Raw genomic sequence first — 144,179 nt, 5'->3', positions numbered from 1 at the left:
AAAATGAAATATTGGTTGCTCCTCTGAGCCCCCAGTCTGTACCCTCCTCATTGAGACCCTCTGTCTCTTTTTAGAGGTAACCACTGCCATGATTCTTACGGCGGTTCTGTCCCAGCTGTCATAGTTTTCCTTTATAATTTTATCCCTTAGGAAGTATGGTTTCTCCTATTTTTCAATTTTACATATATTAAAAATATACTGTGGACATTCTTTTTTTTTTTTAATTTTTTTTTTCAACGTTTATTTATTTTTGGGACAGAGAGAGACAGAGCATGAACGGGGGAGGGGCAGAGAGAGAGGGAGACACAGATTCGGAAACAGGCTCCAGGCTCTGAGCCATCAGCCCAGAGCCTGACGCGGGGCTCGAACTCACAGACCACGAGATCGTGACCTGGCTGAAGTCGGACGCCTAACCGACTGCACCACCCAGGCGCCCCAATATACTGTGGACATTCTTATGTGCTCCACTTCTTGTGCTCAATATTGTGTTTGTAAGATCCTTCCCCCCAGAAAAGCTCTCATTTTTTTTACATCGTTGAAAGAATTTCAGCATACTCATGTACATACCACAATTTATTCATCCGCTTCATGGTTATGGCCACTTTACTGTTAATGGACATTTGGTTCACTTACAGCTTCAGACTATTATCAAAATTCTGGCTAGAACATTCTTACACATGTCTCCTGATATGCAAATGCATGCATTTCTCTAGGGATATACCCAGGAATAGGACTGCTGAGTCCTGAGTTCTGTGGAGCTCCCATCTCATTGGAAAATGCAAACTGTATTCCAAAGTAATCGCACTAATTTCTACTCCCACTAACAGTGCGCGAAAGCTCTCATTCCTCCACATCCTAGCCAACACTTGTTTGTATCACATTTTTTATTTTGCCACTCTTGGTGTGTGTGACATTGGCTTTCTGTTCTCGGTACGACTTAGCTTGTGCTTCCTGATAATTAGTGAGCTTAAGCATCTTGGCTTATTCTTTATTTTTTTAATTTTTTTTCAACGTTTATTTATTTTTGGGACAGAGAGAGACAGAGCATGAACAGGGGAGGGTCAGAGAGAGAGGAAGACACAGAATCGGAAACAGGCTCCAGGCTCTGAGCCATCAGCCCAGAGCCTGACGCGGGGCTCGAACTCACGGACCGCGAGATCGTGACCTGGCTGAAGTCGGACGCTTAACCGACTGTGCCACCCAGGCGTTATCTTGGCTTATTCTTATCAGTCATCTGGATTTCCTTTTGGCTCATTTTTTAATTGGGTTGTCGGTCTTTTTCTAACTGACTTGTGGATATAAGTTCTTTGTGGATTATGTGTTGCAAATGTCATCTCATTCTGTGGCTTGTATTTCACACTCTTCAAAGAGATGTCTTTTCATGAGTTTAATTACTTTAATGTCATTTTAATATTCTCTTTTTTAAGTTTATGTATTTATTCTGAGAAAGAGAGACAGAGCACACAAGTGAGCAGGGGAGGGGCAGAGAGAGAGGGAGAGAGAGAATCCCAAGCAGGCTCTGCACTGTCAGCACAGAGCCCACTGTGGGGCTCAATCTCACAAACCATGAAATCATGACCTGAACTGAAATCAAGAGTCAGATGATTAACCGACTGAGTCACCCAGGTGCCCTAATCTCATCTCTGTCTATCTCATTTTAAAATGTTGCCCAATGCCCTGGAGATGTTAATAAATATATAAACACTTTACATTTTTTCTTTCACATTTAAGTTTATAACCCACTTGGAGTTGATTTCTGTATATGGTGTGAGGAAGGGGTCCAGGTTCATTCTTTTCCCACTTAGATACCTAGTTATCTTGGCATCATTTAATGAGAAGACAATCATTTCCCCAACTGTCCTGGAACATGTCCTTTGTCATATATCATATCAAAACTTACATGAGCCTGTTTTAGCTATCCCTATTCTCTTCCTTGGGGCTATTTATCTGTAACAATACCACAAAGTCATGATTGCTGTAGCTTCACAAGTTTTAATATTTGGCGGAATAAATCCTCTCTCCTTGTTACTCTACTGCAAGAGTGTCTTGAATATTCTTGGGATTTTAAAAAATTTCTTTATAAACTTCAGCATCAGCTGGTCAATACGGCAACCATTCTATTGAGATTTTTATCAGGATTGCATTGAATATGTAGTTTGATTTGGGAAAAGCTTAAATCTTTAATATATTGACTCTTTCAATCCATGTACATGGCATATCACCCCATTTATTTAGATCTTCCTTAATTTCTCCCAATAAGGTTTTAACAATCTTTATAGAGTATTTGTACATCCTTTCTTAGATTTTTCATTAATGTGAAACTCTTTTTTTCCTTTTTACTGTCAATTACCAAATCAGTTACGCTATCTTCCATTTATTGGGCCCTGCTGTTTTTCAGGTTATCTTATTAGCCCCTTCAAATACACTATGTGTTTTACGCCTCACAACAACCTTATTAGGAGCTCCTATGGTTATACCCATTTTACTTATGAACACACTGATGCTCAAAAGAGTTAAATACTTCACCCAAGTTCTTACAGTTAATAAGTATCCAAGCCAGAATTTGATCCCAGGCCTATCTGATTCCCAAATCATGCTATGCGACCTCTGTGGGAGACATGCCCCTGAGGGAACTGAATGCAAGCAGATATACTTTGGGGGGGATGAGTCAGGAAAGATTGGTGATGTGGGGCACTGGCCTGGGAGGGTGTGAGGAGGGAGGGATCCCAAGCACTCAGGAAACTGAAGCAAGTCGTTGAGGTGAGCACTAATGAGGGAATCACATAAACTGGGAAGGTGCTAAAAACAAACATCCCTGCAGTCACTATTTTTCTTAAGGCAAAGAGGAGTCAGTCAAATAGCCTGGGGGCTCTTAGGGGCCAGGTTTGCTTTAGTGACATCACTCTTGGACCCACAGAGGCCATATGAGGAGTTTACAGTCTTCACTTGCCATTTCCAAACTGAGTTTCTTACCCAACTTCCCAGTCTCTTTCAACTGGTACCTTTCACCTGGATTTTCACCTTGACATCTTTCCCCGAATGCTTGCGGCTGTTTGCTCAAGCCAGTATTGAAGCTAATTTGGGAAAACACATCTATATTGAGTACACAGGACATAGGAGAAACATGTCTTGCTCATATAGAAGATTATGAACAAAATTATTTGATATAGTTCCTAACCACCAATCTGCATTTTTTTTTAATAGTTACGAGTACAACTGGCCAAGAACTCTAAGAAGCAGGTAACGCTACAGATGGTCCAAGATTCTTAACGTCTGCCACTAGACTTCAAAATGATGATCTTTAACAGTGTTGGTGGGGATGCCCGGGTGGCTCAGTGGGTTGAGCGTCTGACTTCCGCTCAGGTCTTGATCTCGCGGTCTGTGGGTTTGAGCCCCGCGTCAGGCTCCGTGCTGACAGCTCGGAGCCCGGAGCCTGCTTCGGATTCTGTGCCTCCCTCTCTCTCTCTCTCTGCCCCTCCCCTGCTCATGCTGTGTCTCTCTCTCTCTGTCAAAAATAAATAAACATTAAAAAATAAAAAGATAAAAAAACAGTGTTGATGAGCCTGCCTCTTAAATTCCTCAGAAAATGCATGTTGCACTGCGGTTGATTTTGAAGAGAGATATCTGTGCTAGGCAAGCGGTCATTAAGTGCAGCTTTGGAATAATTGGCCTTCCTCCATTGTTCGGTTTATAATAGCTGCAATAACTCAGACTGCTAAAATAGATCCAATTATGTAGAAAAATATTAAAGAAACAACAAGCATTTCCATAGCTACCATACCTTGCCTAGAAGGTAAGCAAAGGGTTTTTTTTTCCTTTTAGTATGTGACTATACGAAAATTAAACGTCCAATAAAAAGTGCAGAAGTCCAGATACAAAAATACAGAAGAACACCCCCACTTAGTACAGGTGCAGACAGTCCTGCAAACGACAAAAGTTAAAGTACAGCGAGATCTTGCTAGACTATAAAAAGTAGGAGGCTTGATCTGTTTTATTAATTTACAAAAATTGGGCATGATATTTAGCACGGTATACATTTGTTTCAGAAAAACGTTGTAGTACACATTTGTATATCTGTGTCTACTGCAAATACATAAAATTTTAAATGAAAATAAATCAGCAAAACAAATTCATAGATTCAATGTGCATTTTCCCTCGTGGTTAATGCATGTTATCTGAGATAAAGGCTAGTAAACAATGTAGCAAATGTGAGCATTAACATATTTTGTAAATTACTTAATTGTTTCAAAGTAAAGCCAGCTTTTTGCTCCATTTTGGTCAATTTCAGTAGCTCCTTTTGTGAGCCATTTCTAATCTCATTTGTCAGTTGTTGAATTCTTATTTGGGGAGATTGTTAGCTTCTTTTGATTGTCCTTCTCTTAGCTCTTCAACTTTAAGCTAGCTCCATATCTTATGATATGTTGTGTGAAAAGTAAATTTTTAGGAAATTTGGAAGATACTTTTTTAAGAGACGTTTTGTTGTTCATGGTTGTTAGGTCTTCAAGACTGTTCATTAAAAAAGCAACAACCAGGGCTCCTGTGTGGCTCAGTCGTGAAGCATTTGACTTTGGCTCAGGTCATGATCTCACAGTTTGTGAGTTCAAGTCCCACATCCAGGGAGCACCAGCCCTGCTTCAGGTAAAACAAACAAACGAAACAGGAGCCTGAGTTGAGCCCTGCTTCTGTCTTTCTCTCTCCACCTCACCCCCCACCCCCCGCCACCCCTTATGGGATTTTCTCTCTCTCTCTCTGTCTCTCTCTCCCCACCCCCACCTCTGTCTCCCTCTCCGTCTGTCTCTCTCTCTCTCTCTCTCTCTCTCTCTCTCTCACTCTCTCTGCCCCTTGCTCACTTGCACTCTCTCTCTCTCAAAAACAAACAAACAAACAACCTATTTCTCACAAACTCCTGCTGGAATTTACTTCCCATAAGATTGCAGTCTATACATCATCACTTACAGTTATATTAAGGGAAATAAATTCCATTTCAAGTTCAGTTGTCTGAAATGTGTTTTATCCCCACACTGCATTGGCACACGGACATTCTCTTCATCTGTCCCTTCTCCCATCTGAGGTCAGCCCTTGGTGAGAACTTCTCCAACCCAGGTCACTTAAGGAGGCTTCTGTAGGCTAGTGTAGGGGCTCCAACGGGCAGGACTCCTGACAAGACTGGCAAGAAATGAGCAAACAGGGCAATGCCTTGGGTACAAGTTTGGGGAAAGAGATACAGAGTTTCAGGGTCAATTTTCTGGGTCAAGTCTTTTCCTTCAGTATTAATGACTTTGATCAGGTTTACCTTTTCAATGTCTTGTTCCCGATACTGTTCACAAGCAGCAGCCTCCCAGCCCAGAATCTCTTCTCCTTACCACTACCTGCTGCTTCTACCCAAGATGCTGCTCCTCCCTAACGAAACACGAACAAGATCAATCTACCAGCCTCTCTCCTTTTGCCCTTAAGCAAGGACACAAGCCCCTCGAGGAATTTTCGGAGTTTCCACCGCTAGTAGTGATTAAGAAACACATGGGTGGTAAATTGATTCCCCCCCCCCCTTTTTTTTTTTTGTCCTTTGCTTCCTGCTCAAACACAGGAGGGAAAATCCAGTCTGCACATACATGTTCACATATATGTTAACAATGAGTCTTGCACATAAAGGGCTAGAGTAGGAATTCTCACATCTCATAGGGTCTGAGAAAAAAAAAAAACGCTTTCTGTGCCTCCCTCCCCCGCCCCAAATAAAGGAGCTAATAGCTGCCCCTCATAGGACTGCCTGGAGGATGAATAAGGTTAAAGTGGGTATATTAACATAACACGGTGCTTGGCACACAGTAGGTTTTTTTAATGAACGATCATTTCTTTCCCCCTTATGGGATTTTCGAGGTTTGGTCAAATGAGGAAAGAAGTTACTTTCACAAAACCAACAACCACTGGGCAGGTTTAATTCGAAAATTAGCATCCAGTATGTATTCCACAGATCCCTTTAGCAGAGGTTGTCAAATAGTGGGTCCACTGAATTAATTACACTTGACATCTTTAACAAGTAAGCACAGATGGCAATTTGTAGTCAATGGTAATCTCAGATCAAACTATTTTAGCATCAAAATTTGACTTATTATGAATTAATCTTCTCAGCTTTGAGTTTGCTTCTCTGTAGAAATATTTGCTCATGAATTCTTTGAACACAAACAAACCCTAAAAACTAAAGGGTAATTTTCGCAGTTAACAATAGAACAGAAGTAAGCTAATCTTTTTGCCATAAAGGGCATTGTTTTAAGGATAAAGTCCATCTTTTAGGAGAAATTATAATATAAATGATGTTGTCAGGTCATATTTTTCATGCCATTACTCTTTGTTTCATGTTGCAGGGGAAACAAAATGAAACTAACAGTTTTAGGGGGAGTTCTCCTGGGAGTGAGAAGTTCTGGTTTGTATCACTTCGGAGTACATCAGTTTTTGTTCACTGGAAAATGGAAAGCTGGTGTGAGGGGGTATCATAAACATGGAGCGGGTTGGGATGAGAAGGACCCAGCAAAAATAGAACAAAGCAAACCACGAACGCCAGGTCATCTTGGGTTTGAATTCCAGCTCACCCCTCACCACTTCCATGACAGTGGGCAATTTAAACTCTGCAAATCGTAATTTCTTCATCTGTAAAAGGGGAATAATATTGACATCCCAAGGCTATCATGAGAATTAAGTGAAGCAACCTGTGTGCCTTAGTGGTTTCTGGCACATAGAAGGTACTTAACAATGTTTATTCCTTCCTCCTGCTTCCAAACCCCCGCCCTTTCCAGATAAAGAAATATACATTACATGCCTAGAGTATTTTCTTTTACTTTTTAAAGAAATGTTTATTTTGAGAGATGGGGGGTAGGGGACAGAGAGACAGAGCACAAGTGCCTGCAGAAGTGAGCATGAGCAGAGGAGGGGCAGAGAGAGAGAGAGGGAGAGAGAAAATCCCAAGCAGGGTCCACACTGTCAGCGCAGAGCCCAACACAGGGCTTGATCCCGCAAACCTTGAGATCATGACTTGAGCTGAAATCAAGAGTCAGGCACTTAACCAACTGAGTCACACAGGGGCCCCAATTTATTTTTGAATAAGAACATATTTCCATAATGTTTACTACATATGTGATACATATGTACTATCCTAAACACTTCACAAATAACTCACTTAATTGTCATAACAACCTGTTTGGTGAAAACACTATTATTATTTCTGAAAAGCGTTGTTGTTATCTCTCTTGTACAGGTGAAGAAACTGAGGCAGAGAGAGTTAACAACTTGCCCAGCTGACACAGCAGGTGAGTGGTGGGGCCAGGTTCAAAGCCTGGCCATCTGGTTTGCACTTAAATCCTACACATGCCGTTTTTCATAGTAACAAAAGAAAAGGTTCAATGCATTCTTCATTGTCAGACTTTCATTACCAAGGGTGAAATCTAATATAAAAAATATCAAAGGGATGCTCATGTACCAAAAAAAAAAAAAATTATTAAGAATATAAATAAAAATTCATCAAGAATTTTTTATGCAAAAAATAACAGGCCTTAGGGGGTCTATGAGGCAAAGGAAGAAGGTGAAGTAGGGGAAGAAGAGAGAGTGTCATGGTGGAGGCATGGGGTAGGGGGGCAGGAGAGAAAGAACGCTAAGGCCAAGGTTGGGACATCATTTACCAAACTCCTCACAACCAAAACAGTGCTTTCCAGAGGCTCCTGGGTGGCTCAGTCGGTTAAGGTCCGACTTCAGCTCAGGTCATGATCTTGCAGTTGGCGAGTTCGAGCTCCACATCGGGCTCTGTGCTGACAGCTCCGAGCCTGGATTCTGCTTCAGACTCTGTGTCTCCCTCTCTCTGTCCCTCCCGTGCTTGTACTCTGTCTCTTGCTTTCTCTGAAAAATAAATAATAAACATTAAAAAAATTTTTAATTAAATTTCTTTATAATCTGCAGCCCACTGACCAATTTGAGGTAGGCACAGTAAAACAGTCTTCCAATAAACTCCCAACTGTCTTGTCTTAATGTTAATGCTTTCCTAGAGGGAAAACCACCTTATCTTGACAATAACAAGGCCTCCAGTACCTTCTGACTCCTCTTTAGCATATGAAAGTCATTCTGGAGGCCTCCTTTTTTCCTTATCTCCCCCAACTCCCAAGTATATATAATCAGTCACTCGTCACAACCCCAGGGCAGGTCTTACTGCCACGGATCCTGTCTCCCTGCTTTGATAAAACCTTTTTGAGGGGCGCCTGGGTGGCTCAATCCTTTGAGATCTGACTTTGGCTCAGGTCATGATCCCACTGTTTGTGAGTTTGAGCCCCGTGTCAGCTGTGCTGACAGCTCAGAGCCTGGAGCCTGCTTCAGATTCTGTGTCTCCCTCTCTCTCTGCTCCTCTCCTACTCACACTCTGTCTCTCTCTGTCTCAAAAATAAATAAACATTTAAAAAATGGGTCTAAAAAAATAAATAAACATTAAAAAAAAATTTTTTTTAAAAGCAGTTCTTTCCCACCTTTCAGATGCGCAGAAGTTGTGGCTTATAGCAGAGCTTGTCCCCAACTTGTAGAAAACAGCACCATTGTCCCTGGGAGCCACTGCTTCTCCTGAGTCATGAATATTTCTTTAAAATAAAACATTCTAGGGGCGCCTGGGTGCCTCAGTGAGGTAAGCTGACTCACTGTAGCTCAGGTCACGATCTCACGGTTCAGGAGTTTGAGCCCCCCATCAGGCTAGCTGCTGTCAGTGCAGAGCCCGCTTCACATCCTCTGTCCCCTCTCTCTGCCACTCCTGTGCTTGTGCTCGCTCTCAAAAATAAGTAAAAAGTTTTAAAAAACAACATAAAACATTCTATCCTAACAGAGCTCTGATTCTGTAGGGTCATTAATTGAGTCACTTCTTAACGTTAGGAAAGAAAACTGCAGGGTGTCGTGGCGAATGCTGCCCCCCAGATGAAGGACTGGGCATTCGGCTGGCAGACGACGCCCATCTGGGAAGGGCTGCAGCTACCCAGCCACCTTACCCTTCAGGACAGATCAATCCAATGACCGACTAAGAGAGTGCGAAGAGGCAGTGGCCTGGTTCCAATTGCGTCAACACTGAAAGACCATCCCAGCATCAAAGCTTCCCATGGGGCTGGCTGATGCCTTTGTTGAGACCGCACCTCAGCCCAGCTTCCTTTGCCCAATCCTGCTGCTGTCCCTTCTTTTCCATAAGGATGGGTCCCACGTGCGCTATACCGTCCTGTAGACCACTCTCCCTGTGAAGTCTGCTCCCCAAGAAACTCAACTTGCAATGCGATTCTCTTTCTGCACTTTGGTATGTATCTCTATCTATCCCTATCTATCTATCTATCTATCTGTCTACTTGCCTGGTAACTCCAAGTTCCAGTAATCTTAGCTTTGGCAGATTTCCAGTCTCTTCCTTCCGCACAAGCGGGATGCCCTTGAGGGAGCTGATTAACTTGGCCATATAGAAATAACAGTGGATGCTGCCTCAGGCTTGGGTCACGCTTTGCAATCCTCACTGATAGAGGTACTCGGGGGTATCTCAGAGGACTGTGCCGTCGAAGACACAGACATGATACCACAGACATGACAACCTCTGGGCCGGAGTTTTCCCTGAATGCTAAAACATTCTTAATGAAATATTTTCACTGGGAAGAAAGCTAGTTTTGTTCCGGCACGATACTAAGAATTGTAAGAGTGGACTTAGGAAGTAATACTCTTTTTTCTAGTTAATTGGGGGGGCGTGTATTTGTGCATTTGATTTGGTTTCTGTTGTTATTTTGTTTTGTCTCAGGTAGCAAAGGGCTGCACAGACTTTACAAGATATCTTTGAAACAAAAGCTGACCAAATTTCAGGCCTGCACATTTTTGTGGGCTCAATGATCAAATGGAGGGCTGCTATTTTAAGACGTGATTAAGAGCAGCTTTTTTTAGACCCAAAATTTAACCGACATTTTTTTTCTTTCTTTTGTCAATTGTTCTCTGACAAGCGAATTCATTTTCAAGTACATTAGGCTGACTGAGATTCCACCAGGCCCATGAATATCCTTCCAGATTCCGTCTCAACAAGGGGGACAGTGTAGTCATCTAGATTAGAAAGCCCTCTTCAGAAATCACATGTCACAAAACTGCTGGCAAGACTGAAAGCTGGTTGAGGTCTTGCCAGGAAGCTGGCGAGAGACCATGGCCCAAGAATTCAAGCATATAAACCCTGATCCGATCTGCTTCCTCTAAGGACAGCCAAAAGACACAAAATCTCTTTTAAAATCCAAGTTGTTGGTCTATTGACAGTAGAGCCCTCCTATCCTTCCTATACTCTGTCTGCCCTGTCACCTTTTCCATTTGGAGGCTTGTTAAATAAACCAAGCACTAATGAAAACTGCTCCCTTTCTGGGAGCAGGTTTGACCAGCATGAGAGGGCCACGGTCTACCTGAAATGGCTCCTAAGAACAAAATAATAGGGTGTGGAGAAGCATATGGATGTGAAATGCAATATTCACATTCAGGACAACTATAAGGCAATAAATTGTGACAGATATGAATTCATTTCTCATTTAATAGCTCTAAAGAAATCAGTGCATAGAAACCGACCTTAAGATTAATCATAGGCTGGGGTCCCCGGTGGCTTAGGCCGTTAAGCGTCGGACTTCAGCTCAGGTCACGATCTCACAGTTCATGAGTTTGAGCCCCACGTCAGGCTCTGTGCTGACAGCTCAGAGCCCGGAGCCTGCTTCAGACCCTGTGTCTCCCTCACTCTCTGCCCCTCCCCTGCTTGCGCTCTGTCTCTCTCTCTCTCTCTCTCTCTCTCTCTCTTTCTCAAAAATAAAAATAAACATTAAGACAAATTTTTAAAGACTGATCATAGGCTGCTCAAAAGCACTATTTTTCCATTAAAATAAAGTATATATGTGACATACTTTGGAAAAAAAACTCTAATGCACCAACGTTCCTATTTAAAAAAAAACAAAAAACCATACAGGAGGCAGATTATCCAGTTTTCACAGGCCTCTTCCCCTCTCTGGCCTGCGGTGCAGGGAGGGGAGTGGACGCAGAGTGTCATCCCATCACACAGAGTGTCATCCAGGGTTGGGGGTGGGGTGGGCTGCAGAGCTGGTCCAAATTACACAGCACGCTGCTGGAAGGTGGCCTCGGGCTGACCGTGTGCATATCAATACAAATCTGTGTGTGCTGAAGAACCCAAAAATTCCTCTCACAGGCTCAAACCCGCAATAAACCTGACTGCGGGGATTAGCGTTGTCAATATCTCTCTGGTGGAAGACTCCACATTTGAAAAACTGAAACTTGTCTCTTTCTTTCCATTTTCACTGTCCAGCATTCCCCAAAGCATGGTCTGTGCGATGGTAAGAGGTATGACCCAATAAAATCTTCCATGATCAAGTTCATATGAGAAAACATGGGTTTAAGGAAAGCACAGATTTCCTACTGTAGATTCTACAATATGCTAACGTGCACTGTAACTCTCCAAGGGAGAAATAAAGCATTCACTGTGCCCCAGATTTATACGACCATTTATTCACCTTCTTGTTTCCAAAGAACAACTGGTGGGGTTAGCGTCCCAAAGAATTCGTTTTGAGAAGTTTTATAATCATTTTGGGAAATCTTCTTTAAAAACCTTATAGTTCCTTCCTAAGATGCTCATTTTGTATCCATATTTAAGAATTCTTAGTTCATACACGGCATAGGTGTATTCTTTTGTTTGCCAGCGTGTTGATAAACACTAAAAAAACTCTAATTAACATACATGCATTCTGAACTAACCTAGCATTTAGAGAAAGAACAATTTTGTGTGCTCCAAGGCAATACATTTTTAAGTCTTCTGGAAATTTCAGGAGAAGCTTTCAAATAGACGCTAGGCAGTATTAGCATAGTTTCAAGGCTCTGAGTCAAAGACACCCATTTATAGACAGCAAATTAGTTAATTCTTACTAACGTCTCATCACCGTGATGGAAAGGAATGCCCAAGTCGCTTGCTCTCTGGGAGCCAAAGCACCCTCTATTTGATGAAGCATCTTTGATCTGCAGCCTCTGATAATGCCTATCAACTGCCAGCAGCCAACTTTGATACCCTGCTGAAGGGAGAGGGAAGCAGCTTTAACTTGAAAGGGATCAGAAACAATTACAAAATCGAATGAGGTGTTAACTGACATGTGCAGGAAAATGTGCATGAAGAAGTGAAATACCAGGAACATGCATGAATCAACCAATGAAGCCAGCAAGACTCCCCCTGAACACGGGCAAAAAAAAAAAAAAAAAAAAAAAAAAAAAACACCCAAATATCATTGCAAACAACAGAGCAGCTAGTGTGCAAAAATTACTCAGCTAATCTCCAGGCCATCGTTCCATAATCCTTCAAATGAGAGCAGACTTGTTATAAAAATTAAAGATAACGTACATAAAGCATATCATAGCACAGTGATGGGCACACAGTAGACACTCGATAAATAGTACTATTTACCATTTTTGGAGCATAAAAAGGTAAATGACAGCATGGAGCCAAAATTCTAGCAATTTGCTAAAACTGCCAACCGTCTCAAGACTTCCTCAGCCTGTTACGAAACAATAAACACCAGAAACTTGTCCGCGAAAACACAGGCGTCTTTCAAAAGAGGGGGACGGAGGAAGTAAATTGCAGATCGAATTTCCATCCAAGAATCCGTGCGACTGCTTGTTTCCAAGGAGGACTCGGTTTTTGCTGTCTACTGTGTTGTCCTCATAAGGGCTGCCAGCGGTTGAAGTTTCCTAAGGGAGACGATTCGTATGGAGATATCCACCGAACAGTAAGAACAAAGCAAACTTGTGAAGATATGTCTTGGCATTGCAGACTGTCTCTTGCAAATTGCCTGCGAAGGATTCAGCATGAACATCTCAACCCAGAGCATCAGGTAAAGACTCTCGGTTTCAGACGCCCCAACAGAGGACGCAGGAAATAAATTCTGAGGAGCTCTTCCTGGTTATCTTGTCCCGCCCTTGAATGACCATCATCACAAATAAGGCATTAGACTCTGCCCCCACATAGAGCATATTCGACCACGTAAGGACAAAACCCTGCTTGGTTCCCGCTCCCATGGAGATTCTTATGTGTTTTTCACCCTTAAGGCAGATGGGGTTTTGAGTTGAAAAAAAAAAAAAAAGATTATTTGTTTCACACTAAATTCTCATTTTTATCCCCAGGGTTTCTCTTGCTATACAAAAGCATAGGGTTTTTTGCTGAATTCAGGTGAGGATCATTTTCCCTTCAGTAGAACATTTATACGAATCCTTGGCCGTTCGTGTATTTCACCATCTACTTGTTGGACAACACATGCCCGTAACTGTACAATATTCTGTCCCCTTGGGACACCCGTTGTCTCCAAACTGGAAGACTTGACCTTCATTTCAGCAGGGAGCTGGAAGAAATGTCATTTTCTTTTGGTCTGTTAAACAATGTGACATCTTGTTTTGCATCGGCCTCTGGCTTCAGCCCATCCCACACCCTCAAAATCACTCACTCTTGAAGATATTGCCTTACCCTTTTTTCTTTTCTTTCTAAAAGTCAGTGGTGGATAATGATGCTGGAAGGTTGTCAAATCCCTTCTAGAAATAAAATACTGATTTTTGACAGCTGAAGGGGCCTCAGTCCTAACCTGAAGATCCTATGCGATGAAGAAAGCCTCTCTGCAAAGCTAGCATATCCTTGCAACGAGAACATGCCTCTCTGGAAAACAGCCACTCTGGTTTAGCCGGGAGTGAGCCTGATAATAGAAGAGTATAACTGAAGTTGACATATTCTCATTAGAGTGGCTGAAACAAAAGCACATATGGATCTTTCTGAATCATTGAACACACACTGCTTGATAAATTATATTCTCATTTTCAGAGGCTCCGTCTCAGAATGCCTTAGCAGGTAATAGCCGTCCTTAGCTCTGGGTTTGCTACTTCTCACCGCCCATAAGTGAATTCAGCGGGCGGGTGGGAAGGACTCAGGAAAAGGTAACTATCGGCTACTGACAAGTTTGTCTCCTATAAGTCTTAGTTAAGTGAACCCCAACATCATACTGCAAGGCACAGGTCCCTTTTCCAGAACTCTCGCTCTCCAAGAAAGGATAGGAATTCGGGGTGCCTGGGTGGCTCAGTCGGTTAAGCAGCAGCCTTCGCTTCGGCCATGATCTTGCAGCTCGTGGGTTCAAGCCCTGTGTTGGGCTGAGAGCTCAGGGCCTGGATCCCGCTTCAGATTCTGTGTCTCCCTCTCTCTCTCTGCCTCTTCTCTAATTGCACTCCGTCTCTCTCTCTCTTTCAAAAATAAACAAACATTAAAAAACAAATTTTTTTAAAAAGATAGGAATTCACCCGGTGTTGAAAGGTTGAAAAGGTGGCATTAATCTCTTCCTTGAAATTATGCCTCTTTGTGTTCTCTGTGAAGTGTTACCTCATTCTCCCTTGGGGTACTTAGGTGAGGAAAGTGTCCTGAGACAAATGTGGTCTGAGGAAGCAGGTCAGACCTCAGAAAGGGGGCCCACCTCCCCTCAATGAATGTTTCCATGCCTTCTTTCACCTCCAGATCTTGAGGTCCAAATCTCAGAAAAAGCCTGTGTCAGGGAGGATTGTTTTCTTAGCACTGAAAACCCACTCTGAATGATTGAAGCAGAAAAAGAATGTGCCGGAAGCACATTGAGTAGCTCCCAAAATCGGCCAGCAAGGCCAGGGAACCAGGACCAGAAATGCATGTGGGTCCCTCGCTGCTGCTGGTCCCCTCTTCCCAGCTCTGGACCCTGAGCATGGCCACGGGCACCAGCTCCCGTAGACACAGTTATGCTGCTTGGCTCTGAATTCAAAGTTCCAAGGAGAGCACATAATTGGTCAAGCCGAATCATGTTCTCAAATTTTGCCGGTGTGGGTGGGACGGGGACACGTACCTGGCTCTTTTCAGCTTCTTTGGTGAGAAGTAAGTGGGCAAGTGAGTTCAGATGTTCGGCGGATTCTTTCCAAAAATGAAAGGAAAAGAAAAGAAGGAGGAGGAATTGAGACAAACGTTTACTCATTTGAGAACCTCTCAACATTTCCGACAAAATGCAGCCTAAACCACTTTCTATTTTTTTTAATGTTTATTAATTTTTAAGACGGACAGAAGGCAAGCAGGGGAGGGGCAGAGAGAGGGAGACAGAGAATCCCAAGCAGGCTGGGTCCTGTCAGTGCAGAGCCCCATGGAGGGCTCGAACCCACAAACCCCGAGATCACGACCTGAGCAGAAATCAATAGTCAGACACTCAACCAAATGAGCCACCCAGGTGCCTTCTAAACCACTTGCTGTAGAAAAGGAGCCACTGTCCTCACAATATCACCTTCAACCTCCTCAAATTCTGTCTCCCCCTTACTAAGCAAACACAATTTGAAGAAAAAAAAACAAGAAACTGGTAATACGGATATAAGAGCTAATCTTACTCCTCCAACACCCCAGGGAATATGTGCCCTAAACATTTATCCGGATTCCTCCACCATACTGAAGTTTTACATAGCCTTTTTTCTAAACTGAAGGTTATTTTAAAATAAAACTGTCTGAACTGCTTAAAAAGAACAAAGAGGAAAAAGGTAAAAAGCTATTTGGGATTTTTGAAGAGCAGTAATGAAAGTAACCTGAAATCCCCAATTTTTCTTCTACATGAAAAGGAAAAAAAAAAAAAACTCCTCTAAGAATCTTAATTTCTCATTTCTCAGAATGGCTTTTAATTTTGTTTTTCTTCTCGTTGGCGTACTTTAATGGGAGCCCTACAGGAAAAGACAACAAAAACAAAGCTAAAAATATGTTTTAGAATCATGATACAGAAAATGTTACTGTTTTTTTTTTTAAGTGGGAAAATGGATACTATTCCGATTATAGAGTCTTCAGAAAGAAATAATCTTAGAAAAACAAAACAGAAAAATATCTCCTTGGTTTTTTTAAGTACATGCCACTTCCAAACCTCCTGAGAAATGGGATCCCTGCTGGCTTTGCTTCCAGATGGGCGATAAACTACGTGACCCCTAAAATTCCTTTCAGTGAGCCTCAGACACGAGTTGTTAACTAATGCAACACATGGCCAAGCTCCCCCACAGAAGCAAACAGAAAATTGGGCAGATTCCATCCTCAACATTTCCCTTTCAATGGCTGCAAAGAGTAAGCTCATTTGAATTAATTGCTTTCCTTTACTTGTGGAGATCTATTCAGGAAAAATTATTTTGTGACTCCAGGATAAATATTGAATTTGTGCTCTGCCAGTAGTAGGGTTCTGGATTTTTGGAGGGAGAATATACTCATGTATCACAAGTGTAATTAAACATTGGTTTTTAAACGGTAAGAGTTACATAGTTTGGATTGTCTGTGCAGTAGTCGAGTAAGGAATTCTATATGAATCGCCCACTTGGGGATGGTTATACTGATTATTGATGATAAGAAGAAGCAGTCTGGTAAATCTGTGTGTGTTGCTCTAATGTGGATGTAACAGTTGGTTCTTTGAAACATCGTCCCTATTTGGGAGCTATTTTGGAAGGTGACTGCCACTCAATCTACCTATCACAGCACCCAGAAGTTGACTGCACCCATGGGTCAACTCCACCTGGCCCAGGTACTGCCCTTAATAAAACTGGAGAGAGTCTTCCAATTTAAAAATATGTAAAAGCAAATAACTTCTGGTTGAAAATCATTAAACCTAATTATATCGCCTCAGATATAGGCAGCAAATCACAAATAATTTAAGTGAAAGTCCAGCCTGGTTGCGGGATTAGCTCCCCATCTGTTCTCGCTAGGTGAAGACCTCGGCCAAGAACAATGCAGCCAGGATGGTGTCCTCCCTACCCCATCTCGTTGTCTCTCCCTGCTGGTGTATCTTCGACTCACATTCTTTAATCAAGTGCTCCTCACTGGGGAGTACTGGTCTGGTGGCTTTCTGACACTGCCCTTGATAATGTCATTGCAAAGAGTGCCGTCTCATTATCAGCAACTGCTCCAAGTTTGCGCTTAGAGCACCATGTTTTGTCTTGAGATTCTTGATATCACTAATGGCTGTTGCACAAACCTGTGCAATGTACCAATTGCAGAGGCTGTGGCTTTTCTTAGGACTTTCCGACAGAGGAGAAGTGCAGTGTCACACTTAGGAGACTCTGGTCTCAGATAAATTATATAATCTCTCAGAGTCTTGGGAATGTGGGGTCCGTGACTGTGACTGGCACCCAATAAGCACCCATGGAATCATAGCTGTTACTATTGTTTCAGCAGAAAGTCCTCTCATGGAGAAGTGGGAATAAGTTCATGGAAATCCAAGGGCTTAGTTAAAAAATAAATATTGCCCAGATAAATTCCTGCCTGCAGAATAAATATTTCCTATTACCCTAAACCCTTTTTCTTAAAGGTTTTCTGAATCACCCTAAATATCTTCCTGTGCAAAGAAATGATTTGCTTTCAAGTCTGGGGCTCCATGGGTTATATAAGAATATATGTTATTGGGGCACCTGGGTGGCTCAGTCGGTTGAGCGTCCGATTTCAGCTCAGGTCATGATCTCCCGGTTTGTGGGTTCGGGCCCCGTGTCGGGCTCCGTGCTGACAGCTCAGAGCCCGGAGCACCTGCTTCGGATTCTGTGTCTCCCTCTCTCTGCCCCTCCCCCACTCACACTCTGTCTCTCTCACTCTCACAAAAATAAGTAAACATTAAAAAAAAATTTTTTTAAGAATATATGTTATTTACTATCTGTTTACCATATGAACAACAGGCATATGCAAATTCACACATAATTAATTAGCAATTATGTCTTCAGTAGAACTCATCACCTGGAAGGTTCTAGGTGGTCCTGTGTTGCCAGGTCACTGACAAATCACCTCAGTTCCTCCAAGTAGGCTGTATGAATCCGCAGCACCTTACTGATGAAAGCCCAGCAGGCCAATCAAAGGGAGGATGCCATTTGTGCCATCTGGCAGCAGAGAGCAAGTTCAAGAGCATCCGGGGCCTTACTAAGAGATTTGTTCCAAAACACTGACAAATCTGCATTTGGTAGGGAAAGTGAAGAAAACTACCTGTCATTAACAACAACAACAACGAAAAAGGGTTGTGTAAGCGCATTGGGGGAAATGGAGAATTAAGAATGCTGTGAAAGAAAGTGCCTTTTTCTGAAGCATATAATTGGTGCCAAACTAGACGCAAGGAGTGGCGAGGCAACCAGGGGAGCGTTTCAAATGAGCATGGGTCAAGGAGTCTTGAGTACATCACTCATTGGCAAGAAATCTCTTGTCAGTACACATGCAATAAAAGGCGCTCATCTGGAGGAAAGTTGATGGCAAACTTTATAAAGGAGATATTAAGTTCATACCACCTGGACACACTGCCCAGTCTCAGCATCACTAAAATAACCAGTAGAACCAGTTACTACACACCCCTGATACGGGGTGATGGAAGGACTCTGCACCACCTGAGAAGGAATCCCGTCCACAAAATGCAACCTGAGGAATCCGATCAATTTTCTAGACCTAGAGTTCGGCAGCAGGAAATGCAGAGGAGAGAAGAACGAGTTCGTTGACATGATGAGGAGGCAACTGGCCAAGTTCAGAATGTATGACACTCTGAGAATAAATGACAGCTTCTCTAACAAACAAATGGCGTAAATAAAGGGAGGGAGGGGAGGGGTGGTTGTAAGACTGAAAAGACCGACATATTAATGAAATGCTGTGTGTGGACCTTGTGTAGAGCCCGATTTAAAAAAATAATAATAAGCCGACTGTAAGAAGACATTTTTGAGTTCGAATAGTGAATTCAGAAATTCACATACTGTCTGGGTTTAAGTGCAGTTAAGGAAATTATTGTTAGTGTTATTATCTGTGATAATGACAAAGTAGTTATTTTTCTTTCTTAAAAACGGAAGGGGAAACCTTGATAGTTAGAAATACATACTAAAGCGTTAGATATACAATAACACAATATCTGGGGTTTCCTTTAACCTACTGCAGCAAAAACAAAAAAAGGGGGGGGTGGTGGTGGAAGGATTGAAGCTTAATTAGCGAAATGTTGATAGTAGCCAAAGTTAGGTACAGGTTTGTTTATTATATTAAACTCTCCACCTTTGACTGAAAATTTCTGTATAAAAACCGTAAAAACTTTACTTTCCCAATTATCTGTATATTATAAATGTACTTACAGCTTTTAAAACTCTGTTTATTTACAACAGAGTAGGAATCATATTCAAGTGTCTCAGTCAGTTTGCACTGCTATCATAAAGGCGCTATAAACTGGGGGGCTTTGGAAGAAACATTCAATTCTCACAGTTCTAGAGGGTGGGAAGTCCAAGATCACAGTGTTGGCAGATTTGGTATCTGGAGAGAGCCCGCTTCCTGGTTCACAGATGACACCTTTTCACTGTAACCTCACACAGTGGAAGGGACAAGCTGGCTCTCTTGGACCAATTTTATAAGTAACCTCATGACCTAAGCACCTCCCTCAGGCCCCACCTCGTAATATCATCACCTTGTGGGTAGGTTTCAACATATGAGTGAAGGGGGGTAGACAAATATTCAGTTCAGAGCAAGCTGAAGAGTAGAAATTTCCCCTAATTGTGGGACCCAATAGTCTAACTTTGGAGCTAGGAAAGTCATCAAGATCTGGTAAGTTTCTTGGGCATAACTGATATCCGAATAGATTTTCAGCATCTCATGAAAAGAATACACATAATCAGTCTCCCTTGAAATGTCAAAGTGAACCTTTATAATCTCCTCATGATAAATGTACTCTTTGTGTCCTAGAGACTTTACTAGAAGATGGAGTGGCCCTGGCAAAAATTGACGGGTTTTGTTACCAACATGCTGATAAATTGGAAGCACTGATTTAATCAAATACCGAATGGGGCGGGGGGGGGGGGGGGAGGTGGGGAATAAAAGCACTATACCTTTGAAAAGGAGATATTTCCAACACTCTCTGTCCCGCTATTATCCCTGGCTACCAATGAAAATTCAGACTCAGCTGTAGCCTTCAGCTTAATATGTTAAATGGTTAAAGGATTAGGAAGTCTAAAGACAATGAGCAGTCTCTACCAAAAGATAGGAATACCTGGGTCGGCTGGGTAAGGCACAGGAAGAGAAAAAAAGATTAGACATGTTTCTAAATGACCACTTTACAGTGAGGACATGAAACAGTCAAGTCCAGGATTTTAAGAGGATGTTAGGAGGCATGTCTCTGACAAGGAGCATCACTTTATGAGGTCAACTAAAAAGCGCGTCCCAGCTTGACATATACAAATGGAGGCTATCTCAGACAAATGCAAGATGGCGTTGACATTTCCAAACAGAGTCAATGGACAAGGGATAAGAAATAAGCATTCATGCCCTCTAGCTGCTGTGAATACACGCAGTGGTGTCGCTGTTAGGAGCAATGAATGTAAATGCTCCCAAGGTCATTTTTAGTAACCTTAGGTCTCCTGTTGCCTGACTCTCAGTCCAGTGGAAGAAGTCCTACCAAAGGACTCTACTTAGGGACGGTACTAATGACCTCATTTCCGGCTTATTATAAGGCAATATGAAGACCTTCTATTAACTGGAAGCTCACAGTTGGTAGACCTTAAATTTCAGTACGAAGAAAGGAAAAGCCACCATCCACAGCCCAAGCCACATCAAGAAATCCAAGTTAGGGAGTGCCCGGGGGGCTCAGTCAGTTAAGCATCCGACTTCAGCCAAGGTCATGATCTCCACTGTTCTTGAGTTCGAGCCCCATGTCAGGCTCTGTGCTGACAGCTCGGAGCCTGGAGCCTGTTTCAGATTCTGTGTCTCCCTCTCTCTCTGCCCCTCCCCTGCTCATGCCCTGTCTCTTTCTCTCTCTCAAAAATAAACATTAGAAAAAAAATTTTTTAAAGAAGAAGTCTTGCTTGCTCTTGATAGCAACCTGTCCTTACTTCTTATGGCATATGCCAGTCACCCCAGTTTTTGCCTTCTGTTGCCAAACGACCCCATAGAAAGCACTGGGCCACAGTCATCATCTCTTGTTATGAAGCATCTCCTGAGTATTTACTATATTCAAGCACGATCTTCAGTTTAGGGAGGTTTAGGACTCGAAGAAGGATACAGTAAATGCTGAGCCACGTGAGAAATCGTCAGTTCCTGTCCCCGTGAATCTGCAAAGCATCATATCTTATCACATTGTAACAGTATAGGCTTTGCATTTAAATAGTCACCCTACAATGATACATTCCAAAGCCACATCTTCATTAAACTGATGTGGACAGTCACTGGTGACATCTGTCACTTGGAATTTTTCCCTTAATAAAATTGATTGTGCACAAGTAACACAAAGGGTTATTGCTTCAGGACATCTGGCATATGGAAATGGCCCCTTGCGAAGCCCTGAATGTTAAACCGTTTTCATTAAAATGAGACCCTACCTGAGCTAAATACAAGTTTTGCTAGAGTGAAAGACTTTTTCCGCCAGCTAAACAAAGTCGGCTATACACAGCTCATGTGGCACAAATGTTTCATGGGAGAATGAACAAATTATGCCTCTGAAGAGTAGCTGAATATTTATTCTGACACAGCTTCCACAGGACAACCAGCAGCCCCATTTGAAGTAAATTCCTTAGTCTGTTCCAATAAGAAAAATTGTGTTGGAACTCTGTTCCCCGCTCTAAAGAGGGCAAATCCATTTACAGCTGGAGAAAAGTCTCTGGGATGGATCTAATCTATTCGCTTTGTGGGTTTTGATGTTGCTGCGTAAGCCAATGATATTTCAAGTTGGTGCTGGCTTGGACACAGTCGAGAGAGTTCTTTGGAGTGTTTTTTCTTCAACAGCTCAATCATGACTGCAGAAACACGATCAGTATCAGAGATGCAGAGTAGCAACTCATCTTGACAGCAGTGAACTAATGAACATCCATCATTAGATTGTTCGAACATCTTTCGCAATTGAATATCCGACTTTAAAAGAAATTGTCGGACAGTCTTCGGCATCTCCATAGCATTCATCCGGAGCAATCTGTAGTGTTTATCTGTAGTTTAAATGCAAAAAGAAAAGAAAAACCACTCTAATGTTTCATGCAAGGCTGCTTCTGGAACAAAATTAATAATGGCTGCAATTTGCAGAATGGATCGCTCATGTTGTGGAGGCTAAATCCAACTAATTCAATTTCTTTGCAGTAACGGCTTAAAATATTGCAGGAGACACAGTCAAAACACTCAAAACGTTCTGAACAACTTACCAGTCTCCTTTAGAGAATGCCCACCAACCTTATTCTTGGCTCAATGGCTTGTTTGCTTTCCCCCATAAATCTAACCCTGTTTTTCCACATACATCCATTTTCATTGTTGGTGCATTCTAATTGGTTCCCACTGAGGTCTGGCAGCCACGAAACTGATCATACGGCAGTTTAATGGACTCCAGGGATACCCAACAAATTGTTCACTATTTCACTGGGCACTGAAGGGTAGCTGTCACTATTCTTTTTTCTTGTCATAACCGTTGCGGCCATTATGACAGCCCTGCACACGATTTATTTTGCGGCATAATTTTCTGTGCGGGAAAAATAATAATGCTTCACCACCTCCATCTCCTGTGCCACTGAAAATATGATGAGATTAAAGACAGACTCCTGCTTGTACATGAAAAATAATGATTACTAGCCTGTCAATTTGTAGAGCAAATCGTGATTCAATTCCATATAACACCGGACACCTACAAAGATGTATTGAAATGAAATCATTGTGTGATCATTCATTCCATCCTTCCAAAATGAGCATTCAATCAACTTTAAAAACACATAACAGACCTATTCATCAGATGTTTAATGAATAAGTTTTAAATAACACGGGATCATAGAAAACATCTTTGAAATATTTGAATCCACGCTTTGTGTCTTTAAAAACAAACCCATTAGAGGGGGGAAAAAATGCACTTCATCATATTGTTTATAGACTACAGAGATTTAACTTCCCGGTAATAATTTATAAGGCAGTGAAATGAAAATATGCAAATTTCCAAGAAGCATTCAACAGAGCAGGCTTTTCCTACTTAGAAAAGTTTACTTTCTTTCATCCTCTCAATTCAGGGGGTCAACGCTGAGCACCGCAGACATCCCGTGTTACGGAGCGCTCTGCGAGTTACAGCTCTGGATGCAGGCAAACGCACAAACTGGAAGGACAGATGGGGGAGCAGCATGCAAAAACCAGGAGAGCCCCCTCCTAAGTGAGAACAGGCTAGAATCAGAGACGGGGAGATCATTCTTCCGCCGACCTATGGTTACCAAGCCCATCGTGACCATTACATTGTGAAGGAGCCCAAAGGCCAAATGGCAGAAGGCAGGGAGTTGCTATAAATCTTACAACCTGATCTGCTCTGCGTTCCACACATGAGAGTTTAGAGGTCTAAAGCTCCCTTTTCATGCGATGAGCACTAAAGGGCACTTCCCCAGACCTCCAGAAACCATTCATTCATTTCTTCACTTTTTTTTCCCCTTCAGTTCTCCCTTTCATGGACTTCCCAACTGCACGATGTGCGGCAACTGCAGCGTTCCCTGCCCTGTTGGAGACCTGTTGGACTGGGCATCGGATGTGTCGCTGGAACTCATCAATTGTGGAGAGACGGGTGCTCTAACATTCAGTGACATTAGGGCCAATGGAATAGCTTCTGGAGTATCTCCAGGGGCTCTGTGTGGCTGGCTATAAAAATAACAGTTTACTGAGTGCCTGTTCTGTGCCTAGCACTGCGTTAGGCACTTACGACGGATTAGGGAACAGACAAGGGTCCCGACGAGTCGCACCCCGGGCCAAAACCCTACGTGTGATCCTTCAGGCCTGACGATAGCTAATTATAAGGCTTTAGCCCGGCGGTCTTCCCAGGGGAAAAGCTGCCCTCCCCACACCAGCGTTGGTCCACAGCCCATGCGCGGCTCTCTGGAGGAAGCTTCACTCCAGGACTCACCTCCCCAGCTGGTCACGCTCTTACACATGCCTCTGTGTTCTGGGCCTCGGTGCCTCCAGTCGGAGATGCTGTCCAGGCACCTCTGCCGAGACCCCCGTATGGCGGGGAGGGTACTGGAAGAGCTCTTCCTCCATTCTGACTCGTACTCGGTACTTTTCTACTCCCGGAGCTGCTCCTTCCCCTACTCCCATTTCTCCTTCCGCAAAATGGTGGGAGTCCATATGGCTCCATGCTGCCTCAGCAGTGTACTGATCCACCTGATCCAACCCAGCTCTCTTTATGAATAAATGGGATAGTGGGGAGGCCAGCACCTGTTTGCTCTTTGTGGCGTTTTCCTGACGGTATTGCAGTAAGTGACTAAAGGCTTAAGCATTTGGCTTATTGTCTTCATTGGCCATTTTGACACTGGGCAGCCTTCTACCTAGTCCTTGCACTCATAAAGCTTACATTCTAGATTACTCTCTGATTTGGGTTAAAAACTCAATGGCTTTTGGGATGCCTGGCTGGCTCAGTCAGAGGAGCAGGTGACCCTTGATCTCTGGGTTGTGGGTTCGAACCCCACGGTGGGTGTAGCGATTACGCAAATAAATAAATAAACAAACAAACTTAAAAACTCAGTGACTTTCAAAGGTAAATGTTGGAAGAAAGGCAGCACATTAATTCATTTTCAAGAATTAGCAACTTAACTCAAATTTTTACTTTAAGACTAGTTGTTAGGGAAGGTACAAGACATAAAATGCTGCCCAAGGTTATAGGTTTGGGTAGGCATGACCTGAAAAGTCTTGATAGCTGTCTTAGTTGCTTTGGTCCATTGTAACAAAATACCACAGGCTGGGTGGCTTAAACAACAGACATTTATTTCTCACAGCTCCGGAGGCTCGAAGTCCAAGGTCGAGGTGCCAACAGATTGAATTCCTGATAAGGACCTGCTTCCTGGATTGTAGATAGCCGCCTTCTTTATGTGACTTCACATGACAGGGAGACAGAGCTCTGGTCTCTCTTTCTCTTCTTATAAGGACATTACTGCCTTCATGAAAGTCCCACCTTCATGCCCTTATCTAAACCAAATTGGCTCCCAAAAGCCAGCCTCAAAATACCATCACACTGAAGTTTAGGGCTTCAACATATGGATTTGGGGGTAATACAAGCATTGAGTCCATTCAGTAACCATGGGACATTGTTATAGGTACCATATTTTGTTGTTATTATTTTAGAGAGAGAAAGAGTGCATGTGCCAGTGGGAGGGACAGAGAGAGAGAGAGAGAGAGAGAGAGAGAGAGAGAGAGAGAGGATATCTCAAACAGGCTCCACATTCATCACAGAGCAGACACAGGGCTCTGTCCCACAACTCTGGGATCATGACCTGAGCTGAAATCAAGAGTTGGACACTCAACCAACTAAGCCACCAAGGCTCCCCAGTACCATATTTTTGAGAGTGATGGGGCACATTAAAAAGGGAGTTAGCTGGGCATTTGTTTTGTTTTGTTTTTTGTCTTATTCCCTTTGGTTTTATTTTGTTTGCCCAGCATTTTTCCTTTCATTTCTCCATTGTGGGTACCAGAGGTAGACAAATTCAAGGTTAAGGGCACAGTCATCTAGAATGCCAAGTCTACTCAAAACTTCTGACACCAACTGCAATGAGGATGCCAAACTTCAAAGTCTGAGGGAACAGTTCCCACAAAAAAGGGAAGGCCGCCCTCACTTCAGACCAGCTGGCTACAAATGTAGGGTCTCTCATGACCACCTTCAGTTTACTAGCAGTATGGTTTTATTACAGCAAAATGATACAAATTAGAACCAGAGATGCAGAAGGTGAAGTGTGGGAGGGTTCTAAATATGAAACTTCTATCATATTCAGGGATGCATTACACTCCAGCATCAAAATGTTACAGCGGATAAAGAATATTGTCAACCAGGGAAACTCACCCTCGCTTTGGTCTCCAGGATTTACAATGGGATTTCATTACTTAGGCATGACTGATTGAATCATTGCTCACATGGTTGAATTCGATTTCCAACCTCCACACATCCCCTGATTTTAAGCTGATATCTCATGACTTAAAGCCACAACTTTCTCATCAAATGGTTGATCTTCCGCTTGGCCATGCCCTTGCCTTGAATCACCTCATTACTATAAACCATCGGATGTGGTCCCAGGAGTCCACCATGGGTAACAAAGACATTCCCATCACTGTGGAAATTCTAAGGGTTTAGAGATCACATCGCAAGGGCCACAACAAAGGCCAGATCTCTCTTTGGGTAAAATTAGCTCATTATTCTACAGTGGGATAGCCAACCACCTGACTCACATTGGTCAACTAGAACATCCCATCCTCTGACAACACTCAGTGATTGGTTCAGGGTGGAGCACACCTCAGGCTGGATTTGTTAGAAATTGTCTATGTGTGTATGAGAGGTAGAGACAGGCAGACAGAGACCTGACAGTATCACTTGAGTCTCTGAATTTCGCCACATGGGGCGAAAGTTAGACTTCAGTTACAAGAGCTGATAGATTTCTTCTTTTTATTTATGTATGTATGTATGTATATATGTACGTATGTATGTATTGGCTTAAGCTACTTCAAGTCAGGTTTCTGTCATTTACAGTCGAAAGAGTCTTGCCTAATTCCTGAAGGATTTTTGTGAGTGCTGAAATGGAGACAAAGAATGGACACAGACCACCTGTATCTCTTTTATGAAGCAGCCCATGATCATTCTTACTAATTTTCTACAAGTACCACATGGCTTGTTTTCACTTGAAGTTAACCAAGGAATTCAAATTGATCTATACCCCACAAAAAAGTTATGACAATTGACTGATGGATAATTCAATTATTTTTAAAATAATACAAAGTACTATCTCTAACCACAAAGGAATATTGCGATCAAGTTTAATCCCTCCCACTCCCTGCAACCACCCACTATAATCAACAGGAATAACCCTATCACTAAGTTTTATTGATAAGAACATTTAAGAAGCTGAATGAAAGGCTATTCTCATTCAGAACCAGCTTTTAGAATTGTAGTTCTAAATCTTAGTGAGGCACCACCCCGTGTTATAAATGTGGGTGATGCATGAGGATATATATATGGATATTAAAAACTTTAGTGGTAAAGTTCCCAGATTACAAAGTATTTAATTTTTAAATAAATTATTACCATTTCCTATTTTCTTTATCATCACACACTCAGACTCACATGCATTCTGGTCAGATTTCTCAAGTGAGAGAGAAGTGCATGTGATCACAGGCGGGGAGCTGGGATTAAGTACAAGCCACCGTCGGTCTTAACCAATGCCTCAGCCCATGGGGTATTTTCTTTATATAAACATCTTCTGTCACAGGTAGTAACTCAGAGCAAGAACCATCCGGAACCAGTTATGTAGGGAAAACAAATCTGAATACACTCACAGTCTTGTCTTCTTTGTAAATGCCAGAATGGCAGAAACTCTCTCTCCTTCTATTTGTTCTTACTGTGTTTCTGCAAAGATGGGATTTGAGACAAGCACACGAAGCGTGGAAGCAGAGGGAAAGGTTTAAAATGTGTTCTTCAATAATCTGATGATCCTCATATTTTTCATTACTTCTGAGCCACACATGCATCGTTATTGTCACTGAACCATACATGAAATTTCTCTACAGCTAAATCTTTCTATCTGGGATGGTTAGATTTCTTAAATGGAATGAATAAAATCTAACAAGTTTTATAATTGCCTAACATTCAATTATTCTTACCGAAAGCAACACAGTGTATGCGCGAAACCCGCCGTGGTTTTGCATGAACATTATCATGCAAAAGGTTTCAGAGTTAATACGTCAAAGCTCTAAGCTTCCGTTGACAGGCTTCTGAAACGTTATGCTTCTTTGCCCAACAAAAAGAAACTTTCAAAGTCTTCTGACTCCGTGTTAAAACATTTTCCATTCAGACTTAAAGGTCCTATTATGTGTAATTTTATCGAAATTTCCCAACAGATAGCTACAGTCTACGAGGCACCTCCCGCTGCCCCAGATATACCACCTCCCAGCCCATTCTGCTACTGCGATGACCAACCAACCCTCATTCCACACATGCCAGGTCTGGGCAACGGCCGCTCCAAGTTTCTGGCTCCTCCTAGAACCTCTGCACTTGGACGAAGCTCCACACGCTGCAGAGGCCAGAGGATGCTCCCCAGAATTAATTTCCCACCACGTCCTGTGCTTTCAAGAACTGGCCCAGAAAGAGGTTTGGAGGAGAAGTCGGTGACAGTCTGGTCTGAAAGCTATGGCCCATGATGGGCCACAGGGAGATTCTAGGGAGATCCGCCAAGTGAAAGAAAGGAAGATGTCATTTTGTAGGTGACACGTGTTGCTGGTTGGGTGACTTACCACAGCATCCGGGCCTGCGATTGTCCCTACTTTCTCAATTCACCTTCAGTTTTTGCGAATCCTGGTCCATGCGTATGTGTTGAGCTCGATGACAAAGAGCTTCACAAAGGTCAAAGGAAACAAGAACAGATGGAGGCTTCCGTCCATCCTCATGGACTTTCAACCTGCTCACGATCGTCTCTTCCAGACCACCTGCCCCATGGACTTCAAGCTCCAGCATCAGATACGGAGATGGCTTTATGGGACTGTCGAACCAGCCCCTACAATGGCACAAGCCAATTCCTGTGACAAATCCATATGTAAAGTCTCCTATGGGTTGTGCCTTCTCTGGTTAACTGTAACTGATATACCCGGGGTAACCCTCAGTAATGGAAAACAGGTGATGGGGGGAAAGCAGGCAAATGATTTCCTCCACTTGCCCCCACTTTTCCCGCAGAATACTCCAAGGCATAGTGCTTTGCTACAGCCCATCCAGGGAAGTCTGTGTGGACTTCCTAGGAAACGTAGCAAGCATGGATAGAGTCCAGTCTTCTCAGTAGGTCTAATAAGATCCTTCCTGCTCTGGTCCCTGCTGAGCTCACCAGCCATTATCATCTTCATGTGATATTATGGCCCTAATGAAATTCTTTCAGTGACTTGAAGGTCTCTAGTATTTTCTACCCTGTGGGCCTTCACACAGGAAGTTTCCTTTACCAAGAGTACTTTCTCGTCTCTGCCCTTCCCAGCCCCATCCTTCAGTTCTCAAATTTGGCATCCCTTTCTCCCAGAAACCCTCTGGAGTCCCCTAGACTAGGGACGACGTGATCCATAACTCCCCTATCTTTTCCTTCTGTAACACATGTCACACATGACTATAATCGCTTGTTTAGTTATTTCCCCCACCAGACTGTATAACTTGTTTGTCTTCGCTTACTGCCGTATGCCTGATGCAAAATACAAGGCCGGGCACATAGGAGACACTTCATAAATAATTGATAGATGAATGACCATCATTTAAAAAAGACAGCATGGCTCCCAGGCAGGGTTAATTTCACCATGATATGATTAAATGTATCGATATGTCTAAATAAAGAATGTATAAATCATTAAAGGAGCGGGTCAGTTAGGAAACACAGAATAAGGTGAGTCACTGAGGTAAGTGCTAGAATGCCTATCCAAGCATATCCAGAGATGAAGGAGAGTAAGCTAATGGACTTCAAATATTGTGGTCCCATTAGTAAGAACATCCCTTTTATGAAATGGATACATTCAACTCTTTTAGCCGGATGCTATTAACTCCCCATTTTCTAGCTTCATACTCATGTAGCAATTTTGTAATTATCATTTGACTTCCCACGTCAGTCTGTCCACTAGGAGAAGGACATGTCGTTTCCGAGAATTTCAGATCTCCGTGACAGTGACTTCTCATCGTGAATTCATGAATTGCCTTCAGGTCATGGTGTGATCTGATTGTGAACTGAGTTAGACGGGGTCCCATCCCCTCTTTTCTCAGTGGACATTTCAACTCGCCTTTCTTCACTTCTCAGGATTTGGTGGCCAACACTTCTAGAAACGAGGTCCTGGAGGACCTCAACACGAAGTGAAAGCAGTTACGATCGGGGCAGGGGTCATGCCCTGTAACTGTCAATTCTTTCCAGCCCTCAGGGGACTCCTGGCTAGTTCAAGATTTCTTTGTCAAGGAACCACGGCAAATCAACAGGCAGTTTTTGTAACATTTTGTTCTCTGGCACATGGAGAGACCTATCATAAAATTTACTGACCAACCTGAGTGATTTCTAAGTCGCACGGACCAAAAGAACACAAAAGTGAAAGATTTTTTAAAAACAATTTTTTTTTTTAAAGTGACCATGTGAAAGTCACTGAAAATACAGGTTTTTGGATCTGATACTCCAGAACAATGTTTTAGATTCATTTAAAATCACAGAAAATGAGACTTCATATCAAAATAAAATAGATGGTCTTCCCTTGTTGCTGAAATAAAAAAAAGAAGCAGAAAATTCTACGAACCCTGATTCCCATCATCACTATGCATCATAAAAGATAGTTTGACAAGTAAAATACAGTTTATTAGGTGTCTGTATATTTGAGGGAAAGCCCAATGGTTTAAATTTCAATTTTTGTAAAATAAATGAAATTAGCAGCATCAGTTTAGTAAAAGGACGAATGCAAGTCACCCACGTAAAAATTGTACAATTCACACAGAAACCTCATAGAAATATATGCATTACACCTCACGTACACTCTTCAGCAGCATGTAAAAATGTCAGCAATTAATGCTCTGTTTCACCCAGAAAGGTACAACTCCTCATTTAGATCTTTGTCCTTTAAAACCAAAAAGGACATGAGATAATTGGAAACTGTCTTGGAACCATGCTACTTATGAATTTGGCTGTGAGTGGCTGTTGGTCTATGGCCTTGTTTCTGTTCTTATATCAGAGAAGGGGGTCCAGTTAAATTAATGCAAAGTACAAGCATGTTTAGCATCAGACTATACTTTTCATTTCTCCAATGACTTGAGCAAAACCATGAGTTTCCTTTAATTAAAGCGCGCACAGGGAATGCTAATGAAAATTTTGCTAAGGTTCCAACACCTTTTGAAAACAAACCTAATCACACACCGAAGAGAAAACAAGAAAGAGAGAGAGAAGAAAGAAAAAAAGAAGAAAAAAAAATTAAAACTAATCAAAAAGAAAAGCTAAACTAACTTTCATCAATCCCTTGACATTTGGCACCCTGAAAATTATAGCTTAGCATTTCAAGAGGAGGAGAAAATGGGATGAAGATATTTCACTTGCTAATGAAAACAGATTCCTGCATTACAAGAATCTGAAAAGGCAAATAAAATGTATCAGCAGTTAATCATTAGGTGACATAGAAGCTCATTCTTTAATGTAAGAGGTGGAAAACACAAGATTGCCAACTCTTACCGTTCGTGTTCCACATTTATTAAGTTGTTGTTGTGTTTTTTAACCTCCTGATTCTCAGGCTTCCTTAGGTGAAACCCGAGACCGCAGCTCCTTTTGTTAGCGGGCTGGAACAGTTCTCTGACAAATACATCTGCACCCATCTGCCAACTTTGTTGGCCTGAATGTAGAATGAGTGACCCCCATGGAAGACTTGGAGGATGTTAATGTTAGAAGGGGCTATATTATAAAAAAATAGGAGACCAGAGAGAGCACTCAGAGGGTGCCCATTGGCCTCCAGCTGGGGTGAAATTTCAGATCCAGTGTTTCCTCCATTCCTCATGATGGATCACAGAAATGATACTGGGTCAAGGTCAAGATCCCTGGATTTTAGATTGGCCTTTGCTGTTCACCACATGTGTGATTTGAGGCAAATCTAGGTGGCTTTGGTGGGCCAATTTCCAAACCTTTAAAACGGGATGAACGTGAGGTCTCTAGGTTCACTTCCATGTCTATATTAATCTTACCCTGTAGTAATTCTCCAGCTGAAAACAATCATCTATTCCCTCTTTTGTTTATCTCTCTTTTAATGAAAGTAAAATTGGATATGTATAATAAAAGAAGCTTATGGTTTTATTGTTCTTCATCAATGACTCATTCTCTTTGGATGGCCCTTGCCACACCTTGAAGAAGATTTCATTTTCAGACTATGCATCTGAATCTGATTAGACCTTGGGACACCACCCTCAGGAAGTCCTCTCTAGGAGGTCTACTTGGAATGCTTAGTTCTGGGCTGAGGTAGGGACCCTGGACTCAAGCCTCAAGTTCATACTTGAAGTTCACTTAGACTTGAAATGCCAGGGAAACCCTTGAATGTCACCATTCTCTACAGGTGATTTAGGACTTCTTATCTAAGGTCACCTTTCCCTAAACTGAAATCTCCACACATGCCTGTGCTGTGGCCAGTGAACAAGCTTTCAAAGAAAGGTACATGGGGCCGCCTGGGTGGCTCAGTCAGTTAAGCATCCGACTTCAGCTCAGGTCATGATCTCACAGTTCATGGGTTTGAGGCCCACATCGGGCTCCGTGCTGACAGCTCAGAGCTTGGAGCCTGCTTCATATTCCATGTCTCTCTCTCTCTGCCCTTCCCCCAAATCATGCTCTATCTCTCAAAAATAAATAAACATTAAACAATTTTTTCAAAGAGAAGTACATGTTCTTAGTCTTCCTGAATGGGGTCTCCAAAGGGACTAAAAATGCCCCATTGAAGTCATATGATTTTTGTCTTTCTCTGACTGACTAATTTCATTTAGCATAATACCCTCCAGTTCCATCCACATAGTTGCAAATGGCAAGATTTCATTCTTTTTGATTGCCGAGTAATATATATATCACACCTGAGGACTTTAAGAGACAAAACAGACGAACAAAAAGGAAGGGAAACAAAAATAATATAAAAACAGGGAGGGGGACAAAGCATAAGAGACTCCTAAATATGGAGAACAGAGGGTTACTGGAGGGGGTGTGGGAGGGGGGATGGGCTAAATGGGTAAGGGGCATTAAGGAATCTACTCCTGAAATCATTGTTGCACTATATGCTAACTAATTTGGATGTAAATTTAAAACAATAAAATTTAAAAAAAAAGAATTAAAGATCTGGGAAAAACTTTTAAAAAAATGCCCCATTGGAAGGAAAAGGAAGAGACACATGGTGTCTTTATCATATAGCTCAAAAGAGTAATTGTCAAACAAGAAACATTATCAAATGGTTTCTATTATGAGCTGAATTGTCTCCCCCAACCAGGTTCATATGTTGAAATGCTAACCACAAGTGCCACAGAGTATGACCGTCTTTGGAGATAAGATCTTTAAAGAGGTAATTAAGTTAAATGAGGTCACTAGAGCAGATCCTAATCCAATCTGACTGGCGGTGTCCTTATAAGAAGAGGAAGTTTGGATCCAATTACAGAGGGAAAGACCAGGTGAAGACACAGGGAGAAGATGGCCACCTGCAAGCCCACGAAAGAGATCTCAGGTTAAAACCCACCCTGCTAACACCTTGATCTCAGACTTTAAGACTGCAGGACTGCAAAAAAAGTAACTTCTGGGGCACCTGGGTGGCTTCGTCAGTTGGGCGTCTGACTTCAGCTCAGGTCATGATCTCAGGGTTCACGGGTTCAAGCCCCACATTGGGCTCTATGCTGACAACTCAGAGTCTGGAGCCTACTTCAGATTCCGTGTCTCCGTCTCCCTCTCTGCCCCTCCCCCACTCATGCTCATTCTATTTCTCTCAAAAATAAATAAACATTAAAAAAAATTTTTTAAATTAATTTCTGTGTCTAAGCCACCTAAGCTATGGCAACCCTAACAAACAAATATAGTTTCCCCTTTTGTCTTATTGTTAGTCCTCTTTGTTATAAAAGTGACACATATTCAGTGGACCAGAAGTTCCGCGAGGGCGCACCCTGTCTGCTTTATTCACTACTGAATCCATGGTGCCCACCGTAGTGCCCAATATGCAGCAGATGCCCAAAAAAGTATTTGTTGACTGATTACAGACAAATTTAAAATGACAAGCAAGTATTAATAAAAAATACAAATAATAGGGAATCCATTAATTGAAAACCATTATTTTCACAGCGTATCATTTCTCTCCACCATCAAGTATTTCTCAAAAATATGCTCTGCATCTCTTGGAGATAGCGACTGGAACTTAATTTTTAACTACTTCTTAATTACTACTTTCTAACTACTATTCATTTTTAACTACCATTGGGTATTTAAATTGCTTCCATTTTTGTCATAAATACCATGAAGGATATCCTCATAAACACATGATTGTGTCCTGCTTCCTCAAAATAGATTTCTAGAAGTGAAGTGCTTAAGTCAGGCGTATACACACCATTAAGGCTTTAACATACATGTCAAGTTTTTATTACATAGGGTTTTACCAGTTTATACTCCCCTATCAGTGTGTTGGGTTTCTAGCTTCCAATAATGATTATAATTTGAATATTAACTGGGCATTTACTATGTGTCAGATGATGCACTAAGCACTTTATAAGCATGATTTTACATAAATCTCCCAAACCCCCTTGGAGGTGGTTACTAATATTATCTGCATCTTGCAGATGAGGAGAATAGTCTTAGAGAACATAAATGACATGCCCAAGTTCCCTTTGCTAGTAAGAGGAAGAGCCTAGAAGCATAAACCAGTCTGATTCTAGTAACTCCCCGGTACCCTTTGCCAACACAGGGTATGGTTGTTTCTTTTCTCTTTGCAAACCTGATAGATAAACATAGAGGGCTGTCATTTGAATTTCAGGCTTATGAGTTTGTTTGAGCCCATTTTTCCATGTTTCTTGGCCATTTGCTTAACATTGCCATGTTCTTCCCGAGTGAATTGTCTCTGTTCCTCGCTTGCTCTGCTACTGAGAGCAACACCATGATAATTAAGCCTGGGAGCTGCCATGAACTCGCTGGTCCTCATGCAGACCCGCCCCCCCCCCCGAAACCTCATCTGGCACAGATCTGGAACAGGTACTTCAGCTTATAGGCATTGCGGTCAAATTTTCGGGATGGTGTCCTCATCTCGGGAGCCACACGCGTTTGGAGATAACCCACCCGGCCGCTGCTTTTATGAAGCCCTTTTCCTCTGCAACGTTGTCAAGTATTGCAACGGAATGGTGTCCTGATTCTTTTCGTACTAAATCCACCTGCATCGCTCTTGACCAGTCCCGACGCCTTTCCCTCCAATTGTGGAAAGAAAGAAAAAAGGAGGGAGAAAAGGCACAATCACCACTTCCTCGGGCTCACCTGTAGCTTCGTGTGATCGCCACAGCAGGCAGCCCAGCCCTGAGCCCAGGGCACCCAGCAAGGACTCATCCGTGGGGCTGGCGGTGGTGACAGGGAGGAGACAGAGGAGGATTGTTTTTATCCTGTGAACCAGTGTTCGCCGAGCAGAAACATTTACCTTGGAGATAGGTTCAGTGTGTGGGATGGATAATTATATGTCAAGGAGCTTAATTTAGGACAAGAGAAGGCACTAACGCAGAGTAGTCGCGCAAAGCTCCCCTGGGGCCCTGGGCTGTTGGGTCCCAGCGCTCCTTGCCGTGGGGCCGAGTCAAGGTTCAGTTCGTTAAGTGGAGATCACCTCTGCAAACCCACTCCTCGATGACAGGGCAGCTTGAGTCTGGAGAGGAAGAGGTGCCAATATTCTCGGTTCCAAATTTAGAGTTAGGAGAGAGGGGCAACCCTTTAGCTCCCCCCCCCACCCACCCCCGACAATTGCTTCGTGTGTTTGTTTTTGCCAATTTAAAGAGAAGGAGAAGACTTCTCTCCCCGAGCCCCAGTTCTCTGGCCTCCCCGGTGGATGCGTGCATTAAGACGTGTTGATCCTTTAATAATTAAGAGCAGTCTCCGGATTGTTGACCTCCTGCCTTATGCAGCTTATCAGCAGTCGCAGTCAGCAGCGTCTGTGGGAAAACCAAGCCGAAGGGAGGAAAACTGTTTAGGCAGAGGCATTATGCTGACGGTGACAGTTCCCCGGGCATGGCTCCTTCACCTGCTGAGGAGCTGCCATTCACGACAGCCAGGTGGCCGATAAAGCCCATGCTTGGGAGTTACTCTGTGCCCACGTCCCCCCCGCCCCGGGGGTGGCCGGAGGAGTTGTGTCCTGCTTAGGACCTTCAGTTTAGATCATTCTGTTGCCACTATCAAATCATTCAAGTATCAGAGGTGACGCTGCTTTAAAGTCAGACTCCAAAGACGGTGTTATTAACATGCAGCTGGGAGCCAAAGAATGCGTCGTCAGTCTCTTTGAAAGGCCTTATAACACAAAGGAGCCAATTAGGGTGACCTTAAAGTAGTCAGAGAAAGCGGTTCCCACTCATCATTAGTGCCTCCAAGAGCGAACTTGCAAAAGAAGCCGGCTGGCAGAAAGGCAGCGACTTCTCTTCCTCCCTTCGGCCTTGCGGGAAGGCGAGGGAAGGAACCGACTTCACCACACCCCAGCAAGACGCCCCGATGCTTCTGCACCTCTCAGCCAGGGCTCCGGGAGCCACACAGCTGCCCACGCACACAAAGAAGGATCAGCTAAAGCCCTGCTCAGCCCCGCTCTTCTGTTGACCTGGATAAAGCCAGATAACCGTTTCATCTTCCCTGCCATCCCTAAGGGGATAAAGGGGGGCTGCTCAGTACCAGCTGAAGGCCGCATCTTTTATTGGGGTCTGCAACACAGGTGGACGGGGACACTATCCTCTTTTTTTTTTCTCCAGACGCCAGATATGGCATAATTAGGATTCTAAAAAAAGATTAATCTAATAAATGGATCCCAAAGGCCGACTCACTCACATGCCTCCCCAAAGAAAGGGTTACTAGAGCCTAGACTGATACCAGTTTTATCCAGCAAACACTTTGTTGGAAAACATTACTTTTGATCTTTAAAAAAATGTCTGTTTCTTTTACATGAGAAAGAGAGAGCATGAGAGGGGGAGGGGCAGAGAGAGGAGAGAGAGAATTCTAAGCAGACTCCTCACTGCCAGTGCAGGGCCTACGAAGCGGCCTGATTTCATGAAGCATGAGATCGTGCCCTGAGCCCAAGTCGAGCATCAGACCCTCAACCCACGGAGCCACCCAGGCGCCCCAACGTTACTTTTAAAAACCACAGCCAGGGTTGTAGGTCATTTCATAAGCAAAAAAATACTTGATATTTTAAAACAAAATAAAACAGTTCTTCCATCAGAAGAGAGAAGTACTACAGGTTCGGATACATTGTTCTATAATGACCTGGAAATTATAAATCTAGTTGAGCTTAACGAGGATACTCTTTATCCAGAATTACATCCAGTATGAATACTGGGACTGAATTCTAATTACCAGGAAAAGCTAATGACTCACCAAACAAATAAAGCTCATCAAAATCATTAGTAAAACTTGCTAATCAATCACTCAAATCCTATTTGGCCATCCAGAAACCCAAGAGTGTGAAGAGGCGGGGGTGGGGGATGGGACATGAAACAAAAGGATACTTCTGAGAATGCCAAAGAGTGACGGAAGGATGACAACGTCCATGGATATCTGCAAAAGTGAAATTAGAGATAATGCCATCGGCCGCTAACATGTTAGTTTCTGAAACACCATGAACAAGGCCAGCCACTTCCTGATGGTTCTTCAAGGTGTTTCCAGCAAAGTTTATCTATTTATAGCTTCTGACTGCCACTACCCCCATTCAAGTGGCTAAGGCAGGGAAATATGACCTCAAATAGTTTTGCACTATTTCCTTTCCTCGGAGGAAATGGGTTTCAGTCTTCAAAATCAGCTCCTCGGCTAGTCTTTCCTATTGACCCTTCCACAGTCAACTTGAGATGCCCCCCCTGCCCCCAGAGGGAGGTGTCTCCAGGCAGGATGCACTGACTTGCACTTCTCAGCACTTGAACTTAACCGCCTCTTTGGTGGTTGTTTATTTTAAAAGTGAAACGCTCTGAAAAGAGCACCTATGATACAGACATTCAAAAGGAGTAAACACTGAGAAGCAAGGCACAAAGGAGGAGCAAGAGAAGCAGAAAACGCTGGAATAAAGACAGGAGAAAACAGTAGCTATATATGAAAATTCACCATGAGTGAAGAAAGCATCTGGACAGCTGCCAGACCCGAACAGGTAAAGAGACTTACTGAAAAAGAAAAAAAAAAAAAATTAATCAGCAGGGAGATGACAGAAATGGAAAGCTCAGAAGTTCATTAAGGAAGCTTACTTTTATCTTTTTTCTAGAGATAAGGAATATATATTTTTAAACATACGAATATACCCCACTGGGGTGGGCATCAGAGGCCTCGTGGGCAGTCAGAAATATCACCGTGGCCCAAGGGTACTGAAGCCAGCCCCACTGCAGTATCCATGCAGTCCACACGGGGGAGCCAGAGCTCCCATCCCTGTTCAGGTGTAACAAGGCGCCTCCCTGTTCTGGAGAGGCCCAACAGGAATCCGAGCTGTTCCCTCCAGCTTAGTAGTAATATGGTAGTGCTCCCTTTCTCCTTCCAGAGAACGGTCAGAACTGCCAATTAAAACCAGATTTAAGTAAGATCCGGAGACTTCTTTACACTATATGAAAGTGTCCACATTTCAATAAAAAAAAAAAAATCACCCATCATACCAAGAACCAAGATCACAAACCAAGTGCAAAGAGACAATCAAAGATAGCCACCACCAAGTGACAGAGACGTTGGAATTATTTAACAAATATTTTGAAGCAACCATGATAAAAATGCTTCAAAAGCAACAATGAAAACACTGAAATGAAAAAACAGAAAACTCTAACGAGAAAAATAGAAAGTCTCAGAAAAGAATTAGAAGATGATAAAGAAGAGCCAAATGGAAATTTTAGAACTGAAATTTATACAATAATTAAATAGTAAGCCCAGTGGATGGACTCCACAACAGAACAGAGAGGACAGAGGAAAGAATTAGTGAACTGAAAGACGGAACAGTAGAAATTATCCAATCTGAACAACAGAGAAAAAAAAATGAAGAGAGACTCAGACCTGTAGGGCTATAAGAAATATCCAAGATTTGGGGCACCTGGGTGGCTCAGTCGGTTAAGCGACTGACTTTGGCTCAGGTCATGATCTCACGGTCCATGAGTTCAAGCCCCACATCGGGCTCTGTATTGACGGCTCAGAGCCTGAAGCCTGCTCCGGATTCTGTGTTTCCCTCTCTCTCTGATCCTCCCCCATTCATGCTCTGTCTCTCTCTGTCTCAAAACTAAATAAACGTTTAAAAAAATTTAAAGAAATATCCAAGATTCATATCATTGAATCTCAGAAGGAAATGAGAAAGTTTGGGCTAAAAATGTCCTTGCAGAAATAATGGCTGAAAACTTCCCAAATCTGCCAGGAAACATAAAGCTACAAATTCAAGAAGCTGAGTCAACCTCAAAAGAGATAAACTTAAAGAAATTCGTGCCAAGACATTTCATAATTACACTTCCAAAAACTAAGGCAAAGAAAAATCTTGCAAAGAGCCAAAGAAAAATAGCATATTCTTTGCCTATAAAGAAAAAAACCTATTTGAACGACAGCAAGTTTCTTATCAGACCCCATGGAACTCTGAAGGAAGTGACACAATTTTCAGGTAGTGGGAGAAGAGATTGACAACCTCAAATCTAACACCCAGTAAAAATATCCCTGAAGCATGAAGAGGAAATCAAGACATTCTCAGATTAAAGAAAACAAAAAGAATTTGTCACTAGCTGAACTACCCTCGAAGGATGGAGAGAAAAAAATTCTCTAAATAAGAAAGAAATGATAAAAGAAGGAAATCTGGAACATCAGTAAAGAAAAAAGGAACAAAGTAAGCAAACATATAACGTAATGCAATGTTTTTCTTATCTCCTTGAGTTTCCAAATTGTTTTATGATTTTAGCAAAAATCATAACACTGTCTGATATGGTTCTAAATGTTTGTAGAAAAACATTTAAGGCATTTATAGTCTATGCTCATTGTTTACAGATTCTGTATTTGCCAATTCATCAGCTCATTAAAATGTATTTGTAACTCTCAAATTAATACTCATGCCATTTTTACAAGTGCAGACTGGCAAAAAATTTGAGTCACTGACATACATGTTCTATGATGAGGCCAAATAAGGTGACATTCTGTCCTCTTAATTCTCATACTGTAAACAAATGCTCTTTGTCTACCTAGTGTGACATAATTTTTTGTGCTTTTTATTTATCAATTTGCTGTTTAAAATGGCCTCCAAGTGTAATGCTGAAGTTTTGTCTCATGTTCTAAAGTGCGAGAAGGTTGTGATGTGCTTTATGGAGAAAATACATGTGTTGGATAAGCTTCATTTAGGCATAAATTATAGTGCTGTCGGCCATGAGTTCAATGTTGCTGAATCAACAATGTATATTAAATAAGGTATCTTTAAACAGAAACATGCATAAAACAGGTTATGTATTGATGAAAATGAAACCTGAGGCTCAAAGGAATTTAACTCTGTATTTCCCTTGAGAGCAGTAATTTAGTATTTGCTAATTCAGTGTTCACAGAGACCTTATAGAATGTAACTACCGTGATTAATGAAAATGAACTGTACATTTTAAGCAAGGGAAGGTGAAGGAATGTAAAGAAAGGTGAAGTTTCTGTACTTCACTTGGACTGGTGAGACAATGACACCTCATTATTAAATGCAATACTTAAAGAAACAAGCAAACAAATGACCTAAGAGGATATACTCAAAAACACTAAACAGAAAAATCAAAATGAAAAAATTTTCAAGTAACCCACATAGGGAAAAATTGAGAAATCAAAAACAGAGAGCAAATGAAAAACAAAAAAATAAAATAGTGGTAATAATCCCCAACATAGAAATCGTTATATTAAATGTAAATGATCTTTTAAAAGCAATTAAAAGACAGAGATTGGCAGAGTGAATTAACATTTGCTGGCTGTGTGAAACTCACTTCAAATATAACAGTATAGGTAAGTTGAAAGTAAAAGGATGGAAAAAATATGTCACATACACATTAATATCAAAGTAGATTTAACAACAAAAAAAATTACCAAAGACAGAGAGGAACATTATATAATGATAAAAGGGTCGTTCCACCAAAAGGACACAGTGATCCTAAATATGCATGCATCAAACAACAAAGCTGCAAAATGTGAAGCAAAAATGGGCAAATCTGAAAGGAGAAAGATAAATTCAATTTATAGTCAGAAATGTCAACACCTCACTCTCAACAATCATTAGAACAACTACACAGAAAATCAGCAAGGATATTGGAGAACTTAACAACACCATCAATCAACAGGATCTAATAGACATTTATAGAACATTCCATTCAACACAGCCAAATGTACATTCTTTTCAAGCGCCTATGAAAGATATGAAAATAGACCAAATTCTGGGTCATAAAACAAGCCTCAAAAAAACTTAAAAGAATTGAAGTTTTGTAGTGTTTTCTCCAACCACAATGAAGTTAAACTAAAACTCAATAGCAGAAAGATAATAGGAAAATCTCTAACACTTCAAAACTGAGCAATGCATTTCTAAGTAATCTATGGGTGAAAAAGAAAGTTTCAAGGTACATTTAAAAATACATTGCACTAAATAAAAATGAAAATGCAATGTATCAAAATTTGTAGGACATAGCTAAAGCAATGTGAAGGGGAAAACTTAGGGGTGCCTGGGTGGCTCAGTCAGTTAAGTGGACGGCTCTTGTTTTCGGCTCAGGTCAACATCTCATGGTTTGTGTGTTCGAGCCCCAGGTTGGGCTATGCACTGACAGTGCAGAGCCTGCTTGGGATTCTCTCTCTGCCCCTCCCTTGTTCTCTCTCTCTCTCTTTCTCTCTCTGAAAATATAAATAAACTAAAAATGTGAAGGAAGAAATCTATAGTGCTAAACACAGAGATCAGAAAAAAAGAAGTCTCAAATTAATGATCTAAGCTTCCAACTCAAAAACATAGACAAAGAAAAGCAAAATAAATAAAATAGATTTATAAAATAAATATATTTATATATTTATTTATATATATTTTATAAAATAAAAAGCAAAATAAATCCAAAACAAGCAGAAGGAAAAGAATATAAGGATAGCAGAAATCAATGAATTGAAAACAGAGAGAGAAAGAGAGACGGGAGTAAAACAAAAACCCATTAAAAAAATCGACAAACTTATAGCAAAACTGAAAAAAAGACAAAAAAAATACCAATATATGTAGGAATGGAACATGGAACATCACTACAGAGCCTGCGGACAGCAAAGTAGCAGCAGGTGGATGCCATCAACTCTACACACATACATCTGACAGCTTAGATGACCTGAATCCCTTCCTTGAAAAACACAAACTATCAGAACTCATCCAACAAGATATAGATCATTTGGACAGCCCTCTAACAATGAAAGAAATCGAATTTGCAATTTTAAATCTCCAAAAAGGAAATTCCCAGGCCTAGGCACCTCACTGAAGTATTCTACCAAACTTTTAAAGAAGAATTAACACCAATTGTACACAATCTCTTTCAGATAACAGAAAAGGGGAGAACACTTCCCAATTGATTTATGAAGGTAGGAGTACCTTACTGCCATAATCAAAGACAGTACGAATAAAGATACAGAATACAGTACATTAATATAGATGCAAAATATTAGTAAATAGTAATATATAAAAAGAATTAGACACCAGAAACAAGTGGGGCTTATTCTAGAAAGGTAGGGCTGGTTCAACATTTTAAAATAAGTCTATTAGCAGGCTAAAGAAAAAGTTACATGATTATATCAACTGGTGAAAAAGACATCGATAAAATTTAAGACACGTTCATAGTAAAAGCCCTCAGAAAACTAGGAATAGAGGGAAACTTCTTCTACTTGATAAAGTGCACCTAAAAATAACCCAGAGCCAGCCTGTACTTAATGGTAAAAGACTGACTGTTTTCCTAAAATTGGGAAAAAGGGAAAGATATTCAGTCTCACGAGTCTTACTCAACATAGTGCTGGAAGTTCTAACCAGGGTATTCAGACAAGAAAAATGAAGAAAAAAAAAAAAGATTACAGACAAGAAAGGAAGAAATAAAACTGCCCATATTTGCAGACGACATGATTTTTACATATAAATGTCCAAAAAAATCTACAAGAGACTCCCAGAGCTAATCAGGATACAAGATAAACACATAGAAATTCATTTTAAAAAACCAACGAATCTAATTTATAGAAAAAGAGATCAGACTCACGGTTTAGCAGAGGCAGCAAGTGGCAAGAGGGGAAATCACAGGAAGGTGATGAAAAAGTACGAACGGCCAGTTATAAGATGAGTAAGCAGTAAGTATGTAATTACAACATGAAGACTACAGCTAACATTGCTGTAGGATATATAAGAAAGTTATTAAGAAGGTATATCATACGAGTTCTCATCCCAAGAAGAAATGTTTTCCTTTTCTCTTTCTTTTTTTTTTTTTTTTTCAACGTTTATTTATTTTTGGGACAGAGAGAGACAGAGCATGAACGGGGGAGGGGCAGAGAGAGAGGGAGACACAGAATCGGAAACAGGCTCCAGGCTCTGAGCCATCAGCCCGGAGCCTGACGCGGGGCTCGAACTCACGGACCGTGAGATCGTGACCTGGCTGAAGTCAGACGCTTAACCGACTGCACCACCCAGGCGCCCCATCTTTCTTTCTTTTTTTAATTGCATCTATAAGAGAAGATGGACATTAGCAGAACCTATTATGTAGTCATTTCACAACGTATGTAAATTGAACCACCACGCCACATACCTTAACCTTAAAACAGTAATGTATCTCAATTATTTCTCAATAGAGGTGGGAAAACATCAGGTGTATTTGTACATACCAGCAATGAACACATAGATACCCAATACAAAAACGCGATATCGTTTACAACCTCTCAAAAAATTCAACATTGAGTGTAAATCGAACGAAACATGTGTGGGACTTGCACGATAACAACTACATAACACTGATGAAAGAAATCAGAGATCTTCCATGTTCATGAAGTGAAAGGCTCAACAGAGTAAAGGTGCCAATTCTCCCCAAATTGATGTAATATAATTTCTATCCAAATCCCAGCAAGATTTTTTTGCAAACATTACACAAGATTATACAAAAAGCTGTCTGTAAAGGCAAAGGAACTAGAATAGCTAACATCATTTTGAAAAAGAAGAAGAAAGTAAGAGGGATCCATCTACCTGATTTCAGGACATACTGTACAGATACTGTATTCAAAACAGGATGCTGCTGGTGAAGGAATATATACAGAGATCAATGTAACGGAGTCGCGAACCCAGAAATAGACCCACACAAATATGCCCAACTGATTTCTGACAAAGGTGCAAAAGCGATTCAATGGAGAAAAGATAGCCTTTTAAACCAGTAGTGCTGGGGCAATTGGACATCCACAGGCAAAAAAATAAACTTCAATCTGTCTCACACTTTACCGAAAAATTAACTAAAAGTGTACCACAAAATTACAAGTAAAATGTAGTACTGGAAAATTTTTAGAAAAAAAAAGTAGGAAAAAATCTTCAGGATCTAGGCAAAGATTTCTTAGATATGACACCAAAAGCATAACCCATAAGGTAAAAATTGATAAATGAGCCTTCATAAAATTTAAAAACTTCTGCTCAATGAAAGACTCTGCTAAGAAAATAAAAAGACAAGCTACAGACCAGGAAAAAAAAATATTTGAGAATAACATGTGACAAGGGACTAATATCTAGACTATATTAAGTACTCTCAAAACTCAACAGTTAAAAAAAAATTAAAAATCCAATTAAATCATGAGCGAAAGACATAAAGAGACACTTCACCAAAGAAGATATAAAAATGGCAAATAAGCATATAAAAAGATGTTCAACATCATTAGCCATTAGGGAAACGCAAATTAAAACCATAATGAGATAGCCCTACACACATATCAAAATGGCCAAAATAAAAAATAATGACAACACCAATGTTGCCACAAAAGCTAAGAAATTGGATCATTCACACATTGTTAGTGGGAACGTAATATGGCCCAGCCATTTTGGACAATGGTTTGGTACTTTCTTTAAAACAAAACAAAACAAAACAAAACAAAACAAAACAATCCTAAACGTGTAACTACCATACTGGCCAGCAATCAATATTTCTGGTTATTTATCCCAGAGAAATAAAGATGTAGGTTCACAGCAAAGCCTACACAGAAATATTTACAGTTGATTTATGTCTAGTAGCCCGAAATTAGAAATGGATGGATGGTGAAACAAATCGCAATACGTCCATACCAGAGCACTAAAAAGGAATGAGCTACACAGCAACCTGGATGAATCTCTGGAGACTTCTGTTGAGTGAAAAAAGCCAATCCCCAAAGGTGACAGACTATATGATTCCATGTATATAACCATCTTGAAATGGACAAAATTACAGAACCGGAGAGCAGATTAGTTGTTGCCAGGGATTAAGAAGGGGGTGGGGCGCCTGGGTGGCTCAGTCAGTTTAGCGACCCACTTCAGCTCAGGTCGTGATCTCACAGCTTGTGAGTTCTAGCCTTTCTAGTCCTTCCTTCGGGCTCTGCCTGACAGCTCAGAGCTTGGAGCCTGCTTCCGATTCTGTCTCTCTCTCTCTCTCTCTCTGCCCCTCCACTGCTCATGCTCTGTCTCTGTCTCTCAAAAATAAATAAACATTAAAAAAAATTTTTTTAAGAGGGTGAACTGGGGAGAAACTGGGGGTGGCTATTTTTATACAATATGAAGGACCTTGTTGGGGATGGAAATGTTCTGCATCTTGACTGTATCAATGTCAATACCCTGTTGTGATACTGTAGTGCAGTTTTAATTTTTTTAATGTTTTTATTTTTTTTAAGAATGGGGAAGGGGCAGAGAGAGAGAGAGAGAGACAGACAGACTCTGAAGCAGGCTTCAGGCTCTGAGCTGTCAGCCCAGAGCCTGACACGGGGCTCAAACCATGAACAGTGGGATCATGACCTGAGCCAAAGTCAGATGCTCAATGGACTGAGCCACCCAGGCGCCCCTGCATTGTGGTTTTACAAAAATGTTACCACTGGGGGGAAACTGCATAAAGAGTACATGGATCTCTCTGTATCGTTTGTTAAAAACTGCATGCGAATATACCATTACCTCAAGACAAAAGTTTCGATTACAAAAAAATATCTGAATACAGCGTCCTCCATAGGAAAAAAAGGGGGAAAGAACCAACACAATGCATTTCAACAAAAGAAACACTGAAATGAATTTTTCTGCAATAGAAAACCATTCCAGTATTCTGGAACAAATTTTAGAGATTGTTCAGGGCAACAAAATTTTCATTTGCCCAAAAGCTTTCAGTGGTCCCCTGCAGCACATATCTTGTGTAACTCCATTTCCAGTCTTGCCATATAGTGGGCGTGTTCAACATTTGTTTGCCTCTATTAGCGACTTGATTTTCCCGCTGTAACTTGAACTTAAGACTAGAGGGCTTTGTAAGCATGATGATCCCCGATTCTTTCTTGCTCAGGTGATACTGGTCAGATGGCGGATCTCTTGGTCACTCTGAACACCATCAGAGTGGATGCCAGGATTTCAATAAAAACAGAGAAGCAGAGACAGCCGTAGAGTTCACATGCGAGGTGAGCCTGCTCAGACAGACTGGAGGTGATGTGCAGGAAGATAGAAAGGAAGGGGTAGGGAGACCCAAATCTGGGCAGAAAACAGAAAAGACTTCACAGGAGGGTAGTTTACCTGAAGCAACAAATGAACACAGAATTACGAAATCCAGACCTAGGTTAAAAAACAACAAAACACCAGATACTGTTCAATGCCTCCTCGTTTCACTTTGAATATCCCCTTTACCTCCACTGACTTACTTATTCATTCAACAGGCATTTATTGAATGCCTCCTAGACACAAGGACGACACTCGGAGGGAAAGTGAGAGATATGAAAGGGAAGCTCCTTTCCCTTGAAGATTTTATAGCCTAGTGGGGATGACAGAAATATGAAAACAGTAATGTCAGAACGAGGCATAATTGACCCAAATACCAGCTGAAACGCAGTGTTCTGGCAGCTTGGGGTAATAAATAACCCCTCACCAGCACTTGCTGAGCCCCTGTACCCCACCCACCTTTTCCCAAGGGTTCTGCCTCTCCTACTCTGACTTGTTCTTCCCCCAAACTACTTACCCCAGGACTGTACTTTCTGCCAGGGTAAATCAGATGAATCACTGCCGATTAAGGTATTAATGCCTGAGTCTGGCTTCATCTGTGATTCTCGCAGATGACTTAAATCATGGCAAATAGGTAGGTGAAAGCTTCAATCACCTCGTAGCATCCCAAGAGGAAAGAAACAGAGCAGGGTGTTTGAGAATTGGAGGGCTTCTCGCCAGCCCTGAAACTGCACCCTCGAGGGCTCTGTCCCCAAAGTGGCCAGTCAGATGATAAGAATGACCTCACCTCTGAGAGGAAAGCTCTGGGTAAAGGCCAATTTGCTAGAACAGACTTTGAATATAATGCTGTTATTGCACAAATATTATTAAATCAACTCTAGCTAAAAACCAGAACATTTTCATTTGTCATTAGCTTGAGCTGATTCTATAATGTGACTCATTAATCTTTTTCACTGAACTAATCTTAGGTTGCAAAATAATTCCATCTCCTGGAGTCCAATCTTCAGGCTGTAACTCGATTTCTAAAGACTTCCTTAATTGTAATGAACTCTTTCCTTGCTGACGTCACCTGCTACACAAGCAACAGAATCAACGCAAATTAATTACTTGGACATAGGGCATATCTGAAAATAACACACAGGTCGAGGGCATTTGTTGAACGCATAACGCATGCCAGTCACGGTCACATCTGTCATTTCATCTAACTCGTATAACTACCCGCTGCGATCGGCATTCGATCTCCACTTTGAGCTACGAAGAGTGGGATCCAGAGAGGTTAAATGACTTGCCCTAGGTCACACAGCTGGTAAGTGGGGAAGCCAGGATTCAAACTCAGGTCTATCTGACATCAGAGCTTATACCCTTTCCTTTACATATCATTCCACATGCGATTTGGGACTGGGAGGACTCAACGACTGTTTGTCATTTTTACTACAGATGGAATAGGAATAAATGACTTAGGTTTAAAACGTTGGGAAACTTCTTCTACACAAGATGCCTGTGAGGCATGGGGATATGTGACCACAGGACCTCTTTGAGACATGCATGAGATTGGAATGAACGGCCAACTGGAAGACCTAGCTAAAAAGCAGGGGTTGAATTAGAGCAGCATGCTTCTCAAGCTTATGTCTGAGACTCATCTTTCTAGCTCCTTCTACTATTGCGTGACTTTAAAATTTTTGTTAATGTTTATTCATTTTTGAGAGAGACACACACAGAGAGAATGGGGGAGGGGCAGAGAAAGAGGGAGACACAGAAACCAAAGCAGGCTCCAGGCTCTGAGCTGTCAGCCAGAGCCCGATGTGGGACTTGAACCCACAAACTGTGAGATCATGACCCGAGCAGAAGTCAATACTGTGCGACTCCCAATCATTAAGGTGGTACTCTCTAAAATTACATCTTATGTTCTCAGTGGCTCAGATCAATCCAAACCAGAGAAGTCATAATGAGTGTCATCTACCATAGGTCCTAAGGGGTTGGGCAACTGAAGGCAACAAACCTCTTCATCTTTTTGAAGTCAAGAGAAAGGCAAATACAGGGGAGGTTGGGGTGCTTGGGTGGCTCAGTTGATTAAGCGTCTGACTCTTGGTTTTGGCTCAGGTCATGATCTTGTGGATCGTGAGATCAAGCCCCATGCTGGGCTCTGCACTGACAGCACAGAGCCTGCTTGGGATTCTCTCTCTCTCTCTCTGCTCCTTCCTCCCCCAAAATAAATAAATAAGCTTTTTTAAAAAAATACAGGGGAGGTAGTTACCAAAAGGCTCACTACTGGCTGAGAGGAGGAATGACCATCCAAGCACCCTCTCCAACAACTTCCTGCCACTCCTGAAAAAAAAAAAAAAAAAGCCAAGAAATAATCTGGTCCATGGCCACAATTTTCCCCCATGCCTTCACACTTATTCCATTAGTTTGAACATCAAATTATCAATATACCTTCTATAACGTTTCATTGTACATTTAGTCACATGCGATAATGATCCCTTAGTTTTAAACAATGTGTCATTTTCACCATTAAGAGAAGACAATAAGGCTTAGCAAAAGCCATATGCCAAAACCACAATTTGTCTCTTTCCTTGCAAGTATGAGCAGATGGCCACAGGCCTACTGGGATGATTCAAACTTAATGCATGATTCTGAATCATTTCCTTAGTTGAGCAGAAGGGCTTCCAGCTTGAACCTAAACCATAGTCATCCTAGGATTCAGACCTTCTGGTGGTATTTGGAAGGCCCCGGTGGCGGGACAGCAGAGCTCTGTGTATGCATGGGACCAAGACTGAAGACACTGATAGCAAGCTTGGCTCAAGGTCAAGGCCCCACGCACAGCTGGACAACTGGAGAAGAAGATGTTGGACACAGTGCGGTCACTTGGGACATCCAGCTACCCAATCCCACACAGACGGGTGTTTGCTGAGAGCCCCGGACGGCCCTCCTCTGACCAGGTATCAACGTTACATGATGGTAGAGAAAGAGGAAGAGTCTCCCCACTTTGGTAGAGAATCCAGCAGGGCATTTGTGCTCCTGCTGCAGCATCTTTTTTTTTTTTTTTTTTTTTTTTCAATGTTTATTTTTGAGAGAAAGAGATAGACGGGGCCAGCAGGGGAAGGGCAGAGAGAGAGAGGGAGACACAGAATCTGAAGCAGGCTCCAGGCTCTGAGCTGTCAGCACGGAACCCCACGCAGGGCTCGAACCCATGAACCCGTGAGATCATGACCTGAGGTGCAGGCGACGCTCAACCGACTGAGCCACCCAGGCGCCCCATGCTGCAGCATCTTTGACTCAGCACGTTGAAAGTCAGTGTGGCTCAACTGAAAGGCAGCGTGACCCCGTCCTGGTCACAAAATGGGAAGTGGCCATGAGTCACCAAAGATCTCCAGTGGGCATCGGAGAACACCGCATCAGATCAGCATGGGAGAGACTCAGCAGGAGAGGGAGAGATGTCAGGCTCTGCAACGCCGTCCTTGGAAGTACACCACGGTGCCCCTGGGGGTTTCCTGAAGTATTGGGGGACCTCATACTGAGAACGTAGGTGTTTTATAAGAGTCTGTGTGTACAGAGAGAGTGGCCCCTGTTATCCTCCCTTCATTTTAACCACTTAGGCTGCCTAGGAAATTCAGGTTACCATGGGCCGTGCTGAAACCTGAGACAATGGAAGGATACAATTGCAGTCAGACTTTGGAGAAAGGAAGGCTCTAGAGAGCATGGCCAGCCATGACTTCAAGAATTATTTATCCCGGGAGTTTCTCAACACGAGTGAAGCCAAATGAAACAGTTAATTGTGCTCTGTTTCCCCTTTATTAAAAATGAAATTTGTGGGGCGTCTGGGTGGCTCAGTCGGTTAAGCGTCTGACTTCAGCTCAGGTCATGATCTCGCAGTCCGTGAGTTCGAGCCCCACGTCAGGCTCTGTGTGACAGCTGGGAGCCTGGAGCCTGCTTCAGATTCTGTGTCTCCCCCTCTCTCTGCCCCTCCCCTGCTCATGCTCTGTCTCTCTCTGTCTCAAAAATAAATAAAAACATTTGAAAAAAAATCGCCACTATAGGTTAGAAGCTCTGCCCTTTTCACGTCTAATCGTTTCAGACATTTTTGGTCCAAACACCATATTCTCCTTCAGAAGACATCATGTATCACCTGCCTTCCTATTGCCTTTCTTAGAAAGTCACCCAAACGAACAGCGCAACATTCGGCATGTGCGTCATTTCTCACCAACGTTTCCAGGCAGAATGCATCGAAGCAGATCTCATTACTTTTCATCAAACCCTATGCCTCCCTCTGCAGCTCCGACCACAGCAAGTGACCTTCCTATACATCAATTTAAAATGCTGATTCTGTTTCCGATTCTGTGTCTCCCTCTCTCTCTGCCCCTCCCCCGTTCATGCTCTGTCTCTCTCTGTCCCAAAAATAAATAAAAAACGTTGAAAAAAAAATTTAAAAAAATGGGGCGCCTGGGTGGCGCAGTCGGTTGAGCGTCCGACTTCAGCCAGGTCACGATCTCGCGGTCCGTGAGTTCGAGCCCCGCGTCAGGCTCTGGGCTGATGGCTCGGAGCCTGGAGCCTGTTTCCGATTCTGTGTCTCCCTCTCTCTCTGCCCCTCCCCCGTTCATGCTCTGTCTCTCTCTGTCCCCAAAAAAAAAATAAATAAACGTTGAAAAAAAATTTTTTTTAAAAAAGAAAATCATTCAATTTCATTATTAATTTAAAATATGATTTAGGAGCACTTGGGTGGCTCAGTCTGTTAAGCATCTGACTTTAGCCCAGGTCATGATCTCACAGTTCATGGGTTTGAGCTCTGCGTTGGCCTCTGTGCTGTGCAAAGCCTGCTTGGGATTCTCTGTCTCCCTCTCTCTCTCTGCTCCTCCCTGACTCATGCTTTCTCTCTCAAAAATAAATAAACTTAAAAAAATGTTTTAAATATATATGATTTAAAATGGCATTTTTCACCCATCAAATTGGCCAAAATTATTTTAGACGGATACCAATATTAGCAAAGATGTGAGGAGATGACTATTTTCATATATTATTGTAGGAGTAGGGATTTGTAAAAGTCCTTGGAAGGTTATTGTGCAGCATTTTATTATAGCTTTACTTGTGCATACGATTTGGCCCCACAGCTCTACTCTTGTTACCTGTTTTAGAGACATAGTCATACATGTACATAACAAACATGTATAAGGATTTTAACTAGCATCTTACTTGCAAAGTGAAAACTTTTGAAGTGTTTTGTATGCCCATAATTTGAAAGATGGTTAAATCATGGTAGGTCTATATCCGGTAGTTTCATTTACTGTTGTAAAAACCAGTGGTACTTGTTTGTTTTTAAGGGGACTGGTGTGGTCAGTAGTTTTGCTGTATCTGTATAGATTTTTACCAAAAAACTATGTATTACTTATATAATTAAAAATAAATGAAAACAAGAATGTGTGATATGTTAGGGAGAAACATTTTGAGAAAATTGTCAAAACTACAATTTGTATTGGTCTCAAGTATAGATGACCAACTTTTTCAAAGTGGACCAATTTAATTAAAATAAGAGTGTTTTAAGGATCCTGGTCATCTCACTTTTTCATTTTACCTTATATAGAAAAATGAATATATATATATATATATATATATATATATATATATATATATATATAAAGCACCCTCCTAAGGATATCCATTCCAGAATTTTTAATTTAAAAAAAAAATGGACACAGGGGCACCTGGGTGGCTCAGTCAATTAAGAGTCCAACTCTCAATTTTGGCTCAGGTCATGATCTCACAGTTCGTGAGGCTGGGGGGGACAGAGAGAAAGGGAGATACAGAATCTGAAGCAGCCTCATAGCCCCTAGCTGTCAGCATAGTACCTGACATGGGGCTTGAACCCACGAACTGTGAGATCATGACCTGACCTGAAGTCAAACACTTAACCAACTGAGCGACCCAGGTGCCCCAAGATTCAGAGTGTCTTAGTTAAGAACAAAAGTTATTCAAAGGCACAGCATTATAATAAGATACTGCAGTGCAAGATGCTATGTAGAGCTAGAAATTTCAGCAGAAAAATCATTATGACTAGCAACATAGTACATAAGAAAAGGAGAAAACTTTAAAATGAGAGCTCCCCTACAAATGACCCAAGGGAAGATGATCCCACAGTGGTGCTCAAAGTTGACAAGCCCCAAACACATTTGCAGAGATTCCGATCAGAGTTTTAGTTCCCGCATCTTGATCACAAGCACACAAACAAGGGCAGACATATGAGAAAACCCTCGAATGTGGAAGATAAAGATCAGAGCAAACAGAAAAGAGCAACTGAAACCATCCAAAAACCAAAAGTGCAACTTGTATCCTCAGAAACACAAGAAAAGATGATGAGTTCCTGAAGCAAGAACAGAATCCTGTGGAAAGGGGCATTAGGAGAACAACAAGCATTCTTGAGAACTAAAAACATAAAAACAGAAAGAAAAAAAGCTAAACGAGTTAGAAAACAGGGGGAAAGATAAAAAGGAGGACACCTAGAGACACAAGACAATTAGAAAACAATTCCAGGAACTCCAACATTAGAATGATCAGATGAACAAAAAGAACAGAGAAAACAGAGGAGAGGACATTAGAAGCAAAATTTCCTAGAACTAAAGACATCAGTTTCCAGACTGAGGGGACCACTAAGTACCCAGCATAGGGGCAGAAACAGACTGACTGCAAGGCATATCAGTTCAGAACACTGTGGACTAAGAAAAGCCACTGCATGACTCTGTTCTTCCCAATACCAACATCGAATTCCAGAAGACCATGGAGCAAGGCCTTCAAACTTCTGAAGGAAAATAACTTCCAACTTAGAATTCCATACTCAGACATAAATTATAGATGAGGTAAAATTAGAACAGTTTTAGAAATCTAAGATTTCGGGGCGCCTGGGTGGCGCAGTCGGTTAAGCGTCCGACTTCAGCCAGGTCACGATCTCGCGGTCCGTGAGTTTGAGCCCTGCGTCGGGCTCTGGGCTGATGGCTCAGAGCCTGGAGCCTGCTTCTGATTCTGTGTCTCCCTCTCTCTCTGCCCCTCCCCCGTTCATGCTCTGTCTCTCTCTGTCCCAAAAATAAATAAACTTTGAAAAAAAAAAATTTAAATTAGAAATCTAAGATTTCAAAAAATTTGAAATACACACTTGCTCAGGAAACAATTGAAGATGCCCTCACTCGTGTGAAGGAGTACACAGAGGAAAAATATATATGATAGGAGAAAGAGTCAATTCAAAACAGGAGAGGGCATCTGGGTGGCTCAGTCGGTGAAGCATCTAACTCTGGCTCAGGTCATGATCTCACAGTTCATGAGTCCAAGTCCCAAATCAGGTGAGCTCTAGCCCTGTTTCAGGTGAGCCTTGCTTCTCTCTCTCTCTCTCTCTTCCTCTTTGCCTCTCACTCACTTATGCCCTCTCTCTCAAAAACAAAAACAAAACAGGAGAAAGAAAAAGGACAAATTTCAAGATGATGGTAGAGAGATTTCTTTTCTCTTTTCTCTTTTTTCTTTTCTTTTTTCTTTTCTTTTTTCTTTTCTTCTCTTTTTTAATGTTTCTTTACTTTTGAGAAGGCCATAGAGAGAGGGAGACAGAATCCCAAGCAGGCTCCTCAACGTCAGCATGGAGCTCGACACAGGGCTCGAACTCCCGAACCGTGAGATCATGACCTGAGCCGAAACCAAGAATCAGATGCTTAACCAAATAAGCCACCCAGGTGCCCCGATGGTACAGAGATTTCTAATGATAACTGGGCACAAGTGTAAAGTATGAAATGGGGCGCCTGGGTGGCGCAGTTGGTTAAGCGTCCGACTTCAGCCAGGTCACGATCTCGCGGTCCGGGAGTTCGAGCCCCGCATCAGGCTCTGGGCTGATGGCTCAGAGCCTGGAGCCTGTTTCCGATTCTGTGTCTCCCTCTCTCTCTGCCCCTCCCCCGTTCATGCTCTGTCTCTCTCTGTCCCAAAAATAAACGTTGAAAAAAAAAATAAAAAAAATAAAGTATGAATGAAGCAGAGAGAGGCAGAGACTGGCATGGCCAAGACTGCTATCCTGATTCCCTTTACTACTATAACATCTACTAGATGAAACTCCTGGAGGATGTTCTTTAACAAAAAAGAAAAGGGGGAGGAAGAGCAAGATATGAGACCAGAAAGGCCACCCAGGCCTGGAATGGGAACAAAAGTAATCCAAAGGTGACCACAGTCCAGCCAGATTGCAGGTGCGAAGGAGCAGTGTCTCAGAAAATACATACAGGAACTGAGAGGTTAGCTGTTGCGATTGACCTTAGTGGAGAGCGTTACTAAAAGGCCATTAGAAGAAATGGAAATAATTTAAAACATACAAAGAAAACGCAGTGAATGAAAAGACCAGCATTTTTAACTCTATGAAAAATATAAACAAAGGAAGGAAGAATAATCATGGTATGTGACAATGCTCAGTTATAAAGACTATTAGGATAATCCTAATACTAATTTAACCCAAATTGTAATAGGATTATACCGCGAAGATGAGAAAGGAAGCAAAATGACATCCAAATAAAGAGTTAGCTCCATTTTCCATGCTACAATTGACAATTAAAGAGATAGCAATATATGCATCGTTCTTAGAACTTGGGAAAGTTGTAAAGGTCAGGAGGAGCTTTTAAAAGGGTTGAAAGCTGTTGCCTTTGAGGAAGGGGACCAGGGAAGTGAGAAGGGGCAAGTCAGGAAACTAAATTTCGTAATGGCTCTTTTATTACTATTCAACTTTGGGGTTTTGTTTTTTTTTTTTTGCTTTTTTATTTTATTTTATTTTATTTTATTTTAATCTTAATTTTATTTTTAATGTAATTTGTTGTCAATTTGGCTAACACACAGTGTATACAGTGTGCTCTTGGTTTTGGGGGGTAGATTCCCGTGACTCATCGTTTACATGCAACACCCAGTGCTCATCCTAACACGTGCCTTCCTCAACGTCCATCACCTATTTTCCCCTCTCCCCTGCCCCCGTCATGAACCCTCAGTTTGTTCTGTGTATTTAAGAGTCTCAAAAAAAAAAAAAAGTTACAAACAGAGAGGGAGGGAAGCAAACCATAAAACTATTCAACTGTTTAAACTATATGCCTAAGAATTATTGATTTTTAATTCAAAAATAAAAATAAAAATAAATTCTGGATTTCTAACATAAACAGGTAGCCTTTCAGGCGACTAATTTTGAATATTAAAAAGAAACTAAGGGGTGCCTGGGTGGCTCAGTCGGTTGAGTGTCCAACTTCAGCTCAGGTCATGATCTAGCGGTTCGTGAGTTCCAGCCCCACGTCAGGTCTCTCTGCTGTCAGCACAGAGCCCACTTCGGACCCTCTGTCTCCCTTTTTCTCTGTCCCTCTCCCCACCTCAAAAATAAATAAAACATTAAAAGATGTATGTAAAAAAAGAAAGAAAGAAAAAGAAAGAAAGAAATATATTATATTATATTATATTATATTATATTATATTATATTATATATTATAATATTATTTGAATATCTCTCCTGGCTGGGGAGAGGTATAATATAGATTACATCCAGGATAGCTCATCTGTTTTCACCTTAATATTTTCATGTGACTTCTGAAGCGCTTTTATCCTTTTTAATTGTTTCAGTAGTCAGGGATCAGATCTTCTCCAGAAAGGTCATCCACAGGCATAACAGGATCTACTACATGCTCACATAATTTCTCTCAAACACGATGGTACAGGCAATGGTTACCCTTTCTCGGGGAAGAAGAAGATACTCCTCGCTGTGTACGTAAGCCTCACTGCCTTGAATAATCAAAGTCCCTCAGAATTGTGTGGTACTCTGGACTTTTCAAACTACTTTCTCATGTCTGTATTCAGCCCTGCCACAGTCCTGAAAGGTAGGAAGGACAGAAGCTCAGAGAGTTTGAGTGACTTCCCTAAGGTCACTCAGCTGGTAACAGCAGAGCCATGAGTAGAACCATCAACTCGTGACTCTCTCCACCTACCACGCTGTGCAGCAGTCTTGTTTTCAAATTTCATAAAGTCTCCATTTGTTTAATAGCTCCAGTCGCTGGCAGCCAAAAGACCAGATGGTGGGAAAAAGAAAGAGGGTGTATGTGAATTTCCTTCTCTAAAGCCCAGCCACTCTGCCGAGAGCCAGCCTTAGAACAATCTGCCCTCTGCCCAGAAGATTAACCCCAGATCCTGGCTTGCAAACAACACAAATTTGGGGTCTTGGGATTCTTCCACATTCGAGGGTCTCTTTTAAAATTGGAAATGTCCCGGAGAAGTAGAGAAATCCTCAGACAGGGGTAGTTGGCAACCAGCTAAAAATAAGCCTGAGATACTGTAAGGCAGTTAAGGGACGAAGAAAGAGGCACCAATTTATCCTAATTCCAAATTGTTCCCAGGACTAACCTTGCCCATCTGAGCCAGGATTATTAGAAAAGATTCCTTGAGCAGAAACGCCATGAGGTGCCCACCCTCCTTTTGTCTACCGGTGAATATATAGTGATTGGAAAGCCAACAACCGAAACACAAAAATCTCCACTAAACCCAGTTCACTAAGAAAGATTGAAGCTAAACTGGCATTTAGAAACCTAACAGTCATTTGTGCGTCAATTCTAAAGCAGTTGGACGTTTCATCTTGTTTGTCAGGGACAAGATTTTCTCTCTATTTTTAGCAAACATTGCAAGCTGGGCACGTGCAGCCTTTGCTAAACAGAATGCGAAACGGGGTTTCTTCTGGGTCCTCAATGTGCGGGAGTCTGACAAGGCCCAGAGCAGGGCAGAATCAAACACAGGCTGCGACTATCACTTGGAGATAAGATAACCAAACAATGGGTCAAACTCAACTCTGGCATCCGAGGCGGACTCTACTTTTTTTATAGCATGAATGACCGCAACACATCCATTTAGATTTGCAGCCTATTAGAATCCATTTGTGTGAGCTCTGTGTGCAATGGATAGCAAACTCTATGCAGATTTAAATATAGAGCAAAGGATAATTGTAAGACGTCTCAATCAGGGTTTCTGCTAGACTTCACATATTTTAAAGGCATAACACACAGAGGTTACATAACTGCCTTTACGGAAAACCCTGCATTCAGAGTTGTTTTTGAAGCCTGTTTGCAGCTGAGTGTTTACTAAATCAAGCACTAAAAACTAGATTTACACTGGTTTTTGGAAGCTGAATGCCAGCTGCAGCTGCCATTAGAGCAATTCAATTTCTTTTTTATAAAGCACAAGTAAGGCTCAATTTACTAAAGTTTTATTTCCTTTTTATGCATCCCATATGCTAGGGGAAAAAATTAAGTTTATGAGATTAAAAATGAGTTTTATGCTAAATGTTTACAAAGTTTCAGCTGGTTGCATTTGCGAGCCCTCAAACCCACCAAGTTCAGCTTCTGGGTTTTTTTCTAGCAAAAGGAGGTCTTTGTGTTTACCAAAGGAAATGGCCCAGACCTCCTCCTCTGTTCCCATCTAGCTCTGCCTTCCCTTTCACATGGCATGATTTTGTAAGAGGTGAGGTAGACAGAGAAGTTCCTCAGGATGTCAAAATCTTCAGAAGGAAGGTCCTGTATGGACACAATGGCTTTTTTAAATGATTCTCCACCCCACCCCTTCCCTCTGTCTTGATTTAGCTAGTCTGGTGATGTTTTTCATTTCTGTGATCATCTCTAAAAAAGCAATATAGCTTTTACTTGATAGAAAGAAACATCTAGATAGCTAACAGCTGCTGAATCTGGAGAAGACTGCTTTTCATCACCTAATTACAAACCACAGTAGATTAGAAAAGTTGCATTTCTTTGCGCCAAAAGTAATGGGCACAACGAATTTTTTTTTTTAACTGTACGTTTGTCACTCGGAAGAACCCAATATATCCCTTGTGAAAATATTTCACTACACAAATTCTTCCTCCCTCTGAAATACCTTGGCCTTTCTTAGGACTGGTTTTTTAAATTACTCTAGTTATGATTAAGCTATCAAAGAACCTATCATCTTGGGGAACATTCATTGAAAGAGACAGGATAGAAAAAAATTTTAAGATAAGAAAGCCTTCTAGAGATAAGGTCAGAGAATCCATCCAAATGACCAACGGAAGAAGTCCATTTATATTCACTAACTTATGCTGTTTCTACTTAACTATTAAAAGGTGGAGTTTTAAGCTTTCCTAGAAGTGGTAAAGGAAATCCTAGAGCCTTACAGTATGAGATTGGAAAAGCAAAGAGAAAAATATCAATATTGTAGATATCACAGTAGATGACAGATGGATGTTAAGGTCCTTTGAGAATAAATTGTTAACGGTCATTAAGGGAACTCATGTCCTAGCATGTCACAGTGTTCCAAGGAGGGCTCTTGTCTGAGAAGAGCTCACAGAAAACTCCAGCACTGAGATTTCCTGAGCAAAGAACAGAAGCGAAGATCATCTTCCAGGCATTGACCTACATGATGGAAAAGTTGATATGGACCAATTTTGGTCAGAAATACTAGCTAGGGGTCAGTACATTGGAGTTCCCTCGGTGTATGAACCAAATAATCCTATCCCAACAGGCAACTGCTGGCAAACAGGATGGTTTATACCAAAAAGGATAAAGAAGAATGACAACCGTGTGAAATGAATGGTCTCCAGAAGGAAAGCTGAAGGATACATACAGAGCACGGATCGATTTTATTGGTCTGTAAGCCTGCAGCCTCCAAAAGCAAAGAGTGGACACAGCAGAGATACCCCCGGGCACTTAATCTCAAGTGCTTCTAGCAGCAAAGGGGATCACTGGGGACCCTGCCGGGAGAGGGAGGGACTTAAAAGCCGGGGTCACCCTGATTGTACAGCAAGGGGCTTAGAGCATAAATCACTTTCTGTTGGCATGTTAACCATCCCCACACTGTTTTAACTGTACCCTTCAAACTATTATAGCATAGAAAATAAGAGTCACACTGATGAACCATTGACCATATTCTTGATTTGGGGATCTTTATCCACCAGTTAGGAGAGACAAGGCACATGTTTACAAAACATCTAGAAAAGACTTCATTGGTAAGGTGTTTTCCACAATTCAGCGGAAACTTGGAAAGATAGAAGGACCCAGATAGGAGCCGTCTGAGAAATGTTTACAGAGAGATGAGTCTTGAAGGATATATAGCATTTGGATAGAAGACCGAAGAAGGCATTTCAGGCCTAAGGAAGGATATGAGCCACAGCACGGAATGCAGGTATAACAGGGGTATGTTTATAGAAAGGGGGGCAGCAATGAGGAAGCCAATTGGAGCAAAGTGCTAGGAGAGTAACAGAACACAATATTTGAAAGAGGGATTAGACTCAGGATTTGGAGCACTGTCCATAATAGACTGGCAAGCAATGACAAGCCTTTGAAGGTTGTGAGAAGAAAAATCACACAGTGAATGTGGCACCTTAGAGAGACTGGTCTAGTGATAGGGCAGCACAATAAAGTGGAGAGAAACGAAGTTAGATCACTGAGGAGGGAGCAACAATGATCCAGGCGTGAGGTAATGAAGCACAAGTAGAAACCATGAGGAGAGAGAGTTGGGGTATTTGTTCTCTCCACTCCCCTCCCTGCCACCTCCCCATACCTTACTGGTAGGTGGTCCTACTTCCATAGACCCAGCTTTCTCTGGACTCCCATAGCATTGTTTACCAATGTGTTAGCCCCAGGGAGGTCCCCCAGCCCTTGCTGGTTTCCTTAACCATACCACTGGGTTTTGTCTGTTTGGTTTTGAATGGGCCATTTGTGCCTTGCAGAGCCTGACTTATACAGACCACAAAAACATCTTGAAAGAAAAGTAAAGAGCTGTGAATTGGACTGGAAGAAAAGGAACATTGATGAATACAATTTTGACTGTGGGAAATCAGAAAACATGGCATAGAAATATCAAGGGCTGGCTGGGAGTAAAGATTCTCAGAACTGCCTAGGGTGAACCTTGGCTTCTCCACTTGGTAGCTGCGTCATGTCAACTGGGGGCACAATGCTTTGCATCCCTAGGCCTGAGCTCCTTCATCTTGCGAAATAAAGAGGATAACTGGAATGGTTCCAGACTTACTGTACATGCTGCATAAGTGTGTTCTATTTACTGTTCTCAGGAGAACTCACGTGGGAAATATTGATTACGAACCAAATCTTGTTCACTTTGAGCCAAATGGTGGCGGTAGAATCCTTAGGTGGAAATTTCCCGGAAGCGCTTGGAAGTACATTTGGGCAAGAGGAAATTACTAAGGCAAAGATAGATACAGAGTAACCTGTGTGAAAGGGAAAGGGGAAACTTTGAAAATGGATGACCTTTCCAAAGGGAAGGATGCATCAAAAGAGTAGCAATGTTCTCAGAAATACATCCTGGACAAGCCCACAGTGAGTGGGTAGGAGGAAGATGAGAGGCGAAAAAAGGAAAAAGAGAAGTGGAAGAGCAGGATCTCGTGGTAACACAGAAGCTGAAAGAGCCAGAAGCAATGAAAATGACAGATGCCTTTGAACTTCGAAAAGAGATTACCTGGAGTTTGGGGAGACAAATCTTGAGGCAGTGGAATTTGAAGGAAGAAATAAGTCTTTCTAAAAAGCTATTGGAGGGGGGCTTGGTGGCTTAGTCGGTTGAGCCACCAACTCTTGATTTGGGCTCAGGTCATGATCCCAAGGTTATGGGGTCAAGACCCTAGTCTGCTCCATGCTGAGCATGGAGCCTGCTTGGGATTCTCTCTCTCCTTCTTCTACTCTTCTCCCCCACTCACATGCTCTCCGCCCCCCCTCGGAAATAAAAAATAAAAAAAAATTTTTTAAATAAAATAACCTTGAGGAAGCAGGTGCAGCCAAAGGTAGTTCACTCTGGTTTTCCCCCATGATGCAGTAGTCATGGGCATACCCAAATTTTGGAAAGAAGAAAAAATTAAGAGAGAAAAACTGAAATGTTTAAGGAAAGAAAAAACAAGTTGCAAAATGCTTCTGTGAAGACAGAAGAGGCTAGGTTGAAAAATCAAATCGGGGGACACCTGGGTGGCTCAGTCCTCAGATCACGATCTTGCGGTTGACGAGTTCGAGCCCCGCATTGGGCTCTGTGCTGATGGCTCGGAGCCTGGAGCCTGGTTCGGATTCTGTGTGTGTGTGTGTGTGTCTCTCTGGCTCGCTCTCTGCCCCTCCCCCGCTCATGCTCTGTCTCTCTCTGTCTCAAAAATAAAATAAATATTTAAAAATCAAATTGGAATTTTGGGGGGATTGAGAAATCAAAATTCCAAGTGTCTTCAGGGTTTTCCTACCCCAATGGCACTCTTCTCATTTATAACAAAGCTAGCTACTCAGATTTTAGTTATTACCGTCCAGCTTTGAAGTTGGGTTAAGCTGTGAATCTGAGCTAGTTTTACAGCAACCCCCTCCCCATCACCAAACAAAAGACAACCTGTACTGCTCCACTTCAAAATAACATTGTGGTTAAAAACATGGTATCCAGAGTAAGACTGGCTGAGTTTCCGCCTCCAACTTTGCCACTGAGTAGCTACGTGCTCTTGGGCAAATTACTTTACCTTTCTATACCCAAATCTCCACATCCTAAAGTGGAGATAATAACAGGGCAGTCTTCCCTGGGCCACTGTGAGGAATAAATGAGATAACACAAATAAATAATTGAAAACGACGCCTGGCATATAGTAAAGAATCAATGATCCTTGGTTATTATTATCCTCATACATCCACCTTATACAATAATTATATATTAATTCTTTCTCCTCAGGGCAGGACTCTGATTTCTTTCAACTCAAAGAGAACATTATTATAGAAAATTCTCTCGATAATCATGCCCCAGGATAATGTAAATTCAGATATAATGCAATTGAAAATTGGCAAGTGTCTTCATCTGTGCCCAATCTCAGGTCTCAAACAGAGCAAAACAAGCAAAGCTCTCATTTTCTGAGACGAAAACACATGAGATGAGGAGGTAAGACTGGTTGGAGAGACTGTAAAACCCTGTTTCAGGAAATAGGGATGTGAAGGGAGGGTGTCCATATCCCTAGTAATCTCTCAGCCCAGTTTCCCCACACTGGGCTGAAGAAAGGGGCATTCAGTGACCCAGAGATTTCTGGAATCCCCACTGCTGCCCTGAAAGCCCAGCCATGCCCACAACCCAGAATCATCCCTACTGATGTTTAACCACAGAGCAGACACAATGACCACCAAGTGATATCAAATGGCACCTGGGACCAGGAAGGATTAATGGTGTCGGCAAGACTAGAACTCCTGGTCAATCAGTTGCACAGACTGGTCTCCAGAAAACTGTTTTGGGTTGATTAATAGTGTCTTTTTATTTTTAATTTTTTTTCTTACTTTTTTTTTAAGTAGGCTCCATACCCGACATGGAGCTTGAACTCACAACTCGGAGATCAGAGTCACATGCTCTCTGGATTGAGCCAGCCAGGCACCCCTGATTTAATAGTCTCTTAAACCTGTTAGTTTTTCTGTCTCTCCCGGCTGGACTCCAATTTCCTTCAGGGCAGGGTTCATTTTAATCAAGTGGTTTGCTTTGTTTGTTGTTCTAATTTCCCACAATGTCCAGCACGATTTAGTGAGAGAACCATTACCATAGTAACACAAACAGGGGGCTCTGGAGGGATTTAGCTTGACCCTACCAATCCATAATCTCCATGTCTCCTTCAACCCCTTTCCACTCCCCTTTACTAATAAATTGTGCCCCCAATCCCCTTTCTTATGGAGATTCTGAAGCAACTTCTGAGTTGGTATTAAACAAATGTTCCTGGAATTTTCTGTTTGATGGTTTGATAGATCCCTTGTTTTATGTCCCTCAAGTGTGACTCTAGCTCCCCTTTGTGGAGGGTAAAGACCATGGGATCTCCGACAGGTAGTGCAGCTGGCTTGGGGTCCCAGGAGAGAAGGAGCAAAAATCCCACGACCACTTCAGTTGACCTACAAAGAAAGGCAAATGCTCTTTTGCGAAATGTTACCAAGACAGAAAAATCCTAAACAGAGCCAACAACAGGAAACAGACTGGAAACAACTACCTGGCCAACTCCTTTGAGTTGGACGCTGGTATCTACGCTTCTGTTTGAGCCTTCATAGGATCCCACATAGCTCCTCTTCTCTCTTGCTTCTAGAAAGGCCTTTTCCAGTCTCTTGTTGGGCAATCAAAAGCTTTCAAGGTTGTTCATTCAGATACCTGCCAATGTTCATTAGAGCCGTTTAAAAAGTTAACAGTGGAGGGGCACCTGGGTGGCCCAGGTCATGATCTCATGGTTCATAGGTTTGAGCCCCGTGTCAGGCTCTGTGCTGACAGCATGGAGCCCGGAGCCTGCTTCAGATTCTTCTCTCTCTCTCTCTACCCCTCCCCCACTTACCCTCTGTCTCTGTCTCTCTCAAAAACAAATAAACATTAAAAAAAATTTTTTTTTAAAGTTAACAGTGGAGCAGAGTCTCTATGTAGGTTTTCCTCTATCAGAATGAAATGACTGCCTTCCTCCCACCCTCGCTTATGGCAGTTCAAGTTACCATATTTCATATTCTCACCCACCAATCTGTTCTGCTAGAAGTGGGCAGATAATGGCAGGAGGCTCCTCCTTTGCAGTCTTTTAACAATACTACCATACCACGGCCACCTTCATTTTTCTTATTTATTGCTTCAGAAGTGATGCTGCCCAGAGTGTAAACTCCAAGCAGAGTAATTGGTAAATGGTTCATGGCTGTGTTCATCTTTGAATTCATCGGTTGGATAAAAGACTCTATTTGTTTACTCATTAGATATCCAGGTGCTTGTTTTAGCTTCAAGGAGTTTCACAGCACATTTGGGAAGACAAGGGAGTAAGCAGAGGATGGCAAGAGGCCGTGATAAGTGTTGTAGCAGAACTATCCACAGAGTAGAAAGGTTAAGAAAGCCTTTCTGAAGAGGGGAGTGGCTGGGCTGAACTGGGAAGCCATGCAGACAGAAGCTGTGCAATCAGTCTCTACAGAAGGAGCAGTCTACTCACTGAGACAAGCAGGGGCACAGCCCATTCGGGGAGAAACGCACATGGCTAGGAAGTAGAATCGCAGGAAGGGACTGGCTAAAGATCATGTTGGAGGAAGAGGAAAAACCATATGGAAGAACTTACAGATCTTTGGCTGGCATGGGGTGGGGGGGGAGCGGTGGGGGGAGGGATGCCATGAAAGATTTTTTTAAATGACACTACGAGATCTTCAGTTGAGAAAGTTAACTCCAGAAAGAAGAATGATATCAAGTGGTGAATAACTCAAGGCTGGGACAAAAGGGAAGAGGCTATTAAAATAAGCCACACAAGAAATACTAAGGCTCTTGACTAAGGACCTAATGGTGATGGTGGAGAGAAAGAGATGCATTTGAGGAATAATAATGAGATTTGTGGAAAAATCATACTGACCGATAAGATGTAGGGGTCAAAAATGAAGGAGTCACCAATGATTCATTCATATGTTTCTGGCTTAAGCACCCAGGTAGATAGTGATACCACTCTCTGCCCCAAGGAATACGAAGAATTCAGGAAGAGTTTATTTGTTAGATGCACTGACTTGGAGGTTTCCATAGAACTAAGAGGAAATGCCCAATACACAATTAGATAGACAGCTCTTGAGTTCATAGAGTTACAAATTCAGGAGCCATTCATTGAGGAGGACGCCTGTTGGGATGAGCACTGGATGTTGTATGGAAACCAACTTGACAATAAATTATATTTAATATAAAAAAATTCAGGAGCCATTAGCAAGCACATTGGTGAGAGCTAAAATCATGAGAGAAAAGAAGTTCATTCGAGGAGCCTATGAAGAATGAGAACAGGGCGGGGAATCAAGACCAGACTGAACACCAGCAGACCGTAGCTTTAGCTAATGTCCACCCTTCTACATGAAAAATGCAGAACAAAGGAAAGTCTTCTTCCTCCATATTCTCTGGATGGCTTTATTTACTGTTCTAAAGTTCATTTTGGGACTTGTGTTATTTCACGAACACTACATCTTCCAATCTGAATGGGTCTAAGGAGCTAAGTAAGAGTGGGGGTCAAATTAATTGATGCAAAAGGAGAAGTGCATTCCAAGAAGCTTGGTTCAGACTCTCTCCCTGTCCTGTATGTCTGCATCTTGGCTTCTATCTCTCCTCTCTGAGGCTGATTTTCTCCACAGAGCAGCAAGCAGTACCACACAACTCCCGAGACTCACCCCAGAGAGCAAGTCAGACTCATTCTCACTGGCCCCAAGTTCAAAATGCCTGAGGAAATTCTCTGGCTGGCCCAGCCTAGGCAACACGTCTACTCCCCAAGCACACATTCTGCCCAGAAAGATGGTATCCCCTGAAGGGAAGGCAAAAGAATAGGCCTTCACCCCCTCGCTTAGAGCACAATCCTCCCTTTGTTACCTCGTTCCCCCCACCAGATCTGCCTGGATGCCTTCTACATCAGGGAAGCTTCTCCTCTTTTAGAGCCTATTTCATGTTCATTCTGCTCAATCATCCCTTAAAATCTTATTGGCTCTCAGGCTGACACTCTTCACTCCTCCACCCTTCCATAGACACCTTTGCTTCCAGGACCCCTCGTGAAATCAACCTGTCTTCTGCTCACCTAATGCAAACCAGATGAGATGGGGGGAGGTCAGAGTTTACGTAACACTGGATCAGCCAAAAGAGAGAACATTTGCCCTGCTGGGTTCACACTATAGCTTTGCAATCCTACCAAGCAGGAAGCTTGGTGAATTCGAAGAAAACAAATTTATCACTCCTTTGTGCTAATTCTGATTTTTAAAAACACATAAACACACACAAATGTCTTTAGAGACATATGGCAATTTAAGACAGCAGGAAACCAAAGAACCTGACATTCTTGGAACAACAAATAAAAAGCTCCTTAAAAGTTAACAAGGCAAAGACGAATGTGGATTCTAACACGTGAAGTTAGTAAGTATTTTGTGATTTGGCTCTGCTAGAGGTTATTACACCGGAACAGAGCCAACACGGAAACTTAGTTTGAGCTACAATTCCCAGTGAAAGAAATCTCAGATTAGTCACCGTGTAATCTGGGTGTGGAGTATTTCTAATGGACCGCTAAGCAGATCGGTAATTAATTTTTGTTCTTTGAATGTAAGAAGAAATGAGACTGATGATATGTCGGAAGACAGATTTGGAAAATATGGCTCTACCCAGGACCATTTATTAAAGGTTCCATGTGAGTACAACAAGTTCTAAAATGTATTAGTCATTTTTAGTTCACTAAATATTTGATAGCTATTTCTTTGTTATACATATTGAAAATTTCCCTTCCATCAATTACTATTTCCTATAATTTTTATTTTCTTGGCTATGTGGACTTTACTAGAGGAAACAAGATAAGCAAACAGTTACGTTTTTATACTTTATTTTTTATTTATAAATTAGTAATAAATGAATTCATTAATAAATATTAATGTTAAATTGGTAGAAGATTGAATATTATAAAACAAATTATAAAAACATAATGCTTTGCTTTGTTAGTTAATTGTGATTTTTTTATTAATAAACACTAATTTGGAAATCTGAATGTATACAATGGTTATAATTCATTTTCCTTACTTTAGTCCTGTTAAGTTGGAAACAGCTAAAAGGTTTTTTTTTTCAGTCCATACTACCACTTTTATTTCTTTTTTTAATTAATTTTTTAAAATTCAAGTTAGTTAACATACAGTGTAGTATTGGTTAAAGGAGTAGAATCCGGTGATTCATTACTTACATATAACACCCAGTTATATGTAAGTTATATAATATGTAATATTATATATTATGTATATAGTATACATAATAGTATGTATATATTATGTATATATGTATATACATATATACATATATGCATATATAGTATGTATATATTATATATGTATATATAATAGTATGTATATATTATGTATATATGTGTGTACATATATACATATATGCATATATAGTATATATGTATTATGTATATAGTATATATATGTAAGTTATATAACACCCAGTGCTCATCTCAACAAGTTAAAAGCTTTTATATTCCTTTTCAGTATAAGAAATCATATTTCACAGATATTACCACTAGGTGGCTCAAGTGGCTAAAATAACAGATGTGCAGGGGAAAGAAACCCAAATATTTAAAGATTTATATCTCTTTCTGCAGTTATATACTTTATAGTTTAATTTTCTACCAATTTTTATACTATTTGTAGATTATCTCTGTAACGCTGCACACAGTGGGCAATAACTTTAACATAGGTCATCATCATGTATGCCATTTATATGAAGGAGAGAGAGGGTTAGCGGACAAAATGAATGAGTTGTGTTACATTTTGTCACAAAAAATGTAATAATAAAATAAATTAAAATCTTATCAGCTGACTGAGAGCACAGCATTCAATGGGTATGAAGGGCTGACGTCTTGGGCTATCTTTCATTTTAATTTATCAAGGCATTTCTAGAGATTACCTTATTTTCTGGCAGTTGTGGTTCTCATTTATGTCTCTTCAAGGCAAACGATTTGCAGCCAGGGCTTGAGCTCTCTCCAGTCCAGGGACCTTGAAAATCAAACCATTTTTCCTTAATAATTAGTTATTAAAATACAGGGCTCCCAATACTGCATCCATTATATCAGATACCTTGGGACCCCCTGCTCTTTCTGATACACAAAAAAGAGCAGAAAACGGTTACTTTTTCCCCAACTTTAATAAACATCTTATAATTCTGTTTGTTCAAGATACAGTGCCAGGAGGTCAAGAAAGAGGAGGTGGTCTACCAAGCTGGAAAGGAAAGTATTAAGCCTGTAGATTCTGCCAAAGAAGGGACAACAGAACAGGGACCTTAGAATAGGAGGCCCTTATACATTTCTTAACCAAGAAGAACCGGTATTTATTCTTAAAGATAGTTCTCTAGGCTAGCTTAGTACCAACAGAAGCCCTTCCCTTCTAGTTTAAAATTTAGAACCACTGAGAGGTGCCTGGGTGGCTCAGTCAGTTAAGTGTCTGACTTCAGCTCAGGTCATGATCTCGCGGTTCGGGAGGTCAAGCCTCACATCAGGCTCCGTGCTGACAGCTCAGAGCCTGGAGCCTGCTTTGGATTCTGTGTCTCCCTCTCTCTCTGCCCTTACCCCACTCATGGTCTGCCTCTCTCTCTCTCTCTCTCTCTCTCTCACACACACACACACACACACACACACACAGACAAATAAACAAACATTAAAAAAATGTTTTAAAATTTAGCACCACTGAAATCTTAAAGAAACGTTCTTCCAAGATACTGGTTTTATCTTTAGATTATTTGTCTTTTTCCTTGAATTACTCGTCCTTATATTCACCAACAATCAAAACTTCCATTCCAGAAGTTATTTAGTGGACTCTACTTTAGGGGAGAAGTAAAATCCTCTGTACGAGAGGAGTTAAGGGAGGATTTTCCTAATTCTCCTAAGAGGCAAGTCGCATTTTTTCATAATTTTTAACCTCTGTAGAGGTATTTTTAAAAAATATTTTCCTTGGCCGTTTATTACTTGTCATTTGGAAGTACATGTGGGAATCTGAGCTTGGCTTAAAAGAGAAATATTGATTTTCCCTAAAGGAGATAATTTAGGTTCAGCTGCAGTAACAGCAGGTTCTGCTATTTTTATATTCGTACTCAGGCACCTGACATTTAGGTCGTATTCGAATATAGAGTTGTAAATATAACATGAACTAGTTATCACACAGCTCTTAAATACCGAGATCTAATTACTTCTTTCCAAGTTTAACAACTCTACTTGGTCAAGGTTCTGACCAGTTAGCTTCTTGACAAAGGCAGGAAATCTTACCTTCCCAAATTATGGCCATGAATAGTTTCCACTGAGTGATTAAAAAAAAAAAATGTGTGTTTGGATGCCTGGGTGGCTCAGTCAGTGGAGCATCAGACCCTTGACTTCGGCTCAGGTCATGATCTCACGGTTCATGGGTTCGAGCCCCACATCTGGCTCCATGCTGTCAGCTTGGGATTCTTTCTCTCTCCCTCTCTCTCTGCCACCCCCCATGCTTGCTCTCTCTCTCTCTCTCTCTCTTTCTTTCTCTCTGTCAAAAAAAACCAAAAACAAGCAAACAAAAAACAGAACAAACAAAAAACTCAAAGTAGCTGAAACAGTAAGAGATGAATGGCTAACACGACTGACTGCTTAGAGGTAGGGTTGGCTTCAAGGGTGGTTTGACTCAGTTACTCACCAATGTCATCCAAAACCAGGTTTCCTTCTGCACCTGTCTGCCCTTGTCAATGCCAGCTTTACTTCCAGTGGCCCTGCTTTGGCCATCCACAGCTGCCCGCTCCCATTCATATCTAAGGAAAGAGAAAGAAAATGGTCATCCAAAATTCTTCCAGAAGACAGAGGACACTTCCCTCCCGGAAATGCCTCAGCAGACATGGTCTGCAGGCTTACTGCCCACCCCTGATGCAGTAAGTCAGGCCACAGAAGGGGACCCCAATTGTCACTTTAGGCCCAAGCTACATGCCCCATCTCAGTAACCGGAAGTGAAATCAACTGCCCCCTAGTAAATGAGTTGCATGCAGGAGGTACGGACACCCGTGTAAAACCCAGGGCTCTTGAAGGGAAGGAAGACAGTATCAGCTGCAGCAGGAGGGCGGAAGGGATATACACTGTTTCATATACCTGACTGTATACGGGGAACTCTGGAACCAAATTGCTTAAGTTTGAATCCAGGCCCTCCTGCTTGTTAGCTGCATGACCGTGGGCAAGTCGCTTGTTTTCTCTTGTCAAGTAACAAATGGGTCAGTGATGTGCTTCATTGCTCATATCGGCGTTTTTCTAAAATCCACGACATTAGGGAGCCCGGGTGGCTCAGTCGATAAGCATCTGACTTCAGCTCAAGTTATCATCTCACAGCGGTGAGTTGAAGTCCCACATCGAGTGAGCACCAGCCCAGCTTCGGGTAAAAACACGAGCCCTGGGTGAGCCCCGCTTCTCTCTCTCTCTTTCTCTCTCCCTCTCTCCCTCCCTCCCTCTCTCTCACTGCCCCTCACTCACTTGTGCCCTCTCTCTCTCTCTTTAAAAGGAGTAAATAAATAATAAAATCCACGACATTTCACCAAGATTCATCATATTCTTCCTTTGCGATAGGCATTTAGAATTAGAAAGAACACAAAAGTGAACCAAATGATGTTCTACTTCAAAGAGCTAACAACTCAGGAGAGGAAATAAGAGGCTAGAAATTGTAGTAAAAGAAGGGATAAATTACATTAAAAAGATGTGTTCCCTAAAATGCATTCTTCTCTTCTTTTTTAATTTTTTTAAAGTTTATTTATTTGCTTTGAGAGAGAGAGAGCACAAGCAGGAGAGGAACAGAGAGAGAGATAGAGAGAGAGAGAGAGAATCCTAAGCAGGCTCCATACTGTGAGCACTGAGCCAGATTCGGGGCTTGAACCCACAGATCCCTAAGATCATGACCTGAGCCGAAATCAAGAGTCAGAGGCTTAACCAACTGAGCCACCCAGGCACCCCATAATGCATTGTTTTTTCTAATTAAATAGTCTTTAAGTACAAGCATGTTTTTCAGTGTTTTACAAATCCTATACAAAACTGATATAATTTTTTTCCGGATAGCCATTCATTAATGAGAAATGTCAACAATAATTAATAATCAGAGAATAAACCTACCAAAAATCAACAAGGAGTAACCAAATTTCAGCTATAAAGTGTATAAAATATAATGTTCTCCATTCCCTAATATTAAAGAAAATGGAGAGGAGCAGAGGTGAGGACCGTTCAAAACTCACTGGACTCTTTCCTTGGAAGTATAATCGTGCTTACAGGAAGTATGTGACAGTTGGAGACTCTGTGACTGTGACGTCACAAAACGACCCTCACCGTGGAAACTTAGGAAGTTGCCATTTCCGGGCCTCGAGTCTGGCCCAGCTCTTGCCGAGGGTGGGAATGGACAGATTCCCTTGGTCCTAAAGAGTTTATTCTCTTGGAGCAAAACTGGAGCTAAGAGTTTGGCTTTTTAAACACCCTTAATGGGCAAACAGTATGTCAGCAAAGCAACTCAGTAGCATGACCCTTAGGGGGAGCTACTGAGCCTCTCGCTCGCGGGGGTGACCTCCCTCCCTCAAGGCCGGGCGGGCCCCAGGGCTCCACACAGCTCGCAGCCACTGCTTTCCTTTCAACCCCAAGTCCTCAGAATTGTGAACACTGTCCTGTTTACTGAATGTTTTCCCTTTGTTAAAAACTAGAGTCATAGTAAGGTAACAGTCCTGCGGGGCGGAATAGTCCCGCTAAATTAACACCAGGTGGAAGGTGCATATTGCCTTTGCTCCAAAAGAGCAGAGAAAAATGTTCACCGCCATTTGCATTCACTGATACTCCGGGTAACTTGTTGATAGCCTTTTGGCAATTCATGAATAAAATTTGCAGGGCAGGGGAGACAGGTAATGTTCGTGAGCACCTAAGATCTTTAAAATGGAACCCACAGCACAGAAACTAACTGGCATTATTTCTGCCAAACTGTGAGAGCCCGGGGGGGACAGAGCTTTTCCTGTTCTGGGTCCCCGGTGCGTGGCTCGGATTAATACCTCAATAAGCGTATGCCGAGTGGAGTTCAATTTTGCCAGAAGGCTTGCAAACCAACCCAGAGTAGATATGACCGAGAAAACAATGACGTGAGAGATATAAATGGGAGGACTGAAGTGGAGCCTGGAGAAGATTTACAACTGGAACGTTATCTCAAGAAGGGAGTGTCTAGGCAGAGGTCCCTCAGAGCCAACAACCACGACCGGTGTGGGGGGAAGAGAAAAAGTCCACAGCATTCCGGAAGTGAGAATTGCAAAAGACCAGCCCGGTCCTCTTGAGTCAACCCTTGATCTTACAGGTGAGAAGAGAGAACGAGGTCCCCAGAGGGAAGCCATTTGCCAGAGTCTCTTAGCTGACTACAGGCAAAGGCGAGACCATGAATGATTTCATCCCGGGGTGAATCCCAACTCCATGTAACAGAGGCCACCTCACGCATCCCGGGCATGGAGGACAGGCCTGGCTTGTCAGCAGAGAGGCTTCTTGAAAAACCAAGCGCCAGCTCAGAGTTCACGTCGGAGTTTCACTGATCATTTCCGGGGCTAGGGCAAATGGCTCAGTGTCCAGTTAGAAATGCAATAAAATTGGGGCCCCTGGGTGGCTCCGTCGGTTGACCGTCCAACTGCATTCAGCTCAGGGTGTGATCTCAGGGTTCGTGCGCTCAAGCCCCGAATCGGGCTCACTGCTGTCAGCATGCAGCCCGATTTGGATCCTCTGTCCCACTCTGTCTCTCCATTTCCCCCACTCATGCACTCTCAATCTCCCCCGCCCCTCAAAAATAAACATAAAAAAAAAAAAGAAATACGATACAATAAAAAAAATAACACTTTATCCGTTAGAAATAAGGAAACAGTGAGTCTCCCCCCATTCCCCTTGTGCCCTGACTCACCAAAGTCCATTGAAGGAGATCATGGCCAGAGCCCCCTACAGAGAAAGAAAAGGCCAAGAGAGAGCCTAGTTTCTCAAAACTCTTCCTTTAGGTCTTTTGAGGATTCTGGGCTCCAGAGTTTCTAAAAGACCTAGATTATTAGAAATGCTTTGATGGGGTAACGCAAGTTGAAATCAGAAGCCGTGTGAATGCGCAAAGAAGATATTGCCAGACACACGTATGAGATTCATCAAAATCCCAGAGTGAAAAAGGGATGCCATTTAGCAAAAGTCAACCACCCTGTCAGCCTCGTCATGTGATTCCTCACATTCTCGTTCCAGCGTATACTTTTTTGTAAATGTTTATTTATTTATTTATTGAGAGAGAGAGAGAGAGAGAGAGAGAGAGAGAGAGAGAATAAGAGCAGGGGAGGGGCAGAGAGAGAGAGAGAGAGAGAGAGAGAATCCCAAGCAGGCTCCATGCTGTCAGCACAGAGCCTGACGTGGGGCTTGAACTCACAAACTGTGAGACCATGACCTGAGCCACAAGCCAGAGTTGGACACTCAACCGACTGAGCCACCCAGGTGCCCCCCCGATGCATACTTTAAATATCCACAACAAACTCCTAAGCTGTACGGTGAACAACAACCTGTCAAGATGGTCATTTTTTAACAGACACTGAAGCAAATAAATGCATGGCTCCTGCTTCCATTCATACACTCAATCTATCATTCAATCCTGAATTGATGAGCCATTTATCAAGTGATCAGTGTATCAGGCACTGCGATTCTAAGCTTTTAAGATAACAAACAATCCTTCCCTCCCGGACTTCCAATTCCAGACAGGGTGATAGAGAAGAAACCAAATTACGACTTTGCGATGAGAAAGTGCTTTAACAGCAGGATGACGGCAAGGTCAAGGGAGAACAGAGGAGTGAGGGAATCCTCTCTGATAATACGTGGGGATGTTCACTCAATTAGATTTCTGGGGCCGAAGACTCCCTGTTGACTCATTTCATAAACTAACAGTCATGCAATTTTCTCTCTAATGGTAAAACTTCCAACAACGTTAATTCCAAATTCACCGGGTTGGTACTTAATAAACACTTGTGGAATTGAATTTTGTCTCTCCCTCCCTCCCTGACCTTCTACCTCTTTCAACCTAACAAGACCCTTGTTTAACTTGCTAGCTATAAGAAAATGCCCTTGCAAATTAGCAAGATCATACATTACAGCCTGAAGTAAATAGATTTCCTTATATGGTCAGTGGAAATACAGGTCAGCTGTTCTCCAGTTAACAGAAGAGTCTTCCAAGATGGTTACATAGGTTTTTAAAATCTGTTGTTGAATCCTAGAACAGGGGGAATTTGGAGATGACATAGACCTACTTTCCTATTTTTGCACAAGTATACGGAGACCTATATTGATTGAATGAAATAGCCAAGCTCATAAAATTAGCATTAGAAGGTACCTGGCAACCTTTAATTATTGTTGTCACAGAACTCACAGTCACTGCCTTCCATTTACTCAAGGTTTTAGAGCCATCAACAAGAGCATTCTTGGGGATTCTTGGGGATTCTTGGGGATACTCCATATGGAAGTTACATTTAACTCATCAGCCTACCAAGCTTTGACTCGTCACCAGCAAGGATCTGGTTCCAGCTCACCTCGGCCACAACCCTCTCCGTGCTCGGCCCCTAGTCCCAATCACTACCAACAAGGGCATCTCATCTAAAACCCCACTTTCAGACTCCCCACCTACCTCCCATCGGCTCGCTCTCCCACACCCCAACTCCAGCAGTGTTTGACTCTATTGGCACATCATTTCCATTGTTCGTTCCCCCTCTCACAGCCTCACTTTTCTTCACACTCGGCTCAAATTCCGTGATCGACATGGTAAGCGCCCCTTGCCAAACACCCCCAACGCCATATTCATTACTCCTTCACTCATAACTACCTGAAAAACTCCATCCTTGACCACATCTGACTCTCTCGCTCTCCACTCCTCACCTGCACCTGTGCAACTAAGGAAGACACAGTCATGCCGACTGCTCTTTCTGCAAAATCACGACCACAAGCAACAGGTTGACCCTCAACACTGCCTGCCAGTTGTGCGCTTTTAGCAAGTGTGCTGTCCTAAACAAATATTCCACACCTTCTGTCTTCTCAAACCTCCCAAACCCCTTACCCTCTGCAAGATCAGCTAAGTGCTTCTTATTTCAATGAGACAAAATACGATCCTGTCCACAAATCTAACTTTTTGTAGCCATATTCCTTGTCTTCGCTTTTGAAACAATGAACTTGGTCCTTGTGCATTAGATCTCACCCCCTCTTTCCTACTCAACAATTTCAGTTCTGCAAATATCTCCTTTCTCCTGCGTCGTCAACTTTTCTTTCTCTACAGAATCTTCTCCATCAGCATTTACACATGCTTCCATCTTAAAATGTCTCTGTGGTCCCCACATTTCTGTCTAGGTACTATACCACTTCTCTGCTTTCATCAAAGTCACCCATGACCTCTAAATGATCAAATCCAGTCATCAGTTTTTATTCTTTCTCTTCATTATCAGCAGGATTTGACACATATAACCTCATTTCCTCCTTGAAATATTTCTTCTCTCGGTTTCTGGACAACACACTCTTGTTCTCCTTCTTCATCCTTGGCCCCTTAGTCTCAGCCTCTTTGATGGATCCTCTTCTTGCCAACTTACAAATGCTACAATGTCCTAGGGCTTTCTTCTTGAACCTCTTCTCTACCTACCACTTTTTTTTAATGTTTATTTATTCTTGAGAGAGGGAGAGAGAGAGAGAAAGAGAGAGCAAGGGAGGGGCAGAGAGAGGAGACACATAATCTGAAGCAGGGTTCAGGCTCTGAGCCATCAGCACAGAGCCTGATGCGGGACTCGAACCCATGAGCCATGAGATCATGACCTGAGCCGAAGTTGGATGCCCAAATGACTGAGCCACCCAGGTGTCCCACGCCTTTTTCTTTTTTTAATGTTTATTTATTTATTTTGAGAGAAAGAGAGCATGGGCAGGGGAGGGGCAGAGAGAGAGGGAGAGAGAAAATCCCAAGCAGGCTTCATGCTGTCAGCACAGAGCCCAACACAGGGCTCCGTCTCACAAATGGTGAGATCATGACCTGAGCTGAAATTAAGAGTCGCACGTTTAGCTGACTGACCCACCCAGATACCCCTCTACCTATCACTCCTGCGATGATCTCAGCCTGCTGGTTCTAAATACCATCTAAATGTTCATGGCTCATCGATTTATACATCTAGTCAAACTCTGAACCCCAGACATACCTATCTAACCTATATATCCCCTTGGAAATTAACTTAAGCTTTCCAAACAGAACATTAGCCCTCCCTCCAAAACAAGCCACGAATCCTCCTCATTCTCCTCCCCATCTTAGTAAATACCAACTTGGCTCATTTCGTTGTTTGGGCCAAGCCTTACAAATCATTCTCAGTGTATTTTTTTCTGTCATTGCAGCTCACATCCAATCTATAAGTAGATCTTGGTGACTGTAGCTTCAATCCATTTCTAGAATTCTATCAGTCTCTATCACCCCCAGTTTATCCCCTGGACTATATAAAAGCAATCTCTTCACTGCTCTTTTTCTTCCACTCTTGCCTCCCTACAGTTTTTTTTTTCTCCACAGAACAACCAGACTGAGACATTTCAAATATAAGTCTAATAAATTATGTCATTCCAATGGTTAGAGAAGTCCTTTCAATGACTTCTCAAAGTAAGTCTCAAAGTAAAGTGGAAACTTTCTTGGGTTTGTTTGTTTGTTTGTTTGAAGTAGGCCTCACGCCCAGCATGGAGCCCAACATGGGGCTTGAACTCACAACCTTGAGAGCAAGACCTGAGTTGAGATCAAGAGTCAGATGCTTGACCGACTAAGCCACCCAGGTGCCCCAAATTGGAAATTGTTATGATTATTTCTAAACCCCAACATTATCTGGCCCCACCTCTCTGCCTTCATCACCGACATTGCCCTGGCTCTCTTCCTTCGGTTCATCACCACCCACCTTGCTATTCTTCCAATTCGCCAAGCATGCTCCTATTTCGGGGCCTCTCAATTATTTCTTTTCTGTTGCCTGGACACCCCTTCCCTCACATGGCCAACCCCCTGGTGGAATGTTACCTTTTCAGAGTATCTGTCCCTGACTTCCCATCATCTGCTGTGGGAACTGTCCCCAAATTGGTGATTTACACACATTACTATTATCCCTTATGATTCTGGAGATGAACTGAGCATGAAGGAGAGTGAGAGACCATGCAGCCCTGTGGTAGCCAGCCTCTGCGATGGCTGCCCGTGAGCCTCACCTCCTAGTACTAATACCCTTGTGTGGTCCCCTCCCACACTGAACCTGACTGACCTGTGTGACCAACAGAATATTGTGGAAACTACAGTGCATGATTTGGACACCAGCTTATAAAAAACATTGAGCTGATACTTTGATGTGTTTGGGATCATCTCCGAGGGAAGCAAACTGCCATGAGCTGAGGCAATGAAGCACCCCGATGGAAAGTTCCGCACGGCGAGGAACTGAGGCCTCCTGCCAAAGGCCAGAACCAGCTGACCAGCCTGTGATGGAACCAACTCCGGACCTACTCACACTTTCAGATGGCTGAAGCCTCAGCCGACATCTTGACTGCCCACTTACAAGAGGCTCGGAGCCAGAACCACCAGGCTAAGGTGCTCTGAAATTCCTGACCCACAGAACCCGTGTGAGCGAAGAGTATATTACTGTTTCAAGTCTAGGAGAGGTCTGTTGCATGGCAATAGCAATAATTTACTAATACACGGTGCTGTCTGAAAGAGCCTCCCCTACCAAACTCGAGCACTCTTGATCTCTCTCCTCTACCTTATTTTTTTCCATTGCACTTATCACCGTCTGACATAGTATGTATGTTTATTTGTCTATTTGTCTCCTTCCCCTTTCACCCTCTAGATTGTAAACTTCGAAAGAAAAAGAATTTTGTCTGTATTTTTCCCTGTTATAGTCTCAGTGCCTATAACTGTGCCTGGTACATAGTAGACACTAAAATAAACCGTATTACTCATTCTCTTTATCATCAACATATACTAATTATTGCTGACTCCTTAAGACAGCATATTATTACCCTGGTGATTTACTGTAATATTTATTTATTTAACAAATATTTATTGAATACTTATTCCGTGCAATTATAATAATAGGTAAAAATCCAAATGCAGTGTATGTATTGTTTCACTTGATTTTCAAAACAACCACATGCCAGCTATTATCAAGAGTCTGATGTCGGATGTACTAAGTTTGAGCTGCCTGTGAGACATCCAAATGGAAACCTCAAGTGGACAACTGGATTATAAGTCTGGAAAACAAGGCAGAGGTCCAGGGTGTGGACATAATTGGGGCATTTAAACTCATGGGACTGAATAGTCTCCCTCAGGAAGAAGCATAGTTAGTTAGAGAAGAGAAAATGAATGATGGAGAATCGCGGAAATACTGTAATAGCAACCCGGAGGAAGGGGAGGGACAGGCGAAGGAGACTGAGAAGCACCAGCCAGCAAGGTAGAAAGAAAACAAGGAATCTACAGTGTCTTGGAAGGTGAAATAATATACTTTAAGGAGAAAGAGATCGGCTTATCAAATGCTGCTGGGAGGTAAAGTCAGATGAAGACACACAACAGGCCATTGGAATACAATGTGAAAGCCTTGTTAGTGAGTTGGTGGGGGAGAGGAATGGAAGCCGAATTGCAGAGGGGTGAAGGACAGGAAAAGGAGGGAATGACTAGAGACAAGTCTTCTGAGAGGTGCAGAGGAATGTGGCAGTACCCGGAAGGATACGTGGGGTCAAGAGAGGCACTTTAAGATGGAAAAAAAGACAACATGTTTGTTTGCTGATAGTATTAATATATTAAACAAGAATCCAGACAGATATTGGAACAGAGTCCTTGATTAGGTAGGAAGGAAAGGATCTACTACACCAGAGGGGGGCGTGAGATGTGACTTGAGATAGAAACAAAGTCAGTTCTTCCACAGGACCAAGAGGACTACAAGGGATCAGATGGAAGGGGGAACGTGTGGAAAGAATCTTCTCTTTGCTCCTATTTCCTCAGTAAAATACTATGTCATCCAGCTGAGAGGGAGAAGATGTTGAGAGTGTGAAGGGAAAGGAGAAAGTGTGGAAGATTTATCTAGAACAGCTGGAAAGGAAACAGACTACATAATTATGGGAGTCATGACCTATAGCTCTAGGACCTCACTGAAGACTCATGCCGTGTATAAATGTCCCCAAAATTCATAGGTTGAAATCCCAGTGTCTGATGTGATAGTATTAGGATGTGGGGCTTTGGAGAAGTGCTTAGGTAATGGGGGTGGAGCCCTCATGGGCTTAGCAGTCTTATAAAAGAGACCCCAGAGAGCTCCTGGTCTCCTTCTACCATGTGAGGATACAGCCAGAAGGCACCAGGTATGAGCCAGGGAGAGGGCTCTCACCAGAATGACCATGTTGGTGCCTTGATCTCAGACCCTCCAGCCTCTGGAACTGTACAAAATAAATTTCTGTTGTTTATATGCCACCCCATCTGTAGTATTTTGTTTTAGCAGCTAGAATGGACTAAAACAGTCCATGAATTTAACAAGCATGTTTTTCTCAAGCCCTGTCCAGCTGCAGTGGGTGAAGAGTTGAACTTTTCACCAGGGGGAACAATGCAATGGATGTTGTGTGCATGATGGACCACGGATCCTCAGCCGGGCAGAGTGGGACAGAGCAAAAGTGGTATTGGAGGTCCCAATGGAGTCCAACCATTATTGGAGTTAGAATCCCAAAACCTTGGGGCGCCTGGGTGGCTCATTCAGTTAAGCGTCTGACTTCAGCTCAGGTCATCACCTTGCGGTCTGTGGGTTCAAGAGTCCCACGTCAGGCTCTGGACTGACAGCTCAGGACTGGAGCCCTACTTTGGATTCTCTCTCTCTGCCCCTCCCCTGCTCACGTTCTGTCTCTCAAAAGTAAACATTAAAAAAAAAAAAGAATCCCAGAGGAAATGAGTTAGACAGATACAAGATGATGGTTAGAGAGTGGGGCTGCTTACAATGGGAACTTTGGAATGTTATCACTGGTAACAAGAAGATCAAGACAATGAACAAGGGGAACGTGATGAGGAAGGGTTGGACCCAAGGCCATTCCACGACGGGAGGTAACAAACTGGGAGATCAAGGAGTTAAAAGCACAGACATTTATGTCACAAGAATGATGACAGGACTGTCCTTAAAGGAGTTAGTGTGTCAGGAGCTAATGTCCTCAAGGAATGAGCAGGAATGACCCATGGTCTGCAACAAGGAGTGGCAGTGGGTGGCAATGTCTGTCTTTTTTTTTTTTCTTTTTGATAATTTTTTTTAAGTTTGTTTATTTTTGAGAGAGAGAGAGAGAGAGTGAGGGAAGGGCAGAGAGAGGGGGATAGAGGATCTGAAGCCGGCTCTGTGCTGACAGTACAGAGCCCTATGTGGGGCTCAAACTCAACAACCGTGAGATCATGACCCGAGCCAAAGTCAGATGGTTAACCGACTGAGCCACCCAAGCCCCCTGGCAATGTCTCTTGATAGGAGATTCGGGGCTGAAAGTATTAAGGCAGAGGGGAGGAGAAAGGCCTAGAAGTGGCAGTGTGGGGAAAAGGAGGCTATCCTTCCACCCGTTGTGTCCAAGGGGAGCCAGGGTGTAGGCAAGAAAAGCATGTCTTTTGAAAGATCTGCTGAGACAGCAGTGGCCTCAGGGAAGAGCTAGGTTTCATTCAGAGCAAGAAGATGAAGGGGATGGTTTAGAGAAGAATTTGCAGAGATAGAGAAGTGAACAGAGTGAATTTCGAAGAGCACAGTTGGAGTGTCAGGGATTGGGGAGAGGCAGGTGATTGTGAAATCGTGCCCCACAGGGTTGATGAGGTTAAAGCTGTCCACCAGCAAGAGCATCACTGACCTGCCTTCTTCATGGGAATGTTAACCTTAACTTTAAAAAAAAATTTTTTTATGTTTTCTTAGTTTTGAGGGAGAGTGGGCAAGTGAGTGGGGGAGGGGCAGAGAGCGAGGGAGATGGAGAATTCCAGGCAGGCCTGCAAGGACAGTAGAGAGCCCCATGCGGGGCTTGAACTCACAACCTACAAGATCGTGACCTGAGCCCAAGTTGGACGCTTAACCGACTGAGCCACCCAGGTACCCCGAACCTTATCTTTTAGATGCGAACAGGAAGAGCTCTGGAGTTGCTACACCAGGTTGAGCTCAACCACTGACTCATACCTGCCAGATGGACCGCAGGTTGTCGGACAGCGACCTCTACCTCATTATAGTGTTACAATTTCCGCCCATGCAGGAGCACAAGCTTCTCTGACATAACATATGATATGAGTAGAGGCATGTTTTTTAAGTACACCTGTGCAACCTTATGCCCGCCTTCATATGTGATGTCAAAACTCCCCTTTCTGAATATTCCTCCTAATCCAAAATGAAAGAAACCCAGTCACACCGACTCTAGGAGTCATGGCTTTGGAAGTTATTCCCCGTGACCTCCTTATCTTCTACAGATAAAGTTTCCTTTGTGTGACAACTCCACCTGGTGCAGTCTCTGTCTGTAACTCACCAGGGAGTGAACTCATGTTTAGTTCCGTTAGAGCTGGGACAAAAGAGGGCATGTTCAGAACTGAATGGAGAAGAGAACCCAGGGGTCGAGGAAAGCCTGGGCACCCTGAGTCATGTCCCTTTTGAGGGTGCTTGAAGTAGGAGCGCCTGGGTGGCTCAGTCGGTTAAGCCTCCAACTCTTGATTTCAGCTCAGGTCACGATCTCATGAGTTCATGAGTTCCAGCCCCGGGTCTGGCTCTGCGCAGACAGCATGGAGCCTGTTTGGGATTCTCTCTCTCCCTCTCTCTCTGTCCCTTCCCTGATTGTGCATGTGGGCCTTAATGTATGTCCTCCTTGTAAAAAATGGCCAAGGAGTTAATGATTTCTTTGGAGTCTTCCAGCAGGATAGATAACATCTAGGTAGTGATTATGCAGGGTCTCCATAAACGTTCTCCAAGACCACTGGCCGCAAACACCTTGACATCAAAACCTCCCCCCCCCCCCGGCTTCAGGTGTTGAGTGAGCTCTGAAGGACACCTGGCCCCTGTCCATGTTCGGATCAGTTCTTGGATGCCTGAGTGGACAGGTGCACCAGACCACAGTCACCAATAAAAACCCAAGACCCCAAGCAAAGATGAGATTCATGCTCCTTTTCCTTTCTGAGTCTCCTGGATGGTCCATCTGTATCTGTACTCTCTATACATCCTCAATAAACTCTGCTCTCACCTCCCGCTGGCTCACATTTGATCTCTATCCTGTGTAGAGCCAAGGACCTTCTTGGTTGGTCCCATAGGATCCTCTCTGGGTCCTCAGACCCAGGCTACGGCATCAGTTTTAGGAGCTATCATGATTCCACACCTTCTTTCTGTTCCCTTTTTCCTAAGTCAACACTATTCCATACGGGAGCTGCTCCTTCAGCCCAAATCCTGGAGTGAAACATCAAAGTTCACCTTCAAAGATTGCATCATGTGAGTAAAAACTAGCCCTTTGTTGTAAACCACTGAAATTTGGTTTTTTTTAAGTTTTTTTAAATGTTTATTTTACTTGAGAGAGAGAGAGAGAGAAAGAGAATGAGGGAGGGGCAGAGAGGGAGACACAGAATCTGAAGCAGGCTCCAGGCTTTGAGCTGTCAGCACAGAGGCGGATGTGGGACTCGAACTCACAGACTGCGAGATCATGACCTGAGCCGAAATCGGAGGCTTAACCAGCTGAACCACCCGGGTGCCCCTGTAAGCCATTGAGGTTTCCAACCATCTGCCACTGCTGCATGATTTAGCCTCAGTGAATTAATACAGACACCTAGAGCAGGGTCTACAAGCTATAAAAACCAGAAAGTAAATATTTTAGGTTCTGCAGGACCTACAGTCCGTCAGGGCCACTAAACTTTGCTGCTGCCGTGCAAAAGCGTTCCTAGATTCTAGGTAAACAAATGAGCATGGCAATGTTCCAGTAAAACTTTCTTTACAAAAACAAGTAGCAGAATAGGTTTGACCCTCAGGGACAGGTGGATGGATACTCCTGAGAAAGCGCTTTAAGTAATTTAACCAATGGCTAGAAGTTCTACAGGCAATTGCTTAAAATCACATTTGTTAATTTTACACAGCCAGTATTATTTCTGTAAGTTTTGTAGTAAAGACGATACAGAACATACTTTATTGCAATAGTTCTGTTGAAAAACAAAATTCAACTGCGAAAGTCTGAAGACCTAATTGGTTCTATGAAATAATTCATGAATAGGGCAGCATCCCTTACATCACATCAGAGGGGAGCCCTGAGAAGCTGTACAGCATGGAAGGTTGGGGTGGCTCCATCAGTTAAGTGACCGACTCTTGATTTCAGCTCAGGTCATGACCTCACAGTTCGTGAGTTCAAGCCCCATATTGGGTTCCATGCTGACAGTGCAGAGCCTGCTTGGGATTCTCTCTCTCTCCCTCTCTCTCTTCCCCTTAAACACACGTGCTTGGGCTCTCTCTCGCTCTCTCTCAAAAATAAATAAATAAACTTTAAAAAAAAAATGGAAGGTTTTTATAGGAAGGAGTGTCAGGCAAGAGAGTTATTAGCTAAAGACAAGAAAGAATTGTTTACGGCAAGATCACTTCCCTTAGGGGGAAGGGCAGAGGGTCTTAGTATGCAAATAATCTCCTCTTCCTCTGGGGGACAGAGAAGGCCTACAGACAGAAACCTCTCTGGTGAGTATCAGAAAATTCCTGACTGACCCGTTAAGACTTACATTTCTGGGATGGGTTGAAACTGCAATTAGGTTAAGCCTTAAGCCCTGGGTTACTGACTTAAGCCTTAACCTGAGTGATGCCATTTGGGGCCCTTTGTTTTTGCTTTTTAACACTCCCTAGAGCCCATTTATTTCGTAAGATTTAAAATGGATAAAAAAAAAAGGCAAAGGATGGCAAATTTAATATTTCGGGATGGATAGGGAAAAAAAACCAACTAGAAATTATCTCTCTGCTTGCACAAAGCCTTCAGAAGCAATTGGGAAGACTCAAAAAGGAAATGAGAAGGAGAGAGAAACAGATGAATTAGGGATAAAAGGGGGAGAAATGAAAACATGAAGAAAAATAGCACAAAGGTGAGAGAAAATTGGATGAAGCTGGGATTCCTGTATTGGTTTTTCTTCCAGCACCAGAACCAGAAAGCATGCTTGTTCCTCTACTGCCCCCTTCAGTTCTTTCGGGGTCCTCGCTTGATTTTTTGCAATTGGCCACTAATGGGTGACACCGTGGGGCGCCTGGGTGGCTCAGTGGGTTGAGCATCCAACTTTGGCTCAGGTCATGATCTCACAGCTTGTGAGTTCCAGCCCCGCGTCGGGCTCTGTGCTGACAGCTCGGAGCCTGGAGCCTGCTTTGGATTCTGTGCCTCCCCCTCTCTCTGCCCCTAACCCACTCACATTCTGTCTCTCTCTCTCAAAAATAAATAAACATCAAAAAAAAAATTTAATGGGTTACAACCCCCAGGATGCAACTCTTATGAGTGATTTTCCATTTTTTTTTATTTTAGCTCCATCTTGCTGAAGTCTACAGGGGTTCAAAAATGGCAGGATATATGTAAGTCATTTGAGTAAATGAGATTTGGGATGGGCAGGGTGCGGTAGGGGATGAGGACAAGACCAAAGACTGAGGATAAATAGGAGCCAAGGTTAACATGGGGAGGGGGAGAGATACTGAGCAGGAGTGGGGGTTCAGGGACAGAGGTAGTTTAGAGACTGAGCCTGATTCTATAAATTAAAGAACCGGGGTTGCATGTAGCTGAGCAATTCCACGAATGTGGCAAGGTAAATCGATAAAGTATTAATTACGACGGGGATCTGGAGGTAGGAAATGCAAACAAAATGATGGCATGACAGGCAGTTCCGGGTAGATCTGGGATGGAAAATCAGGGCCTGCACTTGATCAGTCTGGTCGGGGAATCAGTGGGAACAAGATCATGGGCATATAATCTTCTCACAAGTTAGCCAAATCCATGCTATCATCGCATCATGGTCACCTGTCTAAGAGTCTGTCTACATTGTGAGCAACTTGAGGTAGAAACAAGTCTTTTTCCACCGTTGTAAACCCACCACTCATTACGGTAGCTGTCCAAAAGCTAGCACTCAATGAATTTGTGTTGAATTACATTATTTCCTTTCAATAATCAAGAATTTCCGGGGCACCGGGACGGCCCGGTCAGTAAAGCGTCCGATTCCTGATTTCAGCTCAGGTCGTGACCTCACCATTGGTGGGATTGAGCCCCGTGTGGGGCTCTGCCATGAGAGCGCGGAGCCTGCTTGGGATTCTCTCTCCCTCCCTCTCTGCCCCTCCCCTGCTCACCTGTGCGTGCACGCTCTCTCTTTCTCTCCAAATAAATAAAAAATCAATAAACATTTAAAAAATTTCCTAAATTTTTTGTAGGAAATTGTCAGTTCGTTGGAATGGGGAGGGAGAACGCTTTGTCCTGGGAATCTCTGAGAGTTTGCCACCATTTTCCATGTCTTCATCCTAAAGCTACCCTCCTTCCTGTCAATCGACTGTCGGCCGTCTACTACTTACCAGCTCGGGAGTCCAAAACAAATGGTAAAAGCTTCGCTCTCATCACCGCAGCTGTAATGTACATTTGGTTTCATGCTGAATCCACGCGGAAATTCAGGGCTACGGCCACTCCGAGTCTCCCAGCTGATGTGCTTCCTGAGCACAGGAAGTGTCCATTGTCACCCTGTGAGAAGTAAGGGGATGATTCTTTTTCAGAAATACCAAATAAAGGCTGTGCTATCTAATTAATAGGTTTACAACCTATTGAAAATATGTGAGGACCCCCTTCCCCCTCCCCACCACAATGAAGTTCCAAACCCTTAGACACTTCACTTCCTATTTCTTCTTCCCCTCTCCGATTTGTGGCCTTATTTTTGCAGGCTTTGCAATAAGCAGGCACCAAAGAACACAGAACACTGAAAGTCTCTGCCTCACCTCCGGAAATGTACACTTGTTCCAATCAGACTACTTTTTGCCTTACGTGGGCACAGGCGACATCCAGGTAAGGCTGTATGTAACCTCTGTAGCTTTCAGCCAATGAGGGACCAGGGGAGGGACTTACCTCTGTAGTACCCAGCCAATGAGGGACCAGGGGAGGGACTTGCACACTAGGAGATAAATTGTCTGCTGTAACTGCCCCCAGTGTGCCTGTCCATCAGAAACCCACTCTTGCAAGAACATTGATTAAAGCCTTGCCTCACTGTGCTCCAAGTCTCTGCATCCTTTCTTTGATTGCGTCAGTGGGCTTATTTCTTATAACCCCCCCATGGCATCTCTTCCTGGCAAGTCAGGCCCAGTCCAGGAGTGGATGACGGAGCAAGCACTTACTAGGTGTACATTATGACCTACAACATCTAAGCTATTCACATGGTGAGATGCTTTTGCTTCTAAAAACAACACTGTACATAATAGTAGAGGCTATGTTGTCAAGGTAAGAAAAATTAAACAGGGGCACCTGGCTGGCTCAGTCCATGGAGGGTGAGACTCTTGATCTTGGGGTGGTGGGTTCATGCCCCACACTGAGTGTAGACACTACTGGAAAAATAAAATCTTAACAAAAATTAAACAAAAACTAGGATAATCAAATGGAACAGTTCACTACAAAAACAGCCATGCCTGCTGTATTCTTAAGTTTTGCTTTTCTCTGATGATTGAGAATACTTCACTTGCCTAACACATGGGCAATTCCCTTCTTTTGTTAATTGAGATAAAAACGACATGTAACGTCGTGTAGGTTTAAGGTATACAATGTGTTGATGTGATACACTTAAATATTGCAACATCATTACCATCGTAGCCTTAGCTGCACATTGCAATTCCCTTTGTATTCAAGTCACAGGTCCCTCACCCAAGGTCCCTCCCTGAGCCTCTCCTCCACATTCCCACAACTGGACCTGTGCCCCTGCTTCATCCACATGACAGCCATCTATTGTATTGACCTCCATCACCACCCTGTGAATTCCTTCCGGGCAAGAACTCATTCTTAACTGCCTCTGTCGCTTCCACCCAAACACCTGGTAGACTCTCACTAAGTGTGTTTTAAATCACTCATTCATTCATTGATGATTTATGGAGTCAAAGAAATCACAAATTCAATTTTAGGCAGCTTTGGAGTCCTGCTAGTCACATCAATTCTGAGAGAAACAAAGTAGCCCCACAGACTTTTCTATCACCCTTAGCTGTTGGGATCCCATGGATTGGGATCCCGTGGACCTCTCAGGCATCGATGAGAGAAATATCAAAGAAGTCATAACGATGCAGTAATGGATATTTTTCCCTTCTGGCTTCCTACTCAAGGGATGTCATTTGTGGTTTCTGAGCTTAGGACCATGGAAAGAGCAATGTGGAGATTGCTTGTGCTCTGGCTTGCTTTAAGGTCACAGTGACCTTGGAACAGACTTCCTATGATCTCTTTTGCCCAAGAAGTAGTTATTGTTACTTGATCCTTATACTCTCGGCCGTGGAAAGGCAGAGAAACTTTCTGGAGTAGCCGTAAGATAAAATATAATTTAAAATTTTTTCTTAATAAGGTAATAAAAATAGTAAAATTAGTTTTTAATTTTGATTCTTTTCTTCTCAAAAGAACACTTTGTTTCAAGATCCCCTGCAGCAAACTTTCAGGAGAGGCATATGTAAATGAACTGCATGACCGTACTCTTTATGTGTCTACCAAATCGGTAGAGGTACGCGGGTGCTTTTATGCATTCTCTTGCCAACTAAACCAAGCTTGCCCAACTGGAAAAGTTCATTTTTGAGAAAATTGGTACAAATTACAGGATACTGTTTCTCAGGGGAAAATATGGACATACACATACGTATACTTGTAGATACATCTATTGAGTCTTCCCTCGAGTCATAATTACTCGTGAAAAGAGATCAAATCAGATTCAGACCATGAGCCCTTGGAGCCCCATTAATCGGCATGTCCAGTTAATAAAGAACAATGAGCTAATTGCTTTTAACTGGCAGCGGTTCACGACAACATTGTCAAAATTCCAGCACCACTTAATCTCGCTTCTGTTTTGTTCTAAGGAGACCTTTTCCACATAGAAGATCTGCGCTACGTTGATTGTCCTGTTTCCAATGCACACATGGGCTTGTGTAACTCCCGGCCAAGCGAGAAATAGGTCAGTAGTCACCGCACTGAAATCTGAAGTACATCCCACGCTGTCGGGCAGATCATAGACACGTACCACTCACCTGTTGAAAGAAGAAAAACACTTTTAGTCAAGAGCAACGTATTCTCCTGAAGATACAGCCTAATGCAGGCAAAAAGCACGATCCCAATTTTTAAAGTACACATTTAAAAAAAAATAAAAAATAAAAAAATAAACACATTTATATTAGACTCTGTGATCGTTTGGCTCTGTTACTGGTTAAATCATTTTCTTCTGCCCCCAAGACTGTTACTTGAATAGCTTAAGCTTCAAGAGTTAAACACACAGACTTTGCTTTCTGGAGGTCTGGGAGTTGAAAATGCCCCTGCTACAAAACCAAAGGTAATTAATTACACAAGAGAAATTTACAGTGGCCAAAAATGACTGAAACACTTAAACTGGAAAGAATAAACTGATAATACTAAACAGTTCTACAGGGTTTTGCATGTCTTTGGAACCAAAACTTTAGGTTCTCAATCACCACATGAGCAACAGATAATGCCTGGAGACTTTCTGAGGAAAGGGAGGTAGAACTAAAAAACTTGAATCAAAAGAGTTTCCAGAAGGTTTTACCCCCTCTGTAAAAGGTAGACTGGAAAAAATAAAAATTAAAAATTAAAAAAATTTTAAAAAGCCACCCAAGAAAAGAAGACTGTTTATCTTGGCTTCAGTTGGAAAAAAATAATTATCTCCCCCCAAAATATGTAGTCATGCACCTATTCCATTGTCTAGAGATGTCTGAGCCAAAAAGGTACCAAATAAACAAACAAACAAAAGTCCTACCAATCTAGAAATATCCTCGGCAGCAGGAGATTAGAAGTCACTCTGGAAGTTGTGCCAGATTCCCACCAAGAAGTCCCACTTGAGATGATTTCACAATCCAAAATTTATAAATTGTCAAAGAAACCATACTGAAAATCATCATAACATCAACACATAGTGGAAGAACTTCAGATAACAAAATTATCAGAGACATAGAACAAGTATGCCAAAATCAAAGGCAAAAGAGAACTTGGACATAAGAAAAGAATAACACTGTTTAAAAAGATAAGATAGATTTGAAAAAAATAAAATACAAGTCATACATATGAAAAATATAATCATTGAAATTAAAAACTTAGAAATGTGAAGCAGCATATTAGACACTGCTGAAGAAAAGATTAGTAAGAAAGAAGTTAACTGTGAGAAAATTGCACAGAAAGCAAGACAGGGAATCAAGGATGTGAAAAACAGGAAAAAGAGGTCAAGAAACATGGAAGATAGAAGTTCAAATATAGTTCTAACATGAGTTCCAGAAAATGAAAATAAAGAGAATGCAGGAAAGAAAATATTCAAAGAGATAATGCCTTATGTTTTACCAGAATTGATAATAATCTGATCCCTTAGTTTCTAGAAGAAAAACAAACTCAAATGGGATTAATAAAAATGTACCTTTTCCTAGCATAGAAAATTCCATTCAGTGAAAATATAAAATAAAATTAGATCCTTATCCTACACCATTTATAAATTCAAGTATAGATAAATTAAGAGCTAAATGGGGGTGGGGAGAAATACTTTAAAGCATTTAGGAGACAAAATTGGGGGAAATAGCTTTATGACCCCAAGATATGAAAAGCTTTATTAAAGAAAAAATTAGGGGCACCTGGGTGGCTCAGTTGGTTAAGCCTCTGACTTCAGCTCAGGTCATGATCTCACGGGTTGTGGGTTCAATCCCCGAGTTGGGCTCTGCACTGACAGCTTGGACCCTGCTTGGGATTCTCTCCCTCTGTCTCTGACCCTCCCTCCCTCCCCTCTGTCAAAACACAAAAAAGTAAAAATTTTTAAAAAGAGAGAAACTCAGCACAGAGCCCACTTCAGATCCTCTGTCCCCCCCCTGCCCCCCTCCAGCTCATGTTCTCTCAAAACAAATAAACATTAAAAAAATAAAAATAAAGAGAAAACTTTTAAAAGAGTTACGAAATTATTTGCTAATTAAAATATAACATTTAAAAAACAAGAAACCACAGCCTGGGGGAAAAAAATATTAGTGGCAAAATATTATAAGGAACTCCTATAAACCACTAAGAAGATAAACAATTTTTAAAAATAAGCAAAATGTGGGAAGCCTGTGTGGCTCAGTAGGTTAAGCAGCCGACTTTGGCTCAGGTGATGATCTCGCTGTCCGTGATTTCGAGCCCCGCGTTGGGCTCTGTGCTGACAGCTCAGAGCCTGGAACCTGCTTCAGATTCTGTGTCTCCCTCTCTCTGCCCCTCCCCCACTCACACTCTGTCTCTGTCTCTTTCTCTCTCAAAAATAAATAAACATTTAAAAAAATAATCATAAAATAAAAATAAGCAAAATGATATAATAATGTAATTCTCAGAACAGGAGACCTGAATGGCCAATAAACATATACAAAGGTTTTTAACTTCAGTACCGATCAGGGAAATATCTATTAAACAATAAGGTATATTATTTCGCACTCATCAGATTGGTCAAAATAAAAAGTTCTGGTAACTGTCAGTGAGAATGCAGAGCAGTAGGGATGCAGTTCCAGAAGACCGTGGAAAATGGGCACAACCACGTTAAGGAACAATTTGGTCATAGCTGGTCTTAGTAAAGATGTGCCTACCTTATGTAGGAGCAATTCCACTCCAACATACTTATCCCTAAGAGATTCTTGCATAAGAGATTTGGAGAAATGTCAGAGAATGTTTAACCTGATGGCTTTTGAAACTGAGAAAAATTTGGAACAACTGAACAACAGGAGAACAGCTGAAAAAGAAAATGTTTGGTCTGTTCACCTAATAAAATGCCAAACATCAGTGAAAGTGAGCGAAATAGAGCTTACCTCTGCCAACATGGTTAAATGCCACAAATACATGATTAAACAAACAAACAAAATTGCTTTAATGTTTGTATTTGAGAGAGAGAGAGGGAGGGAGAGAGAGAATGAGCAGGGGAGGGGCGGAGAGAGAGGGAGACAGGATCTGAAGCAGGCTCCACCCTGACAGCAAAGAGAACCGTGTTCCGGGGCTCGAACTCACAAACGTCAGATCATGCCGTGAGACGAAGTCGGATGCTCAACCAACTGAGTCACCCAGGCGCCCTACAAAAAAAGTTTTTGAAGAAGGACATATGTGGTATGACTCATATAAATTTAAAGGTATGCCAAAAAGATCATAATTTTAAGGCTGTATATGTATAGAGTAAAAGTATGAAAACTGAGGAGGGGTGACAGGGTTTCATGGGGACACCCACTGTCTTTGCAATCTTCTTCTTAATCCAGGCGGCCAGTACGTTGAGTGTTCATCATACTGTCATTTATACTTTTTATAGGTCTACAACAGTTCATCACTTAAAAAAAAATAACTCAAGAGAGATGCAACCACCCTCACCCTTCGTGGAGAAACCTTGAAACAATTTCTGAATCATGATGAATGAGCTGATGTGTACTCTTGGGCCTTGCGAAGCTCTTGGGAAAAATGAAGAAAGCATGTCTGCAACCACTTGGCTTATGAGTAAAGGAACCCTTACTACTTTAAATCATTTTATCTGCTTCATGAAACATTTTAGATTTTAGCATCCCCGTTGGAAGCTCCATGAGAGCATTCAAGCCTTAGAAACCGGGGTTGGGCGTGGGGGGCAGGGAGAGATACTAACTGCACTAAGAAAATTTCTTTTTTTTTTTTTTTAAGTTTATTTATTTTGAGAGAGGGCGCAAGTGAGAAGGCAGGGGAGGGGCAGAAGAGGGAGAGACAGAATCCCAAGCAGATTCCTGGCTGTCAGCACAGACCGCAATGCGGGGCTCACGAACCGTGAGATCATGACCTGAGCCCACATCAAGACTCGGAGGCTCAGTTGACTGAGCCACCCAGGCTCCCCCAAGAAAATTTCTTGTTTTATGCATTCTGATATGGCTTAGATCTTCCAGGTCCCCAAACCAGAATGATAAAATGAAACCAGAACATTTTAAAGAAGTAATTTGCTCAGGAGTATCTATGAGGTTCTCTCACAGGCAAGAGGGCCACATTTTTATTTAAAATACTTCTAGAACGCACTATGAAATTTATTGATACATATATAGGTGTCTCCTCTCTTCATTTCAAAACGCATTGGAAGCACCTAGACCTTTATTCTGAGTGTAATAAAGTCAGGTGCTTGGGATCAGGAAACACGTATTACACAATGCCTACCCACGAGAAGTTTATAAAATAATCTACAAAACCTTTGATCCAAACGTTCCAAGTCCATGTTCTACATTTTACAGACTATCTGCACACTTAAATGGCTGGCTGATGCAAGTACATAGAGAGTAAATCTCATCATCATCAGATATAATATCCATGGGCCCATTTATGCTCACCCCAGAGTGTCCCAGCCACTGACAGAGTCAGCATTAACCTTTCTTGCTGTTCATTTTGTGATCCTTGAAATACATTAAAAAATACAGTTTTGCAATTTCACAGCGACTTCATAGTCCGCTTAGGCATTTTCTTTGCATGCCCTCTCTCCACAGTTGCTAGCCACCTAGAAAGACGTTGTCATGATCACGTCTGGAAAATGACCCTATTCAAAGTATTATGGAACAGTTTTTACATCAGCAATCGCCAATGACAGAAGAGTCCCAGAGGATACTTACTCAGAACAGTCTCACCCGGGTCAGTCTGATCCTGCCCAGGCTGGAGTGAAAAGCTTTCATTTCCATGAAGTCTTGTGAGCCCAGGAATCTTTCTGATGAACTGGTTTGAACTTTGGGAGCCTTCAAGAAGCAAGTAACAGCAAAGCCTGGTCAAGTAAAGTGAGGGTGTGGGGAGGTCAGACGAGACAGCACGGAGCCCAAGGGGAAGTCAACTATAATAGTGGCTTCCGGGTCACTAGATCCAATCTCCTTGAGATGGTTATTGAGTCGAAGGGGGTTTGGTCAAATCACGTTTGTGATCGGTATGTAAGAAATATGTTAGCGGCCCAAAGTCAGTCAACTTCTTTGTGCTGGGGTTACATCTATCAAATATGACAGCACACCTTGAAGGAGTTTAGAGGCTCACCCAATACCCTCATTTTACCTAAGGAGAGATGGGAGGCCAGGTGACTTGCCCAATTACAGCAAAATCGGAAAGCAATTAGCAGGGCTGCTGATAGCAAAAACGGGTCCTTCCCCCGTCCTTGTCCCCCCACCATGCTGGCACAGACGTGTGCGATGAGCTATTGGAAGAGTCTCACCTTCAGGCTGCAGGAGCCAGATGACAGAAGCCCAAACAGGAAACAGTGACCATGGCAACATTTCTAAATATACATCTGGAGGAGGCTCTGTGATTCTTTGATTAGAGAGGTCCGTTAAGAAAAGTATCTGTCCATACACGCTTAAAGAGGCCAACAACGTGCTGTTTTCCCAAAGGAAGGCAAGAGCCGAGAGCACGGGTGACAAGTAGAGTCCCTTCTACTTGTAGGTGGACCCTGAGTCTCGAGCGGGAGAAAGTAGCTTCCTTCAAAGGCTGCCCGAGTTAGAGCTTGTGCTCAGAGATGCCAAAAGTCCAAAAGCAAACACCTAGTTTGAGTAAAGGGAATTAAGAGGGTTGCCCCTGCCCACCCTGGCCACCCCACTGGGAGACACCATCCCCGCAAGAAGTGCCTTCCCAAGCAAGCAGGATAGATCTCCTTTGTGATGTGCCCCTCCACATCATCTGCCCCTTCACCGCCAAGTTTACCTGGCTGAGTTGTCTCCACCTTTTTTTTTTTTTTTTCACTTGTTGCTGACAGTTGCAAGAAGAGGGCTTATTCCATTTTCCCTTCTAGGTAATAAATGTCTTACTTTAATTAGGGGCTTACTCTATGGCAGGTATAGTTCTAAGGGCTTTACACGCATTAATATTTAACCTTCAGCATAACTCTATAAAGTGGATATTACTATTATCCCCATTGTACAGATGAGACACCAAAAGGGGATGGTTTTATATATATAGTACATTCAGGTGGCCCAGTACATTCTATATACTATAGAATGTACTATATATATATATATATATATATATATATATATACATATATATATAGTACATTCAGGACCCAGTACATTCTGTATAGTATAGAATGTAGTGTATATATATATACATATATATATATGTGTATATATATATATATATATATACATATATGTATGTGTGTGTATATATATATATATATATATATATATATATATATATATATATAGTACATTCAGGACCCAGTACATTCTGTATAGTATAGAATGTAGTGTATATATATATATATATACACACATATATATGTGTATATATATATATATATATATATATATATATAGTACATTCAGGACCCAGGTAATTCACCTGTTCAATCCATGTGTAACCCAAAGCAGTGTTCTAATACTTGTGATTTTTTTTTTTCAGGTGACTTAGAAGAAAAATAGTGCCAACGTTGGCCTGTAAAACACTTTATCTCTCTCCATATCTGTATTGGAAGCTGCTCGTGGTTCTCAAATCTTGCGTGGATACCTGTTAAATTTCACCTACACACGTGGTCGACTTTGTGGAAGTCCGAAGGTCCGTCTGCTCTTGAGACATACGGCTGCAGAATAAGAGAAGCACAGCTTCACACACTCTTCGTATTTACCCGCAGGGAGAATTCCTAGCACTTTCAAAACTCTGAGCTAGAATCTGCTTCAGCCAAAAGAAAAACCCATAAATCATTTCCAAAACGTACTTCAATTCACAAAACCGTGTGGTATCTGCAACATCATTTTCTCTTCGATACTAATTCGTATCTTTGTAATGTATTCGCGATTGTATAGTCTGCCTGATGGAAGAAGAATTTCAGGCCCATGAGCATGCTTACCATGATGCTCGTTCTCTCGGCTCTACCTGTTACCTATTTGGGAGCTCAGTAATACATCAGCTAAGAATCTTTTCAGTCGTGCTGCGGGGGGGAAACAAACCCAACCCTGTAGCCATTTATACATTATACATCTCCACTGTAACTTCAAAATCAAAAGGTGAAATGAAGTCAGAGCGGAAATGAAACAACACGTTACGCTCTCTCGTACGTGAATGGACTGGCCCGTAGGAACCAACAAGTTGATATTTCATTCATTTCGGACAGCTCTCGACACCCTTCAGAGACCTGGATATAACAGAGCTGATTTCCTTAGTGTGAAGTGGTAAGGACCTCAGCCCTGAAGCTCAAACTAAAACTGAAAGCCATTTGAGTCACGCTTTTAACACCGGCTCACCACCTCACGTGTCCCCTGCACACAAGCAACAGAGAGGTAGCCCAGGCCAGGTTGATAAATGACAGAAAAACCGGTTCTTATGTAAGAGGCACCGCACACCTCACCCAGTTGCATAATTAAGTATATTTGGCAAGAGATGCCTAACAAGACTGGAGGACCCTGCTTGTTTGTAAGTGTTCCCACAGAAGTAGGGATGGGAACAGACATCAAGAGACACCAGTTCCACGTATTGAAAACCCTCGGAGCAGCCTTTCAATGGGCCATGTCTGAATAAACACCCCACCAATTTGCATGGGTGCTGTCTTAGCCCAGGCGGCCACAGTAAAACACTATCGTCTGGGTGGCTTGCACAACAGACACGTACCTCCTCACAGTTCTGGAAGCTGGAAGTCTGAGGACAGGGAGCCCATATGGTCCAGTTCTGGTGAGGGTCTTCCTCCTGGCTTGTAGATGGTTGCCTCCTTGTTGTGTGCTCACGTGGCCTTAAAGGGTGCATGCACACAGAGAAGCAGAGACATCTCTCTCTCTCTTCCTCTTCTTACAAAGGTACTAATTCCATCATGGAGGTGCCATATTCCATCATGGAATCCCCATACACGGAGAAAAAGAGACATTTCTCTCCCTCTTCTTACAAGGGCACGAATTCCATCATGGTGGTCCCATATTTATAACCTAATCAAAGCCCAATTACCTACTGACGGTCCCACCTCCAAATAGCATCCCATTGGGGGTTAGGACCACAACTTATGAACTTGAGTGGGACACAAACATTCAGTCCATATTAGGTGCCTATATTAGGGAAGACCCGAATTCTTAAAAAATCATTCTTTTGTCTTTTTCCTTTTAAAACCAATCTTCAAAAAGTGAATCTTTGCCCATTGCCTTTCCCTCCTGGCCCTCTGCAATTGAGGGACTTACACCATCAGCCAAGATTCTGGAGGCTTTCTTTTCAGACAGCAAATCTAAATGGCCTTCTTCAGGCTTCACCGTGCTTGATCCCTTTGTAGGGAAGCCTACCTTCCTCTCTCAAACTCTCTCATCCACAAATATAATAGAAAGTTCAGAAACAAACCAATTGGGGTTCCAATTTGGGTCGTAGACAATTACAAGTTACTTAATTCCTGAATCTCAGTTGCTTTCTTCACTTACAAAAATAAGAATATTTTTTGCGTACCCTCAGGAGATTTGTGTGGATTAAATGAAATAAGGCAATGAAGGCACCGACCACTAGGTCATCTGCAAGTGATTAGTTTTTCTTCTCTCTACAGCCTTGTTCTTGCCGCTGAGTGCTGGCCCATAATTTCCATTCGCCTTTGGCACACCTCCACCTGGACTTCCAACTCAACTTGTACAAACCTAAGCTAATACATTCTTCTACTCTTGCTTACTCTCCCATAGCTGATTTGGGGCTAATGGCATCAGCTCTCTTCCTATCCCCTAGGCCAGAATTCTAACGATAATGAAATTAATGGAGCTGTAAGAACAAAGGACTTACTTAGAATTGGAACATCACCCTGTCTGTGTCTATCAGCCACAGAAACATTCCAGCACCCAGGCAAGCCTTATGAATGTGTCCCTCTGAGTGTTTAAACCAGTGGTTTTCCAAGTGGGGTCCCCAGGCCAGAAGCAACAGCATCACCTAAAAACTTGTTGGAAAGGTGAATTCTTGGCCCTCCTCAGATCCACAGGATCAGTTACTCAGAATGGGACCCAGTATTTTCCAGGTAATCAGGGTACAAACTAAAGTTGGAGATCTAGTGGTATAAACAACCCACTATCCTGGGCTTTAGCCGAAAACAAATATTTAAATATTGCATACAGTCCATGAATATTTAAACATTAGTGTACTTTAATTCGGTCAGTATACAACAATTTATAATTGTATAACAACCCGTAAAACAGTCATTATCTTGGTCTATTTTATTCCATTATAAAAAATTCAGATGTAATCTTGGTGCTATGAGACCAAAAATATTTCCATTTCCTATCCATAAATGCAAACTATTTAAAGAAAGACTGAACACGTACCTAGCTTAGCTCTGCCAGAAGAGTATTTGCAAGAAACAAAAGGTAACTTACAGAAGCAGATTCCCACTTGAACCTCTTACACAACAATAAAGTAAAACTACCTTTAGGAATGGAAAGGCTGAATTTGTTTTTACTTTAATGTGAAACTCCTCCTCCCCATGATCTAAATAGCATGCGATACACATGATCGGTGACATTTCAGAGGCCAGGATATGCAGAGGAAGAACTTAGCTATTTAAATATACTGTGTTAATTGCTGTCTCCAAAGAGATTAGGTTAAAATAATTGGTACATAAAAATGCCTTTAGAGACTCAGGAAACCTCAGCTCTACTTTCCAACTAGTAGAACAAGGACGCATTAACAAGATAGATTTAAATTGGAGAGCTGCAAGTTCCTTCACAAGATAATGGATCATACAGCAAGGGGCAAGGCAACATCACCACCAAAGGCACCCTGGAAATATTGAGGGGGTGGGAGGGAGGGTGACTGCTAACCACAGAAACGGCCCCAGCATCCACATAACCTGTGAATGACAGTCAACAACGAAGGGTTTCAGAACAATGAAATCAAACAAAGAAACATGACCACCCGTTGTTTATGAAGGCTTGTTTTCTCAAAGGATTACCATCTAGCTAAAAATCAACCGGGTAGAGAAGATTTTACCTTTTTAAGGTCATTCAGGTTAAGTTATTTCTACGCACAGGATTGTAAGACATGTAGTACGAGCAAATTAACACCCATCAGGGCTGAAAAGGTGCCTCTTGTCTGCCTCCAATTTACTCGCCTTCTATTACTACTGACTTCAAGTCACTGAGCAGATGCTGAATATATTTCAACAACATTTACTTACTGGTTGCATTTAGGTATGTAGTCAAGTAATTTTTTTTTAATGGTTATTTATTTTTGAGAGAGACAGAATACAAGCAAGGGAGGGGCAGAGAGAGAGGGAGAAACAAGAATCCAAAGCAGGCTCCAGGCTCTGAGCTGTCAGCACAGAGCCTGACACGAGGCTCGAAACCATGAACCTAGAAATCATGATTTTAGCCAAAGCCGGATGGCTCAACTGACTGACCCACGCAGGCCCCCCGTGTAGTCATGTAATTTGGTCTCAGGTATCAAATGGACCCTTTCCCCTGTTTCCCCACAGTTCAGCAGGAAGCAGGGTTACAACTTCACGGAGTCTCACTGTCATTTTGGGAACGCTGGGAAGGAAGAACCACATGCTGAATACCTCAGAATTCCTACTGCACATGCCCAGAACGTATCCTTGGTCTTTAAGAAGGCCAGTTTGCTCCCAATTTCCCTGTGTAGCCACTGCTGTTAATGCACTGGAAATATCCTGAAATCCTCAAAGGAAATTCTGGTATTAGAGAGATAAAAGCTTGGGGCGCCTGGGTAGCTCAGTCAGTTAATCATCCGACTTTGGTTCAGGTCATGATCTCCCGGTCATGAGTTCAAGACTTGCGTTGGGCTCTGTGCGGACAGCTCAGACAGAGTCTGGAGGCTGCTTTGGATTCTGTGTCTCCCTCTGTCTCTGACCCTCCCCTGCTCATGGTCTGTCTCTCTCTCAAAAATAAATAAACATTAAAAAAAAATAATAATTAAAAAAAAGAGAGAAATAAAAGACTTTTACCACACCTCAGCTTACCCAGGATTGGCCACTCCTTGGATGACATCTATTTCTTTCAGGAGAAACCATATCCTCAACAAAGGTATGCGATTTGGCCATATGTCCTTGAAAATGAAATCGACCAAGGGGCGCCTGGGTGGCGCAGTCGGTTGAGCGTCCGACTTCAGCCAGGTCACGATCTCGCGGTCCAGGAGTTCGAGCCCCGCGTCGGGCTCTGGGCTGATGGCTCAGAGCCTGGAGCCTGTTTCCAATTCTGTGTCTCCCTCTCTCTCTGCCCCTCCCCCGTTCATGCTCTGTCTCTCTCTGTCCCAAAAATAAATAAACGTTGAAAAAAAAATTAAAAAAAAAAAAATGAAATCGACCAAGAATCAATCACCAACCAAAGGTCAGACTCCATTATATCAGCACAGTGTACGGACCATTAGTTATCCAGTGTATATCACACTGCAGATCTTGGCTGTTTGTTTTTCAATCTCACCACATCTAGGATTCCAAAACTCCTGGGGTTCAACCTTACAGCACAGTCTACTATTTAAAAGCTTAAAAGAGTGTGGAGAATGGATGCCAAATTTTAGTAGTGGTTTCGTCTGGCTAGTGGATTACAGGTGGCTTTTCTTTCTTTTTTTTTTTTTTTTAATTTTTTTTTTCAACTTTTATTTTTATTTTTGGGACAGAGAGAGACAGAGCATGAACGGGGGAGGGGCAGAGAGAGAGGGAGACACAGAATCGGAAACAGGCTCCAGGCTCTGAGCCATCAGCCCAGAGCCTGATGCGGGGCTCGAACCCACGGACCGCGAAATCATGACCTGGCTGAAGTCGGACGCTTAACTGACTGCGCCACCCAGGCGCCCCTCTTTTTTTTTTTTTTTTTTTACACATCTCTATTTTATGATATTTCTACAAGCCATTTTGGGTGTAATAAAAATGTTAAAAGAAAGTGTCAAGAAGAAAAATATTCTCTTGGCTTTGTATAGGATCTTGCCTTAGTCTGGAGAGAGTTGACGCTGGAAAGGGGGAATGGCTAGTTAATAGTAGGAAAAGAATGGGGACCCGAACTAGGACAGTAGAGGTGAAAAGATATTCAAGAGGCAGAACTGACAGGAGTAGGTGACAGGGTATGAAAATGGGAGCGAATGTTTAAAGATGACCCTCAGGTTTCTGGCTTAAGAGAGTTCGTGAATGGTGCTACCCAGGTAGGAGAGGCAACAAGTTACCGTGCGACAGGAAAGATGGGGCGTTCAGTTGCAGACCTGTGGAGTCGCTGAGGTAGCTAGGGGACCGTCAAGCAGAGATTACTAGCAAAAAGTTGGATTTGGAGCCCAGGAGAAATGCTGAAGAGAGGGTCAGGCTACACAGTTGTTGCTGAGGTGAGGGCAAAAGTCACTGTTCTAGATGAGATCGTTGGAGAGAATGTGCAGAGAACAAAAGGCAGCTGGGAAGTACCCCTGTTCAAGGCGTGAACAGAAGACGAAGAGCCAGAGGAAAAGTTTTCCAAGAAGTCAAGAGCAACCCAGAAGAATGGGGCCACAGAAATGAGGGACTGCAGAAATGCAGTCCCTCTCAGTGACCACACACTTCCTGTGGGCCAGCTGCTGCGTTTCACCCCATTTGGCAACCCGGCAACCCTACATGGACGACATGACCATGCTCCTTTAGAAAGAATTTATGGGGTATCTGGGTGGGTTAAGTGGGTTAAGCGTCAGACTTTGGCTCAGGTCACGATCTCATGGTTCGTGAGCTCAAGCCCTTGCTGACAGCTCAGAGCCTGGAGCCTGCTTTGGATTCTGTGTCTCCCTCTCTCTCTCTCTCTCTCTCTCTCTCTCTGCCCCTCTCCTACTTGTGTACCCACGTGCTCTCTCTCCCTCTCAAAAATAAAGAAACCAAAAAAAAAAAAAAACATTAAAAAAAAGAAGGCAACTTGTTACACCCAGAAGCTAAGAAGTTTCCCCAGAGTCACGCAAGCCATAAAGGCAGACGCCAAGGGCACCTGGGTGGCTCACTCGGTTAAGCGTCCAACTTGGGCTCAGGTCATGACCTTACAGTTCACAAGTTCAAGCCCCACATCAGGCTCTGGCTAGCTCAGAGCCTGGAGCCTGCTTCTGATTCTGTGTCTCCCTCTCTCTCTGCACCCCCCCCAACTTGTGCTCGCTCTCTCTCTCTCTCTCTCAAAAATAAAAACATTTAAAAATTTTTTAAATAATAATAATAATAACAGACAGAATCCAAACTTGGGCTTTCTGACTTTGAAGTCTTTCCTCAGTGTCGGGCTGCTTTATTAGAATGTACGGTAAATCAATCACTCAGGCGGCCTCTACCAAGATGGAATCTAGCCTCTAGAATCACAGTTCTTCAACGATAGGAGGGATGGCTAGTCGGGTTTTCCTGGTACAGCTGCATCAACTACCCCGGGAGCCCCCTCTTTGATATCCGGCAGTTTTCAGTAGCTCTGAGACCAATGCCCTGTTGTCTCGTGGTACTCATACCCTACAAATTGTTAAGTGGGTTGAATATTACCCCTGCGAATAACTGAGGGAGCTAGGTAACGCTACTGACGTACGTGTTAAACACTCATGGGGCACAACGCTGATTTCCTAAAAAAAAATTTATCTTTTGAGGAAAATAGCTTTACTTTCTTATTTAAAAAGCAAGACTAATCGAAAGATGAAATTATAAACAATACTTTTAGAGATCAATAACAATCGTTTAAACAGCCAAAGAAATATGTGAGATTTTGATGTATCCAGTATTTCCAGGATGTTCCACTTGAACAGAATAAACATTTGCCAATGGATTTAACAAGAGAGCACCCGTTAGAAATCATACAACTGTAGGACGCAAAAAAGCCACGACATAGACTCATAGATATTTTATGGGCCACGGAAAAAAATTAATAAAATATTATGGTGGAAATAAAAAAGTTCAAGGGCACAGGTGACCATACCTAGTTTCTTAGGCATTTGCTAAATGCCTCTGTGACTGGCAGATTCAGATGCAAGAAAAAAACTCGGGAATAGGGGCGCCTGGGTGGCGCAGTCGGTTAAGCGTCCGACTTCAGCCAGGTCACGATCTCGCGGTCCAGGAGTTCGAGCCCCGCGTCAGGCTCTGGGCTGATGGCTCAGAGCCTGGAGCCTGTTTCCGATTCTGTGTCTCCCTCTCTCTCTGCCCTTCCCCCGTTCATGCTCTGTCTCTCTCTGTCCCAAAAATAAATAAAAAACATTGAAAAAAAATTAAAAAAAAAAACTCGGGGATAAAGAAGATGTGGTATATATATACAATGGAGTATTACTCTGCAACCAAAAGAATGAAATCTTGCCATTTGTAACAACGTGGATGGAACCGAGGGTATTTTTTTTAACATTTATTTACTTTTGAGAGAGGGAGAGAGACAGAGTACAAGCAGGAGAGGGGCAGTGAGAGAGGGGGACACAGATCTGAAGCAGGTTGCAGGCTCTGAGCTGTCAGTACAGAGCCCAATGCGTGGCTCGAACCCACAAACCATAGGATGATGACCCGAGCCCAAGTCGGATGCTTTAACCAACTGAGCCACCCAGGCACTCTGGAACTAGAGGGTATTATGCTAAGCAAAATTAGTCAGAGAAAGACAAATATCATACGACTTCACTCATATGTGGAATGTAAGATACAAAACAGATGAACATAAGGGAAGGGAAGCAGAAATAATACAAAAACAGGGAGGGGAACAAAACACAAGAGACTCTTAAATACAGAGAACGAACTAAGGGTTGCTGGGTGGGGGGGATGGGTTAAATGGGTAAGGGGCGTTAAGGAAGACACTTGTTGGGATGAGCACTGGCTGTTATACATAGGGGATGAATCACTGGAATCTACTCCTGAAATCATTGTTGCACTCTATGCTAACTTGGGTGTAAATTAAAAAATAAAAAAAAAAAATTTTAAAAAAATAAAAAAATTCGGAAGCTCTACTTCTCTTAAGAGACAGTAAATTTCAACATGCAATACAATTGCACAAAAGTACAATAGCTGAATCCAACCTACTTAATTATTTTGCCCCCTCCAACAGGATCACCACACCAGTTTTTCTTTCCTGAGTACTCAGTGAGATTGATCTGGGTACTCCAGATTTAAAATTATGAAAATATTTCACTGACTTCACCAGCACTACAGTGAAGCGAGTGAAGGATTGATCGGGAATCCTGACTCGCTTAGTCCCTTCCTGTAACTGCACATCACAGTTCTTTAAAGAAATGAAACGATTAGCCCGGGAACTGGGACCCCAAACAAATGTAAGTATATGTTGTGGCTAATGAAGATATACAAGATCCAGAACAGATCCTCACCCCAGTGATATAGGAATACCAAAGAAACTCGGTTCCTACTCTTGATATAGTGTTCTTGCTTTTTTTCAAGATTGTGTGTGTGTGCGTGTGTGTGTGTGTGTTATAGCATTTAATATTAAAAAGAGTCAAAAGAAAGTATTAAGTAAAAATAAAAAGCCAACTCGAAACAAACGAGTTCAGAGATGGAAGAATAAGGGATTGTAGAGAGTACCTTTGTCAAACAGTCATGTGAGAGCAAAAGGTCACGTATATGCCAGGGATAGAAACATATTTAGCTGCCATGAGTTTCTAAAAAAATATGGAGAGATACTTGGTAGAATCTGACAGACTAGATCAGATTAGATTAGATACATATGTTTTTGTTTGTGTTTGGAACTTGGTTTTTTCTTTTTTTTTCTTCAATATATGAAGTTTATTGTCAAATTGGTTTCCATACAACACCCAGTGCTCATCCCAAAAGAACTTGGTTTTTTCTTAAGTTCATTTCTTTATTTTCAAGAAAGAGAGAGAGAGCCAGCAGGGAGGTGGCCGTCAGCATGGAGCCTGACGCCGAGCCCGATCCCATGAACCACGAGATCACGACCTGAGACGAAACCAAGAGTCGGACGCTTAACCAACTGAGCCATCCAGGTGCCCCTGTGTTTTGAAATTTAAGGTAAAAATTAAAAATGGCCTGGGGCGGGGGAAAGAGGCGCCTGGGTGGCTCAGTCAGTTAAGTGTCCAACTTTGGTCATGATCTCAAGGTTTGTGAGTTCGAGCCCCGCGTCGGGCTCTGTGCTGACAGCTCAGAGCCTGGATCCTGCTTCGGATTCTGCGTCTCCCTCTCTCTCTGCCCCTCCCCAGCTTTGACTCTCTCTCTCTCTCTTTCTCAAAAATAAATAAACACTAAAAAAAATTTTTTTTAAATTTAAAAAAAATTTAAAAGGATGCATTCTTAAGGGAAGACATCACCACAGGGTTTTTTGGAATGCAAGGGATAGTGTAGACTGGTTCACGCTGTATCAGTTCTGAACAGAACAGGACAACGAATGTTGCACTTCTAGAATTCTGGAACATTCTTTCTGACTCTAAGATCTCTCCTCTGTGGTGTTGTTCTTGGCTGGCTCTACTCACGCCACAAGAGAATTTGTTAATTTGAAGAAGCTCTTGCCATCCCTGGTGCAGCTGGAAGAACCCCAGCTCCTTGCTGCCCCCAGTTGTGCTGAGACATGGTACCCCCACCTTTACCACCAACCTCTGAACTCCCGTGTGAAGCTACCTAGATTGAAGGCTTCTGGCTTCTGTTGGCTCTCTACTTGTATTATTTTTTTAGTAGCCTTTATTTTTTACAGCAGTTTCAGGCTCACACAAAAATTGAGCAGAACCTACAGAGATTTTACTCCTCCATCCATGCATACCCTCCCCCACTACGGGCATCCTACACCAGGGTGTTATATTTGTTACAACAAATGAACCTACACTGACACATCATCATCTCCCAAAGTCCACAGTTTGCAATAGTGTTCATTCTTGGTGTTGTACATTCTATGGATCTTGACAAATATATAATGACTCGGGCCCACTGCGCTAGCATTATACAAAAGAGTTTCTTTCGCTGCCTGAATTTTGATTAATTCTTAGGTTAGAAAAGCTACGAATCAAATTTAATTAATTGAAGAGACACTTGAATAATAAAAACAAATTGCTTGGGTCACTGCCACATGGAACAGAGATGGTTAAACGATATATTAAAAAAAAAATGTCTGTTTGCCTAACTCACTACCAAATTATTCTTTGTAGGTAACATAATTGTATAAGGGGGAGGGGGTTACAAGGTCTTAACTAAAGTTCAGCTGCTAGCCAATTGGTCCGTGTAAAGCTGACCACAGACTGTATAGAATGAAAAAAAAAAAAAAAAAAGAACAAACCACGGGTGAAAATCAGAAGTACAAATCAGAGTTTAGTGTCTTCTAAGGTCATGGTCTCCCCAAAATACATCACTCAGAGGACCCATGGGAAACTTCACTGATCAGGAGACACTTCACTGAAACCACACTTTCCCTGTTCAGCCTACACTTCACAACACATATCCACTTGTCTTCTCGTTACGGGTTAGAGGCCTTAAAGATGCTTTTGAGCTTTTCATTCACTGTTTCCTGATCCCTGAACCTGAGAATTTTCTCTGCTTCCCAGACGCCTTGCTTTCTGAGGCTACTCCCTTCACCTGAGATGCCCGGATGCCCAGACATACAAACCTCAACTTCGTCTCCTGTAGCTGGGGTTAATAATATTTGCCTTCAAATGTGTGTGTTGAAGCATTAAACAACACACGTCCCTATTTCCTAACAGAAGTCTTTCATAAACAGTGAATAGTTTTCTTATCTTCTGGACTTCTAAATTTACCTATAATTGTTGTTGACAAGTATTACAAATCTTAATGTGTATTTTCCCCTACCATTAGATTGTAAGTTTCCTGAGGTCAGGATCTGCTTTGCTCATCTTGGCGTCCCCTTAAAACAAAGCAAGTTTAGGGGTGCCTGGGTGGCTCAGTTAGTTAGGCGTCTGACTCTTGGTTTCAGTTCAGGTCATGATCTTATGGTTTGTGAGATTGAGCCCCATGTCGGACTGCACACTCACAGCACAGAGCCTGCTTGGGATTCTCTCCATCTCTCTCTCTCTCTTTCTCTCTCTCTCTCTCTCTCTCTCTCTCTCTCTCTCTCTCTCCCTCCCCCACTCACATGCACATGCTCTCTCTCTCTCTCTCAAAATAAATAAACTTTTAAAAAATAGCAAGTTTAACCACAAAACAAATGTATAAACATGACATTTAGGGACTGTTAGAGTATCAATTCTATCTGTAGTACAGACAAGTGAACCAACTTCCCTAGGACAGAGAATGTGCTAATTACTTATTAACTTGACTCAAACCTAGTGTCTTGTTCATACTAAGAATAATTTCCTACAAGGTCCTGATAGTCTAAGTTCACAACACAGCACTAAATGCAATTACTGATCCAAGGATGATGAACCCCAGAAATCTCCAAGCTAATGGAAGATTAGGTTGTCAAATTCATGAACTGCTTTAAATTTCCTTTCTCTGCCTCACGAAGAGATGTGGCTGAAGTTCATTCACAGCTACCAGTCTGTGAGGGGGTAGTGGTGTGCCGGAAAGAGGCTAACGCTCGGAATCTGACAACCTAAATTCCAGTCCCATTCCTGTCCCATTATTTGTTTTATCACTGGGTAGAAACAATCTCCCTTAAAACCACGGTGTTCTCATTTCCAACGTGGGAATAACAATTTGCACTTCAAAGATTACGATGAGAATTAAATGAGAGAGCACACATGAATGTGCTTTTTAAAAATCCCAAGATACTGTTACTATGTATCTAACATGGGATCATAATCCTCATCCAGATGAGTGTATTGTTCTTTATTTTTTTTAATTGTTTAAGTTTATTTATTTAGTTGGAGAGAGCATATGAGCTTGAGCCACAGAGGGATAGAGAGAGGGAAAGAAAAAATCCCAAGCAAGCTCCATGTTGTTAGAGTGGAAACTGATGTGGGGCGTGAACTCATGAACCAGGAGATCATGACCTGAGTGGAAATCAAAAGTCAGTTGCTTAATGGACTGAGCCACCCAGGTGCCCCTGTTGTTCTTTCTTTAAATATTCCTTTCAATAAAATAACGTGATGTCTGGGACTTACTTTAGAACAGAGATGGGGCAGAAGGTACAGGATAAGAGGGGAAGCAGGCTGGCCACATGTTAATGATTGCCAATGCTGGGGGATAGATACATGAGTGTCCTAAAAGATCCCATCGCAAAAAAATGGAATTAGGCAATGGCACACCAATTAAGAATGAACTTTAATGTAATTTGAGAAACAAACCTTAGCTTCTGGAGTGCTGCAGAAGATCATTTTAGAAAGTCAGAGAAGCTTTTGAAAACCTGATGAAATGTACATACAAAAAAACATTGTGCAGCCTTCTTTTAGAGGGATCTCCAGAATCCTGCAGTTCAGCCAAAGATGCCCGTTGGACTCTGGTCCCTAAATTGCCATGGATTCCAGTCAAGGTCCCTGTTTTGGTAAGCCAATCTTTTTATTTTAGAGTAAAACACTGCAGTTCTGGGACACCTTTGGTCCAATGCCCGCATATGAGCCCAGGGACCCTGATATTCACCAGACAGTTCTTTCCCGTCTCTCTTAGGGAGAGAAAAAAATGGAATTAACAGGCTAGGACTGCTATTGAGCAACTTACCACAAGGCTCTGCAAGCTGTTTCCCAAAAGACAAATATTGCAGCAAGGGAAGAATATCTTATGTTTGCAAAATACCTATAAGAATTTTCTCTCATCCTAAAATGTGTTCGCCCTTGCCAGTTAGGGTAGTTTTTAGAGACAATTTGCCCCGTGGACATGCCTCCAATGGGGAGAGAGCCGGGCTAAATGTTTTCTCAATGACATTTTTTATCTACAGGAGGTGGTAAGGGCAGAGCACTGTTGCCCTTTGGAATAGAAACGCATTCAGGGTCATAGACCCCAGCTGGTATTGCAGGCAAATTCCTTTGTATCCGCTTTCGCCCAAATAAGTAAGAGTGGAGGATTGTCCCAAGACTTTATGAGGAAATATCTCATTTATAAATGCTCAAAACCAATGAGAGTAATATCTAGATATTGCTTCACACGGTTTTGGGCAGAAAACCAAGGGGATAGTAGAAAAACCTTTTGACTAATCATCGACTTTTGGTGCCCTGAAAGCTCTACTCATTGCTCACCCTAGAGAATTGAAAGTATGCTCTTGGCAAGGTCTAAAGCAAATATGTTTAAAGGTCGGATTACTCTGCCAAAGCATACACATAATCGATGCATGCATTGATCTTCATCCCACATTCTGTGCTTCTTGAATTGTGTTAATGCAAGTGAAATGAAACCAGAAGCCAAAAATACCATGACTTGCCAATACCGTGGAGTTTCATTCTACTCAAATTAATTTATGTGGCTGTATCCAGGGAATTTAACTAGAAGCCTTTGGTATGGGGCACAAATGGGAAGAGAAGGACACAAAAGCAAACGGGTGGCAAGGAGAAGGAGAAGGGGGAGAAGGATGAGGAGAAAGAGAACGATTTAAGTAGCACAAGTGATCACTCCCAGTGGCTGCATGAGTGTGTGCCCGAGGTCAAATGGCACCTGAGGAGCAAGAACTTGACCCATCTGAGGCAATACTCCTGACCGCCAGGACATCCAGGGATTCACAAATAGCTCATTGAAGAACTTAGTTTTCCAAAGGTAACTTTCACTAAGTGCCACCATTAGAACGTGCAAAACACTTCGCTGTTTAAATTCAACTTGGGGGCAATATTTTACACTACTTTCTAAATGGTACCGCTCAATGCCAAAATTATACGCCTATTTTTAAATTATTAGGAACTATTTTGCCACCAGATGACAGATAATCCACAAAGTTAAAATACCCTTTGACTGTGAATGCCATATTTAAAAGGCAACTTCTCTGGGAGCCTGGGTGGCTCAGTCGGTTAAGCGTCCGACTCTTAATTTCAGCTTAGGTCATGATGTCACAGTTCATGAGTTTGAGCCTTGCATCAGGCTCTGTGCTGAGCGTGTGGAACCTGCTTGGGATTCTCTCTCTCTCTTTCCCCTCTCCCTGCCCCTACTCTGCTTGCTCACTCTCTCAAACAAATAAACTTGAAAAAAATAATAAAAGGCAACTTCGGAAATGACCATCGTACAGACCTATGCAAATTTTGGAATACCAGCCAAGAAACAAATTCCTTTGGTGTGAGAAATACACTCATAGCTCCCAAATAAAAGCATGCATGGACATCTTCATTGGTCCTTGGGTTTTTCTTGAATTATTATGGGAGAGGAGGGAGACAGAAAGTTGATCATAAGGTCCATTTTCTCTCTATCCTAACATGTTTTAATTATATTTTAATTGAAAACAACAATGGCATTTTGAGGAACCAGTGGCCCATCTAGTATATCTAGTATACTGTCCATATTGGACAATCAGAGTGCATCCTTTTTAACATTCCCTCCTTCTATATGTCAAAAAGTAATAATCATGGGATAATCAGTAATAAGCATTATTTTCTCGATTTGTTCTTTAGTTTTCAAATAAATAACTTACGATGAAATATTTTTAATTTCAAATTTAAAAAGATGTCATTCAGGGGCGCCTGGGTGACTCGGTCGGTTGAGCGTCCGACTTCGGCTCAGGTCACGATCTCGTGGTCTGTAGGTTCAAGCCCCGCGTCAGGCTCTGTGCGGACAGCTCAGAGCCTGGAGCCTGCTTCGGATTCTGTGTCTCCCTCTCTCTCTGCCCCTCCCCTCCTCATGCTCTGTCTCTCTCTCTGTGTCAAAAATAAATAAACATTAAAAAAAAGATGTCATTCAAATTCAATAAAGTATTTCATGTGTGAACTAAAACACACACTTACTCAAAATATTTCACCTCGTCACTTCATGCTCTTTTCCACGATTTTAAAATCTTAATGCGAGTAGGAACACTACAGGCTCACAGAGAATGACAGATCTGAAGGATCTGATTGTGAGGACAGCTCATTTCTTGTCCTCACAATGCCTGTGCTATCGTCGTGGATTTCAAGCATACCGTTAAATGAGGAATGTGGAACGTCACAGGGCTTGGAAAAGGCCTTTCAAGTTAGTTCCAGAGATGCTAAGCCTCCATGAATTTATTCTCTGAATGAAAACCCATGGAGAGCCCGCTGAATAACCGGAGGCTCTCCAAATTAACTTCCAGTTACCATACAGTGTTGATTGAAGGATACGAAACGAAAAATGTGTTCATTTGAAGCTCGCGCACAACAGACTCAACAGGAACCACAGCAATTGCTCAAAATTTATTTGGGGGGAGAGGCACATTTTATTACTAATATTGCTTACAAGTGCCAGCACACGATGAGTTTTTTTAAAAGAATCACATCGATTCTTAGTCACTTTGATGATTGTTTTTGAATTCTCTACATCAGGGTACCCCTTTATTGCCTGCATCCAGAGCTGACCACCCTCACCTTTTCTCCCTTGGGACATCACTTTGAAGATTACTCTGTATCTAAAAAACTTAACTTCTTTCACAACACCTTAATGGCTTTTCACAATTTTATGGTAATTCATAAGGTGAATACGAGGTACTAATGCCTGCTTGATCTTTTTTTTTTTTTTTTTTGAGACAGAGAGAGAGAGAGAAAGAGTGAGCCTGAGCAGGGGAGGGGCAGAGAGAGGGAGAGAGAATCCCAAGCAGAATTCACACTGCCAGTGCAGAGCCTGTGGTGGGGCTCGAACCCATGAACTGCGAGATCATGACCTGAGACAAAATCAAGAGTCAGATGCCTAACCAACTGGGCCACCCAGGTACCCCACCTGCTTGCTCTTTGGTATAGATAAGTAACCCCGAGGAAATGTTTCAGGCAGGCCTCCTTATACCCCACTGTACATTTTTCAGTACTGTTCATCCAACCTGGCCTAATAATCCCCGTCTCAGGCTACTTCTGTTCTCCTATTGGACATATTAGGGACACCAATGTGCTCAGACACATACGACATTCCCACCATAAAGGAGCTGGATGTGTCGTGAGGTGATCCCTGCCATCTTCTAAGACAATCGGGATTGGAGGCGATAGGTAAGGACCAGGAGAAAGATGGATTGTTTTTCCTCCTGTGGACCCACGACCTTGAAAAGGCGTTGGAGAGGACCACAAAGGACACTGTTCCCCTCATTCTGACTATGAGATACTTAGGGAAAGAGGAGATAAATAGTCCCGACTAGAGAGGGTCTCAGTGGAGTCAAGAAAGTGAAGAAAACAATACAAGACAGTTGGAGGCAGAAGGGGATGTGCTTGTTGTTCACGGAACAGGAGCTCTGGAAAGTGCCGGAAGGGCTGGCAGGCTTGTGGAAGGGCAGTTGGATGAGGGAAGTTGTTTGGGGCAGTGAGGGATGAGAGAAGGCTAGTGATAGAGTTGAAGGAATATAGGAACTGCACCCCAGGCCAAGGCCAATGGGAACAGGCTATAAAGCCCTGGGTAAATCCCCAACAGAGGGCACCTGCAAAGGGACTCCTTGGGCCCACCTAGAAGAAAGCCTCAGTGATGCCCTGTTTGGCAGTTTCCTTTTTCGGGGCTGACGGGTGTAGGCAGCCCCAGAGAAGGGCAGGTCTGGAAGCCTAGGAGCAAGAATGAGCCAACAGGAGCCCTAAGACCCTTCACTTGCTTTGCAATTCTGGGACATGGGCTAAGCATACAAGTTCTACTTCCCTTACCCCCTTGAAGCCCGTTGAAATAGTATCTTCTGTGAGGTGCCTGGAAATCTTTCAATTCAACAAGTCTCTCCAAGCGGTTTTTATCACTAGGGAAATTAGGGAACACTGCCTGGAGACAATAACACATCCACCGGTGTGCAGGGCGCCGTTCTAAGAGCTTCCACGTTTGCTCATTGACCCCTAACCACAGCGGCCTGCAGTGTGGTCTTCTTTTCACAGACTACCTGCCCCTCTTCACCAGTCCGTGGTGGGTGGCTGTTCCCACTTGAATCTCAGGGCAATCTCATTTCACGTATCCACCCTCTCTCAGGGAAGATTCTGAATTCTCCAACGCCTGCCTTGAGATTAAGCACCCGTTTGCAGATGTCTTTCTTTCGCAAAGCACATCGTTAGGTTCGTTGCGTTACAGAGGGGCTCCAGATGTATTGTTGTTTCTAAGAAATCAGAGCCATTCCGCTTTTTGTCCCAGTGCCTTGGGCAGCGTCAGCGCCTACCTTGATCTTGAAGATGTGGAGACAGAAGTTGGCAGTAAACCGGCTTTGAAAGCAGAGACCTTTTGAGTAACTCTGGCTGAGAGTCAGAGTCCTGCAGAAATTGAACCAGGAAAGGGAAAACAGAAAGATCATCTGGTTTGGCTGGCCCACCTGGCACCGGATGCTGGCCAGGGAAGAGAATTTCGGGGCAGAAGACAAAGGTAATAGATATTTCCCGTCTCCTGTCACACCCTTCTCCCACACACTTACCCACTCTGAGCAGCTTCCCAGAGACTAATAGTTTCCAGTTTACGAAAAGCCTATACTCATCTTTCCCTTTCTAATTCCTTTTACACTTGCCTGTATGTCACAATCTTCACATTTTAGGCGTCTCTGGTCTCCGATTAGTCAACAGCACAAAAGCTAACACTTCCATTCATCTCAGACCTTGAGACGATTACCGCAAATGGGAACGCTAACCGTTTTTCTCATCAACAATGATTCCAACTCCTTCAGCCTGAAGATGCCTTTTTTTTTTTTTTTTTTTTTGCTCTGTAATTCAGACTCTCTTTCTTGAAACTCAAAACACGCATGAAGCACCTACCACTATGCTTCACGGTTTTCCTTTTTCTTCCTTAAAAAAAAAAATCCATTCAGGTTTTTGTTTGTTTGTGTAATCCTAACAAACTGGAAGGGGGGGGGGGAGACATCCATACCTCTATTTTTTTTTTTCTTCAGATAAAACTGAAAAAAGAGACAGATGATGAGGTTAGTAATTTGCCTGAAATCGTGCGGCTGGTAGGAGAAAGAAGCAGGATCGGAGCCACGTCTGACTTCAGACTCTGCGCTCTCCCCACCATATTGGGACACTCAGCGTGCAAGCTGTTACGTTCATTGCTCTGCATGTTTACCTGTTATCTCCTCAAATAGATGAGAAACATGTTCGCAGAAAACATCGAGTGCTTCCTTGTACTGGCGCTGTGCTGGGCACTCGGTTGGAACGACGTAAAATGAAGCGATTGCTTCTCTCATTGGTCAAGCCAACCTCTCTAAATCGGCTGCTGAAAGCTTCAAATCAAAAAGCTCCCGAACCAAAGTGACTCTTCAGAAGTTATAGCAGAGTCACAAACCGTTTGGTGACATCGCCTGAATGTTGGACTACTGCTGAGACCATCTCAACATCCCTCGTTGTTGGGGATCCCACACCCCGTGCGATCTCCTGGTGTGACACCTCTCCACTCTGTAGTCACTTGACTTCAGCGATCTAGGAGCTGTGTTCTGACCAACAATCATCTTGGATCATTCAACAGGGGAGAAGCCTTACCTTGCTCCCTCCGTTGAAAACCGCTCACCTGGAACTGTAAAAATTCTGTCAGGACGTCATTTGTAAATATTTAAGGGTCTGTGTGGTTCTGTTTTCTGGTTTGCATGCCCAGTAATAACAGTTCTGTCCAGAAACTTAACTATCGAGTGGATGAGATGGCATGATTTGTAGATCTTTTTCCGGAACTTCTGACTGAGAAGCAAATAGAGAGTAAAGATCATCTTTCATCTAAGAAAGGAAGGTCTGGGTGTTAGGGGGAGTTTAAATTCTGTTTGCTCAGGGTGCCTGGGTGGCTCAGTTGGTTAATGTCTGACTCTTGATTTCCGCTCAGGTCATGAGGTCATGACCTCATGGCTCATAAGTTTGAGCCTCGCATTGGGCCCTTCACTTACAGTACAGAGCCTGCTTGGGATTCTCTGTCTCCTCTCTCTCTGCCCCTCCCTTGCTCATTCTCTCTCTCTCTTTCTTCCTCTTTCTCAAAAATAGACTTTAAAAATTAATTAATTAATTAATTCTCTGTTTGCCCAACCACCAGTTTCTAGACCTTCAACCTGAGCCTACCAACTTCTCTCCATTGCCCTTGACCCCTCCCCAATTTACTCTGTCATCCTTTCTGGCCTTGACTATTGCAATAACCCCTCAACTCTTGATTACTGCAGTTTTTTTCTCTAGTCAACACAGAGAGATTTTTAGACAGTAAATCAAATATTTTGTTTGTTGGTTTGTTTACACGCCTGTTTAAAATCCTTCCATTTCTTTCCAGTTTCTGTAGAACAAAGTCCAAACTCCTCACCATCGCCTACAAGACACTCCGAGGCCTGGCCCCTGCCCCTGTCTCCAACCTCATCTAGGATGTCAGTACATAAATGTCTGTTGAGTGAATGAATGAGTGACACTTTTTCTTAAATTTTCCGACCTATGCCACCTGCACAAAAATCATAGTGCTAGAACATAACAAACTTCTTGTCGTGTAGTCACTCGGACAGAAACTACTTGGTAAATGTTACAGGTGAACATGTCTATTTTTAGTTTTATCTCTGCCGTGTTCCCAAAAAGAAAGCTCAGAGCCAGTGGCCCACAGGTGGGGGCCACGGAGGCTTCTCGGGGTGCAGAGCAACCCGCGGGCCCCAGGCCCCTGGCCAAACCCACTCTGGCGCCCCAGCTCGGGAGGGCCTTCCTGCACCTGGAAGCAGCTCCGCGTCACAGTGACGCCAGACGGGGTGTTGTGGTGGCTTCTTGGAGATGCGACCCGGCACTTTGAGGGGAGGAGCTTCATACTGGTGGGGGTTAAGATGCTGCAGGTACCAAAGCGCCCTCACCGAGCACTACCGAGGCCTGCAGGGGAAGCCCTTCCACCCAGCCCTCATCAGCTACATCATCAGCCACGTGAGCTCCAGCCCCATGATGGCCGTGGTCTGGAAAGGCCCCAGCGTGGCCTGCACCTCAAAGCTCTGGAAGGACACACCAATTCAGCTGAGGCTGTCCCATCACCAACAGGGAGGACTTCGGGGTCTGTATCAGCAGGAACGTCATCCACACCAGTGACTCCATGGAGGGGGCCCAGAGGGAGCCAGCTATGGTTCCAGGGCTGTGAGCTGGTGGACTGGAAAGCCACCAGAGAAGCAGCTAAGGCCACCAGAACAGTCAGGCTGCCCTCAGCCACCTCAACAGCCACTCAGGATCAACTACCTCTGTCGTAAGAACTTGAGCCCACGCCCATGCTCTGCCCATCTGTCCCAGACCACCTCCCTGTCCCCCTTCCACCCCACCCCAGCCCAGAGGGGTTGAGCAACCAACTTGATTTATATGCCTTTTAGTATGCTGAGCCAGCAAGAGATCGGACCAAATCCTCTCTGTACCAAAGTGCCAGACAACCCTTGGGATGTCTCCGAAAGTGGGTAGTGTGACCTCCCTTCCCCCAGGGGGAACGTTAAATGCAAAGGCGTCAGAGTTTGAAAGTGGAGATAAAACTTACTCTCTCACAAAAAGAAAAAGAAAGAAAAAAAGAAAGTTCAGCTTGACTCCAACCCTACCTTCATAGGTATTTTGTGAGAGACTTTTACTTTTACCTTTTTGGTTGACAACTAGTAAGACAAAATCTTACAATAATATCTATACTATGTTAGCCAAACAGTATATTCTATAGGGTCATCCTATTTGTACTAAGGGTCATCAGTGTTGCCTCGTATCTATTAGTTAAAATCAATCAAGTGGCAGTAGCTGTTCTGGTGATGACTGATTTGATTGTTAATTAATCACTGTATCAACTGGAGGGTCTTTTTTTAAATGTCTTTATTTATTTTTGAGGGAGAGAGAGAGAGGGAGGGGCAGAGAGAATGGAGGACAAAATGGGTTCTGTGCTGACAGCAGTGAGCCTTATGTGGGGTTCGAACTCACAAACCCGTGAGATCATGACCTGAGGCTAAGTCGGATGCTTTACCAACTGAGCAACCCAGGTGCCCCTGGAGTGTCTTTAAAATTCGTACAAAACATAGTTTTTAAAGGCTCTCCTTTGGAATGTAAGTAAACAACCATTGTTGACCATTTGGGGACGCTCACCACCCTTTTGTTCTAGTAACAACACCTAATGAACACAATAGCCAGGAATGAGTGAAATTTAAAGACTGAGAAGTGTCATACGGATATCTGTGACTAGTTAACAAACACCACTCAGTTAATGGATTTCACATGGGTGATGGGCAGGTTTATTAATATGCTGATTCTATTCTGGGAATCCTTATTAGAAGACACCGCTTTCATCTTTAAGATGTCAAACGTGCTTCCAATGGGTGAATTATCATGATACAAAAATAGACTGCAGATAAAGCCCTCAATTTTTCCACGAATGAAGAAATCCAGATTGTTACTTTTTAGAAAGGTAGGGCATTGCAAATAAAGACATAAAATTGGTTGGAAAACACGGGCTACTTTTCTAGATTATGATTTTCTTACCCATCACTTACTCAACAAATATTTATTTACATGGGGTCAGGCAGACAAAGGAGCTATCAGGGTTCCAAGAGTAGACTCTTCAAATCATGCTTAAAGGCTCAAAGTGAGTACTTACTTAAATAGGCCAGGGATACAGTTTCATGACCCAGTAAGAGGTATGGTCCACAATATCTATCCTTCATCTCATTTTGCGTATTGGAGGAGCCCAAATCTCACGATAGCCTATTCAGCCGGAAAATCCACTTCCGTGTATGCTATAAACCAACTAGGTTATCTCTCAAAGGCAAATGAAAAAAAAAAAAAACATGTAGAGTCATATTTCCCAGAGATCTTTAATCTAAGTCCAAATGTTTAAATATTTTAACATAATTAGAAAGGATCATTTAGTTCCTTGCTTTCAAAATATGATCTTTTATATCTAGATCTGAATGACTCACGTGTACAGAATCAGCAAACACGTGCAGAGCACCAAGATAAATTTACATTAACAGGTTTTATTGTATTAACTGAAAGCCGTAAGAGCTTCACATGCTCTAATAAGCCCAGGGAATTCATAAGAGCTAACAATGCCAAGAACAAATTAAAAAGAAAGTTCAGATGTCAGACTTAGTTCAAAGAGATCTTTGGAAATGGTTTGTTTTCAAGTTGAAAATTTTCTGACTTGAAAATGAATCTTACCAGGGTGCCTGGGTGGCTCAGTCGGTTAAGCGTCCAACTTCAGCTCAGGTCATGATCTCGCGGTTTGTGAGTTTGAACCCCGCGTCGGGCTCTGTGCTGACAGCTGGGAGCCTGGAGCCTGCTTCGGATTCTGTGTCTCCCCCTCTCTCTCTGCCCCTCCCCACTTGGACTCTGTCTCTCAAAAAAGAAAGAAAGAAAGAAAGAAAGAAAGAAAGAAAGAAAGAAAGAAAGAAAGAAAGAAAGAAAACAAGAAGAAACTGAAAAATTTTTAAAACAGAAAAGAAGTCTTACCATTATTTCAAGAGAATTTGTAAAAATAATAAGGAAAGGTCTAGAAAAAAAAAGCTAAAGCCTAATGCTAACTCTTTAAAAAAAAAAAATCAAATGAAGAAATAAAAAGGTGGAATATATTCTATACAGCATAAGAACCTGGGGCACAAATTAAGCATTCTTAAAAATTGAGGCATGGACGGCTCAAATAGGATACTCTCTGACATAGGGGTAAATTGTTTTGATATATTTGCTTTACCTCACAGGGTCACAACACAGCTTGAGCATAAAGGAGAAAACCGTGTCAGCAAACTTTCATAACACTGCAATTTCTCTTCCTTCAAAATGCATTCTCTATTGTACGTCTAAGCTCACAGTTTAACATGCCTTTCACACAAATTGCTACGAAGAATTTTTTACTAAGAATTATTTCAAATCCAAAGGAAATAACCCCCACCATGCAAAAGCACTTTTTGTCACTGTTGTTATTCATTATTTTCTTAAAACTCACCAACCTACTTAAATTTTTCTCATGTTTTATCGAAAAACATGTGTAAAGTGTATTTCATTTGACTATACACACACACACACACACACACACACACACACACAGTGTAATACATGTCCCCCCATTTCTAGATTTCAGATAACCTAGAAGCATCCAGAGACTTGGCCAGAAAACTTCTCTATAGCCCAATCCTTGCATATTACCAATCTAAAGAAACATTGTGAGATCTCATTCACTCTTAAGTGCTAAGGTCCATCTTGTATTAATTAGAAATGATTTAACTGCACGCCTCCCAACCAAAGACCTGTATCCCAGAAATTTGAAGAATTCCACCACACTAAAATACGTTTGGACTTTATAAAGCATTTTTTTAAAAAATTGTTTTAATGTTTATTTATTTTTGAGAGAGACAGAGAGAGAGCATGAGAGGCAGAGGGGCAGAGAGAGAAGAAGACACAGAATCTGAAGCAGCCTCCAGGCTCTGAGCTGACACCACAGAGCCAGATGTGGGGCTCGAACTCACGGAATGCAAGATCATGACCTGAGCCAAAGTCAGCGGCTTAACCGACTGAGCCACCCAGGCGCCCCTGGACTTTATAAAGCATTTTAAAGCTTTTTAAAAATTCTAATCTCAACTTGGAAAATTCAAATCCCTTAAAAAAATTATTTACTGGGGCACCTGGGTGGCTCAGTCTGTCAAGCATCTGACTCTTGATTTGGGCTCAGGTCACAATCTCACCGTTCATGGGTTCAAGCCCCAGGTTGGGCTCTGTGTTGACAGTGCTTGAGATTCTCTTTCTCTCCCTCTCTCTCTGTCCCTCCCCACCCCCCTACCTCTCTCTCTGTCAAAGTAAATAAATACACTTAAAAAAAAAAAAGATTATTTACTAATGGTCAATGGCCAATGGAACAATGGTCAATGGTATGCTTGTTGACAACAGTTCTGTAGAAGAGGAGGAGGAGAAGGAGCTGAAGAGGAGGAGGTGGGAGACAATGGCTCTAATTTGTAGCACTGCCAAATGCCATGGTGTAAATACCCCCACCATGGCTGATTTCCAGCCGTCACTGTGACATTGGCGAAAGCAGATGGATTAGATAGAATTGCAAATGGATGCTCAGTAGTACGCCATTACTTGGTATTTCCACTAGACACATGCAATCGACATGTATAAACTCAAGAGCACGTGTAAGAGTGAAATGAACTAAATTAGTTAAGAAGTAATGACTTGAGTATCATTTTTTTAAAGTTCATTTATTTATTTGAGAGAAAGAGAGAGAGAGAATCCCAAGCTGCCAGCACAGAGCCCGATACGGGGCTTGAACTCATGAACCGAAAGATCATGACCTGAGCCGAAACCAAGAGTCGGACGCTTAACCGACTGATCTACCCCGCCGCCTCTCATTTTTGTTTTTAGTTCGATTTCTTTAAGTTCATATAATGAGATATTTTAATAATGGCTATTTAACCACCGCCTCACCAAATTCCTGAAAATTGAGCAGCTGGTGAGGGTGGATTCCAGCCCAACTGTGGGATCTCGGCTCTTTCCTTGGCTCTGTTTTATGTTCTTTTTTTCTAATCTCTTAAGCCGAATACTCTATGTCTTTTTATTTTCCTTTTTGGTTTATGACGACCATTAAGGAATTTAATCATGAGAACAGTTTTGGCTACATACCATGGAGATTTCTACACATTAATTTTCTCTCTTCACGTATTGCATCAATAGTCTGTTGTTTGTATTATGGACCAAATGCTACTTAGGAACATTTGTGGGTTTTGTTGTTGTTGTTGTTGTTGTTGTTGTTGTTTTATCCATCAGGTTACATGTGCTTTCTTCAAACTTATTAATTCTGGTTTTACTGCAGGGTGACTTGAGAATGTGGCCAATATCATTTCTAAGGCATACTCTAGACACGCTGCGGTTTCCAGGCCACTGCAATAAAGCGAATATCACAACAAAGTCAGTCAAATGAATTTTTTGCTTTCCCAGAGCAGATAAAATTATGTTTACATTATACTGCAGCCTATTATGTATACGATAGCGTTGTGTCTAAGAAAACAATGTGCATACCTTAATTTAAAAATACTTTATTGTTGGGACATCTGTGTGGCTCAGTCGGTTAAACGTCCGACTTCAGCTCAGGTCATGATCTCGCAGTCTGTGAGTTCGAGCCCCGCGTCGGGCTCTGTGCTGACAGCTCAGAGCCTGGAGCCTGTTTCAGATTCTGTGTCTCCCTCTCTCTCTGCCCCTCCCCCATTCATGCTCTGTCTCTCTCTGTCTCAAAAAAAAATAAACGTTAAAAAAATTTAAAAAAAAAATGTTGACCATCATCTGAGCTTTAAGAGTCATAATCTTTTTGCTGGTGGCTGCTGACCGATCAGGGTGGCGGTCGCCGAAGGCTGGGGTGGCTGTGGTGATTTCTTAAAAGCAGACGACGATGAGGTTTGCCACGTCAATAGACTCTTCCTTTCACAAGCGACTTCTCCGTAGCATGCGGTGCTGTTTGATAGCATTTGAACCACGGTAGAGAACTTCTTTCAAAATTGGACTCAGTCCTCTCAAACACTGTCCCTGCTTTATTAACTAAGTTTATGTGATATTCTAAATCTTTTGTCATCGCTTCGACAACCTTCACAGCATCCTCACTGGGGGTAGATCCCATCTCAGGAGATCACTTTCTTGGCTCATCCATAAGAAGCAGCTACTCCTCCGTTAAAGTTTCGTCATGAGATTGCAGCAATTCAGTCCCATCTCCAGGCTCCGCTTCTAATTCTAGCTGTCCTGCTGTTTCTGCCCCATCTGCCGTCACTTCCTCCACTCAAGTCTTGAGCCCCTCAACATCATCCCTGGGGGTTAGAACCAACTTCTTCCGAAGTCCTGTTTACCTCGATATTTTGACCTCTTCTCCTGAATCACGAACGTTCCTAATGGCATCCAGCATGGTCGGTCCTTTCCGGAAGGCTTTCAGTTGATTTTGCCCAGATCTATCAGAGGAATCATTATCTATGGCAGCTGGGGATTTATGAAGCGTATTTCTTAAATAATAAGCCTTGAAAGTTGAAATGACTACCTGACCCGCAGGCTGCGGAATAGATGTTGTGTCAGCAGGCATGAAAACAACATTCATCTCATTGTACGTGTCCATCAGAGCCCTGGGAAGACGGGGGGCATTGTCACGGAGCAGCCATATTTTGAAAGGAATCTTTATTTTCCGAGCAGTAGATTCAACAGTTGGCTTAAAAATATTCAGGAAACCATGTCATAAATAGATGTACAATCATCCAGGCTTTGTAGTTCCACTTAGAGAGCACTGGCAGAGTAGATTTAGCATAGTTCTTAGCATAGAGTTTAGCATAGAGTAGATTTAGCATAGTCACTTAATGGTAAGTGAGCATCGGCTTCCGCATGAAGTCACCAGCTGCCTTAGCCCCTGCCTAGAGAGTCAGCCTGTCCTTTGAAGCTTTGAAGTCAGGCTTTGACTTCTCCTCTCTAGCTATGAAAGTCCTGGATGGCATCTTCTTCCAGGCTAAGGCTATATTTTCTATATCGGAAATCTGTTATGGAGCGTAGCCACCTCCATTGATGATCTATCTTTGCTACGTCTTCTGGATAATTCGCTGCAGCTTCCACATCAGCACTTGCCGCTTCACCTTGCACTTTTGTGTTACGGACACGGCCTCTTTCCTTACACCTCGGGAACCAACCGCTGCCAGCCTCTGATTTTTCTCCTACAGCTTCCTCACCTCTCTCAGCCCTCATAGAATGGAAGAGAGTCAGGGCCTCTCTCTGGATGAGGCTTTGGCTTCAGGGAATGTCGTGCCTGGCTTGATCTTCTCTCCAGACCACTCCGACTTTCTCCGCATCAGCAATAAAGCTGCTTCGCTTTCTTATCATTCTTGTGTTCACCGGAAGCATGTTTAATTTCCTTCAAGAACTTCTCTTCTGCATGCACAACTTGGTTAACCGTTTGGCTCAAGAGGCTTAGCCTTTGGCCTACTTCAGCCTTTGACATGCCCTCCCCTACGCTTAATCATTTCTAGCTTTTGATCTAAAGTGAGACCCGTGCAACTCTTCCTTTTCACTTGAACACCTAGAGGCTATTGTAGGGTTATTAACTGGCCTAATTTCAATATTTTTGCATCTCGGGGAATGGGGAGGTCCAAGCCGAGGGAGAGAGACAGGGCCTGGCTGGTTGGTAGAACAGTTAGAACACACACAGCATTTATCCGTTAACTTTTCGGTCTTATACGGGAGTGGTTTATGGCACCCCAAAACTATTTCAATGGTAACGTCAAAGATCACCGATCACAGATCATCATGACAAATACAATAATAATGAAAAATTTGGAAATAGTGCAAGACTTACCAAAACGTGACACGCAGACATGAAATGAGCAAATGCTGTCCGAAAAAATGGCCCCATTAGACTTGCTCGATGCAGAATTGCCACGGCCTTCAATTTATAAAAAAAATACAGCAACTGCAAGGCACAAGAAAGGAAGTGCGGTAGACCGAGGTGTGACTGTACTGTTGAAGTCCGTTCAGATTTTATTATTATGAAACGCTTCTGTTAGTGACACTGCCAAAAGTTACAGCTTATGGAGTGTAATCCAGAGACATTATATCCTCTTTAAATCTTCTCGAGAATCTGATATAATAGTGTCTTAGCTCAAATACCTATGAAATAAACTGGAGGCAAAAGACTGTATGCAACGCTGCCCAGACTCCCAGGACACGTCCAGTGAGAGTGTGTGGAACCAGTGAGCCTCAGGATAGTCCAGCGGGGAGACAGAAGACAGAGCGATTGTGGATCTTTCTGTTCTGTCTTCCAATCATCAAAGTTCACCCCACTAGACATCAAAATTCTGTGGGAGAATTTGCAAAAATGGCCACAATAATTTCTACCGTTCCTGGATACATCCTGGTACGTTTCCCTCTGCAATGTGACTTTGCAGCAACTCCTATCACGAGGACAGGTCTATTTCCACCCCCTGAATCTAGTTTCGGTCGTCTAACTTTCTTTGGCCGAGGGGACGTTAGCAAACAAATAGGATGTTGAGCAGAGACTTGGAAACTGCAGGTGGCTCTAGGGATCTCTGTGAAGCAAGGACCAAAGTCAGAATTTGGAGGGAAGGCCAAGTCATATGGGGAGGTGCTTAAGGCGCTCAGAGAGCTATTTGTATCTAGCATGCGTTAAGACTCTTAATTTTAAGGAAATGAAAACTAGCTTGAATTAGCTTAAGGGGAAAAAAGGTTAATTTATTGCAAGGATGCAGGAAGGCAGCAAAGCCTTAGAAAGGGGTCAATGCCAGAAATGATAATCTGGGAATTCTCTCTTCCTCTAGTACCCAGATCTCTTAGCACATTTACATCATTCTTTCCTCTTTCTTTTTTTAAAATTTATTTATTTGTTTTGAGATAGAGAGGATGCGAGCAGGGAAGGGGCAGAGAAGGGGAGAGGCAGAACCCCAAGCAGGCTGCATGCTGTCAGCGCAGAATCCAAAGTGGGGCTCGAACTCACAAACTGTGAGATCATGACCTGAGCTGAGGTCAACAGTCCGATGCTCAACCGGCCGAGCCACCCAGGCGCCCCTATTCTTTTCTCTTTCTGCAATCCAGCTAGCTACCTCTTCTGCTTCCCTGGAACTCAATGGAAGAAATCACACACACAGCCTTAAATTCAAATATTACCATCCCAGGCCCACAAATGTGTCCAATTTCCAGAAGAAAGAACCTGATTAGTGTAGCTTCAGTCAGATGTGTATCCCAGAGTGGTGAGGGTGTAAGGCTTCCCAAGGATTGATCCCTGCAAATGCGGGCAGAGGGAGATTTCCAGAGAAAAGGGTAAGAACTGAGAAAATTGCATTTTACAACATTTGCCCCATTTAAAAGATGAAGAAACCAACGAAACTTCAGGGAGAATAAGGAACTCTCCCTAAGGTCACAGACTACCAGGGGGCAAGGAAAAGATCTTAGCCCAGATCTAATCTCAAATCTCAACCATTTCCACTTCTAACAGAAGTGGAAAAATATCTAAGATACATGTATTTTCTATAATTAGCATGCTTAATTCTATAAGAAAAAGTTGAAATTACATTTTAAGCCCAAGATACATCAAAGAAAAATACTCCCTTGTTTTACAGTTGACCATCTTTCATCAAATTTAACTTCTTCCTCCTGCCTTCCAATATCTTCTATAATGTAGCCCCACAACACCTAGCCTGGTTTCCACACTGCTCCACAGGAACTCTTCGCGGTGACGTCGGACTGTTTTTCTACCGATCTGAATGCACCTCAGTCACTGTCACATCGGTGCGTTCAAGGGGATGGTCCCAGAGTGGCCATCCCCCTCCCCCTTACCATTCCAATCCTTTCTCCCTTCGGAGTTTCCTGTGAATCCAGCCTCTTCTGTGAACCTCTTTGGACAACTCAAATCTCACTGAATTTCCGCTTTTCTGAACCCCAAGAGTCAACTCATTCAACAACAAAAAAATTTAATACGTTTGTATTCTTAAAATTTCTTTTCTTATCCGCCCCCCACTAGGCTATTAATTTCTTAAGAGGGGGGATGACACCTTGGTTTGATTCTCCAGGGGATCACTGAAACCTTCTGGTCATCTGAGTACAAAATGTGTGTGAGGGGGTATGAGTTTTCCAACCCCCATCAGATGCCTCAGTGATTAACCAGTGACTACCATCGTGGGAGCTTAATCATTCCAGGGTGGAGTCAACAGCCTGCTAAGACCAACGGATTCTTTTCTCTGCCATTTCTCCTAGAAATTGCAGTTACTCTTATGCCCTGAGCATGTGTTTTGATCTGTGTAGATGAGAACTGAATCTAGCTTCATTTAAATATAGACTGAACATAAATGTATTCATTGCTTTCCGGCCCGTTACACAGAGGTCTCTCATGTACGTCAGTTTCAGAATTCTACACTCGTACAAGAACTCAGGTCTACATCATATCTATATCACACCATAGTATTAAGAACAGTGCTGCACGGGGGCACCTGGGTGGGTCAGTCAGTTAAGCGTCTGACTTCAGCTCAGGTCACGATGTCCCGGTCGGTGGGTTCGAGCCCCGCATCGGGCTCTGTGCTGACAGCTTGGAACCTGGATCCTGCTTTGGATTCTGTGTCTCCCTCTCTCTCTGCCCCTCCCCTGCTCACGCTCTGTTTTTCTCTCTCTCAAAAGTAAGTTAAAAAAAATTTTTTTTAATTTAAAAAGAACAGAGCTGCACAACTAAAACCTGGAACGCAGAGCTTACAAGAATCTGTAATATATTGAATTTTCTCCGTCATCATTATTTTTATTAAGTTCTATATATTCTTACTTTTGAAAGTCAAATGGTTCAACACAGCTTAAAATGAAAAACAGGGGGTGCCTGTCTGGCTCTGTGAGTAGAGCGTGTGACTCTTCATCTCAGGGTCATGAGTTCAAGCCCCACGTTGGGTGTGGAGCCTACTTAAAATTTTTAAAAATTTAACAAAATTTAAATGAAAAACAATAGTCTCCTGCCACAACCTTCCCACCCCCCCGAGGCAGCTGGTTCCACTCCTTTAATCTTTATTCTGGCATATGCCTCCATAATTAAAAATAATGTGTTGACATTATTATGTGAATTACTAATACAAATGTAATTTACGCTCATATAAATATATAATATAGTTATATTTACTAAAAATATTTTTAAACTTCTTGGTTTTTTCTTTTAAGATAGTATATATTTTCTATTATGGAAGATAAGATTTTAACTCTGCGACATTATATATATATATGTGTGTGTGTGTATGTGTGTGTGTCTGTATATATACATATGTGTGTGTGTGTATATATATATACTTGCATCTATGTACATATATATATAGGCACTTCCCCTCCCTTATCTTCTCAGTTATTTACTTCATTTTTTTGCGAACCCGACATCCAGGCTGTACATTTTATGTTATGCAGTGATCTTTCATAACTGAGTACAAACATTTGGTCTTTTGGTTAGATTTCCTTTTCTTATACAATTTTTTTGTTCTCCCTAAAAGTAATGATTGTCCTTTTTTCTTCTATTTGCTTGGTTTTCTCTGTTTTTGCCACTGATCTGTCCCCAAACCGTTGTCAGCTCCCCTGACAACACTCATCCAGCCCTCAGTGGCCAGAAGCCCCGAGCTGTCCTGTGCCAGCCTCTCTGTAGACCCGCAGCCCAGATGCCAACTTGGACATTCCTTCCACCACCAACCAGTATGTGGCTTCCCTTTATTTCAGGTGAGATGGAGACCTGTTTCCTAGATCCTGTGTCTTAATTTCCCTTGGTTGGCACCCTCGTGTAGGGAGGACTCTTGCCAGTAGACTTCTGAGAAAGGCTAAGGTGGTGGTACCTTTTTTGAGACTTCAGTGTCTGAAAATATGTTTATGCCACTCTCATTCTTAATAGTTTGGCTGGTCTAGTAAATACTGTTTTATTTCCGCACTACCCGAGATCTCTTGGTCACCTTTCCCTCGGTAAACCTCCCACGTCTCGGGTCTCACTTTTCCAAGATAACATCTAGAATGTGCCCCTTGGCTGCTGGGGTTGGGGAGGGAAATATGTAGCCTAAATTCTTCCAATGACACGTACGTGGGTAAGACTTGGGTTCCGAAGTCAGCAGTGTGAGAGGCGCCTGGGTGGCTCGGCAGTTACTCAGTCGACCTCTGAGGTCGGCTGGGTTCATGATCTCATGGTTCACGAGATTGAGCCCAGCGTAGGGCTCTGCACTGACAGCCCGGGGCCTGCTTGGGATTCTCTCTCTGCCCTTCCCCACACACTCTCTGTCTCAAAATAAATCAATAAACCTAAAAAAAAAGTAAGCAACATGAGAAAGTGGCTGTTTCCTTTTTTATTTTTTTTATTTTGTGGTAGATTATGGAGGCGGCGACCTACTCTGTGGGGGAGGGATAGCTCGATACAGAGCTGACTCATCGTTGTTGTAAGCTGTGGTATCCGGAGAAGTGTGGTAGTGTGGATGTTTTCTCAGGTACAGTCCCCACGATGGTCTTTGGGTGTGGGTCCTGGCAACATGGTGTGCAAGCATGCATTCTCTTACTTACCAGAAAAGCCCATAAACAACCCAAACAATGTAACGTCAATAAACTTCTTATCTGCTTACATCAACCGTATAGATTCTGCTGTTTACAATGAAGAATGCTGATTTGGCTGGGTATAGAATTGTAGCTTCGAAATCATTTTCCTTCCGAATTTGCAAAGCATCGTTCGATGGTCTCCTGGTTATGTTTCTGTTGGGAAGTCTTAGTTGAGAATCTGTTGAGTTCTTCTGTTGAGAAATGACTTCGTTTTCTCCTCGAAAGCAGTGAGGCTATTTTTTTAATACCAAATACTTTGAAATAGCTATTCAAAATAACATGGCATGGGTTGCATTCATTGGGCTGCCACACACAGTTGTACATGTTGTGCACTGTACCACTCTGGGGAATACTATTCCCATAACATTCACAGACACAACCTATATGGCCGTCCATGATGACACTGTGGACATCCTGTGGGACCTTACAACCTAGAGGTTGCTATCCTTGAGCTCTGGGAAATCATTGGTATAACCTTTCTTTCTCAACCATTGTCTTCGTTCTATCTCTGGAATACCTATTAGTCAAATATTGGGCTTCATAGATTCGTTTCCTCATTTTCTTATCGGGTCTCTATTTTTCATTCCATGTCTCCTTGTACCACTTTCTGAGAGATTTCCTCCACTTTATCTTCCAAACTTCTACTGAATATTTAACATCAGCTATGCTATTTTTAATTTACAAGACTTCTTTTTAAAAATAGCAGCACTCTGTTCTCCAGGATCCAAGATCTTATCTTATTTCTCGGAAGAGATCAATTAGAGATTCACTCACTTTTTTTTCTCCTTTTCGATTTTCTTCTGTTCACTGCATCCTTTCCTTTCTCTTTCCTTCTCATCCACTCTTCCTCCATCAATTATTGGGGTCTCGTGTTTATGTTAGAGACGATATTAAAAATGCCTGGCGATCGATGGCATTGGTATTTCTGAGACGGAAGCTGTTTGGAATATGTGTACAGTGTGGCTTCCCTCTGCATGCCTGCTTTCCTGAGGATCCCAACTGAGAGTCCCGGAGGTCTTTTCTCCTGATCTAGTCTATTTTCCCCCCGAAAGAAATCCGCCTCGGGTTGGGTGTGGCAGGCAGGGAGAGGCGAAGCCTGAGCAGCCAGTATTCTCAGATCGGAGTGCAGGCAGTGGCTCCACACTACTGCGTGCGATTATCCCGAGGGGTCCATGAGGCAAGCAGGTAAAGCACCGAATTTAACTTACGATTGTGAAATCAATGGGACCAAACGCTCCAAGAAGTGTTTTCCTTTATTTCTCTCATCTAGTCAGCATGTTACTGTGGCTTGCCCAGGACACCTTCTCGCCTAGATGGACAGAGACACATTGACCAATATTCTTCCTTGGTTCTTTGTTCTCTAGACATCACACAGAGCACTATCCTTCTCTTGGGACAATACGTTCCTGCAGGCAAGATAGACAGGCAGCTAGATAATTCGGATACAGATACTTGCATCAGTTATGGCTTTCTTTACATCAGTTACTTTTTTATTTATTTATTTATTTATTTATTTATTTATTTATTTTGGACAGAGAGAGTGCATGCACAAGTACGAAGCAGAGGAGGGGCAGAGAGAGACACACAGAACGTGACGCAGTCTCCAGGTTCCGAGCTGTCGGCATAGCTAGCGCCTCGTGCGGGGCCTGAACCCAGGAACTGGGAGGTCGTGACCGGAGCCAAAGTCAGACTCTTAACCAGAGGAGCCACCCAGGCGCCCACACGTCAATTACTTTTGATGAACCCCTCACAACGCTTTGCTTATAGTACAGCTCTCCTGACTCAGCCGGATGACCGCCCATCTCAACAAGAACGTTCGTGATCATCTCTTGGGATGGGTTGTGCTTCCCGCTGGCGGCTCTGACCCATTTATGATGATTCTTATTAACCTTAAGAAAGTGATTAAGAATTACAAGAGGGAAGCCTCATCCTTAAATTTTAAATATGACACTTATATGGAGCCGCTAGTCCACTAAGTACCCACTAATGGTGTGAGTTCTTCCCCCTTCTTTAGGTGTGGTTTAGACGTTTTCTTTTAAAGACTGAGCAAATTAGTAAAACTAGTAAATTAGTAAAAATGAGTAAAGATCACCTTATTTTAAGCACAGAAAACTATTCTAAAGGACAACCAGGCAGGAATTATAAATAAAAAAGAACTAGAAAGTAGAGAAAGGGAGGGAAGTAAAACCAGCAATATCCCGGAGAAGCAAGATCTATGAAAACATAAGAGGGAAAAGTTTTATATATTGTTCTCTCTGAAGAGACCCAGGACGTGTGTTGAAGGCCAGATTTTCAAGATATTTCCGACATCCTACAAAACAATTAAGAATGGAAGGGAAATAGAAAAATAGCAGCCTTCTTAAAACAAGGAAGGCTTTGCACACGTATATATTTAACCGGTGGCAAACACATTGTGGGAGAGCTGATAAGGAGCCCTCCGTGGCAGCCACTATTAATTCAGTGAAGCAAGTTCATGCATATTTTATTCCCAGATACTGCCTTATTATAATTTTCTTCCTAAAGATATTGTAACCCTAAACCATTCCTGTCAAAAAAAGATTTGGAAAAGATTGCTATTTTTCTGCCAAAACCCATTTACCCTTCCTCTTGGGAACAGTCTGGATGGTATTTGCCAGTTAGATAAGGCCATATGATGAAATTCGGGCCAACAGACAAGAGCAGAAGCGAAGGGTGCTACCTCAGGGTGTATGCTGTTTCTCTGAGCTACGATCCAGACACGGTGGTGGCCCAGCTTGGATCTTGCACATCGTGACCGTGTCCTGGGGAATGTGTCCTCTGTGGAGCACAGCCGGCCTGGACTGCTCCCTTTGGAACAGTTAAGCGAAAGAGAAGTTTCTCTCTGTCACAGGCTTCGCTTAACTATCTTAACTATTAAAATCACACTGTCTATTTCTGTAGGTTCCTGTCGCTTTCTAAACTAGTCTAGCCATCTCTCTGCAAATTGCCTCAATTCTGAGCAGTACTGACTTCTGCCAACAGCCACCATCAACAATATGGGAAGGTAATGAAAAATCTGTCCGAGAAAACTACTTTATATTGAAAAGTGTTGGGGCGCCTGCGTGGCTCAGTCAGTTAAGGGTCTGACTCTTGACTTCCGCTCAGGTGGTGGGCTCGTGGTTCCTGAGTTCGAGCCCAAGGCTGACAGCGCAGAGCCTGCTCGGGATTCCCTCTCTTTCTCCCCCTCTCTCCTCCTCCCCTGCTCATGCTCTCTCTCTCAAAATAAATAAATAAACTTAAAAAAAAAAAAGTGTAACATACGTCTTAAATCGCTCTTCTAATTCCGTCCTAAAGCCCTGTAGGATAAGTCGTGTTTGAGGTTTCTGTTTCAGACATCTACTGTTTATTGAGATAAGAGTATTGTTTAGAGTTAAAGTTAAAAACAAAATGTAATTGTTAACGCCCCTCCCCACCCCCAGGTCTGGCACTTTCGGGCAAGATGACCAAGGCGGTGAAGCGACGGCTGAGAATTGCCTCACGGTGTTCTTCGCTTCTTCAGTCCTATTCTATCATCAGTACGGTTCAAATTTCACTGTAAGAGACAAAAGGTGTGAATGTTTCCTGTTTGTCATTAGAACCGAAAGCTTTATTTGAGTTTATTTTACAAATTGGCTGCACGGGTTTTACATGACCCATTGGTTTGAATTTCCTTCACAATTACCTACTTTGCACACCGCCCTTTTGCACTTTGATAGGCTACGAAATACAACCACACAGTCCGCGGTTAAAATTATTGAGAGAACTTCTCATCTAAGTGGAACATTTGTTCTCAATCATCACTTCGAGCGTACGTCACTGAGGCGACCTCTCTACATACTCTCAATCTACTTGACGTCGATATTTGCTAAAAATTCCAGTTCAAAATATAAAATTCTTGGGATGGGGGGAGGTTTTCTCTAACTGCTGTCGCATATAAAACGCACAAATCCCGTTGGGAGTTTTTCCAATTGTCGTTGCCTGAGTTCTATTCAGGTTAATTGCAGAGTGCCTATGCAACCATGCTAATCAATATAAGGGGAAAATCCTTTAAAGAAAAGGGAAGGCCAGGATGAGGAAGACTCACTTATTTACCCAGTGTAGACATAATGCACGCTCATTAAAGGAGTATTAGGGAGAGGCCGTTCGAAAGACAATAGTCATATTTGTACTAGACCTATCTATGTGTACTGTACTTTGGAGTCTTCAATACAGAACTGAAATTTGAATTACTTCATAATCAGCACATCGTGGTGAACCGGAACACTAAATACAAAAAGCAAAGGGAAGACAATGACAGGTACACAAAAAGGATTACATGTGGCAGAGAGGAAGCAAAGTATCAGCCAGGCAATGACAAATCAATTGCAGCTTTGAGGACTAAGATAGTTAGCCTCAAGTTGTCTTGTTTTGTTTTGTTTGAATATGGCACTACGTACATTCCGGGGTCCCTTAATCAGAAAATTCAGCATTTCCAGGATACTACCCACAGTATGCACAAAAGAAGACGGGCGTGCCTGGGTGGCTCAGTCTGTTGAACATCCGACTCTTGATTTTGGCTCAGGTCATGATCCCAGGGTTGTGAGATCGAGCCCCGCATTGGGCTCCACGTTAAACATGGAGCCTGCTTAAGATTCTCTCTCCCTCAGGGCGCCTGGGTAGCTCAGTAGATTAAGCATCCAACTCTTGGTTTCAGCTCAGGTCATGATCTCACGGTTCACGGGCTCAAGCCCCGCGTTGGACTCTGCACTGACAGTGCAGAGCCCGCTTAGGATTCTTTCTCTCCCTTTCTCTCTCTACCCCTCCCCTCTCTCTGTCTCTAAGATTCTCTTTCCCCCCCTCCCGTCCCTCTCCCCTCCCCCCCCACTCTCTCTCTCTCTCTCTCTAAAAAAAACAAAAAGAAGACAAAAATATAAGCAAAAAAAACCTCTCTCGTTGCCCCAAAACTAAAGCTGAGCACATTACTCATAACAGAACATCCTATTCTCAGATTAGAAACCCATTTCCTATTATCCTAGAGTCAATTCTGATAAGCCTGCTTATTGGTGTCTTTAATTCAACATAGGAAATCAGGATGGGGAACCGGGTTTGAGGGAGGAGACAGGAAAGTATAAACCACAAAGACAGAAGTGCGAGCACTCTGAGATCCTTTAAAGTACAAGGGACTTGTGGGACCTCCAGCAGCCTGCCGTGGCTTCACGTCCACATACCCATGCCACCATGAAAGCACTCAGCCATTCAAGGAAGATCAAACTACGTTATTATTTCACAAAGGCAAATTAGTGCACCACAGATTGCTTCTTAAAAGAATTTTATCGAAAGCAGTTTTGTTTTAAATTCTAGACCTTAATAGACCGCTCCATTAGAAAATTCACTTGTGAAAACCAGGCTAGATAGGATTTTACTACTAGTAATCTGATGACAGTGAACGAACTCTCTCTCTGACCTCTACTCATAGAATAGTCACTGACCTAATTTACAGTGGGAGGAAATACACCGATTCTTTTCCCCCAATAGATCTGCTTGCCCAGGCCCCGGTGACCAATGGTGTAAGGCTGAGGCCGGTGCTATTGAACACAACAATCCTAAAACATGCCTGAAATCTGTCCAACGTTTCCTTCCGAATCAGGCTATAGAAAGAAAACAGAACAGAACGAGGAAATGGCGGAGACTGGACTCGAGATGCGTGCAACCCCGAAAGCAAGTCAGAGCAAGGCCCCTGGGCTGAGGCAACACTTTCAAAATGACTTCAGATGACTGGAAGTTCTATTTTTAAATAATTTTCCTTAGTTTAGCTCTCAAGATGTTTGCAAGATGACACAGAGATCACATCAAATTCTGATCTTTGGGTTTCAAAATCTACTTTTTCCATTAGAGAATTAAAGACTTCACTGCCTTTTTTTTAAGTGACAAGCTCAGAATTACTCTGTCAGTGGTAATGCCCCGTAATTGTAGAATCCAATCATTTTTACTTAATTTCACATCCACCAAATATTGTCCCAAGCTCACGCTTTCCTTCAACCCACTCTTTCAACAAATACTTACAGAGCATTTACTCTGCTAGTTACTAGGTTTGAGCGCAGAGACTCAACAGGGAACATAATATATAGTCCGTGCCTAGTGCACTTAGTACATTTAGGGAATGAAATGGAATTCAATGCCATCTAGTTTCTTGGTGACTCTTTGAGATGGTTATAGACACTCCAAAGAGTAATAAGGCCTGGGCTTGTGATTTCATGTAACAATCGTTGAGCGTGACCATGACAGATCTGATACAGACACTTGAATGTCTCCGGTTATGGTTACCTGCATGTTAAATTATCAGAGGTCCAAAGGTTTAAAACCTATTTTTATTCGCTAATACTTTTCCTCCATATGGGCACGCTGAATACCAACCTAACTTTTAGAGTTCAACTTTCTCACCTTTTAGGGAAAGAGGGAAAACACATAAAATAAATTTTAAAAAGTAGTGAGATTAGCTCAAGATCCTCTTCTTTAATACAAAAATTACGGAGAAAACATGGCAACAGAAAGACTGTTTACCCAAGCTGAGGCTAACCAACTTTGATGTTCAAGGAACCCTAAGGCATTTCCTTTTCTTAGAGAATATCTGAAGGAATATGAACCAATCTGGCTGCTGAGAGTAAGTAAATTACATTCACCACATTTCCACCGCTTCAACTGCTCGACCCAGCACTGCTACTAAATATATAAACCTGGGATGACAGCAGAGAATAAATGCTGAGTGTAAGGGAGTTACAACACGACACTTCTTCAAAAAAACAAAAACAAAAACAAAGCGGAGCCAAAGAAAGACAATGGGAAAGACACAGATCTTTTAGGCGAGACCGCTAAAAAAACGCGTTGCCGTGCAATACAATCTTAGGATTCGTTAATTTTTTTTTTTTAAACACACACCTTTGAGAATCTCAGTCGAGGAGTTGGGACTCTAATTCAAAAATGAAACCGAACCCAGAAGAAATCGGTTTCTTCCGAACAGTCATGGGCTTCTAGAATGCTTTTTAGGAAATTATAGCTAATTAGCCTCTTCGTATGTGTAAGTTTTAAGCATATCCAAATTTTATACATGTCTACATAAAGGGGAGAAGAGGAAAGAGCCATATTTAGCTAGGTAATTCAAATAATTTTTCCCCCAAGTTAATCAGCGACGCCATGAGGCAAACCTTATCTTGCCTGAAAAAGCAGAGATGCGTGATTAGTTAACATTTAAAAAAGTTCATTAGTTAACATTTAAAGGAAATTGTCCTGCTAACCCATGGCATTCTTCCAAAAATGTGGTTAAGCAATGAACGCAAGCTCAAATGTGCCTAGACACGTGACACATAAACAGATGCCATTATCAACTGTAAAGTAAAACATCCAAAGCAGCTGTTTTTACTCTACGATAAACAATATACCCCGATTATATATACCCAGGTGTGCTTGTAAACTAAATCCGATTAACACGTGTTAAACTTAATAGATTCCCGTGGTCTCCAGATGCCAGACTGGATAAAAATTAGGGCACTGCTTTGGTTACCCTTTGAAACATTTGAATCTGTGCTGAGAATAAGTGAAACGCAAAACCCTGATACTCAGACGCTGTGCTGGCTAACACAATACCTGCACTTCCCTGTTTAGTAGCCATCCTCTATGGTTTGACAGGAATTATAATTAGAAATAATGAGAGCAATGTCCTCAGTTACTCCACCTTTAAATTACATTTCTCAAAGACTTATCCTCTGAAATGACTAATGATTATCCTACCCTGTTCACGTGAGAACTTAAGAAACCTCCCTCAGAATTCCGTGACAGCTTTACCTACGGAAAAAAGGCACATACGTGTAAGAAAAGCTCCCACAGGTGTCACTTTTGAAATTCAAAGACGGCCTTAGCCAAAAAGACATTGCGAAAGTAAAATTACACATTTTATTCATTCATTCCATCAGCTGAGAATCGCTCTATTGTACAAATACAGCATTGTACAAAAAAATCACAAAATGTTACAAAATAAAAAAGTACAAACTGCAGTACTTAATAAATAGGACTGAAAGTAGTTAAAGTGGAAATCAGGTTGGGAACATTGTTTGACCCAGCAAACCATACAGGATCTGTTTACAGACATTTTTATTTGTACATAATACAGGGCAATCCTATTTTGCCTTCTGAGAGAATTTAAAAGGAATAAAATATTAAGACGGTATTCTCCTGCTGTGAAACAACCGCCACGGTTGATTCAAGGCATTTATGCTGTTAGTTTTTCAAATCTCTTAGTTGAATCCGAGAAGCTCTACAAAGCAGGAGGCTTATCTTGTCACAAAGTTAAAATGCTTCTATAACAAAATGACAAATATAAATAAAAACGGTTCAGAGCACCAATCTACTCTAAATGCCAACCAAAGTACAAGAAGAGTTGTCACTGTACCATCAGCAAACATCAGACTTTCATTCAAGTAAGCTGGTACTATCCCTTAAAGAAAACTCCCACAACCTTCCCTTAAGTGTTTCTCTTTAAAAGGTTTACCATTTCTAGAAAAATAATGATTTCCAAAACAACAAATCTGGTTTTCATCAAAATGGAATGGGCCAATCAGTCTGGTAACACGAATGCATCGATATCCACTCGAAATAATTGTCTAAGAATCGTAAAATTCAAAGTGAACAACATAAAATCACTACTAAATCACAAAACTCTGTTCAAAGTAAGAAACTTCATGTAAAGCGCTTCTCCGGATTTATGCTGGAAAGCCGTCAAAATGGAACACACGTCATAGATGAAGGTACACCAATTTTTAAAAATGTTGTGCAAAAATACATTTGTGTAGAAAACAGATGACCAGGAATGAACAAATTTACACCGTGAGAAACTAGCTTGCAAATTAAGTAGTGCCAACTTTATACAGCAAATGATAAATAGCAGTAGAACAGTAGGATCACCGAAAGCCATCATGAAACATCATTTAGGAGCCCAGCAACCTTCAGCTCTGAGGAGAAAACATTCAAAAAAATGATTAAGGCATTACACCTACAGTAAATCTACTAGGAAGTTTAAAAGTGCTATTACCCTGATTAGAGTTCATAATTCTCCCGACACAAATCACGAATGCAATTCTCCCAGGGTGTGGGTTTTCGGCCACTTCAAGAGCATGCATTTTGTTCAATATACATTTTGGACAGAGATATGGCCATGGATTTGGCAAGTTCCTCATCGCGTTTTCTCTGCACTTGAGTCTGTTTGCACCAACTGTCATACTCTGGGTTAGGATAGGAATGATCGAACACCGCATCATAATGTCCATTACTGAGCCAACTGAGCCAAATACTAGGCCTTAGGGAATCCTCTGGGCCCAAATAGTGAATCATGGTAGACACCGTGGGGCTCTCCAACCTCCCTCCAGTAGTTAAATGTATATTCACATTCAGCATCTGCCCCATGGCCAGCAGCTCCGGGTACCCGGCCCACGCCCCGTCTTGAGCAGCAGCGATGATGAACTCCCCCACGTCGCCCTCAATCAGGGGGCTAAAGTGGTCAAGGTGATCGGCGATGTAATGCACCGTCTGTTCCCTCAGCTCTCGGTGCAGGCTCTGGTCCCCGTACACCGTCTTGCTGACCGCCCGGTAGAGGCAGTTGCCGTCGGGAATGATGTGAAAACGGTACTTATTCCTCTGTCGCAGGTACTTGTCCTGCCTCTCCACCTCCGCCAGGTACAGGGCCAGTTTCTCGTCTCTGGGATCCGACCTGGAGACGATCACCGCCTCGGCCCCGCCGCTCTGGGCGGCCTCGCCGCCCCGCGCCGGGGGCGCCTCGGCCTCCGGGTCGGGCCGCCGTGCCTCGTCCGCGGCGGGAGGGTCGCTGCGGTCGCCCGCCCTCTCCCAGCCCCGGAGGCTCCTGTCCGCCGGGTGCTCCTCGCCCCACGGGCCGGGGCTGGGCTCCGGGCTCCCCGGGGGCGGCGCGGGGCCTCGGTGCTTGGCGGCGGCCAGGGCCTGGCGGTGCTCGCTTAGTCGGAAGTTTCTGTCGGGGCCCTCGCGGGCCGCGTCCAGGCCCGCGGGCTCGGGGCAGTCGGGCCTCAGCAGCTCCTCCAGCAGCCAGGCCGAGGAGCCCCGGCGCGGCGGGACCGGGGCGGCGGGCGCCGGGGCCAGCAGGAGGCAGCGGCCGCGCTGGGCGGCGGGCGCCGCGGCGCCGGGCTCGGGCCCGTGCAGCAGGAGCCGGTCGGCGCCCAGGGCCCGCACCGTGATCTGCGCCGTGGACGTGTAGTGCGGCGGCAGCGGCGGCTTGCAGGACCCGCCGGGCGGGCCGGCGGCGGCCGCGGCGGGGGCGGCGGCCCCGGACACCATCTCGAAGCAGGAGGAGAAGGCGGGCATCTTGGCGGCGGGGGCGGCGGCGGCTTCTCGGGGCTCGGCGGCCGCGGCAGGCTGGCACTCACCGGTCTCGGGCTCTGGCTCGCCGCTGGCGGGGCCCGGGGGCTGCAGCGAGACCTTGAAGGGGGCGGCGGCGGCGGCGGCGGCGGCGGCGGGAGGAGCGGGCGCTGCGGCCGTGGGACCCGGTCCCCCGGCTGGGTAGTGGGTGCAGACGCTGCTGTAGAGCTGCATGTCCCTGCCCGCCGCTCGGGCCCCTTATAGGCGCGGCGAGCCCCTGTGAAGGGGACACACCCTCCGGGCCCGGGGGAGGGGGCCGGCCCGGCGCGATGACCCAGTGCCCCTAGAATAGAAATGACCGAAGGGCCACCGGCCGCCGGCGCGTCAAGAGCCGCAAATAGAGCCCGGGTCCCCGCCAAATTCCTGCTGCGCCACAACGCGCGGTGGGGGCGGGGAGGGGACGCGCGCTCGACCCCGGCCGGCGCGCTCGGCCCGCAGACCCGGGGCGCCGCGCCCGCCTGCCGCTGCTCCGGCCCGCGGCGGCCGCTGGGGACTGTCGGAGGAAGCCGCCCGCCCCGCTGGAGCGCGTCCCGACAGCGAGGAGCAGTGCAGGGCCCGCGGAGGGGCCGGGAGGCGGGGCCGCGGTTGTTTACCTCAGGCCGCGCGGCCGCGTCACGTGGGCCCGTTGGAATGCGCGGCTCGTCGCGGCGCCCCATTCAACAGCGCGGGCTCGCCCCGCCCCCCGGCCCGCGCCCCGCCCCGTTCGGCGGACGCCATGGGCGTGGCCGCGGCGCTGGTTGGGGCGGGGAAGGGGGACGGGCGCGCGCGCGCGCGCGGGCGCGCGGGCAGGGCGCGGGCTGGAGAGCGCTGCGCCGGGGTGGCCTGCGCGGGCTAGGCGTTCCTGGCCGCGGCGGGCGAGGAGGCGGTGACAACTCTCGCCTGCTCTGCCACAGGTTTCGGTGCTGCGCCATCCTGCACTGCGGCTGCGGATTGTGGCGGGATGGGCGCCGCTCAGGGAAGCTACGATGCTTTCACAGCGTGCGTTTCGGAGGAAGTTTCAGGCTCGGAATGGAGGACGGAGCGCCTCCTTAAAACCTGCGTGGCCTCTGCAGGGCCCTGGCACCACTGCCGTCGTTTTGAGTCAGTTGTTTGGATTAAAATGTTAACGTAGCGTGACGCCTCGCGTCCTCCCCAGGACCTTGCTGCCCTGCTTAACCGAAAGCAACTTTTCTGCACCCCCTACCCCCTGTCGACTGGCAAATACATGCATAACTTGGGCGAAAGGAAGCCCTTCAAACAGCCTTTCGAAATACCAAATGCCTAACTACCTCGGGCCCTTGGCAAATAGAGGCGGCTACTAACCGTGGGTCAGAGTCGTGATGCATACCGAGGTCGTGTAGAATAGTGAAGACTTATGCTCAACTGTTGTACCCTCTCTGTAAAATAGAGCTAGAATACTCCTGTGATCAACCGCGGACTGACTTTACAGGAGCGGCAGCTTTTGCTGCATGCTGAGCTTTGATCACGTGCAAGTAACAGGCCCTAAACATTCAAATTGAACCTGGAAGCTCTTCCGTAGCTTTAAGAAATGCGGAAGTAGGGGCGCCTGGGTGGGCTCAGTTGGTTAAGCATCCAACTCCACGTTTGGGCTCAGGTCGTGATCTCATGGTTCATGGGTTCAAGCCCCACATGGGGCTCTGTGCTGAAGTCTGGAAGCCTGCTTGGAATTCTGTCTCTCTCTCTCTCTCTCTCTGCCCCTCCCCTGCTCGCTCGCTCTGTCTCAAAAATAAATAAACTTTAAAAAAAGTTTTTTAAAAAAGAAATGGGGAAATAGCCGTGGGCTACGGTGTACGCGTCCGCCCTCCCTCAACCTTCCGTTGAAATGTAAATGCCATGAATGAAAATACTTTGTCGCGTTCGCTGTTACGGTGACCTAGCAGTGTACCTGGCACACAGTTGGGGCTAATATTTACTGAATGAATTAATTAACGGAGAATGTGGGTCCCCAAGGTTTTAAAGTTTGGAGAAACCAGAACTGGGATCCCGGTCTCCTGGCACTGGCCGGGGCTTTTAATTTGCCACGGTAGGCGGGGCCGGCGGAGGTGCGGTTTGGGGACCGTCGGGATCCCAGCAGTTGGCCCTTTGCTTGCGTCATGCCAACCGGTTAGGTAAATCCAGGCAGAAGGAAATAAAAACTGCTGGTGGGCTAGTTTGAAAGCTTGTAGCCCCCATGGCTAACTAGAAAAGGGAGAGGTTACTTAGATTTCATCACTGCTTTTGTGGGCGTGTCCGTGGCTCTGTGTATTAAGCACTTCGCACTGAGCTCTACCTTTAGCCCCAGTAGTTGGTGTTCTGAAACAGGAGACAAGACAGTTAAAAAAAAAAAAAAAAAAATCCCTCCACATTGACTAAGTACCCTTTATGTGCCTAGCAGAGCTAAGCATAGCAGGAGCCTGGAGGGAGATAAGGAAACTTCCATTTAAATCCTAAAACAAGAATGTGTTTTAACAGGTTTGGGGGCAACACAGGAACAATGTACCAAATTAGGAACAGACAGGTGAAAACAAAGATGTGAAAATACAAAATTTTTAACATACGTGAAGGCTTTTTTTTTTTTCCTTTTTATCTTGTGGGATTGGTGGGAGGATGTGGTGGGCTATGCCAGACCGCGTATTCACTATGGAATCAGTGTCCACTCTGTATCTCAATCTGGGAAGTCTTCCTGAAGGAAATGACACTTCAGGAAACTCAAAGCAGAAATGATTGCCAGGCTTGGGAATGGGAATTTTCCGCCTTAGGGAGGCTACTTCTTGCAAGTGATAGCAAAGCAATTAGGGTAGGAAATAGAGGGGCAAACCCAATTCCTGGATACTCCATCGGAAAAGAATTCCTAATGTTTCCATCCTGGAAACTCATCCGTCTAGCGTATTTTGGTGCTGTGAAGAACATTGGCAGGAGTTGAGGAAAATAGGGTTCTAAACTAAAATTACCATTTTTGAAAGGGCTGGAAAAACAGGACATTTTACCATCAACCAACGGGTAGCGACAAAACAAGCAATAGGTTAAAACAAAACAAAACAAAACAAAACGGACAAGGCGTTTAATCAATGAATATTTATCGAGTACCAGCTATGCCCTCAGCATGCTGCCAATTACAGAAAATTGAGAAACAGATCCTGTCGAGCAGCCCAGGTAGCAGAAACCTAGCCATCAAAGGCATCTTTATAAAATAGGACCAATCCTGGCATGTTTTCGGAAAGTATGTATATCTAAATATCACCATCTCTTAGCTACGGTTCCTTTAAAGATAATAAAACCTCCTCACCCTCAAGATAAAACTTTTAAAAATGCAAACATTCATCCATTTACTCATTCACTAAATAATCATTTTTGTAGACACCTAATATAAAAAACAATCTTGAAAAAGAACAAAGTTGGAGGACTCGTGCTTCCCTATTTCAAAACTTACTGCCAAGCTGTCAAGACCGTGTGGTGCTGTCATAAAAATAAACATAGAAATCAGTGGAACAGAATAGAGTCCAGAAACAAATCCACGTTTTTGGTCAATTGACTTTGCCAGGGTGCCAAGACAATCCAGTGGGAGAAAGAATAGTCTTTTCAACAAACGGTTCGGGGACAACTGGAGATCTGCAATACAAAACAATACAGTTGAACCCTTACCTCACAACATATACAAAAGTTAATTCAAAATGGTTGAAATACAAGAGGTAAAACTATTAAATCCTTAAATGAAATTAGGAAATCTCAGCCCCATGGATCAGGCAATGATTTGTTAGGTGTGATTCCAAAAGCACAAATGACAAAAGAAAAAATAGGCAAAGTGGACCTCATTAGAACTAAAACTTTGTGCTTCAGACGACACCCCAGAGAAAGTGGAAATAGAAACTGAAGAATGAGAGACTATTTACGGTTCATGTATCTGATGAGACTTTAAAATATATAAAGAATATATGAAGAAGTCTTAGCATTCAATGATGAAAGACAACCCAGTTCTTTAAATAGCCAAGTAATTTGAATAGATATTTCTCCAAAGAAGATATTCAAACAGCAAATAAGCGCATAAAAAGAAAAAAATCATTAGCCATCAGGAAAATGCAAATCAAAACCCACAGTGAGATCTACTTCTCACCCATTAGGGTAACTATACCAAAAAAATCAGACAATGGCAAGTGTTGGAGAAAAGGTGAAGAAAACAGAGCCCTTGTACATTGCTTATGGGATTTTGAAATGGTGCAGACACTTTGTAAAACAATCTGGCAGCCCCTTCAAAAGGTGACACCTAGACCCCTAAGTACAGAACCAAGAAACGAAAGTCCAAAACTTATAAAGTACAAGTACAAAAACTTGTAAATCAGCTTTGTCATAGCAGCATTATTCGTAATACCCAACAAGTGCAAAGGACCCAGTATCCATCAACTGATGAATAGATAAACAAAATGTGGTATATCCACAATGAAATATTATTTAGCCATAAGAAGAATGATACATGCTACAACCTGAAAACATTCTAAGTGAAAGAAACCGGATGTAAAAGGTCACATGTGTCACATAATTCCATTTATATGACATATCCAGAATAAGCAAACCCCTAAAGATAGAAGATAGATTCATTGTTGCCAAGGACTAGGGAGGGACTACCAATGGGAATGGATTTCTTCTTGGAATGTTAGAAACACTTCAAATTAGATTATGGTGATGGCTGCACAACTCTGGGGATATACTAAAAAAAAAAACACTGAATTGAGGGGCACCTGGGTGGCTAAGTCGGTTGAGAGTCTGACTTCTGCTCAGGTCATGATCTCACAGCTCGTGTGTTCAAGCCCCACATTGGGCTCTGTGCTGATAGCTCAGAGCCTGGAGCCTGCTTCAGATTCTATGTTTCCCTCTCTCTGCCCCTCCCCTCCTGGTGCCCGGTCTCACTCTCTCCTTCAAAAATAAATAAACATTAAAAAACAAAGAAACACTGAATTGAGCATTTTAAAAGGGTGAATTTTATGGCATGTGAATTAGTTCTAAATAAAGCTGTTTTTAAAAAGCCTACTATGAGTCACACATTCTATATATCTTAATGACTTTTCTGGCAAATTAATTGTAATTGTCAGCAGCTTTAGTGTAATTGTTAAAATGATATAAAAGAGTTGAAACTTCCTGAAATCAAATTGTTTAGGGCCAGGTAAAAGGATATTTGAAAAGCTGAGCCATTTGAATTCATAATTCATAAGTTTACACAAGCTTTTTGTGTAATCATCATGTTACAAAAAATAACTGTCCATTCTGTTCCAACAGTTACTGAGAACTACTATGCGTAAAGCATATGGGAATATGTCTCAACTTAACCATGTACAGAACCAACCAAACTTAAAATATATAGTGTATTGTGGGAAAAGATTCTGAAAAGTGCCTGAGACTTAGTGGGCTCTCAATAAATATTTTCTAAATATTGTCAAGTAAAAAATGGAACCTAAGCAGTAAAGGCAAGCATCTTGGGAAGTATTGTGTGGGTTGATATATATTTGTTCTATTATATGGACAATTTAAAGTGAACAAATAAATAACACCATAGCATGCAAACACCTCAGTGTTCTCTCTGCAGCACAATTACCACTGCTGACATGTCATGGGCTACAAGTGAAATTTCCAGACAGAAACGAAAGCTCCTTTTAATTATTTAAACCTTATAAGCTCTTCTGAAATTGTATTTATTAATATCATTGAAAATCCCTTTGTCTGAAGATCTCATAACGCCAGGAAATCTAAATTAATTTAGGATAACTGGATCAAGTAATCAGTAGATTTTTGCCTTTTATAGGAAAAAAAAAAATAGGACAAGGAACGGAGAAAAGACTGGGAAGTAAGTGTAATCACTTCCTAAGTTTAGGCTTGGAAAATGTGCAGACCCTTTTGATAAATAGTCCAACAGTTCCCCCAGTGACTAGCAATATGGCTCAAGTCCTTACTCAGGCAGTGGCAATGGCATTTTTTTTTGTGTGGATTCAATGGACTATTGAGAGAATAGAAGCAAAGCCAGGGCTGGTATTCACAGGGAGGTTCAGATGACACAATCTGAACAGAATAATCAGTTCCCACACAGCTTTGAGTCATTCCAGCACGAAGGGGAGGAGCCCAAACACCTCAGGTGTTCCCTGAATTCTGTTCATCGGATCTGGTATTAGCAAAGGAGTGGTTAGACCAGAAACACTTTGTTCTGTGCCCTGTTACCTGCTTCCGACTGCCTTAACCAATATGATGATCAGGTCTACTGATAATAACTAGGCCTGCTAGTTGGAGAGGAAGAAGTGGAAATATAAGGTATGGCTCCTAATAGGATTTGGATTTTATGTCCCCTCCCCCCAATTCCTCTGTTGAAATCCTAAAATCCTAACGTGCAAAGATGATGGTATTAGGAGGTGGGGGCTTGGGGAAGAGTTTAAGTCACAAGAGTGGAGCCCTCAGGAATGGGATTAGTGCCTTAGAAAAGAGGGTCCAGAGGTCCCCAGCCCCTCCCACCGTGTGAGGACACAATGAGATGTCTGTGACCTGGAAGGGGGCTCTCACCAAATGCGACCGAGCTGCACCCTGATCTCAGACGTCTAGCCTCCAGAGCTATGCGCAATAAATTTCATTTTTTTGTTGTTTACCCATCCTCCTTTTTAACTCTTCCCCCGCTTTTTTTTAATACCTCACCCATGAGCAATAAATTTCTGTTGCTTACAAGTTACCCCAGTCTCTGGTATGTTGTTATCAAAGCCTGGATGGATTAAGACAGCCCCTGTATACAAAGGGCTTAACATAAAGTAGCAAAAACAAGACATCACACACACACACACACACACACACACACACACACACACACACACTAACAATGCAGTAAGTGCTGTAATGTGTTGCCAGTGGTGGTTCTAACATTACTGAGCCATCTGGTTGTACGCCAACATGTTAAATATCCGCAATCGTGAATGTTCACACAGTTAAATATCTGTAAACAGGAGAACACGATAGGAATACAGCTCACCCCTCCCAGAGACCAATGGGGAGCACGAAGC

At 42.8% G+C, this 144,179-nt stretch overlaps 1 protein-coding gene, 1 long non-coding RNA gene and 1 pseudogene across 8 annotated transcripts; 1 reads left to right on the top strand and 2 right to left on the bottom strand.

Annotated features, from left to right (window-relative positions):
- Nucleotides 1-33,618: 33,618 nt before the first annotated feature.
- On the bottom strand, nt 33,619-93,142 carry LOC111561292. 7 transcript variants are annotated; one of them, XR_006600352.1, is made up of 8 exons: nt 92,592-93,142; nt 87,851-88,013; nt 85,335-85,497; nt 69,467-69,578; nt 67,719-67,807; nt 63,301-63,455; nt 48,582-48,652; nt 33,619-35,645 (listed from the first exon to the last, which is right to left on the bottom strand). It is a non-coding gene; the product is annotated as an uncharacterized LOC111561292 (long non-coding RNA). The 7 variants fall into 7 exon arrangements; XR_006600353.1 differs by having other exon boundaries at nt 88,007-88,013; nt 92,592-93,140; XR_006600356.1 differs by lacking the exon at nt 92,592-93,142 and adding an exon at nt 88,754-88,874 and having other exon boundaries at nt 88,007-88,013.
- A 19,720-nt stretch (nt 93,143-112,862) lies between these two features.
- LOC101085473 lies at nt 112,863-114,947 on the top strand (annotated as a pseudogene).
- Nucleotides 114,948-134,674: 19,727 nt separating this feature from the next.
- OTUD1 (OTU deubiquitinase 1) lies at nt 134,675-137,493 on the bottom strand. Its single transcript, XM_003988183.6, has one exon. It carries the CDS (start codon nt 137,347-137,349, stop codon nt 135,898-135,900), a length of 1,452 nt encoding a protein of 483 aa, XP_003988232.5. The 5' UTR covers nt 137,350-137,493; the 3' UTR covers nt 134,675-135,897.
- Nucleotides 137,494-144,179: the final 6,686 nt, after the last annotated feature.

The sequence above is a fragment of the Felis catus genome, chromosome B4, assembly GCF_018350175.1.
Source record: "Felis catus isolate Fca126 chromosome B4, F.catus_Fca126_mat1.0, whole genome shotgun sequence".
NCBI classification, from domain to species: domain Eukaryota; kingdom Metazoa; phylum Chordata; class Mammalia; order Carnivora; family Felidae; genus Felis; species Felis catus.
Note: the sequence above shows the minus strand (reverse complement) of the source record. Positions and strands in the feature narration are given on the sequence as shown.

What these genes read in the sequence shown, in the direction of transcription:
- OTUD1 (XM_003988183.6), bottom strand. Translation starts at nt 137,349, where the DNA reads ATGCAGCTCTACAGCAGCGTCTGCACCCACTACCCAGCCGGGGGACCG.